The 124,496-nt window shown below is 48.5% G+C and overlaps 1 protein-coding gene across 1 annotated transcript; it reads left to right on the forward strand.

Moving 5' to 3' along the window:
* The first annotated feature begins 8,544 nt into the window (after positions 1-8,544).
* On the forward strand, positions 8,545-99,940 carry ONECUT3 (one cut homeobox 3). The gene is made up of 2 exons (XM_050933792.1): positions 8,545-9,568; positions 99,648-99,940. The coding sequence occupies exons 1-2, from the start codon at positions 8,545-8,547 to the stop codon at positions 99,938-99,940; spliced, it is 1,317 nt and encodes a 438-aa protein (XP_050789749.1).
* Positions 99,941-124,496: the final 24,556 nt, after the last annotated feature.

Below are 124,496 nucleotides of genomic sequence, written 5' to 3' on the forward strand. Positions count from 1 at the left end.
CCATACACCCCCTGTATCTCTCTACCCCCATACACCCTCTCTATCCCCATACACCCTCTCTATCTATCTCCATACGCCCCCTGTATCTATCTATCTATCTAACCCCAGACACCTCCTGTATCCCATCTGTCTATGGGAACACAACTGCATGGGCGTTGCAGACTGGAAAGGGTTTCCAATGAAACCTGTTTGCAGCAGGGAAATCAAATTAGCTCGAATTCCTTCGAGCTGGGAGGACCAGAGGGTTCGGATGTCCGGGGCAGCTGGCTGGATACATCTTCCAAAGAAAACCCTTACACGGGGCCCGATCCTGGGGAAGCCTGGTTGCAGAGAGCAGCCCAGCTTGCCAAATGCTCAAGTACTGACTGTTAATGCGACGCGGAGCTCGGCTCGGGTGGAGGAGAAGTGGGCAGCCAGAGTTCCCCGGGGGACTGGGCAGAAAACAAGGTTCTAACCAACCCCCCACCCCAAACCCAGCATGGATCCGGGGGGCCTGAGACACTCCCCCACCACTCCGCCCCCGGAGCATGTGGCCTTTGAAAAGCTACTCCCAGCCCAGGGATTTCTGGAGCACGACACCCCTGTCCCATTCAACGCGGCCCTGTGCTTTCTGTCCCACGAGTCCCGGCTTCCGCCTCTTCCTCCAGCGGATCCGGCTCAGGGCAGGGGGCTCTGGGCTCCACTCGGCAGGAAGCAGCTGATTGTGGTTCACCAGGCGATCGCCTCTCGCTGTGTTGTGCTGAGTGTACATTTCTGACCGACGCTATGGGGTGGGGGGGTGGGGGCTGAGAGGGAGGGGAGTGGGGATTTGGGTGTGACAGTGGGCGTGTTTCAGAAACTGAGATGCCCCCGCCAGAGATTTCCGAGGCTCATTCAACCCCCCCAACCCTAAGAGGAGCAGCGGCAGCGCCGGATGAATGAGCTGCTCCCAGCAAGGCGGAAGTGGGGGGGGGGGTTTGCCCTCTCCCCTGCTTTGGACTCAGCAGGACCAGCCGGCGGACAGACCTGTTCCTAGCCCAGGACGGGGGGGAAGGACCGTTGGGGCGGATTTCTCTTATGAACAATGCTCCTTTGACCAAAACCCCACCAGCTGATCACCCCAGACTTTCCAGCGCCCTGGACAACTTCTGATGCTCATGTATTGACTCCAAGCACCCCCTTGTTACCAGAGCAGAACTCCCCCAGACTCGGACACCCCCTGTGACCCCCCCTTTCCACCTATCCTGAGCTGCATTTCTGGGGAAGAATTTCACTTTGTTGCAGAAATCCTGCGTCTTCCCAAACTTCCCTTCTCCCTCTTCCCCATATGGCTCAGCACATTTGCCAACCTTTCGCCTAATGATATTGTATTGATCGTGAAGGAGCAATGGGGTGTCTCGCAGAGTGAAGAGACGCGCAAGCATTGCTCAATGATATTTTACTAATTGCTAAAAGTCCCCTTGCGAAGTTGCCTAGCCGCCCCGGAGTAAAATAAAGAGGCGAAAGGTTTACTGTGCAGAAGAGAAGATCCCAATTTCTGGCTTCCCAAGATGCCAACAATTGGCAGGAGTCTGCAGCACTCCGGGGAGACTCTCCAGGCATTATTACGATTAATTAAACTAGACGATTGCCCTGTTGTGTGCACCTCCGTACCAAGCCACACAAGTCCAGACAGATAAAACACACACACACAAGATGTTTAGGGCCACGTCCTACAAAACGCCCATTGAAGTCCATGGACATTCTGCAGGAGTAAGACTGCAGGCTTGAACTCACGCCAGACAAATAGATGTGTTATGGCTGTTGTGTTATATGCCATGTTTTCCAAACACTGATGTGCTTTTTTTTTTGTAAAGTTGAATAAAACCCTCCTTCAGGGGCTGCTCTTGAATTAGGGTTTGGATCTTGCTATGTCTTGTATTTATTCCGATTATCTCTGTCCGGTTCCCTCCCTGCTGGGTTCTCCCTCCTGTTTCTAGCTGAGGGCTAGCTCTTCTGCACGCTTGCTAGGAATTCATTACGCTTCCCATCAAAGTTTGCCATCTCCCTGGCTAAGGGGTGTGATTAGGCTGCCTGGGGAAGGTTTTGCTTTCACGGGGAAATCTATTTAACTGGCCCTGAATGAAAAGGCAAATGGGGGGGCGGGAGAGTGTCAAAGAAATGTTTGCATAATAAATAGAGAACCTGTAACAAGTCTCCATCTCGCGGGCCACTCCCCGCCCCCACCATATTCACACAATGGCCCCAGACCCAGTACAGGATTTTGTCCCATAATCCTTCTCGTTGGCGGTTAGGATACCCCCAGCCTCCCCAGAACCACTCTCTTCCCTTCCTGTGTCTGAATCACAAGCTGGCCGTTTGGGAAAATCTTTCTGTCTGAAATCCATTTCAAGATCAAAAAGAGATCTCAGTGTGTGTGTGTGGGGGGGGGGGGGGGGTTGTATTCCTTTATGCTACAAATCCTCCGTGTAAGTCTCCTTAAAGCAAACACTATTTCATGCCGGATTCACGGGATACAAGAGACGTTTCCCTGAGAACCTGGTACTCATAACGATAGCACACCTCTTCCACAGCCCAGCCTCCAAAAGCATCTGAGAGGCTTCAGTTCCTGCAAGAGTCAGAACCTTCTGTATCCAGCTCCCACTCCCTTGCTAACAAGGATTCCCACAGGACTCTCCTTGCATTGATAAATAAAGAAATGAACAAGAGATTGATGAGATAAATACATAAAAATGAAAGGGAAACTGACGGTCAACAAGTGGAAATTGACCAACCTCAAGCCCAAGTTAAGAAACCAGACGAGGCAGAATTACAGGAGTTGGAACCAGGCTGCGGAAAGTGACTGGTATTCTCAAATGAAATTTACAATGACTAAATTAAAAAAAAGTTCGCAGATGGCATGAAAAGGGAAAGAGATCTGTGGCCTTGCAACATGGTGAGGCGAGGCAATCAGAGTTATTCATTAATTATTATTAATGATTAATTATTATTATTATTATCCGCGCATGCACAAGCGCTGCATTCTGCCCGGTCTCCGGCTAACCCGAGGCTTCTTCTTTTCCTCTTCTATTTTAAACGCTGCTTTATTGACCAGAGGAGGAGTAAACATCAAAGCAACCGTACAATGAACCAGGTGTCTGCATTAGGCAAAGACGGGGCTGGTTTACCTTCCAGCATTTGCTGCTTGGCTCTGCTCCACCAGAAAGGAGCGTTAGGAGCGCGCGCTGTTCTGATTTGGGGCGCACTGGTGTCAATCCGGATTTAGACCAGGAACGAATCAGAATCCGGTCCAGATCCATGTCAGCCCCACAGAGCAATGGCTGAGTGCTCCCGGTGCGGGATACATTCGTTATAAAGTAGTCCCTCCTCAAGGCTCCAACCGCTAAGATTTCTCACAGCTGTTCATTTTCTTTTTGCTCCGAAATGGTGCAGAAACGCCCATGGAAAGGGGGCTTTCGGCTATCATTTTCCTTAAAGGTTCAGCTGCTACACTGAAAGCTTGAATAAAGATCCGGGGCGGAATGATCTGTTCTCTGTCCCCAAGTCTGGGGGACTTGGAGGAGCTGGTTAGCAGGGTGTAGGGGATGGGGATGGGTCTCCTGGACATTAAGGGGCCCTGGACTTTGCCACACAGGCTCCTTCAGTGGTATTCTGTCCTCTAGGGGAGGGCAGCTGTAGTGCATCTTCTGCTCCTCCCCCAAACTTTGGAGTGAGGATTGGAGCTTTTCCTAGAGCAGCGTTTCTCCAGCTGACCGAAAAGTGGGGTCACAAGACTATTGTAGGGGGTTTGCAAGACTGGCTGCTGCTGGCCGAGTGCCCAGCTCTGAAGGCAGTGATGCCGCCAGCAGCAGCTCAGAACTAAGGGTAGTATAGTATGGGGGGCTCATCCCTTTTTTGGGGGGGGGGTGGGAGGGTTGTTACAGCCTGAAATATTTACAAAGGGTGTTCCAGCAAAAAAAAAAAGTTTGTGAACCCATGTCCTAGAGTTATAATGTGGGGAGAGTGAGCCCAGACACCAGTGACCACCTGCTTGTGACAAGGGCCTTGGGAGCCCTATGGCACTAGGTGGGGCCTTGCATGCTGGAGAAATGTGGGGAGAGGTGGCATATGCTTCCCAGACTGTAGACCTCCCTGCTAGCTCTTGGGGATTTTTAAAACACTGTCCTATTCACACACCTGGTGCTTCAGTGTCATGACCCTGACGTTCTCCAAGACTCCAAGGCGCCCACTTCCTGGGACGGGGGAGAGAGAAGAAATTCCAAATCCTTGGGGCCCTGTTTCATGATGTCTCTCTGGGCCATCACCGACACCCTTGCTCTGGATGGAGGAAGGCTGCAAGAGGTGGGAGTGCCATGTTCCACCCCCGTTTCCCTTGTCCACAACCGGTTCTAGGCCACTGCGGGGTTCTGCCACCTATTGGGCTCACACAAGTGGAGCGGGAGGGGTTTGGGGGTGGGTAGGTTGTAGGGAAACCATCCTTCCTTGATGCCTGGTCTCAGGGACATTTCAAATGCTTCTGGGACACCTACAACGAGGGGGAAAAGGGATGAAAAAATCATGCTCTGAAGTGTCCCTAGTCTCTCTGTTTGCCAGATGTTTGGAATGGGCTACAGGGGATGGCTCACTTGACAATGGCCCTGTTCTGTTCATTCCCTCTAGGACAGCTGGCATTGGCCACTGTTGGAAGACAGGACACTGGGGTAGATGGACCTTTGGTCTGACTCAGCAAGGCCGTTCTCATGTTCTTATGGTCATTCTCCAGAATAAGAAGTTGCCCCTTCAGTAATGGGAATGAGGGGGAGCGCATGGAACCACTATCTCCTTTGCCCTATGAGGGAGTCTCCTGCCCAGCTGAAGAGGAGAAATTGATGGTACAATCCATCTCAGGTTTCTTCCTTCTCAGTGAGATCTGGAAAACAACGAGCCTCTCTACCACTTCCCTCCAGGTTGCTGCTGTTGTTTCGCATGTAAGGGGCCTACCAAGGACTAAGGAGATGGCTCGCTGTGGGACTGATTTTATATTGCTATCAAACAAAAAGAAAAGCAAGAGTTGTATTCAGTCTCAGCAGTTCTATAGTGAAAGCCTGCCAGTTTGTTAGCAAGAAGGCTTTTTCCTTTTCTCTGAACAGAGCAAAAATAAAGACATCTTTGAATATTTTGTGTAAAAAAGTTTGCTATGAAGTGGGAATTGAATATTCATACAGCTTGTTGAGCGGCTGCACTGAAGCAGAGTTTAAATTTATTATTCATTATGATTGTTAATTATTAGTATTAATTATTAAGCTCAAGCCTCCCTTTGCCATTTCAGATCAGCAAGAGGCTGCCATATGTCAGCTGATGCACGAATTCAGTCATTTCATGCTGTTGCAGATGAAACGTCTCTGCAGCTCCTGTGTTTCTTGAGATCTGTGGAAGCCCGAAGTCAAAGGGGATGGATGCAAGACACGCAGCAGGTGCAAGCTGCAAACGTGCATTTTGGAGTTTTTTGTCAAAGTATTGTGGCGGCAGTACTGGAGCATGGCCATCCTATTCCCCAAACTGCTGCAGGAATATACAGAGTGAGCAACATAGGTGCTTTCAATGGACATGTTTAAGGGATTCAAAAGCATATAAAACATACAATCGACACAATAGAACCCCTAATCTCTGGGTGCCTGCTTATCTTCTTCGCCCTTCTCAGAAGTTTGCCTTCCAGAAAGGAATTGACCAGGGATTCCAGGGGAAAGGACTGGTTCAAGCGAGAAAAACTGGCAATGATTAAAATAAAATACTGCACGTCAGAATGACTTTTCTCCTACATAAATTGCATGTGTGGTGTTGGTTTGGGGGGATAGTTGGTGCAATGCATCTGGGTCAATAGCAGCTAAATGGAGACTTCTCTCCCCCCACCCCCAACTCATTACAATTATTTGGTCTCATGCAGGCCGCTGTAATAGATTTAGAGGGTTGGAGGATGATTTCCAAAGGAATAGACGTGTCCTTTATTGATGGCGCTTATTAAATCCAAAGCTTCAGAATAGTTAGTAATGCTTTAAAAACGGTAAGCTATAGATTTTTGTTACATAGTCCAATAAAGCTTTGGAAACCAGCATATATTGACCTGAAAGGACTCAGAACAGACTGAAAATATTGGAACTGTTTCAATATCAATTTAAATATTAGCCAGAGGCTCCATGCAAGCTACATTCCTTGTCCTTTTTTGTCTGCTCTTCCTCTCTTTTTAGCCAAAGAATGGTCTCGGATGTCACTAGTGCTTTTTCCCTAGAAAGGCGAGAGATGACATGTTGTCTGCCCGCCTGGCTATAGCTAAATGTCTGTGTTTGATTGTCTCTCACCTACTGTCTCGCTTTCTAAGATTCTGTTCAATGTATGTGTCTGAGCTGAATGTAAAGATCAGGAGTTGTTTAAAGGGAGAGAGGTGTGGGCGTTATTGCAATGTCTGTACAGTCTGTTGGTTCCTTCCAGCCTTTGATTTCCAGGGAGCAACCTATTTCTGCTGCGGAAATATTGTCTTTTTAATTTTGTCAGCTATTGTGCTGTTGACGGGGGGTCACACGTAAGTAGGTTTTAAAGATGACCAAAACACTGATTGGATCCGGAAAACCAATTGCCTGCCTGCCTTCTTTCTTTCCTTCCTTCCCCCCCAGACACCCCATCATCTATCTATCCCCATCTATCCCCTATCTATCTATCTGTCTATCCCCATACATCCCATCTATCTATTTATCTATCTATCCCCATACAACCCATACGATCTATCTATCTATCTATCTATCTATCTATCTATCTATCTATCTATCGTACAAGGCAAACAACTCTTGGATTCTATGGCGCAAACCCGTAAGGACCTGTGTTTGTAAGTAGCCTTGCGGAAGTCGGGAGGAATACTCACCCGAGTAAAGTTACTGCTGGTTACAGGCCGCCCGGTGGTACGTGCATAACGCACGCCTATTGCTGTGTGTGTCTGTCTGCACATGTGCATGCGTTGCAATCTCACACCCAGACACACACCCCGGCCGTAGCGGTCTGCAGGGAGTTCCTGACAGCCACCTCCCAGCGCGGGTTACCACGTTCCCTGGCCACTGCCCTGGCTGTGTGAACAGCCCTTTGCCTCGGAGCGAAGCAGCCAGCCCGAAGTGGAATCCGGTGTCCCTTGGGTGCCCACAGGTGCCCAGAGAGCCAGAGCTGACCCGCTCCTTCCCCCCCACCCCGGTTTTCCCCAGGAAGAGAGCCAGGAGGTATTTCTTCTCCTCTCCTCATCTGGAGCGATCGATACCTGTGGGGACAGACCCGAAATTGCCCGCGAGCCTGCAATCCCCAGAGGCCGAGCAGAAAAGCCCAGGTGGGATAATCCCGTTAGCCTGGGGTTGTCAGAGGGCACAACTGTGTGTGTCTTCCAATGCCTCCACTTGCGCAACAGAGCCCCGCCCGCCTCCCCCCAAGAGCCCTCAGGGAAAGAGATCGTGAATGTATGTAAACACACACACACGGACACACACACTCTGACACACACACATACACACTGACACACACACGCGCTGATACACTCTCTCTTTCTCTCTCTCTCTCTCTCTCACACACACACACACATACACACACACACATCTCTATGGAATAGCCTGCATGTGCATCGATTGATCGATCGATATAGAAATTAGCTAACCTCAGAGCTATATATATCATATACAGTTGAGTCTGTATGATCTATAATAAACAGAGAAATAAGCTAACTAAAACTGAATCCACAATTGTCAACTTTTTTTTCTCCTATGCACATCCCTTTAGAATATTTTTTCCTCCACTCCCTCCTCCGCTTCAGGGCATTAATCATCGATTAGTGTGTGTGTGTGTGTGTGTGTGTGTGTGTGTGTGTGTGTGTGTGTTACACCAATGCAGCGCGTGCAAACGGTCTCTTTGCTATCTACATTTTTCTATATATTTCAAATCCGATCAATTCTCCTCTTTGACACGCGGCTCCGGGTTTGCACTCAGACACGCCTGGGCTTTGTTGCACAGGGCGGCGGGGAGGGAGGAGAGACAGGTTGCACTTGAGGTGTGTACATGGCTGGGGGCCGGGGGGGGGAGGTTAGAGCGCTAGGTGTCCAGAAAAGCAGAAGTTCATTTATTTTCCAATTGCACGTTGCCATCAAGTTACAGTTTCACCAGATTAGCTGGGAGGGGGGGAGAGAGAGGGGGCGTGGGGGGGGGGGGGGGAGGTTGTGTGGCGAGCCAGGAGCTGCTGACGTCAGGCCCTGCTGGCTGTGAGATTGAGGCTGGCTGGAGGTCCGGGATTCAATGCAATCCGCAGCTTTCCCAGCGCCGGCCGCAGAGCGCGGAGAGCCCGGGCTGCCACTGCCAGCAGCCGGGGCAGAGCCCGGGCGAGCGGCACGCACCCACTGAGGCCGGGCGTTGTATGGCGAGGGGGTGGGGGCGGGAGGGGGGCAGCCAGGCGCGCGGGAGGGAGGCCAGGCTCCCCACCAAGCCATGCTGGATTGACTGCGCGCTGGGGGCAGATCGATGGCTCTGAATTAAGCCGGGCAGCGCGGGCGGGGTGGGGGGGCCAGCATGGAACTTACCATGGAGAGCCTGGGCAGCCTGCACGGCGTGTCCCACTCGCAGGCCGGGGAGCTGATGAGCCCTGCCCACGGCCGGCCGGCTGCCCACCGGAACCTGGTCTCCCACGCCCGGCCGGCCATGGTGTCCAGCATGGCCTCGATCCTGGAAGGCGCCGGGGACTACCGGCCGGAGCACAGCCTGGGGGGCCCCTTGCACCCGGCCATGAGCATGGCGTGCGAGTCCCCCTCGGGCATGAGCCTGAGCAGCACCTACACCACCCTGACCCCGCTGCAGCACCTGCCCCCCATCTCCACCGTCTCGGACAAGTTCCACCACCCGCACCCGCACCACCACCCGCACCAGCGCCTGCCCGCCAGCGTCAGCGGCAGCTTCACCCTCATGCGGGACGAGAGGAGCCTCTCCTCCATGGGCAACCTCTACAGCCACTACCCCAAGGACATGCCGGCCATGGGGCAGCCCCTCTCCCCGCTGCCCAACGGCCTGGGCCCCTTGCACAACGCGCAGCAGACGCTGGCCCCCTACGGCCCCGGAGGGCACCTGGCCAGCGACAAGATGCTCTCGCCCAGCGGCTTCGACTCCCACGCTGCCATGCTCTCCCGGAGCGAGGAGCACCTGGCCCGCGGGCTGGGCGCGCCGGGCGCCGGCATGATGCCCCCTCTGAACGCCATGCACCACCAGGGCCACCCCCACGGCCAGCCCAACGGCTCCCTCCTGGGCGAGCGGGAGAGGCAGGCGTCCGCCTCGGGCTCGCAGGCCGGCGGCTCCGGGCAGGTGGAGGAGATCAACACCAAGGAGGTGGCGCAGAGGATCACGGCCGAGCTGAAGCGCTACAGCATCCCCCAGGCCATCTTCGCCCAGCGGATCTTGTGCCGGTCGCAGGGCACCTTGTCCGACCTGCTGCGCAACCCCAAACCCTGGAGTAAGCTGAAATCCGGGCGGGAGACCTTCCGGAGGATGTGGAAGTGGCTGCAGGAGCCTGAGTTCCAGAGGATGTCGGCGCTGCGGCTCGCAGGTAGGGGGCAGAGGAGGCGCGGGGGTGGTGGGACTGGGCCGGGGGGATTAGAAACCCGAAGGACCGGGGTGGGTCTGCCCGGACACCCGCAGCAAAGGCACCCTCTGCACGCGCACATCGGTACCGACTGCAAAAATCCGATCCGTGCTTCTCCTTGGACACACACACACACACACACACACACACACACACACACACACACACACACACACACACACACACACACACACACACACACACACACGGTGTGCTCTCCTTTCACTGCTCCGCACTGGGTAGCTGAATCCTTCTTTTTCTCTCGCACTCTCTCTCTGTTACCGGTTGTTTCAAGTCTTTAACCGATCACATGGAAAAGCAAATCATATTTATCATAAACCTCACCCTTTCCCCCTCCTCAAAATCCCCTCCTCCGACCAGCCTGCTGCTGACAGTCTGAAATATAAAGATCATAGGTCAAAGGAATCAGAGGTGCAAATGCCATAGGTTATTTAGAATCTATCTATCTATCTATCTATCTATCTATCCCCATACACCCCCCTCTATCTATCTATCTATCTGTCCCCATACACCCCCTCTATCTATCTATCTGTCCCCATACACCCCCTCTATCTATCTATCTATCTATCTATCTATCTATCTATCTATCTATCTATCCCCATACACCCCCTCTACCTATCTATGTGTCTCTACACAGCTATTTAGCTACCTACCTGTTCTTCTCAGGGTTTGGTTTTGTTTTTTTGGTCCATTGGAGGGGCTTAAAACAGGCCTGGACCCGCCACCCTAAATACATAGCGGTAAATCAGTTACCCTGGTAAGATCTAAACGGTCTGTATACACAGAAAACCCCGAGGCCTGCTTCTGGATGCTGCTGAATGAGTCCAAACTCAGCTGTTCCCCTCCTCCCTTGCCTGCCCCATGGATCGATAGGATAGCTTCTTCATTTTACCGCCAATCAATTCTCTATAGCCCGGGCAATGATTTGCATTTGGGATCTATCTGACGCGGTGCTCTCCCAGTCTGGGTTTCTCTTGCGAGCGAAGGGGGCTTTGCTAGCAGGGAGATGCTGCTGTCTGGCTCTGAAAGGCCGAGGCAGGGACCCAAACCATCACGGCTCAGATGCTGATGCAGCCCTGACTTCATTTTAAATGAATGGACAGTCACCCACAAATAAATGCACCCAGACTTGGTCTTAGGACTGGGGGACAAGACACATTGCCTCTTGCGCTCCAGGGGCCTATAGCACAGAGCAGAGAGACCCCAAAGAGCGAACTGTGAACTGTGAATTATTTCTGTGTATCCTGGGAGATGTGGGGTCTGGTTCTCTGTGTTAAGATTTAGGTTAAAATTGCATTGATAGAATTTCTACATATTCCCCCCACCCCCCACCTCTCCACTAGGGTGGAATTTGTGCTTCCAGTCTAAAGCCTCGTGTGGATGTCATGATTATAAACACGGTTGTCTAGAAAAATACATGCATACGGTCTGTATGACATGTATCATACATGATGCGTACAGCTAAACATATAGTCCCATGAAACGTGTATTATAACTAAGTATGCATCGTGTATTATGTACATTATACAGAATGCGTGTGTATATATATGTGTATGTGTGTGTGTGTGTGTATATATATGTGTGTGTGTATAATGCAAAGTGTATACACACACACATATATATAGTCATACTCATGTCTTTATGTGTTTATAAATGACACAGTCTGAAGGCAAAGTGTGGATAAATATTCCTCTCTTCTGCATACACACACACGTCTCCACATACCCGTCAAGACAAACAGAGAGAGTTTCTTTCTCTTCTGCTTGTGTGTCTGCATAACAGAACCCTGGGTTTTATACTGGTTGTTATGATCATTTATAATGCAGCGTAAACACAGATGCAATTCGCTTGTTACGGACCCAGAACACAAGGTGAAATGTATTTACCCAGATCGATTTTCTCCATGTGGAAACACAGCGAGCTCTTTAAGATATTCATAAGTGAGATGAAAACCTCCTTGTGAATCACCGACTTTCGCTTTCTCTGCTTGTTGTGGGCAGAGGACGTTTTTCACATGGGCTCGGGGTTCTCTACAACCTCAGGACTCTTTCCAGAAATAAGAGTCTCTTGGCTGGTACAGCCATGGGTATGCTATAGGCAACTGCACCCTTTCCCCTTCTCCCCCCCCCCCTTCTCTCCTGTGTTCTCAGGATTGCTTCTTACCAGTTTATTCCCCCCTCTGCTCTAACCCACCTGCCTGCTGCTAAGGGAACAGGATTGCTTCAGACGCTAAATGACAAGGAAGTCCTCTGGGTTGGACTTCAGAACTGCCAGAAGCTGGGACTGGACTACAGGGGGATAAATCATTGGAAATTGCCCGGTTCTGTTGGTGCCCTCTGGTGCACCTGGCATTGGCCACTGCCAGCGACAGGAGACTGGGTTAGATGGACCATTGGCCTGCCCCAGTGGGGCCGATCTTGTGGATAGTTTGTGTCTGGTGGCCTCAAAGGGGATGGACTAGGCTATTTAAAAAAAAAAAAATTCGCATGACCTGTGGGCCATCTAGTGTCAGTGTATCTGAGCTCCAAGCAGATCCTGGGCGAATGTGATGAAGCGCTTCTCACATATAGCAAGATGTCTGGGGTTATTTATGGGGGGACAGCAGTATTCATATGTATTTAGTGTAATTCAGTTGCTCTTTAATTAGGGCAAGATCGTGGCATCCTTTAGTTCCAGTCGATGCCCTATTGAAAAGCAGTTAATAGAATGCAAATTATTCCTGCCTTTACAAGGTTCTGGTAAATAAAGATTTAAACACTGCCACGATTGGCTTGTTAAGTACCCCCGTTGTTCAATCTAATTGAGCAGTTGGTGTTTTATTTCTGACTCGCCAAAATAAAATAAAATAAAATAAAATAAAATTTCAAAGCTTGAAGATTCAAGGAGGGGGTGGGTTCTAGATGTAAATATATGGCCCTGTATTTTACCTGCAAGATTTAACAAAAACCCTCCATTAAATGAACTCACAGTATTGTTGGAAGAGGGTCACTCTTCATGGTTATTTTTTTAAATCATTTTTTGAATTTTGAGTTGAAATGAAATTAGGGATTCCTCTTATCATTTTTTTTGGTGAGGTTATTTGCCCTGGGTGATTTTCACGGATTTAAGTCAAAATCTGCTGGATACACATTTAATTACCTTCTCTGCTTCATATATTAAAATATAGTTCGGTTCAAAAGAAAAGTAAGGTAGTGCATACTATGCAACGTGTTGCATTGGATTTTAAAATATCAGCTATGTTACGTATATAAAATTCAGTTCTATTAAATTAATACGTCTATATTACATGGCAGGAAATAGCAACCGTTTAAATATCAGTTATGCTACATATCCAAAATAAAACATACAAAATAAGGCGGATTATTATCTGTGATTCTATGGTTACAATCAAAATACTGCATCATATTAAATGCACTGCATTGTAAACATGCATTACAATTCTAAGAAAGATGAACATTGATTTTTTTTTTCTGGAAGGTTTTGTTTTGTTTCCAAATTAGCAGGAAAATGCCACGTTCTTCAAACCAAAAGGTAAAACGGATTGTAAAACGCTAGGTGTTTCTGGAAAATATAACATGAAAATCGCAACCCAAACCCGACCTTAGAGGACATTCTTGCAAATGACGTTTGCCAATCGGTTAGGGAAGGGATTGTCTGTCTACGTTTGGGAACGCTCCGCCAGTGGGTTTGGGGATGTGGAAGGAATTTTGAGAGTCCTTGTTAATTAGGACTAGAGAGGGTGAGACAAGGCCACCAAGCAGTATTTTTAAAAAGCCCGAGGAGTCGCTGAAAATGGCAGCTTATGTGCTGGTAGAGGCATTGTGTACTTAGAGGGCGAGGGTGTAATTTCAAAGGGCACCTTTCCCCGGCGCCTGATTTCAAAACTTTGTTGGAATCATTGTCGGGGTGAAGAAAGGCAGGAACGCAAGAGAGTTACTGCTTTGGTACTTGTGCGGAAGCGGGAAAGAGAAGCCAAGTCCTAGCTAGCCGGATTAGATAGATCCCCGCGCATCAGGGGGTTATAAAAGCATACACCCCCTAGAACCTAATTCTGCATTCCCAGCACTTCCAGAGTCCCAGCGCAGGCCCATGGATGACTACCTCTGGGTACATGTTGCGTGCACATGTGTGTGCAAAGGTCGGAGCAGGAAACATGCCAGCTGAGCAGGAGATGTAGGTTCTCTGGAGAGGCGCGACACCCCGGGGGTTGGTTCTGTTTCTGCGGGTTTTCCCTGTGTTTCCTGGCCGGTGGGTTGCTTGTGTGTTGTTTTAGTGACTGTGGGCACTCCTGGCTTTGCTCCCCCCTCGGCTGAGCTGCACACACTGCAGGCTTCCCCCCTCCGATCGCCTTTAAAAAGCGTCAGCAGGTGGCCAGGGGACTTGGTCTGGGGGAGGGGGCGGCCTGGTTCCGCCGCTCCAATCGATACCTTCCAATGACTCTCCCTAACTCACCCCCCCCGCATCCTTTGCCGTTTTTAAACCGACTTCAGATACTGTTCAGATTGCCCGCACCAGAGCACAGCTGTATTTTGAGGGCGAATGAGGGGGGGGGGGGGACACGGGTTGCGATATTGAATCATACATGGCTGAGACCGGCTACAAGGCACAGAAAATCGATGGCGGAGCCAAAGTACAAAGCGACAGCCAGTGCGCCGGGCTGGGGACTTTGCAAACAGGGGATCGAAACAGCCCAGCTCGGAGGTGTGAGCAGGGACCCCTGCCGGCCCCTGGCCGAGAGGCGAGCCGGGTGTGTGGGGCGAGACCCGGAACCAGGGTAGGGAGGGAAGCCAGCAAGGAATGAATCGGGGGGGCGGGATTAAGGCACCGATCTGTCTCCTGCCACTTGTAGCTAAAGGAAAGAGAGACCCAGCTGAGCAAAGCAACCCAAGGAGAATTGAGGGGGTTAGATGTGGGCGGAGAGGGCAGAAGGAAGAAGGCTGGATGGGGTTGGGGGTGTTGGTGGTGACAGAGGGAGGCAGCGTGGGGTGTGTATTGGTGGGCGGTGAGAGAAAGGCAGAGTGGGCTGTGTTCTGCTGGTGACAGAAGGAGCTACAGTTGGCGTGTATTGGTGGTGGTTGCAGAGAGACGCAGAGTGGGATGTGTGTTGTTGGTGACAGAGGGAGGCACAGCTGGTGTGTATTGGTGGTGGTTGCAGAGAGACGCAGAGTGGGATGTGTGTTGGTGACAGAGGGAGGCACAGCTGGTGTGTATTGGTGGTGGTTGCAGAGAGACGCAGAGTGGGATGTGTGTTGGTGACAGAGGGAGGCACAGCTGGTGTATATTGGTGGTGACAGAGGAAGAGCTAGTGAGGTGTATATTGGTGGTGACAGAGGGAGGCACAGTTGGCGTATATTGGTGGTGGTGACAGAGAGACGCAGAGTGGGATGTGTATTGTTGGTGACAGAGGGAGGCACAGCTGGTGTGTATTGGTGGTGACGAAAGCACAGTGGGGTGTGTGTTGTTGGTGACAGAGGGAGGCACAGTGGGATGTGTGCTGTTGGTGACAGAGGGAGGCACAGTGGGTGTGTTTAGTGCTGCTGACAGGAAGAGCTAGTGAGGTGTATATTGTTGGTGGTGACAGAGGGATGCCCGGTGGGGTGTGTATTAATGGTGGTGATAGATGGAGGCACAGTGGGGTGTGTACTGGTAGTCGTGACAGAAGCACAGTGGGGTGTGTACGGGTGGTGAGAGAAAGGCACAGTGGGGTGTGTACTGGTAGTCGTGATAGAAGCACAGTAAGGTGTGTATGGGTGGTGAGAGAAAGGCACAGTGGAGTGTGTTCTGCTGGTGACAGGGAGGTACAGTGGGATGTGTGTTGTTGGTGACAGAGGGAGGCACACTGGGTGTGTTTAGTGCTGCTGACAGAGGAAGAGCTAGTGGGGTGTATATTGGTGGCGGTGACAGAGGGAGGCCTGGTGGGGTGTGTATTGGTGGTGACAGCTGGAAGAACAGTGGAGTGTGTATTGGTGGTGAGAGAAAGGCACGGTGGGTGTGTATTGGTGGTGACAGAGAGATGCACAGTGGGCTGTCTATTGGTGGTGACAGGCACATGCAGTGGGTTGTCTGTTGGTGGTGACAGGCAGATGCAAAGTGCTGTATATTTTAGTGTACCAGAGGGAGGCACAGTGGGTCGTTTCTTGGTGCTTACACAGGGAGGCAGAGTGGTGTGTGTATTGGCGGTGACAGAGGGAGGGCTAATGGGGTGTGTATTGGTGGTGACAGGGCGGCACAGTGGGGTATGTACTGGTGGTGATGAGGAGGCACAGTGGAGTGTGTGTTAGTGGTGATCGACAGAGGCACAGTAGGATGTCTATTGAGGAGGACACACAGAGGCACAATGAGATGTGTTTTGGTGGTGACAGAGGGAGGCAGTTATGTGCGTATTGGTGGTTGTGACAGAAAGGAGCCTAGTGGGATGTGTATTGGTGATGGTGACAGATGGAGGCCAAGTGGGGTGTGTATTGGTAGTGACAGAGGGAGGTACAGTGGGTTTGTGTTTGTGGTAACAGATGGAGGCCAAGTGGCGTTTGTGTTTGTGGTGACAGAGGGAGGCACAGTGTGGTGTGTATTGCTGATGACAGAGGGAGGGGACAATGTATCTGATACAAATAGTGAAGGGCGAGGAAGGACAGGCGAGCTGGATAAAGACCCTGGGAGTCACCCAGCCCCTGGCAGTACGTGAGACCTGCCCCTCTAAGAGAAGAAAACTGCAGGGGGAGGTGTTTCCATCTACCAGGCCTTTACCCCCAGACCTGCCCCGCCGGCCGGTGGACCAGCCCCCGGGCAGGGAAGGGGGCTCTGACATTTGGGGGAGGTGGAGCTTTGCAGCCAACCTGCCCCCCCCCCGCGGGGCAGTCCCTGGGCCGGGTTCACAAGTCCACCCTGATGTATGAGTTAGAGCCAGTAAATGGAAGATCAATAAACAAGCTGGGCCCCTTGAAAATGGCTGTTGGTGCCTTTCTCTCCTTTCCACTCCAGTTCCCCCTTCCAGCCGCAGCGCCTGGCCGACGTGCAGCTGAACCATTAATTATTCAGCCGGGCTCGAACACAGCCCTGGTCGCGGCCGCGGCTCCGAGCGCCGGCAGGCGGGTTTGTTTGGCTTGGGGGGAGCCAGCTTGCTAGGCTGGACTCCTGGTGGGGGGGGATGTCTCTCTCTAGCTGCGGCTGTCCCCCCCCCCGGGGGTGGTCGGTTTCTTTTAGCCCGGTGGACCCTTCTCTCGCCTGCCCGTCCATCGCTACCTCTGCCTGTCTCGTGAAAATCTTCCCCCGGCCCGATACACCCCTGCAAACTTTTGTCTTCTCTGCCCTGCCTAGGTCCGATTCGGACTCTGCTTAGGAAGAGAGGGGTGGGGGCTAAGGGGGGAGTGGGACCCTGGGGTAGGTGCACAAACAGAAGGGCTCCCAGACACACCCGCACAAGCACTCACAGCGGGGTATAGTGCAGTTACACAGAGATACACGAGTACACCTCTCCTCCAGACGCAGATTCACTTGCAACACACCCACAAAGACGCTGAGCCAAATACACAGCGCACCCAGAGGCTGAGCGATGTGGAGGTTCTCTCTGTTGTGCATATGTGTGTGAGTGTGCACATGTGGATGGGCATAACTGTGCACACGTGTGTGTAAGAGAGACAAGGTGGGTGAGGTAATTCCTTTGTACTGGAACAACTTCTGTTGGTGAAAGAGACCAGCTGCAGGGCTTGAAGAAGAGTTAATCTCTTTCACAGGTAGAAATTGGTCCTATAAAAGACATGACCTCCCCCACCTTGTCTCTCTCATATCCTGGAACCAACACTGCAAACAACGTGTGTGGAGAGAGGGAGAAGATTCATTACCAGACGTGTAAACTAAACGTGAACATTCGTGCAGGCCAGCACACAATAGACACAGAGAAGAAGCCACGTCGAGAATGTTACACCCGTGAACATGTGCGTGTCCTGGGTTTGTGCACTTGTGTGTGCACTGGTGCGTGTGAATCTGCGTTGTGCAGCCTGGCGATTGTAGGATGGTTTTATCAGGGTACATTTGGCAATGTATTTTGTGGGAAAACCTAAAGTGGGTGTCCCAGGTCATCCTTTATGAACGTCCAGACAACATGTCATTTTTAAATATATTTTTATTTAGATTTTTTAGAACACCCTATGTCATGCGCTGGGTGCCCCTTCTAATATTTAAAACAATCCGAAAATCAAGTTACACTGAACCACTAAAATCCACAGCTGCCGCCCCATGTGATCCTAATTCACTCCCACCCCTTTCATTACACCACCACTGCGCAATTAACAACCCTCCTCATTTCGTCCACTCCTCACATCACATCCCGTCATGTATGCGCTGTGCGCCAGAGATGACTTTATACTGAGACCATTTCTTGTACCCCTCTGCCCCAGGGAGCCAGTTGTTTCAGGGAGCATCGCTTGGACTGTCCACACTTGGCAATAGTTATCAGGCTAGATCCTCATCTGGGGTGAACTGAAATAGCTCCATTGAAGTTAGCAGATTTATTCTGGCTTACACCACCTGAGGCCCTGGCAGTAAGGAGCTAAATCCCCTCTCAGAAGGACCCCACCCCACACAAATGATGCTGATGCCCAACATCCAGGCGCTTCCCTAGACTGGATGTTGTGGAGGCAAATGGGGAATCTCTCCCTGACTACTGTATCCAGATCCTCCCTCTGAAGCGTTGTGAACGATCCGATCTCAGACCAAGAGTGACTAGTACCCCGCATGCACTTCGCAATAGATTCCTTTTGGGGCTGGGGGGAGAGGAGGCTTTCCGCACTGGGAAAAGAAGAAAACCCTGACCCTGGCGGGTGGATTCATTTGCTGTGAAGCTGCTCAGAGGTTCGGGGTGTGGAGATAGGTCCCAGGATGAGCGAGCAGAGGGTAGGAGCTCTAGTGAACCAGAATGAGCTGAGAGGTTCCCAGGTGCTCCCCTCCTAGGGTCTATCTGACTCCCCTTCCACGGCCTGTTCTGATCGCCTTTGCGGGCAGCTCTGCAGGGGAACCAGAGCTGGAGGCAAGGCCCCAGCAGCTCCTAGCAGCCTCCAAAGGGGAACTGGAGACCGGGAACCCCCATGCGCTGGGGATGAGCAATGGCGGGCAGTTCGCCCAACTAACATGCGACGGGAGGGGTCTTTCCAACAGCCCAAGGGCGGGCGGGTGGCTAGAAAAGATCTTGCAGTTGAAAGCCCCCGTAGGGCCGAAGCCAAAATCCATAGAAGTAACAGGGGATCTGCCAGGACACCCATACAGAGCGCAGCAGCCAGTATGGATGGAGGTCTGGGTCCAGAGGTGACTGTGCGCATGGGACAGTATTTCTCGAGTAACCTGGGGCTCTGTTCCCCTCCGCCCATCACAGGCACCCGAGGTAGGCCCTTAGCGGGTCACCGCTTGTCCTGTAGTTCTTCTACAGAAGCATTTCTCAGTCGCGCACCTCCTCCCCGCGTGGCCCCACTGCATTCCCACTAGGGGGCAGTGGGCAAGGTGCTCTTCGGGAAGGCTAGAAGCATCCCCCGGCTCATAACATAAGAACCACCGATGATTCCTTAAAGAGCAAGGAAGCTCCTGCCTTTGTCTGATCTCTGCTACAGATGCCTTCCCACTTGTCTGTTTCAGTGCCCAACAGGGATCTAGGCAGTGACGAGGCCTGTAAATAGCCACGAGGGGTTTGGATGAGCGGGCTCATCCACACTGGGGTGTTTTCCCAGCAGCATATTTAACGTTTCAGAAAAAAAATATCTCTCTCCCCTATACCCACTTTATGTATGCATCTGTCTGTCCACTTACACGTCAGTCAATCGATCTATCTATCCCCATACACATCTAACCACAGACACCTCTGTTTATCCACTATCTCCATGCACATCTGTCTATCTATCCCTATACACTCCTTCTATCTATCTCTCCCTCCACGCCCTCTATCCCCATCCACTCCAACTATCTATCCCCAGAAACTCCATCTATCTATCCCCATACACCCCCTCTATCTATCCCTCTACACCCCATCTGTCTATCTATCCCCATGAGTATCTGTCCATCTCTCCTATACACTCCTTCTATCTATCTCTCCCTCCACGCCCTCTATCCCCATCCACTCCATCTATCTATTTATCCATTCCCAGAAACCTCCTCTATCTATCTATCTACATACACATCTCTTGTCTCACTTTTATTGATCAGTCCCTTACTCATTTAGTGAACTAGCTCACAGCCTGAGTAGTGTTAGCTGGGCCCTGTTGAAAACCCCAACTCTAATAATTCTCTCTCTTTCCCCCCCTGTTCTCTATCTCGATGTGTGTCCGCAGAAGTGCTAATGTAGCAGAACATGGGCACGCCACCTCCCCGGGCGCAGTTACGTGTTTGCAAGTCGGCTCCTGGCGTGGCGTGGCGTGGGCTAGGGTGGGGCGTGGGGGCAGTGGAGAAAGGCCCCCCCCTCGCGCTGGAGTAGGGACTGGTCTCCGGTTCGGCCTGGCGCCGGGTGCCGATGGCTGCCCTTGGTCGACCCACCCCCGGCTGTACCGGGCGTTCTGCCGGAGCGGGTCTGGAGATGGTTTGAACTGAATCTGTATCGATCCCCAGCCCGGGCTTTGCCTGTCTGTTGGCCAGGCAGCTTCTCTCGTCTCCTCTCCACTCCCTGCCCCCGGACCCACCCAGCCACAGCCGCTACTGGCATCAAAACGCCTGAAGCCCCAAACCACAGCTACTGATTTTACACAGCTAGTCAGGGGTGAGCAACACATCAAAACACAGACAGACCGGGAACATTTATAGACTCATCCAGCGGACTCATCACGGAATGTGCTATTCCTTTGCCTTGGGAGGGGGGAAATACCAGAGGTCAGTAACAGAGAGAGAGATTTACATTTATGTGTCTATTTAAATGTAGCTAACTAGCTAGATAATATGTATTGGTGATGGTTGATAGACAAACATTTATATGTATAATCACATATAGATATAGATTATGTAGACTAAGGTGTTATTCCTTTGTAAGCACCATATAATGAAAGATCTCGGTATATGCGAAGAATTGTTTAATATCAAACACCAGGTCTCTGATCTCCCCTCTCCCTCCTCCCCCTGTTTCTCAGAAACCAAAGTGTGATCAGTTTAAATGCACAAGCTGATTTTTCTCTCCAGGCAGGGATATTTCCCCACCACTTCTCTCCAGCAAAGATCAAAAGACTTTCTGGGGTGGGTTTGTTAGTAAATCAGGCAAAATGAAGCGACTAGTAAAGGAATCTAAACTTTGGCAGGACTCGGGGTTGGGCACGAAGCAGCAGGACGGAGCAGATATTAACAAACATCCGTTCCACCCAAACGCCTCTGGGAGTGGATGAAAGAAAATACTGTTGGAATAGGGCAAATAAATCCTTAACCGAAAGGGAAAAAATAACGAGAGAGACAGAGGGGGATTATGTATGACTGTGTCTACAATTTTACGACGGAGCCCAATTTTAAAACAAAATCCTAAATCAAATACCTTTCCAATTCAATATCTTTCTATCAATGCCCCTCTCTCCATAGGCTTCTGTGGAGAGAGAAAGAATTGGAAATGCATTTTATTTCTGCATTACATTTTAGATTTGTGCTTCCTCGTAAAATTGTAGAAACAGGTAGGCGTTGCACACATACGTGTCTACATGCGTGTGGGTAAAAAATACATGCATGTCTAGGTATATCCATACAGATAGGACTGTCTCTGCAGTTTGATGAGGAAGGACAATTTTGAAATACAATAGGCCACTGCCATAAGTCTGCGACTCACTCACATTTTGTCGTTTCCAAATGTCTTTGGTGTGTGTTTGTTTGGTGGTTGAAGGCAGGTATCGGTCACGTCATGGCGTCTCTTTGCTCCTCCGCGATAGGTAGTTTCGGGTGGGGGGGCTGGAACCGTTTGTAGAGTGGGGGTGATGAGAGCCGCTGAACCCTGGATATGATAGAAACCGTTTCAAGTCAAGGGGTGCGGCAGCACCCCCGGGACCCCTAGTTCCAGCGCCTCTGGGTGATTTACCAGAAAAGCATCAAATCCATCCTTGCTCAAGATTTATTAATAGATCCAGAAATAGAAAATTCATTTGTGGGGTGTGTGTGTCAATTACAAAGTTGTTTCCGTTGAGCTACACAATCAGTGCCCCTTCTCCTTTGTTATTTGTCCTTAACTTGAATTAGCACCCAGCTAATAAATCATCGGGCTTTTCTTCTCCCGCTCCAATGAGAGGCACTTGCAGGCAAGAAATCAAAAAAAAGCCTTTAGAAACCATTTGATCTGCTGATCAGATTTATGAGCGAGTCAACGAGATCCTTGTTGTTAAAATGCCGGCGCTGAACAGAGATGGGGAGGACTTGTTACTGGAGTCTCTTTATTTTCACGGTTTCTTTTGGATCGGGTGGTTTTGAAGTTCATGATACTGAATGATGCTTGACGAAATTCAATTCGATATATTGAAAAATCGTATTCGCGAATCGTTAGAGAGCCAGCGAAACGTGTGCATTAGAGAGCGGATTACTGAAATATACACTGGATGTGGGTGTTTATAGATACTTGGATCTCACAGTCACATGCAGCATATTTCGGTTTCATATACCCATGTGAGTTGTATTATATTATATGGTGCAGGCATATATGAAAAGCGAATTATTTTGCAAATATTAAAAATGTGCCTATAAAAACTATGTAATTATATCTAGGGAAATATCTATTAATCTCATAGACTGTGAACTATATATAATTATATATGACATTTGTAATTAAATCATGTATACACATATCGGTTCTGTCTCTATATGTGTGTGTTTATACTCTGGGGAAGGGCATTGATTTTGTTTCTGTGTATATATTTCTCCTGTAGCGTCCAGTACACAGTCATGCGTGTTGCCATCAAATATATATCGCAAGGGAAAGCAGTTCATCTGTCTAGGGAGAGAAGGCTGCTTTTATTAAAGGAAATACTTTATATAGAAACATTTTTCAAAGAAAGAACGTGGAAACCATAAGGATTAGGAAAGAAAGAAAGAATATTGGAGTAGGATATTCACAGACCTCCCTCTGGTAATATTCTGATCGGTGTTTACTTCCTGCTTCAGTTCAGCTAAGCGGGATCTTTAATCGAGCTCCCGAATTATATATAATACGACATAAGAACCCGCTTTTCAAAATGCTCCATTCGCTTCTGGGTTTGCCGCAGCAACCTCGTGGGAGGGAGGTGGGCGATTTTCAACACTAAGCAGAAACACGCGACAGGACGAAAAACAAACAAATGAACAAACAAAAAAAAAACAATTCCTATCCCAGCCAGGGACAGACTGTACTTGGGGAAACTGAGTAAAGTTAACACGAGCCTATGGCGCGCGCACACACCCACACGCGCCATGTGGGCACGCGTGTGCGCACAGACACACCGCCATCACGATCAGGCTCCTCCATCCAAAATAAGCGAGGTTCTCAACCCACGCTGACTTCCCCCCCGGGACACATTTGTGTGTCCGAAGTTGTGTAAGAGAATTCTAGGCAACCGCCGAGCGAGTCTGGCCTTTAGCGCACGTGTGTGTAAGAGCTGGTGACGAGGGGCGGTTGCATGGGATTTGGAAAGACAGATGTGTGCATGTGAGATGTGTGTGTGTGATACATAGATTTAGACCAGGTGTGTGTGTGTGTGTGTGTCGGGGAAGAGCTAATGCCCTGCTCAAACCGATACATATTTCGAATTTCGCTTTTCATTCCCGACGGCCTCCCATCACTATTTTCAAAAGGGGTCAGTCGGGCCGAGGGCTCTGCCCACTTTGGCAGGCTGGAGGGTCTGCCTGCACTTTCCCACCGGCAAGACTGGCAAAAACAGACCGAGCCGGCAGATGAAAAAATCCCAGCACACCCTCTTGGCTTTTGTCCTCTGGTTTACAAACAAACCAGCCAGCCAACACCAACAGTAAAACACTAAAAACCAGCTACTCTCAGATTACCGTATGAACCCAACCGCCCCCGGAATAGTGGAGTCGATTGCCGTAAACAGCCCCCCTGTGCCCCAGGAGGTTCATGTTCACTCCTGGTTTCTCTAATGCAGTCCCTCTGGGGTTTGGGATTTCACCACTCGAGCCTCAGAAAGCACCTCTTAGAGCCCCTTTCCCAGAGCCCCTCTACTCTGTGAGGAGTGGGTGGGGTGGTTAAAATATTTGACTGGTTGAAAATAGAGAAAAACACCTGTTGTGATCGAATGCGGGAGGAGTCTCCAGATAATCACCAGGAGAGCCGGGCGCGGTTACACAATCAGTGTGCATGAAATCTCAGATGGCTGCCGTCTGCCCAAACGAAACAGAGATGTTTGGTTTGCAACATATTTTCAAATACCAATCGGTTATATACATTACCCATTTTCATTTGCTATAGTGTGTGTGTGTCTATAAACACATTCCATATACAATTAAATGCGTTGCAAATATACACACACACCCACACACACATAGTGGATTGCAAATATATATGTATATTTGCAACCCACTATGTGTGTGTGTGTGTTGTGTGTGTGTATATATGTTTGCAACGCATTTAATTGTATATGGAGTGTGTTTATATATAAAAACTGTGTGTGTGTGGTATTTATATATATATATATTTGCAACCCACTATGTGTGTGTGTGTGTGTTGTGTGTGTGTGGTATAGATAGATAGATATAAACATACTCCATATACAATTAAATGAGTTGCAAGTATATATATACACACACACACAACACACACACTCACACTCACACATAGTGGGTTGCAAATATACATATCTATTTGCAATCCACTATGTGTGTGTGTTGTGTGTGTGTATATATGTTTGCAACGCATTTAATTGTATATGGAGTGTGTATATATATATATAAACTGTGTGTGTGGTGTATATATATATATATATATATACCACACACACAGTTAAATATATATATATTTTTATACATATATATTTGCAACCCACTATGTGTGTGTGTGTGTGTTGTGTGTGTGTGGTATAGATAGACAGATAGATATAAACATACTCCATATACAATTAAATGAGTTGCAAGTATATATATACACACACACACAACACACACACTCACACTCACACTCACACATAGTGGGTTGCAAATATACATATCTATTTGCAATCCACTATGTGTGTGTGTTGTGTGTGTGTGTGTGGTATTTATATATTTATCACATATACACACACCTTTTTTATCGTAACATGTCCATTACCCCCGAAATATATTATTGTTCTTTTATAGATGTGTATATTATAATTATATATTATTAAAATATGGACTGTATAGCACAGGTGTGTACCAATGTGATCGCTATATGTAATGTATGATGCTATTCTATAACGGAATTAATGAATGTCGTAGTAATATTCCGCGGTGCAATTCTTCACACGTAACACGCACATACAGATACACCGTAATATAGACCCGTAGCCCCAGAACTCGATTATGACTCTGTATCTCTCTACCCGGCGGTTGAACTTTTGATCGAAATACGCTCAGCAAAAAAAGGAACCGGGGTCTTAGGAAATCGGTAATTAGACTTTTTCCTCATTAGATGACGCAGCAACAGAGAGACCAAGATTTGGGGCGCCCCTTGTAAACACAAAACGGAGTCCCAGTGGATGGCGGGATTTGTCCTGGCTTTCTAGACCTTTTAATTTGGCTGCTCTGGTGGAAAACGATCGTTTGGCGGCGGGAAATATTTATCCAATTTAAAAAAAAAATGGAAGGCGGGGTTTGAAAAAGTGAAATTGAACTAACCGTCTTGCCGGGGGGAGCTGGGATCTGTGGCGGAGCCGTAACACGTGCTAGCCACGGAAACGTTTCGCTCCTGTTTCCTCGCTCGTGCAATTGACAAGAGGCCGGAATAAACCCCCGGATTTTAAATCTGCTGATTCCCAAAGCTGAGAGCGAGCTGGGAAAAAAATATGAAAACCATGGCGTACTTTGCTTTTCCTTTCGCCCATTCCCCTTGCGGCTGTTGTGGCTGATTTATTCAAGGAAATAACAGCGAGCAGTCTTCGTTGTTTGTTCTTGTTTTTTTTTAAAAAAGAAACGACTCTCAAACATACATGAATCTGTTTCGCCCCGATGCCGGTCTCGGAAGAATAAACTACTGAAATCTGCTCCTTTTCCTGCCCACTGAAGTGGAAACAGACCTGTAGAAATGGCCAAACGTAATTCACCCTAAATTATAAAGAATGAAGAGAGAAACCTCTTTATTTAGACTCGGCCAGTTTCTGGGGAGGATTTGCCTTAAATGCTCCCTCTCCCCAGTAACACACCGTAGGTCGGATCCAGAGGAGCGAATCTGCCCCTCCACCTATTTTTTTTCTGCACATTTTATCTTGTTAATTTCAAACTCCTGTGCTCCAGGGCCAAAGGATTTTCTGTTTGCTAATAAGCACAGTGGCCAGAAGAAGTCTAATAAAAGCTACTGTGAGTTAAATATTAAATCTCCCCCACCCCCAATGAAATCAGCTCAATCCCATTAAAAACAAACTGATCTCAAGCCTCTTTTCCCCCTCACCCTGATGTGTTGGTTTAAACTAGAATTCACATTATTGTTTTTAAAATGTCATTGTTTCTCGAGAAGAATCGTGTTTTCCCCCGGCTTTGTTATCAATCTGAAACCCAACTATCCCCCCCAAAACGTTCACCTGGTTGGTCTCATATATTTGAAGCAGTCCTTTCATTTGCTGCTTGGCTTGAAAAGGAAACACGTTCACAAAATGTGCTAGAAAAGTGGATCCGAATTCTCCATGTTGTATTTAAGTCAATGCAGATTTTTTTTGGACTGTGTCACTTTGGGGGGGCAGATTTTTACAGGTTGTTTGGCTGTGTGTGGTTGTGAGGTTTATTTTATTTTATTTTCCCCGATTGCCGCTGAACCCTTAAGGGAGAGATAACAGAGAAGAGAGAACTCTCTGAGTGACCTTTGAATCAATTTGAAAAAGCTCATTTAACTGATAAGTCTTGAAAGCCCCAGAACTAATTTGAAAATACATCTATTAAAACCCCATTGCTGGTGCCTAAGTACTGCTGTGGAGGAGTTGCAAGGCAGACTTCATGGGGTCTGGGGCTATCTGTGAGCACAGCTTTAAGCAATGGTCAACAAAGAAATTGCTTCATGGCATGAAAAATTATGAGGCTTAAAAAGAACAGCCCCTCCCTCCCAGGCGATCATGGAAAGGAAAGTAGATTTGCAGGGTGAGGAGCATTTCCTTAGGATAACCTTAGAATCAAAAGAGACAGAGGCTGGAATGGCAGACGGAATATTGAATTTTCCTCTTGAAAACAAATCCAATATTTTATTGTTTTGTTAAGTTCAAATGGCAAGGCAGGAGAGGCTGAGGTTCTCAGTATGGAAAGCACTGGCCTTAAGAAGAGGTTGAGGCTCTGGGTTAAGGCTTTTCTAGCATTATCCAGGTTCGGCTGGAAAACATGGCTACCCATCGCAGCAGGGGATAACTGATAAAACAGGGTTATGTCGTCGTTATATTTCCTGCCCGGTGCCAGCCCTGACAGTGCAAACAGGTTTTACTCCTGGACTTTTACAGCATTTGTCAAATTCAGGTCCGTTGTTAGCTCTTAGGACGACTGTCTCACACTCTGTCTGGGCATAACAGGGCCCTGGTCCTGTCTGCAATCTACTGTCATCCAAATAATACATAGAGATAAATGTTGCGGGATGGCATCTGTCTTCTGCCAGGGGAAAATGCAGGGCTTTTGCCAAGACCAGCCCATTGATCCTAGTCAGGGGGTGGTTTGCTGGTCAAAACACCCTTTTCGGTTTGGTCTGACAGGAGAAGTCATATGGCAGGGCAGTGCTACAGACAGGACTGCAAGGAGTTTTGGTCCTTGTCGATTTCGAAACACCCACTAAAGTAGTGAGTTGGGAGGGAGATAAGGACTTGAGACAACAGGAGGGGACCAGGAGATTAAGCTTTGTCGAGACAGGACCAAGATTATGCAATGAACTCCCCCAGGAGCTAAGGATCATCACAAACCTCATCTGACGAAGTGGGTATTCACCCACGAAAGCTCATGCTCCAAAACGTCTGTTAGTCTATAAGGTGCCACAGGATTCTTTGCTGCTTTTACAGATCCAGACTAACACGGCTACCCCTCTGATACACAAACCTCAGCACCTTCTCCTCCATGGGCCAGACCTTGGTTTGAGCTTGCCTTCTGTAACAGAAATATGGAGCACCAGGTGTGTGTACACACCCATCCACCTACTAGAGATATATATCTATATATATATATAAAATCCAAACTAAAACACTGCCCTGCAAACACCTGTCCCCTTGGGTAAGGAGGAGAGACCACATGGGTGACAGATCTTGGGCACGTTGCTTATTGTTAGTCCCTAGATACTATGTGTGACGAGTGTGGTGTAAGAACTGACAGAGTAGAATAGAATGAGGAGTGTGTGGGGTTGGGTGGGGGGAGTGGTCTGCTGAGCCGCGCACAGTTTTCTCGCGGGGTCCAGGAGTTGGTGAACAGGGTTAGGCCTGTGAGTTGCCCGGGGTCAAGGACCATTTTCTTGTCCTGTGTGTGTACAGCATTTAGCAGAGAGGAATCTGGCCCATGAGCTGAACTTACAGGTGGTACCTTCATACTAATGATAAATAATAATATAAAAACAATGTTATATACGGCCTGATCCAAGACCCTCTGATGTCAGTAGGAGTCTTCCCAGGGAAGCCCCTGGAACATTTTCATCTGGTATAAACCCCACTGTGCCTGGTTCCCACACGCGAGCGCTCACCACAGCTCCCCTCCTGCTCCATGAGCAAGTTCTGCTGGCACAGCAGAGGAGACATGGGCTGGCAGAAATGGGGCAAGGCCAGCCAGGCCCTGGGGTCGGGGGAGCCCTGATGCAGGAGCTGGCCCCATGGCAACAGAGAGGAGGAGCAGTGCTGGCCCTGCACTGGCTACTCGCATTTGGCCCAGCCCCTGCCTTGTGATGGGTGGGTGGGGCCAAAATTGCGTAAGTGGCATTGCCAACTGGTGCGCGGGGGTACCAGTACATCTCAGGCCTGGCTCTGCGGTCCCTCTGTCATGACACGAGGCTCAGGCTGAGTGGGCAGTGGGGTGGCCAGTGCTGCTCCTCTTCGACTGGCCAGCGGTACGCATAACATCCAGGTGCCCCTGAGTCTTGCCATTAACTTCAGTGGGTTTTGGATCAGGCCAATAAAAACTAGCTTCCAATTCCATATCTCTCTATATCTCCCCCCCCCGCCCCCCCGGTATTAGTCACAACACCAGAAGACTGCAGAGTGGCTCATGTTAACCTCTGTCTTTAAACAGTGGGGTGTGGGGAAAGGTGCGAGAAAGGAAATCATGATCAAGTCGGTCTGTCTGCAGTCGCAGGTAAAATCCGAGGCAGCCATCATGGATAGATCTATTGAATGGTGTGAAGGGGTGTACACAGGAGTAATGACGGGGAACCAGCTGGAATTCACGTGAAATAAATCAGGCCAGAGGCTCTTGACTGCCTTGAAAATATTGGGTTTTCAGCTCCTTCCAGGAAGCAGGATTAATCCCAAAGGCAATTCATGGGATATTTTGCAGCTAGACATCAATACCATGTAAGCATTTGGTTCTGAGGCTGGGCAGCTTGGGACTCAAGTCTATATGTTTGTTAGCAGACTGGCTAAGCGGGCGGAAGCCAAAACAAACAACAAATGAATAAAAACTTGTATATGACAAACTGCTGCAGTGAGAAGGGATCACTAGGACGGTATTTTAATGGCCACTGCTTTTCAGCGATGACTTCATGCAGGGCTGTCCCAACAGAGTGGCAGGATTTGCTGATGAAATGGAAATCTTGTTAATACGTCAAGTGATATAACTCATCTCCGGAAAGATTTAAACCCAGCCAGGCAGTGGCCAGCACCATGGATGAAGTTTAGCACCTTTTGGGTCTTTTTTTAAAAAAAAGAAAGAAGATAAAGTGAGATGCTGTAGTGTCTAGGAATTGGGTAGTGCCCCCTTAAATAGACAGGGGACCCCCGGAGAAAGAAACAATATAAAAAGTAGGCAGAAACCACTCTGGCTCATAACTACAAATAGACATGACTGCTCTGACAGGTTCTGGGGGCTTGTGCAGTAGAAGACAGGGTCGCCCATTAGAGGGCTTCCAATTTATTTAAAGGGATATTACCCAATTCCTAAAGCCTAGAGATGTGCCTTGCGAGGTGGAATGCACTAACAACAGGAGGAATTCATGGTCAGCTGCAACAGGGGAGGAGCTTTGCGGGTATCTGAAGAACATGGCGAGAGATATGTGTTCTGCCTTAGCCCAAAGCCAAGCCATGGCCCTGCCTACTGGACTGCGTGCACATCTGCCAGCGTGTACAAACTGAGGACAAGATCTATGGAGAGCTACCAAATGGATCCAAAGTGCAGTGGGGTCTTAGGTTTGTTGATAGGCCAAAGCGCTTATGTCTGGGTGTTTCAGAGAAGAAGACAGAACGTGTGATGTGATAGAGCCAGGAGCAGGACCTAGATCTGCTTAATCCCCATGTACTGCTAATCATGAGGCTAAGCTGCCTGGGGGCTAGCTGGTAGCTTCTTGTGGTATGCCAGTTCTTTAAAGAGAGACCGCTCCACTGGTGTACTACACAGCTCCCGTGAGGCAAAGAAGCTTAGCTGGCCAATGTGCTGGTGAAAACAGTCATCATCCTGGTCAAGCTCCAAAGGGAAAGGAAGGAGGATGGCGTAAAAATCATTAGCATGAGTAGAAGGCTGGTCACGTAGTTAAAGCACTGGCTAGTCTACAGCAGAGCTGGGCTCAGTTCTCAGCCTGTGCTGCAGGCTGGTGGTGTGAACTTCGCCAAGTCACTTACATTACTCAGTTTCCCCTCTGATAAACGGAGGGAATGGTCCAGGGTTTCAAAAGTGGTTAGCGATTGAAGAGGGAGGGTGCTCAAAGAGGGAGGGTGCTCAGCACTTGCTGAAAACCAGGTCCTCATCAGGGGGCTCAAAACGGGCACCCCAAATCAATAGTTGCTTTTTGAAACTTTGGCCATTACCCCCTGCTTTCTCCCATCCTTGTGCGTGTTGGCTGTTTAGACAGTAAACTCTGCAGGGCAGGAACTCCTGCTCACTATGTATCTATGCAGCGCCTGGCACAAGAGGGCCCTGATCTCAGCTGGGGCTTTTGTACTCAGATTGTAAGCTCCCTGGGGCAGTGACTGGCTTTTCGTTCTGTGTTTGCACGTAGCCCAGTGGGGACTGCGGCTCCTCATTGTTTTGCGCTCAAAAAACTAACTCAAAACTTGAAAACACACATAAATCACCAGGCCCCAATAGCTTGCGTCCTGAGATACCCTCTAAGGAGCAATTAACCACATTAGCAGATACCTTCCCCTGGTAGCAGGGAGAGCACCAGCAGTTTGGGCAATAGTTCATGTTACTCCCCATCTTAAACCAGGGGGGAAGATGTGAGCCAGGAAATTATAATTCAGTGAGTCTGCCTGTAATCACAAGAAAAATTCTGGAGATTACCATAGATTCATAGATTCCAAGGCCAGAAAGGACCGTTATGACCATCTGTATAATGCAGGACAGAGAATGTCCCCCAGATAATTCCTAGAGCAGATCTTTCTGAAACCCAGCCAATTTGGATTTAAAAATTGAGAATCCACTATGACCCTTGGTAAATTGCTCCAAAGGTTAATTATTCTCACTGTTAAAGGATAGATAGTTTATTAATAGTCAGGAGAGGCTACTATTATTTACTGGAGCTGGTTGATTATTTCTGAGTTTCAAAGTACTGAAGAAAATCTTAATCGGTGCATCATCAAAAATAAAACAGGGTGAATTTTTCAGTCAGGGTCTGTTATTTATGCGGGAATTGTGTCTATAGAGTCCCTAATCAAGATCAAGACCCCACTGTGTCAGGTGCTGTACATGCAAACCCCTTAAGAGCTTACAGTCTAAATAAACAAGAAGGTCAAAGAGCAGGAACAGAAGAAGAGTGACTTGCCAGAGGTCAAGCAGCAAGACAGTGGCAGAGATGGGAATTGCATCCTGGCGGCCCTATCAACTAATCTAATATGATTGTCCTAGAATAGCTTCATAATACGTGGGTTATAAATGAGAAATAGCAGAAGAAGAAACAGATCATGCAAGAAAAGGGGAAGACAGCAATTGACCAAAGGAACATGTACAGTATTGCTACAAAGGGCTCATCGATGATGACATAGGTTTTTCCATCCTGAGAATATTTTTGAGACTTCGGAAATTCTTCCTCCAAATTGTGACAGAAATTAGAAAATTTGAGAAAACTGAACATTTTCTGGCTCAGTCGATAATTCTGATACCTCTTGGTTTGATTTTGACCATTATAACATATCATTTAAAAAAAAAGAGTTGTACTGTGATTAGCTTACCTTTAGAAGCACGCCGTTGTTTTGAACCAGAAAACTGCAATTTGTTTGTGTTTCAAAACTGTCAAAATGGGGCATTTCAACAATTTCTAATTTTTTTTGTTAATTTCAAAATGTTTTCAAGATGAGAAATTTGTCAGAACTGACTCTTTTCCCCATGGAGTTTTGGTTTTGATGAATCAGCTTTTTTTCAACCAAAAATGTTTTGTCAAAATATTCCCACCCAGATCTAATTATGTGCAGCATCCAAGCGCCTCTCCAGCATCAATGAATTTATCCTCACAGGAGGCAGGGAAGTATTATCCCCATTTGGGGAAACAGGCATGACACAATTAAGTGATTTGCCTGGGGTGACACAGAGAGTCTGTGGCAGAGCCAAGAACTGAAACTAGATCTCTTAGCTTGCAGTCCAGTGCCTGAGCCACAAGATCATCTCACAATGATGGGACAGAGCCTGGCTAGCCTGTATATGAGACTCAGGTACCCTTTATAAATTGATTAGCAGATGGGATAAAGAGGGGACACCAGAAGCAGCACCATCTCCCTACCAAACACCACTGCAGCAGTATCTAGTATATCTATCCCTGGGGAGGTATCTAATATCCACTTCCCATGTAGAAATACTAAGTACCCTCCCTCACCCGGTCTCTCTGGCTGGGAATGGCTATTTTAGCAGTGGCAGGAAGGGGTGTCTCTCTTTACAATCCTGGGGCTTCGGGTCCCAGGAGAAGGTGGCTATTGGCTGCTCAGCTCATCAATGGCAATCACACTAATAGATCCCAAGAGAAAAATTTAAAGGGCAAGGCTCCTCCATCCCTAATCTTCATCCCTCCTCTCATATCTCTCCCCCCCACCCCCACAGAAGAACTGCATAAAAGGGCTGAGCCAGAGCCCACAGATGAATACGGCCTAGTGGAGAAAGCCTTGGAGATCTGCGTTCTGTTCCTAGCTCTGCTACTGGCTGGCTGGGTAACTGTGGTCAAGTCACTTCCCTGCCCGGTGCCTCAGTTTCCCATCTGCAAATTGGGGGACATGGTACTAACCTCCTTTGTAAAATGCATTGCTAAAACCACCGACAAAAAGGATGCTTACTGGAAGTTAATTGACTTCAGCGCACTTTGGATGAGGCTCAAAGTTCCTAGCCCTGAATTCCCCCCTTGGTCAATTCACCTTTGTGTGAAGCAGCCCACAGATAAGTGGCGGATAATGGACAGGCTGGCTCCGTTAGGGCTAAGATGGCAAATTTATTCAGATCTGCTGAGGGGCGATGGTATCAGGGCCTCACAGGGATATCAACGCATCTGACTTCAGAGCCACCACAGGCTGCAGCTGATCAGAGAGTAAAGAGCAACGGAGACAGTGGAACTCAATTGTCCGTTGCAGGGCCAGAAAGCACAGGAGTGGATAGCAACACGCAGGTGCCCGGGAGTGTGTGTGTGTGATATGCTTACAGACCTACCTATGCTGCTTAGTTCTTGTATTTTAATCGTTTAGAGTACATCCACTGTGGCACCAGGATGCATCACACACAAACATCAATGTATGAAAGTCCACAAAGGGCAGGAATGTATCTTCATATTTATTATTTATTTATTACTTTTACGATAGCAGCATCTTGAGGCCCCCATCAGGTCCGGATCTCTCTGTGCCCGGTGCTGTACAAACACATAATAAGAGACAGTCCCTGTGTGGCGAGCGTACCGTCTAGAAGGAATGGGAGAGGGGGAGAAGCAGTCTCTTCATAGCCAGGTCCCAGAGCACCACAGCAGTGGGTAAATTAATCTAAACATCTTGGAAGCAGATGGGGGTGCCACTGGGTTTCACAGAGCACAGGTCTGACATGCCCAGAGCACCTAGTTCTGCTAAGCAGCAGGGCTGCCATCTTCTGCTCCAGCGGCAGCTGCTGACTGGCCTCCAAAAGCGGTCCCACTAATGTGTCCAGCCGGCACAGGAGCTGGCTGCGGTGAGGTCTTCTTCCGCCAAGAAGGGCTGACCCCTCCGAGCAGAGAGTGCCCCGCAGCAACCTATTGTGGCTTTTTGTCCCCTTCTGGTGGGTCAAGCACCTATTGATATTTAAGAAGGCTCCTACCTCTCCGTCGTGATGGACCTTCGTCGTTCAGCTCAAGCAGCAGGGGCCCAAGCTTTTAAAGCCAGAGGTCTGGGGTTCAGTCTTCACAAATGACCTAACTGTAGTTGTTGTAGGATAATTACAACAACTGTGGGAGGGGGAGGAGCACATGAGAGTCATCGCTTCTCTGTGGGCATCCAAGAGGCCCCAAACTGCCTTGAGACTGAGAGTGTGTGTGTGTGTGTGCGCGTGCTTCCCAGGGTGCAGCATAGGGGGAGCCCATTTTAGAGTGAACTTGAAAGGCAGCCATGTGTATTAAGCACAAGACCCCACTCCTACAAGTCACCAGTGGGGGCTGAAGCCAGGACCTTCAACCAGCTAAGCCCTGATTCAGCAAAGCACATAGAGGAACATTTTCAATAGCACCTAAGTCCCATTTTCAAAAATAACTCAGATACTTAGAAACCTAAGGGAGTTAGGTGCCTACATATCTTTGAGGCCCTAAATGCCTAAGCCCCTTTTGACAATGGGACTTGGGCTCTTAAGATGCTTAGAATATCTCTACGCCGCGCACTAAGCTGGCCTCTGACTCAGTTAAGTTGGCTTCTGTAACCAATTGCCTAGGGAGACTGTAGAATCTCCACTGGAGGTTTTTAAGAACAGGTTAGACAAGCACTGCCAGGGATGGTGCAGTTATTACATAGTCCTGCCTCGAGGGCGGAGGACAGGACTGGATGACCTCTCGAGGTCCCTTTCTGTCCTACACTTCTATGATTCTATGTCTCAAGTTTGAGCCCAAGCCCCCCTTCTGTCCACACACAGATCAGTCTGACTTTGGTTGGCAAGCACTCAGGACCTGGGTCCTAGCACCCTCCTGGGGAACAGGGGGGGCAGAGCCTGAATCTCACTGTTACCCGAGGCCAAACCCCCTCATTTTGCAGTGTGGACACAGCTCAAGCTACAGAACCGAGTCAGAAGGCCTGCCTAGTGCAATATGCATCCATTAGCACAGCGGTGGGACCCAGGTCTAGTCATTGTAAACCCAGGTTTACGGAGCAGCGTGGATGCTCAAGCCGTGGTCCTGGCACTATCGAGTCCACAAGCCCACGTCCCATAGACTGTGGCACAGTGTGAAGTGCAGACACACCCGTAGGCACTTCTGGAAATGTTACCCCTAAGCAATGCTGACTTTAAGCACGTGAGTAACCCAACCCCCATTGATCAAAGCACTGAAGTATGTATTTAAGCCCCACTGAAGTCACTAGGAATTTATTAAATTTCAGTGGATCTTTTACACATACTTAAGTTCTTTGCTGAATCAGGGCTTAAAAGGACCAGCTGAGCTAAAGAAATAACTCAAGTAGCCAGCAGCAGTAGGAGGCTGTTATCCTCTGTGTGGACCAGCCACTAGAGGGCGACATGACACACACTTTGCCAGTGAGTCAAAATTCTGCTCACCCACTTGCCAGGTGAGTAAATGTTTTGGCTGGAGGAGAAAGATACCATTAATATCCATCACTGTCATCTTGGTAAAGGGTGCACGCGAGGATTTCTTTTCTGTGGCCTGGATAACATTCATGGTAATTTTGCAAGGGCTCCTATGGTTTGCAGCACAATCTACTTTGCAAGTCGGCTGAAGGTCACCTCTGCTGAGTGACTGATATTTTCACCTGTGGTTGGTGGTCTTTTAAAAGAGATTTACCACATATACAGTAGTATTAGCCCCATGGTGAGCGAATAGTGTGTGCAATTTGACTGGGAAGAATTCCCCAGTTGAGTTTGTTAGCACCACTAAACCAATGTTGCTCTTCAGCTGGTGGTTACCACTGTGAGCGAAATCTGATGAAAGGATGAACTGGAGCTGACAGTGGTGTTTGAGGAACACTCCTGTGTAATTCACATTGTCTTTGAAAGGAAGGACATCCCAGTGGTTAGATGCTAGCCTGTGGCTTGGTGCGGAGTATTGATCTATCACTTTAAATTCTCAGGGTTTTCCTGGGCCTGCTCGCAGGCAAGGGGCTCTGTGGAGAGGCATGCGGTATGAGCCCAGCACAAGCTGCAGTCAGTTCTGCAGCGAGCCAGCTTGTGGGGAGGTGGACGGGTTGTGCCTCTGTTTGAGGGAGCAGTCTGCTTCATCGGTCTCTGGTTTGGGGTTCATATGCGTCACTGCTCTCAGTGCTAAGAAATAAAGCTCTTATGGTGCAACCTCCCAGGAAGAATACACCTCTACCTCAATATAACGCTGTCCTCGGGGGCCAAAAAATCTTATAGGTCAAACCGCGTTATATCGAACTTGCTTTGATCCACCAGAGTGCGCAACCCCACTTCCCTGGAGCACTGCTTTACCGCGTTATATCTGAATCCGTGTTATAGCGGATCGCGTTATATAGGGGTAGAGGTGTATTTGATGTTTTTTTACCTACCATCTCTGTATCATGAACAATTGGAGAGCCTGCATTTAATTCCCTGCTCTCCAGAAACTTCCTGCATGCCCTAGAGCAAGTCACTTCATCTCTTTGTATCTCAGTTGCCCATCTGTAAAATGGGCACCTACCTTCCCTGCGGGGGTGCTGTGAGGGGCTCAGACATTCCAGGGATGGGGGCTGTCTGAGCCCCTGGGTGATACATGATAAGGGAGTGGAAATTTTCAAACTGGGGGTGCCAAAAGTGAGTCCCCCAAATCCATATTGACACTTCCAAGGAAGTGGCTCATTTTAAAAAAGATACTGAGTACCCACCATTTCCACTGATTGTAATGGGCTGGCTCAAGACTAACGCAGGGTGAAACCTACCACACGGTAGCTACGCTGGAAAGCACAGTAGCAATACAGACCCTGGCAATGACTCTTCATGGTGTACGTAGCCCACTGCAGTGTGACGGCTATTTTCAGTTGAGCCCCCTTTCCTGGCTAGAGGGAGCTATGGATTCCCGGTGCTGGTTCCAGGAAGTCACTGGGGCGTATGCCGAAATGGCAAGGGGATCCATGCCACGTACCTGCCTATTCCAATTGCAACAACAGGGCTTTGAATTTGTGTGGTGCAGGCTCAGAACATGCCCTCTGCTGTGCAGTTTGGAGCGGGGGGCGAGGGGGATAAGCACATGAACATGAGAAAATAATAGCACCCACTCCACACCCAAATGTAATGAAGGTGGGTGCTCTGCCAGCTGCCCCAATATATAGCTCTGCTGATGTACCCCGGTCCTGAGCTACAGCCTTCTCCCCTCCCCCTCACTATCCCCGTCCTGGGCCCTCTCTCACATACAGTTCAGCCAATGTCCCTCAGTCCCCACCTGCAGCCCCTTCCTGTGCCAGTCCTGGGCTCTGACAGGCACGCGCTCACACCCCCCCCCCCCGACTGCTGATGCCCTCAATCCTGAGCTGCCGGGCTCCTTTCTGGCAGCCCTGGAACCCGCACAGAGCTGAGGACGCTCCATTATATTCTGACTCTGGGTTTCCTTTGAGTCGTGACCACCAGCACCAGTCACAACCCATGGCAAAAACTGTTCTGAGAGATGGCACCCCCCCACTCTCTGGCTGTTTCTTCCTTGCGGCCCTGTCCCAGGACACCTTTCCCCACTTCAAATCTTTCCATTGAACCAGCAGTATTTATATTGCAGAGGCTCCAACAGAGACTGAGCCCCCCACGGTGCTCGGTGCTGTACAGACACAGTCTCTGCCCTATGGGCCTTACACACTAAATGGAGAAGACAAAGGAGGGGAGAGGAAGCCAATTGCCCAGGATTACCGATGGTGGAGCTGGGACCAGATCCCAGCTTTTTTAAGTACTGTGCTGCTGGCTTCATAGAATCATAGAACATCAGGGTTGGAAGGGACCTCGGGAGGTCACCTCATCCAACCCCCTGCTCAAAGCAGGACCAACCCCAACTAAATCATCCCAGCCAGGGCTTTGTCTAGCCTCTAAGGAAGGAGATTCCACCACCTCCCTAGGGAACCCATTCCAGTGCTTCACCACCCTGCTAGTGAAATAGTGTTTCCTAATATCCAACCTAGACCTCCCCCACTGCAACTTGAGACCATTGCTCCTTGTGCTGTCATCTGCCACCACTTATAACAGTCTAGATCTATCCTCTTTGGAACCCCCCTTCAGGTTGTCTCCCCAAGACAACAGAATGTTGGGAATCATTAAGGAAGGGATAGATAATAAGACAGAAAATATCATGTTGCCTCTATATAAATCCATAGTACACCCGCACCTTGAATAACATGTGCAGATGTGGTTGGCCCATCTCAAAAAAGACATATTAGAACTCGAAAAAGTTCAGAAACGGGCAACAATAATGATGAGGGGTATGGAACAGCTTCCGTATGGTGAGCAATTAATAAGACTGAGACTTTTCAGCTTGGAAAAGAGACGACTAAGGGGGGCTCTATGAAATCACTAGTGTGGAGAAAGTACATAAGGGAGCGTTATTTACTCTTTCCCATAACACAAGAACTAGGGGGTCACCAAATGAAATTAATAGGCAGCAAGTTAAGGTAACAAAAAGAAGTATTTTTTCACACAATGCACAGTCAACTTGTGGAACTCCTTGCCAGAGGATGTTGTGAAGGCCAAGACTATAAGAGGGTTAAAAAAGGAACTAGATAAGTTCCTGGAGGATAGGTACATCAATGGCTATTAGCCAGGATGGGCAGGGATGGTATCCCTAGCCTGTGTTTGCCAGAAGCTGGGAATGAGCGACAGGGGATGGATCACTTGATGATTACCTGTTCTGTTCATTCCTTCTAGGGCATCTGGTATTGGCCACTGTTGGAAGACAGGACTCTGGGCTAGATGGACCATTGGTCTGACCCAGAATGGCTATTCTTATGTTTTTATGTAAGACCATGCTGCTTCTAGCTTTGCCTTTAAACTTTTAATCCTCACCTTCAAGGCCATGCACTGCTCCGCCCTGGCCTGCATCTTAGATCTTGTTTCCTGTCCCCGACTTCCCCTTCCATGCCAGGCACAATGCCAGGACCCATCACCCCAGTGATTTCCCTCTCCTGCTCAAGCATTCACCCGAAGGCAGGAAGCCATGCTCCAATTCAAGGGATCCCTGCTCCTCTCCCCAGCTTGGTCTTGGCATTCAGGATGCTGATGCTGGATGGCGTAAGAGTCTTCTCTCACTGCATGACAGAGCGTGTTTGTTTCTCCCATTAACTAACTCTGGACAATTCCAAATATTTCCTCATCTCTTGCGCTCCAATGAGATGTAAGGAACTGATTTAGGGTGTGTGCATCACTGCTGCCCTCTACTGAATGGAATCGTGCTACCCAGCTGTGTGTCATATGCACTTGGCTGCCAAAGGCCGCTCTCCCTTTAGGTCAAGTGGCAGGGCCCTGTGCTCCTGGAGATGAGTGTCTAGGCTTATCCTTCGTGATGTGATGTTCTGAGTGGCTGTCGGGCATGGGCTGGTGTCTAATGTTTAACTCCTAGATATTTGTGAGACTGTTATGGAATGCTTTGCAATTGCAGATCTCTCCCCCTCCACCAGCACCTTTCATTGAACTGCAAGGCCGTAAAGGGTGCTAAGCCGAATGAGCCAGGGGTGAGCTCCCTGGGCATGGATGTACCCCGAGGCATCTGGAATGGCACAAAGTCCAGATGTGCACTGACTGTGTCCGCTGCACAGACGTTGCTGTTCTCTTGTATTCAGGCAGGGAGTGGGGATATTCCGATTCCATGGTAACATTTACAGAGCCCGATATTTGAAGGGGACGATGCTGATGGTTCATTTATTTATTTGGATCGTGGTCGCTTCCAGGAACCCCATCATGGACCAGGATTTCATGGCACTGGGTGCTCTACAAATACAAGTCCCTGCCCCGGAGAGCTCCCCAAGCATCAGGATGGGTGGGCGCTAGTTGGATAGAGACAAACAGAGGAATCGCCATCTCTCTCCTGCCCTGCTTCAGTTCCTGAATCAGTCCGTGTTGTGTTCTTGCCACTGATAGACTCCTCTGCCCCCCAGTTTCTCTTTCTCATGCATGAGCCAGGGAGAGAGACAAGGGGAGAGAATCTGCTTCCTGTTGTTACCCCACTTCAAGGCACCAGCAGCTGCTTGCAGGAGCTTCTGTAGCACAGGGGGAGCAGCAGATTCCAGTGTGTCAGAGCCAGCAGCCATGCTCCGAGACATTCCAGTGGGGAAGGCAGAGCGTACGGGGGTATCTGATGCCCCCCGGCTATAGGGCTGCCGTCCCTTCAGTATCTAACAGCCTCATGGGTGCTAATTAGTCCATTAGAAAGGCATGGAACTGGGATTCAAGAGACCAGAGCACTCTGACCGTGTGACCTTGGCTAACCACTTCTCTCTGTGCCTCTGATTTCCCGCCTGTCCCTATTTCAGTCTGTGAGCTTTTCACGGCAGAGGCTCTCTCTCACCATGCGTCTTTGCAGCACCTACCACAATGGGCCCAGATGTTGAAGGGGCTGCAGTAAGGCAGTCAGTGCAGCTTGTGAGGCAGGGAAGTGACATCCTCCACTTCTTACAGTTGAGGAAACTGAGGCATGGGGAGGGAAGCTGGCAAAACTCCAGATCCCAGCCCACATCTACTAGTTCAGGGCTGGGTCAGACAAAAACCCAGAGAGGATCTGTTTTACAGATATAGTTCAGCTGCTGTCACTCTCTTTCTCCATACACATCTCTCTCTCTATCCCCATACACGTCTGTCTGCCCGTCTGTCTAGCCTCGCACCCAGCGCCATGGTGTCTGAGCTGCCCAGGAGGTTGGAAATCTCATGACAGTGGCTCATGAAGTTTCAGCTGGGTTATGCTCCGCTCCCCAACCCTGGTGCAGCCTCAGACCTGAACCCCAGTGTCTGCCTGTTCTCACTCCAAATGCTGCTTTCTCCATCCAAGTCCATTAACAAGATGGAAAAAGAGGTCTGATCTCTATTGTAAGGTGGGGATGGCTGGACTGGACTAAGCCCATAGTACGTTATGGAGGCAGGAGTTTTCTTTGAGTTAGGGCTTGCATTGTTTTGTGTGAGTTGGCGTCATGTTTGTGAGATGTTTCAGAGGGGTAGCCGTGTTAGTCTGTTTCAGCAAAACCAGCAAGGAGTCTTGTGGCACCTTAAAGACTAACAAATTTATTAGAGCATAAACTTTTGCGGGCTACAGCCCACTTCATCAGATGTACGGAGTGATAAATGGACACAAAGCAGACGTCAAGAATTGTAACATTCAAAAACCAGTAGGAGAGCATTTTAACCTCCCTGGACACTCAGTTTCAGACATAAAAGTGGCCATTCTTCAACAAAAATACTTCAAAAACAGACTTCAAGAAACTGCAGAGCTGGAATTCATTTGCCAACTTGAGACCATCAGATTAGTCCTGAATAAAGACTGGGAAAGGCTGGGTCACTACAAGAAGTAACCTACCATCAGCTGTTGAGTATGGGCCATCCACCTCATTAGCACTACAAAACGTCATTTTTACTCTGTTGACCTTCACATCTTCTTGTCAACTGTTGGGAGTGGGACACAGCCACCCTGATTGAATCATTGACACCCCCCACACACACACACTTGGTAAGGCAACTCCCATCTTTTCTTGTGCTGTATATTTATGCCCGTTGTGGCAGAGCTCTGACCTTGCTCCCCTTGGTTCTGCACTTCTAGGCAGTTTATGCTAGCCTCAGTGGCTCACTGTGACCCTCCACGTAGCCCTTCTCTCTCTAGGGCCCGGATTACAGTCTACTGATCCCTTTTCATCGTAGGCTAACAAGGAGGTTGTTGAGAGAACTCCCACAGTCTCTGTTCAGCCTCCTGTCCTGACAGGGGCCTGACTTCCCCTCCCAGGAGATGTTCCTGTAGTGGTGGGTTGGGGGGAATCCAGGCCCGCCTTCTACTCCGGGTTCCGGCCCAGGGACCCTAATGGTAGCAGCTGTTGACAGCCAACCTTTCACTGCCAGAGTTGCTACATTTCCCTGGGCCACTTCCCCACAGCTCTCCTGCTTCTCCCTTCTTCACTCTTACCTTAGGGCTCCTTTAACGATGGTCTGAGGGTGTTTTCAATAACTAGTCCTTCAGCCGCACTTCCTCTCCTCTGGCTCCCTGGCTCTTCCTTGTCTGACTGGAGTGAGCCCTTTTTGTAGTATCAGTAGGGCCTTAATTAGAGTCAGGTGGTCACATTAACTGAATGGCCTCACCTGACGCTTTGCAGGTTAATTAGAGTCAGGTGTTCTCATTAGAGTCAGGTGCTCTGGTCAGTCAGGGAACAGAAAACTGTTAACCCAGTGGCCAGTATATCTGCCTTCTGCTATTCTGCTGTACCCAACTGGCCTGGGTCTGTCGCACTGCCTACTGTAATTTTCAATCCATACATCTGAAGAAGTGGGTCGTAGCCTACAAAAGCTTATGCTCTGATCAATTTGTTAGTCTTTAAGGCGCCACAAGACTCCTTGTTATGTTCTGAGAGTATCTGCATGGGTGCTTGAATGCCTCAGCATGTTGGTATGTGGGTCACATGTGTGTGTATCTGCACGGGAAGAGTGGGAGTAGTATTTGCATGCGTGTGGGCATATGAGTGTCTATGTCTGTCTCCATACGGGTTTCTGCCTGCTTGTCCGTGTGTACACGCACGTGCGTGAGCGTGCGTACTGAGAGGGTGGGAACTGGATTTGGATGTGTGCCTCAGCATGTGTCTTTCTGCTTGTGTCACGTGTCTGCATGTGTGGGCAGGACTTGGGGTCCAGTTTCTTAAACAGGGGGACATGGGCTGTTCAGCTGACAGCAGAGAATTCTGCCCATTTTGTTGTTTTTCTAAAAATTGTCACTGAAATTTGTGAAAGAAAGATGCCATGGATCAAAATATTGCCTGGCGTAACAGATGACTTCACGCAGTGACACCATGGCTGGTTCTGGCCCCTGATGTGTCAGCGCCATGAGTCTATAATTCTGAAACTGCAGGAGGAGCGGTATCTCTCCTCTTTTTTCACACTAGAAGCGGCTGCTAATCGATAGAGTCAGGGAATTGATCTTTAATCATGTGTTCTGCATTCCAAGCAGTGTCATTTCTCTTGGAAAAGTGATGTCTGGAGGAACATTTTCCCAGTCTGGTGCCTCAAATTTTCCCCTCTCAATGTTCTGCTTGGGGATCTTTTTGAGAGCACTTTATTTGCCCTTTATATGATCTCTTTGCGATCGGTCCAGGTGGTGCTCAATCTACAAGAAGGCTACATCCTGTTGGGCTTTGCCATGATCGTGAGGATAATTTGATGATGTTCTAATTCATTCCGGTTATTCTTGTTTGTGTGACTTCTCCCAGCACCTCAGTGGAGGGGAATCATAGAATATCAGGGTTGGAAGGGACCTCTGGAGGTATCTAGTCCAATCCCCTGCTAAAAGCAGGACCAATTCCCAACTAAATCATCCCAGCCAGGGCTTTGTCAAGCCTGGCCTTAAAAACCTCTAAGGAAGGAGATTCCACCACCTCCCTAGGGAACCCATTCCAGTGCTTCACCACCCTCCTAGTGAAAAAGTTTTTCCTAAGCCTCCCCCACTGCAACTTGAGACCATTGTTCCTTGTTGTGTAATGCGGAGATTTAGAGATATTAAGGAATATATACCAGTTAACAGTAATGTTACTTGCTTGGTGAGGGAAGGGTCTGAGAATCAGGATACCCAGGTTACATTTGTGGCTCTGCCGCTAGCCCTCTTTGTGGCCTTGGAATCATTTCACCTTAGTGTGCCTCAGTTTCCCTGAAAAATTGATTTTTGGTTTGTGTTTTTTCCCCTTCTCTTTTAATTTCCTTTCCCTTTTTCCTGTTTAAAAAAAAAAGTGGAAGGGGGGCAAAAAGAAATGGAAGAAGAAAAGGAGAGAAAGAGAGGGGAAATAACCCCAAAACACTGAAAACCAAGAGTCAAAATTCTTTACATTTTTTAATTAAAAAAAAAACCCCAAAAAATGAACATTTCTACCAAAATGAAAATGTGTCATTTTGGTTGAAAACCATCTTTTCTTTTCTTTTCTTTTGTAATCAAAAATGTTTCAAAGGAAAACTTTGCAACCAGCTGTAGGTTTTGGTGCACTATTTTCTCCACCCTTTGGGGGAGCTGTGAAGAGAGTGGGGAGCCCCCAGGGCAGCTCCAACAGGATCTTTATATGGAATCATAATGGAAGCGCTCCCCTTCCAATCCTGCCCTCATCCTCCCACCCACCACACATGCAACATGCATCCCGTCTGACTCCATCGTTCAGACAGAAATACCCATCGCCAGCAGCCACTTTTCTCTGCCTGCCTCGTTACAAACCCTGCTGCCAGCTTTACAGCCAGTCACGTAACTATCAAACTGGTGTGCCAGCAACGTCCAACACGTAGTTAAAGCTACTCGACGGGGTGCTCAACAAACTCAAGGATCAATGATCCGCCCCAGCTTCTCCCTGCCCCCAATACACACAGAGCGTGGAGCAGAGGGGAGCGGGAAAAATATAGCCAGGCCTGCGAAATGCATGCCATGGGAGGGGAGGCAGCCTGGAGATCTGATTACAAATCTATCACCTCCTTTCCATGATTAATTGCTTCTTTACCAGAAGGAACAGTGTGCATGGGGGTCATTTTTTAAAGGTAGCACCGGGCTGGAAGTTTCTTTCCAAGCTGCATTTACGACCCTGATTCAATAAAACATATATCACCCACAGGTGAGACAGAGAGAGAACCAACCAGCCAGAGAGGGAGGAAACATTAGAGGCAGCACAGAAAAACAAAAGAGAAAGAGAGCAGTTCCAATACCATTGTGATCCACGGAATTATTCTGGATTTAAGCCTGTGTAAATAAACTCAGAGAAGGAGAGCAACTGCGTAATACTGAGATAACTCTAATGGCAGGTCCACTCAGGAGAGATTTGCTGATTTAACTACACAGGCATAGTTACGCCATCAAAATCCTCCTAGGGTAGACACAGTTATATGGTCAGACATGTCCTTTCTACCAGTGGCATTTATTTCAGTTCAGGAAGTGGAATAACCTGTGCCAGTAAAAGCACGGATACAGACATATTCACACGAGGGCTTTTATGGATTGGCAGAGCTATGTCAGCACAAACAATCGTGTCCTTCACTGGCATAGCGAGAGTGGGGAGACAAGCCAAACAAGCCCTCACGTTCCATGGGCACATCAAGGGGCCCCACGGCAATCAGGGTACTCGTGAAACCAAAACTCAAGGGACCGAGTGGAGGAGCCTCTCTCACCTTATTGATGTTTTCCCCCAGATCAGGGTCCCGTTGTGCCAGGCGCTGTACAAATACACAGGGAAAGATAGTCTCTGGCCTGAAGAACTTTCAAGCCCAAGCTCTTCTCTGCACTTGAAATACAACAGTACTTCAGCGTAGACACTGCCTATGCCCATAGGAGGGGGTCTCCCGTCCCGTCGGCGTAGGCAATCCACTGCTCTAAGAAGCAGCAGCTGGGCTGTCAGAAGAATTCTTCTGTCTGTCTAATGCTGTCTACACCGGGGCTTAGCTCGGCTTAACTGCACTGCTCAGGGGTGTGGATTGGTCACACCCCCGCATGACGTAGCTGGGTAGACAAAACTTTTTAGTGTACACCAGGCCTGATTCAGAGCAGAGACTCGAACCCAAGTCTTTCACAGCCCAGGGGAGTGCTCTATACACCTAGCTATTGACTCTTCTAGGATGGGCTTCTTGCTCTTTTTATTTTTCACAGGAAACGCTGAAGGGTCTTGTTTTTGTCCCAGGGCAGAACGGGAAAAATTCTTGAAAGCTTGCAAATTTTCCCAGGATAGGAAAACCATTTCCCATCTGGCTCGAGCTAGCATCCATTTGTGTGGGGTCCATACACAAGTCCTGAAATTCAGAAAGTGTTGAACGAGAGCTGAGCTTGAGTAACTAAAACACCCTCAAATTGTTTAGGGTCCTAGAAGGGTCACTAGGAGGGTGGTGAAGCACTAGAATGGGTTCCCTAGGGAGGAGGTGACAGAGCCCTGGCTGGGATGATTTAGTTAGTGTTGGTCCTGCTTTGAGCAGGGGATTGGACTAGGTGACCTCCTGAGGTCTCTTCCAACCCTAATCCTCTATGATTCTATGACCCTTCTGGGGGAAGGTCCAAGCCTGAGTCTTGCTGCGACTTGGGTCCAAGGGCTGGTCATTCTGCAGTGTGGACGCAGACGGTCCGTGTGATGCAGTAAGGATGCATTAGTACAGCTGCAAGACCCAGGTTCAGCAATTGTAAGCCCAGGCTTACAATCCAGTACGGACGTTCACACATGGGCTTGGAAAAACACCAAGTTCACAAGCTGAGGTCCCACAGACCCGAGTTTCCAATGCAGTGAAGACATACCCTTCATCTCTCTGTGCATCTGTCACCTATCACACAGGGCAGTTATGAAGATAAATACATTAGACAGGTTGTGAAGTGCTCGGATATGATGATAATGGTGGCCAGATAAGGACCACAGATAGATTTAATGTGCTCTTGCCCTCTATACTTAGCCATTATCTCTATATGGAATATAAATTGGATAAGACTTTCTAAGTAGTTGAGGCTGTTTGGACATCCGGTTGCCACATGTTTTAATGAAAACTGGGGATGCTAATCTCTTAGACAGCTTTGAAAATCTCAGAACTATCACCAGCAAGTCTGGTTGAAAAATGGCCAGTATTTCATGCACAAAAGGAATTCCTGCGACACGTTACATGGAATTTTCGACAAAATGAATCAAAAGAAAATTTTTGTTTCAGTTCACATTTGAAAGTTGTCGTTGCATTTTGGTTTTAGAAACGAGGTGGCAGTATAAAAAATTGAAACGAGCCAAAAATTTTCTCTTTGAATTCAGCTGAACCAAAAAAATTCAATTCAAATCTAAAAGAAATGAAATTTTAAATATTTTGAAAGAAATGAAAACTTTTTGCAAAAAAATATTCAGCCCCTTAAAAAATGCCCCTTTTTTTGGGTTAAAAAATGTGTAGGCAAAACAGTTCATCCAACTCTAATCTGCAGTTTGGAATTGTAAATTGCATTTTAGTTGATGCTAAAGATAAAGAGATGATCGTTTCCGTCCTTACTTACATTCCAATGGAATTGCACGGTGTATAAGCCAGGGCATAACTGGGCCTAGTGTTTAAAGACATTTTCAGGAGGCTTGCTATTAGTTTCTACACGTAGCATTTCTCTCTCCCATATATGACAGGTAACCGAGTATAATTACCAGTTGTGGAGTTACATATTATGCCCAAATAAATTTGTTAGTCTCTAAGGTGCCACAAGGACTCCTTGGTTTTTTTGCTGATACAGACTAACATGGCTGCCACTGAAACCTGAAATATGGTTATGATATGCATATGGCATAACTAAGATATATTTAATGCAAGATGGCTCATGTAAGATATCATTGGAAAGGTTGTGACTTACTGAATGTGATTATCCAATTTGTATGCCCGTATCATTTCTGGATCTAAAGTTAGGAATATTGACTATGTAACAATTACAATGGGGTGTGTATTTGGGAGACACCCGCCAGACAACCAGTCATCTCAGCCTTGATGGGCCATTAGGAAGAAACAATAAGACTGTGACGATATTAAACTCTGTTTTCCTGAGAGGCGTCCTGGGACATAGCTGTGACACTACCAGATCACGTAGTCCTGTCATCGGATACAAAATACCACCTTGGACACTGCTGGTACTTTTCCTCTGTAAGGGGATGGGGATCAGGCAAAGGTTTCCCGCCTTAGGAAAATCCTTTATAAGGCGTGGGAGGGGGTTAATCTAGGCTCTCCTCTGTTGCGTACCCAAGAAGAAAGACTGCTGAAAGTCCCTGGAAGGACAAAGGAACTAACCTGATGGGAAAGGCAGGGGTGAGTCCAGACTGAGACAGGGATCCAGTCTGTAAGAAGAAGTAACTGGAGCTCTGAGCTACAGAAATTCTGCATCTTACCTAAGTCAACATTTAGGGTGAGAAATTATTTCTCAAAACCAGTTTAAGATCTTAAGCTTAGTATGCGTGTTTTGCTTTATTTGCTTGGTAATCTGCATTGTTCTGTTTGCTATCCCTTATAATCACTTAAAATCTATCTTTTATAGTTAATAAACTTGTTTTTGTTTATTATTAAACCCAGTTTGCGCAAATTCATATTTGAGAGGGCAAGAAGCTGTGCCTATCTCTCTTCACATGGAGGGAGAGGGCAAATTTTTATGAGCTTGCATTGTACAGCTCTTTCTATACAGCGCAAGACAATACACCTTTGGGTCTGCACTCCAAGGGAGGTGGGCACTTGAGTGCTCGGGCAAGTCCCTTAAGCTGAGTCTTCTCAGAGCTGATCTCAGAATCTGTGGGTATGTCTACACTACGAAATTAGGTTGAATTTATAGAAGTGGATTTTTTAGAAATCAATTTCATACCATCGCTTGGGTGTGTCTCCACTTAAGACCGTTAAGACCATTAACTCGGCGGAGTGCGAGGCTAGCGTCAACCTCTGGAGCGTTGCCCTGTGGTAGCTATCCCACAGTTCCCGCAGTCTCCGCTGCCCATTGAAATTCTGGGTTGATATCTCAATGCCTGATGGTCAAAAACATTGTTGCGGGTGGTTCTGGGCACTTTGTCAGGCTCCCCCCCCCACATCTCCATCTGTGGAAGCAATGGCAAACAATCATTTCATACCTTTTTTCCTGGGTTACCCGTGCAGATGCCATTCCACTGCAAGCATGGAGCCCACTCAGCTCACCCTCACCATATGTCTCCTGGGTGCTGGCAGACGTGGGACTGCGTTGCTACACAGCAGCAGCTCATTGCCTTTTGGCAGCAGACGGTGCATTACGATTGGTAGCCATCGTTGTCGTCTCCTGGGTGCTATTTTAGCCAACCTCGGTGAGGTCTGTCGGAGCGCCTGGACATAAATGGGAGTCACTCCAGGTCATTCTCTTTTTAGGTTTCGTCTCCTGGAGTCCTGCCTGCAGTCGTACTGCACCGTCTTCTGGCAAGCAGCCAGGAGATGATGATGGCTAACAATTGTACTGCAGCGTCCGCTGCCAGCCTAAGATGTATCAGAGAGTTGGAGCAGATCAAAACAAGAAAGAGACCAGATACATTTTGTATTCATTTGTATTCATTTGCTCCCCCATCTCTCCCTCCATGAAATCAAAGGCCAATAATCATTTCGGTGAGGTCTGTCAGGGGCACCTTGAAAAGTTTAATGGAAATTCAGTCCTGCCTGGCATAGTGTGGGGAGGGATAACTCAGTGAGCATTGGCCTGCTAAACCCAGGGTTTTGAGTTCAATCCTCAAGGGGGCCATTCTGTGTGTCAGTTGTGTGTGTTTCTCCTTGATGCAACCCCCCTCCCTTGTTGATTTTAATTCCTTGTAAGCCATGTCGTCAGTTGACCCTCCCTCGGCACTGCTGCGGGTCCCTGTTATAGCCTCTGTCCTTCATGCCCTTGGAGATTTTTTCAAATGTTTGGGCATTTCTTCTTTTGGAAGGGAGTTCTGATAGCATTGACTCGTCTCCCCATACAGCCATCAGATCCCGTACCTCCCGTTCAGTCCACGCTGGAGCTCTTTTGTGATTCTGGGATTCCATCATAGTTACCTCTGCTGATGAGATCTGCGCTCACCTGCAGATCGGCATGCTAGCCAAACAGGAAATGAGATTCAAAAGTTCACGGGCCTTTTCCTGTCTACCTGGCTAGTGCATCTGAGTTAAGAGTGCTGTCCAGAGCGGTCACAATGGAACACTCTGGGATAGCTCCCGGAGGCCAATACCGTCAAATTGCAACCACACTACCCCAAATTTGACCTGGCAAGGTCGATTTCAGCGCTAATCCTCTCGTTGGGGGAGGAGTACAGAAATCAATTTTAAGAGCCCTTTAAGTAAAAAAAAACGGCTTTGTCGTGTGGACAGGTGCAGGGCTAAATCGATGTAATGCTGCTAAATTCCACCTCAACTTGTAGTGTAGACTGTATCTTTCTGCAGCTGGGTGTGGCCCTGCCTGTGTGTGTGCTAGAGGAGGTTTAAGAGCCTGGCTCAGCAAGATCTGGTACAGGGGGCCCAGGCTTGCAGAACAGGCAGGTTCAGTGGTATCCCAGTACATCAGGTGGCACCTTAAAGGGGGGGCAACCTGTCAGACCGGCACCTTCTGTTCAGTCTGGATGTAGTTCCTCTCTGCCTTGTGGGGGGACCTTAATGCCAATATAGCTGTCTGTCCTTCCTGCATGAAGCATGCACTTAGATCTTCAGAAAATGCACCTACAGATAATGCAACTGGCTTCGTCAGATCATAATCATTTCAAACTGGTGGACTGGTGATCAATGGACCTAACTGCTCCAATACCTGAATTCTCAATGCCAGGCAATGTCAGTTTCCAGTCCCCTTACGGGATTATTGACCATGGATGGATTTGGAGTTAATTTTGTCAAATAGTTTATCATCAGCATAAATCTCTGAAGAACCCATTACGAGCAGTCAGCCAGAAGGGCTAAAGCAATCCTTGGACACATAAACAAGGGTATCTCGAAGAGGAATAGAGAAGTTATATTAGCTCTGTATTTGGTACTGGTGCGGCCACTGCGGGAATACTCTGTCCAGGAGGTTGATCATTTGGAGAAGGTTCAGAGAGAAGCCACAAAAACAGTGAAAGGGTTAGAAAGCCTGTCCTATTGTGATGGACTCCAGGAGCCCAATCTATTTAGCTGAACAAAGAGAAGGTTAAGGGGTGACTTGATAGCTATCTGTATCTACGTGGGGAACAAATACTTAATAATAGGCTCTTAAGTCTAGCCGAGAAAGATACAACACGATCCAATGGCTGGAAGTTAAAGCCAGAGAAATTCAGACTATAAAAAATGTGTAGATTTTTAACAGTGAGCGTAATTAACCGTTGGAACAATTTACCAAGAGCCATAGTGGATTCTCCATCCCTGACATTTTAAAGTCAAGATTGGAAGTTTTTGTAGATCTGGCTAGGAATTATTTTTGGAGAAGTTCTCTGGCCTTTGTTACAGAGGAAGTCAGATGAGATGGTCACAATGGTCCTTTCGGGCTAGGGAATCTATGAATTGTAAAGTGGGCATTTCAAGTATTGTTTTTATTTTATCCGAATCACCAGTCAAACCATCAGGGTGAAATCCTGACCCCATTTTAGTCTATGGCTGTTTTGCCATTGACTTCAGTGGGTCAGCCTGTCACTGTCTATGCTTAAGACATAACTTATAGTGGTAACCGCTGTTAAATCGGCTGAGAACTTTTTAAAGTTCAGCATAAGGTGTCTTGCTCGCTGTAAAAAACTGTCTGTGTCTTTCATTGTGTCCTTTAAGGTCCATAGCCCAAATTAAAACATCATCCATTATAACTTTGGCATCTTGTAAATCCTTCACAGTTCAGCGCAACTATTCTTTGAAATACCTTGGGAGAAGAACTAAAAATGTCAAAATGGTGTATTAAAAGTCCTGAGCTTACAGCTTGACTCACTTGACTGGCCAGCATGTATGTCCCACCTCTCAGACCGAGAATAATTTTGCTCTTGAGAGTTCAGCTTTCAGTTCTTCAACAATTTCATCAGATAATGGTCACATTTTCTGGCTTTAAGGAAATCATGGGGGTAAATGCATAGCTATTAGTGCGAGTCGAAAAAATTAATTAAAAAGTAATTGTGAGCAAAAACCAAAAATGTTCACAGGAAAAATTTGAAAATTTCAACATTTGCCAGGTTTGGGATGAAAAAATCAGAAAGCAAAACCCAATTTTTAAAAATGAAAATGGAACACCCAGAGTATGGGGTTGTATCCCTGACCATTTTTTTTACCAAAAACAGTTTTCTCAAAACATTTTTTTTCCATTTTAGTTTTTTAAATTGGAAAAAAAAGCCAAAATTAAAAAAAAAAGATTTTTTTAAAAAAGATGTCCTCAAAAAAATAACTGGCATTTTTTGATCAGCTCTAAAAATTGGTCCTTTATTTGGCTTTTCAGTTCCACTCTTACAAGAGGCCAAAGGCTGAGGTCAGGAGCAGAGCCGCATTGTACTAGGAGCTGTTCAAACACAACAAGGCCTGGTGCCTGCCCCGAAGATCTTGCAACGTCACTAGCCAAGACAGACAGACAGTGACTGACAGACACAGTATGAGCAAAGTGTCAGGACCGTAGCTTGTTAGTTATTTTTTTATTTTGACTTCCCTCAAGCCCTTGTGTTCTACTGGCATCTGAGCTTCTGAACAGAGCTCACCAAAAATGTGTGTCCAGTTGGTTTTCCCTACGAAATGGGGAATGCAAAAGGCCAAGGCAGCCCTTTGGGTGATGTAAATTTGATGGAGGAGCTCAGCAACGTATGTGATCAGATTCTAAGCCCAAATCACCATAATCGACCAGCTGCCACTGCTGGGATCTCTCGGGCACTGTGTATATGTGACCAGTCCAGGACTATTACATCCACTTCACGAGGATGAATAGTCAAAAGGGCTTTTGGGAACTGCTGTTGCTTTCTCAGAGGTGATTGGCTTCAGACAAACATAAGCACACAGGAACGGCCATACTGGGTCAGACCAGTAGTCCCTCTAGCCCAGGGCTGGGCAAACTTTTTGGCCTGAGGGCCACATCTGGGTATGGAAATTATATGGTAGGCCATGAATGCTCATGAAATTGGGGGTTGGAGTGAGGGAGGGGGTGAGGGCTCCGTCTGGGGGTGCAGGCTCTGGGGTGGGGCCAGAAATGAAGAATTCAGGGTGCAGGAGGGGGGTCCAGGCTGGGGCAGGGGGTTGAGGTGCCAGGGAGTGTGAGGGCTCAGACTAGGGGGTCTGGCTGTGGGGTAGGGCTGGGGATGAGAGGTTGCAGGTGCAGGAAAGTGCTCCGGGCTGGGATGGAGGGATATGGAGCATGGGAGTGGGGATCAGGGCTGGGACAGGGGGTATGGGGCACAGGAGGGGGCAGGGGTTCAGGATCTGGGCGGTGCTTACCTCAAGCAGGTCCCAGAAGCAGCAGCATGTCCCCTCTCTGGCTCCTATGCAGAGGTGTGACCAGGAGGCTCTGCGCACTGCCCCATCCATAGGCGCCACCCCTGTAGCTCCCATTGGCCACGGTTCCTGGCCATGGCATGCATGGAGTGGGGGAAAGTCCCAGACCCCACTCCCCAGCTGGAGCACTGGAGGGAGACGAGCCCCAGATCCCACTGCCTGGCTGGAGGGAGATGAGCCCTAGACCTCACTCCCTGGCTGGAGCTTGAGGGTCGGATTAAAACATCTGAAGACTCGGATGTGGCCCTTGGGCCGTAGTTTGCCCATCCATGCTCTAGCCCAATAGGCTGTCTTCCAACAGTGGCCAGTTCCAGGTGGCAATTATTGAATGATCCATCATGCCCTGTTGCCCAGTCCCTGGCAGTTGGAGGTTTAGGGACACCCAGAGTATGGGGTTGTATCCCTGACCATTTTTGCTAACAGCCGTTGATAGACCGATCCTCCATGAACTGATCTAATTCTTTTTTTAACCCAGTTATACCTTTGGCCTTCACAACATCCCCCTCCACCCACAGCGGTTGGGAACGGCAAGGTGACCATGTTTCCCAAAGAGAAAACAGGACACTCCCAGCTGCTTCCCCCCAAGGTGCCCCCTCTGCCCTTTCTACCCCGCCCCCACACGCAAGACTGTTGCCCTCCTCAGGGTCCCATCAGGAGGATTTGCCCTCTCGTTGGAACCTCGTGAGGAGGCTGTCACCTATTGCTGGAATCCTCCCGGGGCCCTGCTGCCTGCCAGCTCCAGTCCGTCAGCCCCTGGGCTGAAGCAGAGAAAGTCATGGAGGTCTCTGGAAGTCTCCGAATCCGTAATTTCCATGACCTCCATGACATAAACAGCCTTATTTATGAATATGTTGAACAGCACAGATCCTTGGAGGACCCCACTACATACTCTCTCCACTATGAAAATGGACCATTTATTCCTCTCCTTTGTTTCCTGTTTTTAAACCTGTTACTGACCCATGAGAGGACCTTCCCGCGGTAGTGCCCCCTTACCACCCACTTACCGTCTTTAATGCCAATCTGCTTACAGGTATGATGGACAGGTCTGGGTTCTTCTGGATCCAGTCACCCACTCAGCAGGGTGCATCTTCTTTATTTTTTCCAATTAATTTATTCGGCGGTGCCTCCACCCGCCTCGTTCCTTCCTGGCAGGGTCACCAGGGCAGCTTGGGAGGAAAATTCTACCCAGAATGGTAGGGTAACCCCCACTTATTTGCCAGATACTTGGATACTCCCAAGAAATAACACAAACACATACAATATATTCATCAAAATAAGTATGTTAAACAGGTGACAAATATAACATAACAGGGTAACACTATTGTTAGGTTCTTCGGTGCCCACGCTGATAATACCTGTGCTGTTCCCCAGTCACGTGACTTGATGTAGGAAATGTAAGATCAGTGTCCCGTTGGTACGTGTACCTTGTTGGGGCCCTTGATGACCGATGACCACGAGATCTTCTCTGCCGTGGTTTAGCAGTGTGGCTGATGGGGTTCAATACAGCCCAAAGGACTCACAAGTGGGAGGAGGTGGAAAGTCCCTCCACAGGGGGGGTGTAATATACAGCAGGTTATAAAATCCCCAAATCCTCACTCCCTGGCTTGAGAACACAGTTCAGGGATCAGGGGGTCCCCAAAACAAGTTCCTTGACTGACTGACTAAAAGATGGTGCCCTCACAAACTCCATGAATGATCCTCAGGTCCAGAGCTGACTCTGGACTCCTCAGTCACTGCAGAGGGGCTGATCTCTGCTGGCCAGGATCCTCTTCAGGCAGGAGTCAGGCTGCTTTGGTCCCAGGGTTTCCCCTCCCCACAAAGGGGTGCAGGGCTCAAGGTGCAGGTTACACAACTACACTAACATCCAAACTGTCGTCTCCCAGCCCAGCATCCAGACACATAGGCAGCAGCCCTGGACTAGCAGCCAGAGCAGAACTGACCGTGTGGGGTCTGGGCTCACCTAGGGTGCTCAAGGGTGAACTCAGCTTGGTTGGGCAAATTTCCAAGCAAAACTCTACAAACTGGGAATCACCAGTGGAGAGGGGAAAATCCAACTGAGGGATCTTGCTTCAGGTTTGTAGAGGCCAGTTCTCAGGGGCAACCCTGCAGGCAGGGCCGTGCAACCATTTAGGCAGACTAGGCGGTTGCCTAGGGCATCGAGATTTGAGGGCGCCAAAAAGCGCCCCCCAATTTTTTTTTAAATGGTTGAGCAGCCACTGCTGCTGGGACAGAGAGGGAGTCTGAGCTGCCGGCTGGTGTCGCCTGGGTCAGGGCGCCGCCATGGCAGCCGGCAGCCCAGGGTGTCCGGAGGGGGCGGCAGGCAGCTCCCGTGGAGCTGCCACAGTCGTGCCTGCAGACGGTCGGCTCCTCGCGCGCGGCTCTGGTGGACCTCCCGCAGACACCACTGCGGCAGCTCCACCGGAGCCGCGGGACCAGAGCGCGGGGCTGCGAAATTGCTGTCCGCCTAGGGCGCTCATAACCCTAGCGCCAGTCCTGCCTGCAGGCCTGGGACTCCCCAGCTCTGCACACAGTCTGTTCTGCCCTTCCCTGGCTGGCTCCAGACTGACTCCAAAATGGCTTCTCCCCTTTCCTGAGCAACCTGGGAGGGGGCATCTCACTCCCTAATGGCTGCCGGACAGATTCTGAGTGTGCCTTGGCTTCCCCTCCCTGAGCTGCCAGCAAACAGAGCCCCAGGAATCTAGATCATCTCCTTGGGGGTTACACCTCTTATCCCATGGCTGCTTACTTTGCTTAAGAGCCTTGTCAAACGCTTTCTGAAAGTCCAAATACATTATATCCCACGAGTATGTAAACTTTTTGGCCCGATGCCTCATTGGGGTGGGAAAATTGCTTGCAGGGCCATGAATGTAGGGCTGGGGCAGGGGATTGGGGTACGGGAGGGAGTGCGGTGTGTGGTGGGAGATGCAGTGTGCAGGAAGAGGCTCAAGGCAGGGGGTTGGGGCACAGAAGAGGTGCGGGGTGTAGAAGGAGGCTCAGGGAAGGGGGTTGGGGCACAGGAGTGGTGCGAGTTGAAGCAGGGGGCTCAGGGCAGGGGGTTGGGGTGCTGAAGGGTGCAAGGTGCAGCAGAAGGCTCAGGGTTGGAATGCAGGAGGGGTGCAGCAGGGGGCTCAAGGCAGGGGGTGGGAGTGCAGAGTGCAGGAGGGGACTCAGGGCAGGGGGTTGGTGTGCCGGGTGCAGGAAGGGTTCGGGGTGTGGACTCCTGAGTGGCAGCAGCGTGCAGCAGGACCAGGAATGGCTCCCTACCTGCCTGCCCTGGCCTTGGCCCCTGCCCCACGTCGCTCTGGGAAACAGCTGGCACTGCGTCCCTGCCACCCCTGGGGTAGGGGGCACAGAGGACTCTGCGTGCCTGTGGTACCTCCCCCGAAGCTCCCGTTGGCTGCGGTTTCCCGTTCCCAGCCAATGGGAGCTTCGGGGGAGATACCCAGAGGCAAGAGCAGCACATGGAGCCCTCTGCTTCCCGGGTCGTAATTTGCCCACCCCTGCTATATCCACTGGATCACCCTTGTCGACATGCTTGTTGGCTCCCTCAAAGAATTCTAGTAGATCAGTGAGGTATGATTTCCCTCTACAAAAACCCATATTGACTCTTCCCCAACATATTGTGTTCATCTGTGTGTCTCAAAGTTCTGTTCTTTATTTTACTTTACTTCAGTTTCAATCAATTTTCCTAGTCCTGAAGTTAGGCTTACTGGCTTGTAATTCCCAGGATCACCTTCAGAGCCTTTTTTTTAAACAATGGCATTACATTAGCTATTCTCCAGCCATCTGGTAAAGAGGCTGATTTATGCAATAGGTTACATGCCACAATTTCATCTAAGCCCATATTCCACAGGGAATCTGCTCAGAACAGGGAACATTAATTTTTCATTATGTTCCGTTAATTACAAGTAATTATTTCACATGTATATATTTATATATCAAATCAAATTTAGCATCGCAAGGGTCAGCAGTCTTCATTTCAATTAGCTCCTTTCCATGCAGAAGAAGCTCAGCAACTATAATTGCTCTGACTTGCCTGCGCTGTTTGGCCTTGGGATGGTCTCCGTTGGTAAATAATAAAAAAGCATTGATTTCCCATGTAGATGAATCGCTTTGGCTCTGAGTATTTCCAGTTTGATATCCATCCCATATGCGGATTTATTGGGAAGCCCGAGTGTTTGAATAGATTGTTTCCCTTATGCCAGGAGTAAATATCCCCATTCATCTTGTTAGCAGTGGCCCAGCCAGACGCCCAGATAGCCAGCTGGTAATCCTTTTATTGTTATGGGTGTAAATGACCCGCATTTGTTTTATAGACACACATCAAAGGGCAGTTTATTATTCCTGGCACCCAGAGTGGCCCAGGGCTGCCAACCACATTAGCACTTGTTTTCCTGTTGCACCGTGAACGCAGGCGAGGCTACCAGCCAACCAGCGTGTTGTCCCAAGAGTCAATCAGCTGTGTTGGAACAGGGGATGCCTTGCACGGGACATTTGCATCCCCCGGAATAGAGGCTGCTGATTGGTTAAGGCTGGGGGCCCAACCCAGGTGTCATCCCACAAGCCCTTCCAAAAGGGGCAGAAAATGTATTTTCTGTCATTTACAGGGCATTCCATTCTTTTGCGTCATGTAGGGGTCTTGGTGAGAATGGTTCATTCCTTTGCATCGTGTGTTGGGGGATGTCAGCAGTCATAGTCCATTCCATTGAATTGTGTAGGCCATGTCATCTGGAAGAGTCCATTCCCTTTGTAGTGTAGGGGTGTCCGCTGGAACGCTGTAATCCCTTCCATCATGTAGGGGTGTTAACTAGACTGTTCCATCTTCTTGAATCATGTTGGGGAGTTGACTGGAATGCTCCATCTCTTGGCATCATGTAGGGGTGTCAGTTGGCATGCTCCATCCCCATGCCTCGTGTAGAGGTGTTGGCTGGAATGTTCCATAGATTTCCTAGATTCCAAGGCCAGAAGGGACCATTGTGATCATCTCGTCTGACCTCCCCTGTAACACAGTTCACAGAACTTCACATTACTTTGTATGGTGTATGGGTGTCAACTGGAATGCTCCATTCCCTTTTGTTGCATAAGGGTATTGGCTGGAACGTTACATGCCTTTGAGTTGTGTAGGGGTATCAGTTGGAATGCCCCATTCCCTTGCATTGTACAGGGGTGTTCCCTTTACCAAAATAAAATGCAGAGAAAAGAAAAAGCCAGACGTAGTAATTTATAACCTATTAATTTAGTGCACACAAGCACGGTAATTTTGCCAAGTGGGAGTGACATCTGTTCTCTTCACCATCTAATAATGAGATGGATTTGAATGGGATTCACTGGAGTTGGGAGCATTATATCAATAAGAACCTTACTATGTAGGAGCAGAGCATCTAATGCTGCCTGAAATTAACCACTGGTCATCTGTTGTTACAGGAGTGCTACATAAATTGTTCACACGTTAGTAGGTTCAGGAAAGTTGTTGTTATGACCTGCAAAATGGCTTCCAGCATCCCGCTCTTAACATCTATTGGATCAGATATGGGAACCCCAATGATTGACGTCAAAGGCCTCATAGTTACATACATTTACAGATGAAGCAGGAAGAGTTTTACTACCAAACTCCTTTCTGTTTGAAGTCAGTTTGAAATCAGGATTCATCTTCACTTTCCTACCTAAATGCTTGTGTGGCTTTGCAGCCGTTAAACAACCCCAGAGGTGGTTGCACTTGACTGGTAAAGGGACGTGATCCTTCTGTTTGTAGATCCAACTCCTGAAGTTATCACTCAGTCTTATTATATTGGAATGAATCGGATTTTGACCAAAATAAGAACTGAATAAGGCTTAGGAGGGATTTGTTCTACAGTGAGTGAAATGTTTTGAGAGCCTTCAGGATGGAGGGCACAATATTGAGGTCAATGTTTATGGTTATTTCATGTTAATGCATCAGTTTTACTCTTTTAGGACTGAATAGCAGCTTTGCCCCAAGCCTAAGGACAGACAGGTGCACAGGTGCACTGCCCCAGCTGCAGAGGCACAGACATGCATAATCTCATCCTTGGTTCTCCCTTTGCTCCAGGGCAAGGATTAATCCATTCCCAGCCTTTACTGGTTTCTGACCAACTCCACGCTCCAGCTCATCCTTTCCACACCCACTGAGGCTTCTACTTTCTTTTTACAGCTTCCTGTTAGGGTTGTTAATTCTTGTAGCTAACTCTTCCAGCTCCCAGTCATCCCACAGATAAACACCTAGTCCCCAGGAACATGTGGCTCTGACCAGCTAAATCTGCAAAGGGACTCTTTATGGGTATGAGGAGTCAGCAAAACCCCAGACAGCCTCCTCCGGTCATGTTGTCCTTTGAAAAGGTAAAAAAAGGATACAGTTAGAAACAGCCCCTCCCCCACCACACACACCACTACAGTATTTTCTTGCAATGACCCACTGGGGTACAGTTCGCCTGTGCTCACAGCTGTTTCTTCACAATATGACATTGCTATTTGTCATATATAAATAACAAAGTGGAATTTCATTATGAGCTTATCTGGGCTGTTTAAGCCTTTGAGGTCTTGGCTCCCAATGGAATGGAAACATGATTATAAGCCTCTGGGGCCAGATTCATGCCAATTGTAAGCAGGTCTGGCTCCCATGAAAGTGTCAGAGACAAACTCGCCAGTGATCTTATCAGTGCAATGAATGGAACATGAGGTGCTCCTGACCTCGCCTTCAGGAGTATAAATCAAATGGAGCTGATCTGAAATCAGAATTCCCATCCTGAGGGACACGCTGCTTGTCAACATTTGTGTTTGTCCAAAACTGGGACGAAAAATTGAAAATTTTTGATTGTTTTCGCAGAATGAAAATTTCCCAGAAAGTGTCCATGCAGAAATGTCAGAATGTTTTGTTCGAGTCAGGGTGGCCACATTCTAGCTGCTGCAGTGTCTCATGAGAGTTGTAGTTCAAGTGTCTCATGCCTCCATTCTCCCATGGGGCCAGCTGCCTTGGTCAGACTACAACTCCCATGATTCCCTGCAGTGACACAACCAGAGTGCATCATGGAAGATGTAGTTGAGCAAGGGTACCTGGCCTATAAAGGGTACCTGGCTCCTGAACTACAACTCCCATAAGGCACAGCAGACAAGCAGGTGAACAGAGCTCAATGTCCAACTGACTCATAATGAAACAATATATTAAATTTGTGGCAAAATTACCATTTTCCTGCAGAAAATTTCTTTTGTGGAAACTAGATTTTCCTGACCAGCTCTAAAATCAGGGGTAACTGCACTGATGTCAACTGAATTACACTAGGATCAGAATCAGGCCCTTCTGTGAGACAGTGGGTTGTAAATGGCATGTGAGTTAAATTCCTTGTGCATTCTATAGATCAATGATCTGGCAGTTGGCTGATGCTACAGAACTGGAAAGAGGAGGAAGGCAATTAGGTTGGGAATGACTGTGCTACACCCCATGTCTTGGCAGCTGGGAACTATTCGGGTAATGGGGATTGTTCTTGGCTCAGGGAAGTTGCTGGCTTTGCAGGCAACCTTGGTTCATGGACCCCTCCTTTATCTGTATTCTTCTGGTCTACTTGCTGCTCCTCAGCAGAATGGGTATAAGGTGTGTCACCTTGAAATGGAATACAGTAGCCTGACATTTCCATTTGGAACCGGAGGAGTGCCAGCCCATTTCTGAGAATAATTCTTGGTCTGTAGCTCACTTGGGAGCAGTTTGTCGTGAGCGTTTGAAATCCAAGAGCCCCAATGACATCACCAGTTGCCCACATGTGTAACACACTCATAGAATACCAGTTGGAAGGGACCTCAGGAGGTCATCTAGTCCAACCCCCTGCTCAAAGTAGGACCAATCCCCAATAAAATGCATCTCATATCTCCCTTTGCAATGGTGGGTCATCAGAAAGGTTTGAACGTGGGGCCCTCAAGCCTACATCATAGACCTGTACTACATGAGCTAAGAGCTGGTAGCAGTTGTAGACTGTTATCCTCCAATGAACTAGTCAGACAGCTTGTCACATACGCATCTCCCACTGAAGTCAACGGGAGTTGTACATATGCCTCTCCTGGGGTCACTGGACCCAAGCCCTTTCGATTGGACAATAGGTTACATGGAACATCTTTGGTCCCTGGCATGTAACTTAGAATGAGGTTTCCAGCGAGAACACAAATGATTCTGAATTCATGCTTCATTCATTAAATTCACCATCCAAAAATGCCCCCTCCCAGCAAACCCTTTCACCAGAAGCTTTGTGGGAATCAAATCCCAAAGGCAAAGTGAATTCATTTTAAAAAAATAATCAAAGCCACCTTCACAGAGCATTGTGTTTTTGCAATATTATCCCATGCGCAGTTACCCCCAGAGCTCAGCTAAGGACATCCCCCCCCGCAAATATTTCCTAGATGTGACGATAATAAAATAAAATAATTTTGCACACACACAAAGTCTCCCTTCCATTCTGGGTGATATTTAAGCCCCTGAACTTTTCATTTTCTTTAGGAGGCATGGGGGGGAGGAACAGTGAACTGGGTACAAATGTGAAAAGCCTTTTTTGTGCACGACACTGCACTGGTGAAATCTGGAGCAGCGGGGAAAGTGGGGGAAAGCACCTGCTCCTGAAATGCAGGGTAAAGCATAGGTGCCGACTCTGTGGGTGCTCCGGGGCTGGAACACCCACAGAAAAATATAAAGGGTGCTCAGTACCCATCGGCAGCCCCGTGCATCAGCTCCTTCCCCTCCCCTCCCACCTCGATCAGCTGTTCAGCAGCGTGCAGGAGGTACTGGGTAGGGAGGGGGAGAAGCAGGAGCAGGAGCAGGAAAAGGTGGGGAAGGGGTGGAACGGAGCTGGACGAGGTTGGGCGAAGGTGGAGCAGGGCAGGAAGAGGCAGGGTGGGGTGAGGGCTTGGAGGAGGGTGTGGAGTGGGGGCAGGGCTTAGGACTCAGCGGGGGTCCTGCACCGCTGGGAAAATCTCAAAGTTGGCACCTCTGGGGTAAAGAGAGAAAGGGAGAAGGAAACGGATAGCTTGGATCCGGGCAAAACTATAGGTGGGTTGAGATTTATAGAGGACCTTGCCGGTGAAGAGGCGGCGGATGCAATATGAAGGAGGAAGCGTGAGAAAGAGGAAGTTTTGTCCGTTTTGTACATGCTGTCAGCTGTTTGCATGCATCCACGCAGGGCCTGATCCAAAGCCCAGTGCAGTCAATGGGCGTCTTTCTTCTCGACTCCCGTAGGCTTTGAATCAGGCTCTTGGTGCAGCCCAGCTTTAGGAAGCTGCTGAATCCAAACCCACAGCTCTCTCATCCCCACTGGGGCAAAAAGGCAGCACGGAGAATGAGGTGTCCGGGGATCCCACTGCTCCATGACAACATCCCTGCCGCAGTCGCCTCACTGCCCTTAAGCCTGCCTCGCCGACAGATGCGTTTTAAATAACATAAGGCCAAAGTGGAAAGCCAGCTGTGAACCTTGGACCCCTTCTGGACGTAGGGATGTTGTGTGTGACCTCCTGTGTTCACAGAGAGCTACTGCACCCACCAAGTCTGTAAACTGGCTATGGGTCTGATTCTGCTGCATGGGAGTTCAGCCACTGATTTGGAGGAGAGCAGGATTAGGCTGTTATACAATGGAGCCCAGTGACAAGAATACATCCATTAGAGGAATGAATCAGACAAAACCTACAGGGTAGCTCAGCTGTTGCCTTTTCAGATTCACTCCTGATAAGTAGGCCTGGAAAGATTCGATATTAATCAGGAAATGAGGGTTATTGTCAATTTCTCCCACCACCCTCCTACCCTAAAAAAGAAAAGACACAAATGTATCCTTGATTGATAATTGAAAGGTGCGAACCCTGGCTGCCAGTTCTTCCCAGAGATCAGTTCAGAAGGACATAATATGATGTAGAGATATTAGAATGAAATACGATTATTTTATTTCTCAAGTTGCTATGGCTCTCAACTCCTATCGAGTCAGTAAGAAACAAATCTTGGTGCCATTGAACTCAGCGAGACTTTTGCAACTGGCTTCAACGGGAGCAGGATATTTAATATTATTTGCATAGCAGTGAGGAACCCTAGTCGGGCTCTGCCAGAAGCAGCTTGCAGTCTAAGTAGGGATGCGGATCAGAGATCAGGGCCCCACTGCAGTACAAGCTCTTAACGAAAGGGTGATTCCTGCCTCAAAGAGCTTACACTGCATGTATCAGAGGAAAGACGCAGGGCGGCTACAAAGCTTGCTTATACACACTAGCTGAGTTCATCATAAGATCCTTTAATGCACTGCCAGGTATGGCCCAGGTATCAACTATTTTACACACAGCTCCACCTAGTGCCAGAGCAACATAATACACTTTAGCATTCCACTACATCTGCCCCTTTAAGTTCTACATTTACAATATTTATACTCCCACCCTGTCTTTGAAGTTAGTATATATCAGTCTGGTAAGTCTCTCTAAATCAGCCTGGTTTCTAATTACATGACCTGAATGCATAACCACTTGGCCATCTGGGTGTCCATTAGTTGCAACGGCTAGCTTTGGTCGGTTTGGAAATTCCTGAGTCGTATTCTTCCTGTTCTGCATCTGCCTTCTACGGTTTGCTCTGTTGCTTGTGCTTTCTGAGGAACAAACTCTAGATGTCCAAGGTTTCTGTTGAACTCTTCACTGTTGGTCTCAATCACATATGATCTGGGCGCTGAATTCTTTTTCTTTATGAGAGTTTTCAACCCCTTTTCTCCTTTCAATTTTACATGAAGACGGTCACCAGGTTCTAGACCCAGCAGTTCTCTAACTGAGTGACATCAGCTGTAAAAGTGTTTGTAAGCACTTTTAGCCTTTTAAACCTATTTGGCTATTCTCTTCATGTCTGGCCATGTTGGAGATAGATTCTTTTCCAACACTGGAACAGTAGTTCTGAGTTGTCTTCCCATCAGGAGTTGTGCTGGACTATATCCAGTAGCTGTTATTGGTGTAATCAGAAGAGCAAGAAATGCTGTAGGATTTTCTTGGCTGATGGTACAGATCGCTCAGCCTCTTCGTTTGCTTGTGGGTAATGTGGGCTGCTAGTAATATGATCAAAATCCTATTTTGTTCAGAATGAATTAACTTCTACTACCGTGAATTGTGGTCAGTTGTCTGTCACTAGTTGTTCTGGAATATCAAAGGGAGCAAAAGTGCTCTTTGGTTTCTCGATAACGCTGCAACATGTTATGTCTTTCAAGTACTTTATTTCTTTATATCTGGAAAAATAGTCCACAACAACCAGGTATTGATGTCCTCTGAATTCGCATCAACCTGCACCTATCTCTTCCAAGGTCTGTCTGGTAGGGGTGTTGTTATTAAAGGTTCCTTGTGTTTGTTGTTCTGTTAGTTCTGCAATGTTCACGTGCAGATACTCTATTCTTTATGTCCTTGCTAACCCAAACTGACTGGTTGGTCCATTCACAGCATTTAGTTAATTCCTGATGTCCTTCATGGAGGAGGTTTAGGATTTCTCCTCTCATTTCATTTGGAATTATGATGCAATTTATCATGAGTGCATTTGACTTGTTTAATTGTCCACACACTGCAAAGTAGTCTCTTGCCACTTCCTTAGTGTCATAGAATTGTAGAATATCAGGGTTGGAAGAGAACTCAGGAGGCCATCTAGTCCAATCCCCTGCTCAAAGCAGGACCAACCCAAACTAAATCATCCCAGCCAGGGCTTTGTCAAGCTGGACTTTAAAAACCTCTAAGGAAGGCGATTCCACCACCTCCCTAGGGAACCCATTCCAGTGCTTCACCACCCTCCTAGTGAAACAGTGTTTCCTAATATCCAATCTAAACCTCCTCCACTGCAACTTGCTTCTTGTTCTGTCATCTGCCACCACTGAGAACAGCTGAGCTCCATCCTCTTTGGAACCTTCCTTCAGGTAATTGAAGGCTTCACTCAAATCCCCCCTCACTCTTCTCTTCTGCAGACTAAATAACCTCAGTTCCCTCAGCCTCTCCTCATAAGTCATGTGCTCCAGCCCCCTAATCATTTTCACTGCCCTCCGCTGGACTCCTTTAGATACTTGGGCCAACCACCCCTAATGTAACATAGAACTTCCTGAAGTCGCATGTCTGTAGAGGTTGCTTTTTGTAACTGGAATAGTCTCCTTTCTGACACTGGCCTGTATGTGTCCACAGCATCCACATACGCCTTTCTGTCATCCTTGAGCTCACAGGTAGTTGAATGTGATCCTGGGGTCCATGACAGAGTGTCTGCTACTACCAGATTTTTTGCCAGGAACACATTTAGCAATTGGGTTAAATCACATTAACCTTAATAATAGACACTGTAATGGACTCAGCACTGCTTCCTGCAGGTCTTTTCTTCTGTTGAAGGTTACAAGCGGTTTATGATCTGTTATTAATACAAACGAATCCAGTTCACACAGCTAGCTGTAAAGGTTCTTGTATGCCCACGTGCTTGCCAGGCACTTCTTTTCAATCTGTGCACGGCATTTTTCAGCCTCTCTATGTGTGTGAGAGTAATGAGACAACTTCCACTCCAGAGCCATGTTGTTGCAACAATACACAACCGAGGCCATAGCTGCTTGTGTCCACACTTACCACTTGGGTTTGTGTACATCGTAGTACTGGAGAACTGGAGCTGCTGAGATCATTTCTTCTACCTTTTTAAAGGCAATTTTGATGTAGTCCCCATGCCCAAGATGTGGTGGACTTTAGCAATTCATTCAGTGGTTTTGTCACTGTAGAAAGTTTTTGTAGATATCCATCAAGGTAATTTGCCATCCCCAGTATACATTTCAGTTCTGGTACATTAGTTGGTGCATTCAGTTCTGAATTGCTTTTACTTTCTCAGGGACAGGACCAATTCCATCTTTGTTTATCGTCTGTCCCAAAATCTCAATTTGGGGTGGGCAGAAAATGCATTTTTCCTTGTTTAGTTTCAGTCCAGACAGATTGATTAGGCTTAGGACTTCATGGATGGTTTTGTTATGTTCCTCCATCGAAGAGCCACATATTAGAACATCATCCCTGAAAACTACAACTCCATTTATGTTTGTTAACAGTTCTGCCATCTTTCTTTGGAAAATGTCAGGCACACAGATAATCCCAAAAGGTAATCTTTGAAAGCAAAATCTCCCAAAGGGTATGATAAATGTAGTCAGTTTAGCACTTTCTTTGGTTAAAGGAATTTGGCAGAATCCAGATTGGGGAATCCTGTAACTTTTTTCACTCTGGAAAGGAAATCATCCAATGCTGGAAGAATATATTTTTCTCTCATTACTGGTTCATTAAGTCTTTTAAGATCTACACAGATTTGTATTTTTCCATTTTTCTTTAAAACTGATGCCACTGGGGCACTACCAGGCTGTTGGCTCAGAGATTTTCTTGATTATGCCAATCCGCTCCATTTTCTTTAACTCCATTTACACTTTTTGAAGTGATGGGATAGGAATCCTGACAGGTGTTTGTACACTGTATGGTTCAGCATGGTCTCATAGATCTCCTTTCAAAAGTCCAATATCACCAAACATTCAATCAAGTTCTTCTACCTTTCTCACTAGGCTCATTGTGGCAGCCATGCTGAGAAGGCTGCTGGTCTGTGGTCCTTTGATCACATGCAGTCTGAATGCAAATCTTTTGTCTTTGTAAAGGTAAAGCCCCACAGATGTAGAACCCAGACATGTAGAGATACCAGCCAGCTGGCATCTCCAAGCTGACACCCAGCAGCAGTAGGCTACTTTGGCTCCACTTCCCATGAACTGCTGTGGACACAGACCCTGAGAAGTTCCACCTCAAGGGGATGAAAGACAGCAGCCCTATGGCTCCTGGTTGGCTCTCTGCCCTGTATAACCCCAAGAAGCATTCCAGGAAGTGTCCAGGTAACAGTGTAGATCTTCTGTAGCTATTTTGATTGGTCCTTGCTCTTGAATTCCTGGCTTGACCTTGTCTTGATTTGGACTTTGCCTCCTGACTCAGACTCTGACCTTTTGTAACAACCTGGTCTAGACCTGACTGTGAACTCCTCTTCTATTCCCAGCCTCAGGTTTGCCCTGCTGTTCCCAGCCTGACTGCCCTGGTTGGGAACCTGGCAGTAAGTTGTTTCTGTGGTGAACTGGCCCATGCAGTTCAGAATACCTCTAAGGCTAGTCTGTGACTTCACCTCTGGGAGGAGTTGAAGGTGACTGTAAATGGCTTCTGAAATGTCTATGATGTCAATTCCTGAGTCAGTTTTAAAGTCATTAGTCTTGCCATGAATATTCAGTTATGAATTAACTTCCCTGACTACTTTGGTGAGGCAGCAGCACCAAAATGTTTATATTTCATGCATTTATTATACCTTGTGCCTCTGGCTGGACATGCATCATCTCTTGGGATATGACTTTCTCTGTACCTTGTGCATGTAGCTGGAATTTGTTCCTCTTAGCCTGGGAGTTCTCTCTCCTTGCCTAAGGGAGGGGGAAGGGAGTGTTCTGATAATGACTTTTAATACGCAAGTGTCTGTTTAAGCTTCTAAGCTAGTTTCTGTTTTTTAAAGTTGCTCCTGCCTTTTGTTCTGTTGTTTGTCTAATTCTGACTCCATGCAGCTGAAGAAGAGGATTTTTTACCCACGGAAGCTTATGCCCAAATAAATCTGTTAGTCTTTAAGGTGCAACCAGACTCCTCGTTGTTTTTGTGGATACAGACTAGCATGGCTACGCCTCTGATATCTGTCTGCTTTGGTATCTGTATAGCTATGGATAAGGGTAAATCTTTCTTCAATTGTAGCTGCTGTGAAAGGTTTTCATCTCTTAACCCAGTGGTCCCCAACCTTTTCGTCTGGCGGGCGCCAGATGAAGGACCGTGGCGGCGGTCGAGCGTCCGTCGAAATGCTGCCGAATGTGGACTGGCTAGAGAGCTTGCTTACACACACCAGCAGTGCTCATCTTCAGATTTTTTATGCTCTGCAAGATATCCCTGAGAAGGTTTATTTAAATGAGGTATTTTAAAAACCAGCATCACCTACTGGCTGAATAGTATAATTCAGTTTAACATTATATTATGCTCGCTATTGTGAAATAGAAAAGAGCTTCTGTATTGAGGCTCCAGGATACAGTCAGGTTTCCTGACCCCTCCAGTCCTGTGTTTGAACAATTAGGCCAGCAGTTCCTAAGGTGATTGGAAAAACTTTGATGGAGCCATTTTCTGTCAGAATATGCAGTTCTCTTGAAATCTAAATGCTTCACAAAATTGTGTTGATTGTGCTGAAATTTCCTGTTGGAGAAAAGGCTGGGGGTGGCGGGAGGGGGGTGGGAAGATCCTATTTTGACATTTTCAGAATGAAATGCTTTGATTTTTCGTTTGGAAATGGTTTTTCATTTTGGTTTTTCCGTAACATATGTTGTAGTGGAAAGTTAAGTGAAGGTCAAAATCAGAACAAAACATTTCAATCTTTGTCAACCTGAAACATTTTGATCAATCTTAAACAAATGTTTTTCCCAGAATTCTCTTTTGCAGGCAGTTTTGAAACACTGGGGCTCTGGTCCAACAGGGACTGAGAACACATTTTGAAATCTCGGAATCTTTTGTGAAACAGAATTTCTGTCCTCTGCACAGCTCCATTCTCAACCTTTCCCGTGCCGCGACCCCATGTTACAATAGAAGAAAGTTTCAGGATCCCTCCCCCAGTCTAGCCATAAAGAAAACGAGGGTGGTCCTGATCTCCCAGGAGGGTCAAAATCCACACACTGTGTCTATAGTATCCTTCCTCTCAATATGATACTTTACATCCAGCCCCAATAATCCGTTTCCCAGGACTGACCTCGGCTCACAGCAGGGGCTGATTTTCCCCTGTAGATTCTGGCGTGCGTTTAGCCATCCCAGGTCCTGGCAAGCACCTTCTGGCACTGATGGACTTGGCCTGCCAAGATGACTTACTCCTGCACTTTATTAGCACCAATTTGCTCTTGTGACGTTAACTAGCACTGACTGCGAAGACGATAAAGAGGAACAGTTCAGCCAGCAATGGACGTAATGGGAACCTCGATGCAGCTTCCCTTCCTCAGTGCCAGGGTATCACTCTGCAATGAGGGTCACAACGGGGATTAGTCAATGAATGATGACGCTAGCCTCCCCACCGGAGAGCAGGGCACCGTTGCCCTAGGCTTTGCACAGACACAGAATGAGAGACTGTCACTGCCTTGAAGAGCACACAGTCTGTCTAGACAAGTCAGACAAAGGGTGGGACAGGAAACTGAGGCACCGTGCGGGGAAGGGACTTGCCCAAGATCACAGGATGGTGACACAGTCAGGAATAGGAATCCCAGTTTCCTGAGTCCTAGGCCAGCTCTACACTACTGCTTATGTTGCTCACGGGAGTGTAAAAGCCCTTCCCCAAATTTCACACTGTCCACACTGGCGCTATGTCAGCAGGAGACGCTCTCCTATCAATGTAGCTTCTGCTTCTTGCCAAGGCGGAGTAATTATGCCGATGGGACAGCTCTGTCCCATCAGCATAGCGTGTCTTCACCAGGGGCACTACAGTGGTGCAGCAGGGCCGATGTAGTGCTGTAGTGTAGCCATGCCCTAGTTACAGCTGTACAGAGCATGGAAATTCCACTTCGCAAAGGACTGTGGGGGGGGGAGGGGGATGTTTTTCTTTTGCTTTAATTTTGTTTCATTTTGAACTGGCACAAAAAAATCCAAAATTCCCAAACTCTCCCTGAAGGAACATTTTTATTTCAGGTCTGTCAAAAAGGTTTGATTCAGTTTTGATTCTTTAAACATTTGGGTTTATAATATGGTGCCAACCGTTTCAAAAAAATCAACATGAAAAATCATTTCCAAAGGAAAAATTGAAACGGTTCATTCCCAGAGAGTAGAACTGGGACGGGAACTTCCCCCCAGGTTTCCTTCCTAAATGAAATTCCAGTGAAATTGACCCCATGTGACTTTGACAGAACTGCATATTCCACCAGGATACAGTTCCACCGAAGTTCCTGCAAGCCAGCTCTGGTCCCAGGCCAGCGCCCTCCCCAGCAGAGATGACTCAGCCTCTGCTTTTGGGATGCCGGTTGCTCACTGTCCATGCAGATCAGAGAGGACTTGCTATTTCATTTGCAAGCATTTTCTTTTGCCATAGTTTAAACATTCCCCTGCAGCACTGGAGACCCAAACACAACAGCATTGGTGCTGAACTGCTTGGTGAAAGTGACCAAATAAAGAGAATGAGAAAGCAACTGACCTCGACCCTCTGCTGAGTTGAGAGATGTCCAGAAAAGTAACCAAGCTGTGTAACTGGTAAAAAATCAGCATCCTGGAATGGGATACTCCTTTTTGTCTGACAGTGTCATTGGTAAGGTAGGGAGATAACCTGCGGTCACTGGGAGGTACATCCCATCCCAACGGGGCTTGGAGCGGGAGGGCTCCTGGCCTTTCCTTTTCCCTCTGCAACAGCCTGGTGAGAAAGCTGCATTCCCACAGGGGTGGGCAGGTGTCAGACTCCCCCCTGCACACAGAGCGGTCAAGGGCAGGGACTGTACCTCCGTCGTAATGCAAAAGCCACCCTGTGAGGTGCTGGAGCCTGATGCCACGACTTGGCCCATTGTGTTTTGAGATCTCATTTCTAGCTGGGCCTTTAATGCCCCGATTTTTAAAAGTAACCCAGTACAGACCCTAAGAAGAGCATCGCTCACGAAACTCTCCCAGCAGACGCATGCATTCAAAGCAGCGAAGTTATTCCCAGCATGCCTTTGGGAAACAAAGCATCTCTGACATAACTAGACTGGAAGGACACTTGTTTGGATATGAGGCCTTCCTGGTTTGTTACAGGGGGCTAGACTAGAGGAGCTAATGGCCCCATCTGGCCTTAAACTCTGAAACCATGAAACACCACATCAGCAGCGATTGAAAGGTGTTGCCATCGTACAGCAATTTGGCCAGCTGCTTTTAACGAGATCGAGGGTCTCCGTGCCTCTCCTCCACATCCTAAAGAGGCAGGGCAGCTGACTGTCTGGCACGCTTTGTGGCCAGCTCAGCAAGAGGCTAAGGATGAAATGGGCCATGCAGACCAAAGTCCTCTAACACTAGGGTGTGACTACAGATGACACATCTTGGCAGGGCAGCGTGATGTTGGGGAATCTTGCCCTGTCTAGTCTGCATGGACAAACGGAGACCTTCCCTTGCCAGCAGCTTCAATCCAGTGTCAATCCCCAACGACTAAGTTCATCTTAAGGAAGAGACAATACCCACAGCAATGCACACAGGAGCTTTATGTATTGCCTTACACCCTAATTTGTGGAGTGCAGCGGGAGATTTAAATGCTGCCACTGGCCTGCATGGGATAGCAGATTGCCCAGAGCATGCACACCAATGACCGAGGGGCTTTCGCAAGAACTGGAGCACAACCTTCCACCACTCTCGGGAAGTGAAGGGAAAATCCCAGCCCACCACATGCAGGCTGCACAGTTAGAGACACAAGCTAAGGCCTCCTAAATGTTTGGCTTCCTAATTTGGAGTTCCAAAGAAGCTGTGGTGGATCAGCGCTCGGACAACTGTCTCGCACCAAAGATCTTCAGGTCTGTCACCATCCCCACAACTGGAAGGATTCGGACCAGATCCTTTCGCCCTGATCCTCTTCTGCTTTGTGCTGCTTCAGGGCAACTGATGATGCGACCAAGGGCCATTAACTGCTTCCCACCCACCTCCCAATGCTTTTTGCGAGAGTCCCTGTTTTCTGGAAAGGTGCATGCAACTGCGTTCTGCCTCCCCCAAAACGCCTTCCTCTCTTTAACTGGATATAGGATTCTTCCAGCTACCCTAACGTAAGGTCTTGTGCAACCTTGCTGCATCCAGTTAAACAGTCGTCTTGATTCACCCTGATGGGGCCGCATTCTAGTGATGAGTTAAGTGATTCCTTTGCGCTTTGCAAAGTGCTCAAGAGTGAAATACACTAAACAAATGAAAGATGCGTCTCAAGGGCTTGGACACTGCAAAGCTGACCAGTGCTGCCATCCTGAGGACTTGGGAGGTGATGCAATTGAACTGCAGCAGTGACCCCTTTACAACCTTCACATCTGAGACACGGCGTTCCATTTGAAATATGCAATGATCTGTTTTCAGTGTCATGAGACAGGCTTAGGTGGTTGAATAATCAAAATTCCTTGCTTTTCTCTAGAGTTTTTCATCTGAGGATCTCAACCATTTAAGCAAGTGTGGTGCAGTTACAGGGCACTAGAGTGGGCTTGAAGAGACCTTGGTTCCACACCTGATTCAGCCGTTCACCTATAAGGTGAACCTTTGAGTCATTTCACTTCTTCATGCCTTGAGGTTTGTAGCTTGTACTGCCCTGGAAATATTCACACCTTGCCTGCTCATTTAAGATATTTATTTTTCACTGTCAGATTTTGTGTGTGTGTGTGTGTGTAGTCGTGTATGTGTGTGTGTGTGTGTGCAGGTGTGTGTGTGCTCATGTGTTTGTGTATGTATGTGTGCTCGCGCTCGTGTGTATGTGTGTGTGTGCGCTCATGTGTGTGTGTGAATTAGATGCAGAATATTTGCCAGAGCTAATATTCCAGATAGAAGACGCTAAACTCCATTGTTTAGAAGCTTTAGGAACATCATGGCATCTGGAGTTTGGTCCCTTTTTAGGAACAGCATGAGTTTGGGGACATTTTTGAATGGAAGGGTTCTAGAATTTGGAACTTTTTTAGAAGTTCACTGACTGAAGTTTGGAACCTCTAGGGAGTGAAGTGGTTCTAGAGCCTGGGATCTTCTAGAATTTTGTGGATTCTGGATGTTTGGTACATTCCACTGCATGCGTGCGTGAGGCGGGGAGGGAGGGAGCACTTTTTCATTCTAGACATGGTCTAACTTGGAGCAATCTCAGATTTCTCCAAGTTATTTCCAAGCCCCCCACCTGGTGTTTTCCTGGGCTGCCCTGCCGTGAGCGATGTTGTGCAAGAAGGAAATACAGTAGTTGAACTAGGTTTCCCAGATCTCAGGTATTTGGTACCCCACAGGGTCTGAGAAGAAGAGAAGGGGTAGACTCCTGGCTGTGTTGAAGTCAGTGGGTGTTTTGCAGAGTTATGCAGAAGCATGGCCCTTTGGGGACCCGATGGTCGTTGGTTGAGCTGATCAGAATTTTTCAAATTTCAAACAACAGTGTTCGTTTTTAAATTTTCCAAAAATAAAAAAGCAGGAAAAAGTTGGAAAAAAATCATTAATTTTTTTCTGGGTTTTTTTCTTTCCCCCTCCGCAGCTATGGAGCTGGTGGCAATAGTTCAGGTTTTGAAAATAGTCATAAAAACCTAAAAAACTTTGGAACCATTTTCAAAACAATTTTACTGCTGTTGTTGTTTTCCCCAGCCAGCTACAGCAAGTACCGCCACGAGAGAGGCAAGCTAGCCTGGGTCTGAGTCTTTGCTCTACCACAGTCTTCCTATATGGTCTTGGCCTCGTCACTTAACCTTTCGGTGTCTCTGTTCCCCACCTGTAAAATGGAGATAATAGCAGTGCTCTACCTGCCGAGGGGTGGGGGCGGGGTGAGATACATATATATTAAAGTTAAGGGAGTCATATAAGTACCATAGACAGCTCGCAGGAGAACCCCTGCTTTCTCTAGAGGAGCTAAGTGATGGGTACCCAAGAAACACTGTAGCAACATAGAGTGATTTAGATGATCAAGTTTCATTGGAAAATCAACAGGACGAAGGCTCCTAAATCACTGGGGGGGAGGGGGGCATTTGAAAACATTTAGCCCCAAAGCATATGAGAAGCAAAGGTTGACTTCAAACAGAATAGAGGCTGCCCAGTGTTTCTGAAACCCAGCAGCCCGATCTGGGCCTGCCTTCCTATTAATCACAGAGAGAAGCCAGGTAACTGCAGGCTACCCCAGGGGCTTATCACCTGGCGCTAGTGGGGCCCAGCCTTTACATGGGTGCTTTCACTAGGCATGTCTCCACTGCCAGACACACCCTGGGGCAGCGAGTCTCGGAGCCTGGGTCGACTGGCAGCACTCCTACTACAAGGCTGAGATAGCAATGTAGATGTTCTCGCTCTGGCCGAAGGCCCTCACGCTTCCCTGGGTTTCCAGATCCAGCCCAAACCTGACCATCTACATGGCTCTTTTAGCTCCAAAGCACAAGCCTGAGTCAGCTGAGCCAGGCTCTGAAAATCGCCACTGCAGACTTGTGTGGCTTTTTGGCTGACGTAACCGCTGGCTTTTCTGTGGCAGAGGAGGACTTTGCCAGCACCAGAGAACAGGACAGTAGGGCATCAGCAGTTGAGATGTCCCCCAGCCCTGGATTCAAGACAGAGCCTTGCCAATTTTTTTTTAATGGAAATTTTTAAGAAGGACAGCAAGGTTTTCTTCAAAATTCCCTGTGACTTTTGAGTCTTCATGGCAAGAAAGAAAAAATAGTTTCATCAGACAAAAGACACATTCCCCATAAACATTTCTTAGCTATGGAGAGAATGTTGCTGAATGTAGAGGAGGGGACAGGGAGCCAGGACTCCTGGGTTTTAGCGTGGTAGTCCCTGATAGGACTGTATACCCTAATGCAGGGGTCAGTGACCTTTCAGAAGTGGTGTGCCGAGTCTTCATTTATTCACTCTGATTTAAGGTTTTGTGTGCCAGTCATACATTTTAACCTTTTTAGAAGGTCTCTTTCTATAAGTCTATAATATACAACTAAATTATTGTTGTATGTTTTTAAAATGTTTAAGAAGCTTCATTTAAAATTAAATTAAAATGCAGAGTCTCCCTGGACTGGTGGCCAGGACCCAGGCAGTGTGAGTGCCACTGTGTGAGCCCGGGGAACTCTCTTACATTTCTCCATCTGTGAAATGGGTATAATACTTACATTAGTCTCATGGACCTTAATTCTGTGAAATGGGTATAATGCTTACACTAGCGTCTCATGGGCCTTAATTCACATGCTGTGGGAGGCGTGGCTGGAAGGTACTGTATAAGAGCAAAAATATGAATATGCTGCATTTAGTGACAGGTGAAATACCCATCAGCAACCTACACTGTCCAAAACCCAGCCCTATATATGTGGTGAAAAGCAGGACTGGAGAACAGAGTGCAAGCTCTCTAGCTTATTATAATATATGATTTCACAGAGACACCCCGGTCATGGATTCATTGTGTTAGGTGCTGTGCAAACACAGAAAAAAGATATTCCCTGACAATCTTGCGGTTTCCCTCAGGTTATGGTGAATAGGCATTGAAAATATTGCCATCCAATACTTCTGTGTGTGTGTGAGATATGGGTTTGCAATGTAGTGACTAGTCCATTGCATGACTGCTGGGACCCAGCCAGGATTAAAGAAAGCTACGTGTGCCAGAAAATCCTACAGGTTGTGTCTGTGTCCAGGAGCCTGAATAAGGAATCCCCTTCATAATTTATTACAATCCAATGCGCTCTCTTTACTATGACGCAAGCTGGAAGAGCCATGCTAGTTAGCATGCACTAGAGTTGTTGATCCATGTGAACTATCTGCTCCCAGATATGCAGTAATTACCGTGTCTCTAGACAGATGTGAAGGATGACTGACTATGGTCTTCTCCAGAGGGAAGTTTATTACTACTGATGGCTATTGTGGATTCAGGGGCTGGTCAGTTTTCATGACTGAAATTCTTTTCCATCCAAAAAAATACAGTTTTGTTGAAACCGAACAGCTTTGCAAAAACAAGCCAATTTCAACAAACCGTGCATTGTTTTACCAACATAATTGGGGGGGGGGAAGAAATAGTTTTGAATTGCATTTTTTTGTTTCATTTTTTTGAAAAACCAGGGGAAAAAAATACAGTGGCTGTATTTTAACTAGAAACCTTAGGGATGGGAAGTCTGGTCTGCCTGGGGTTTGCCAGAGGACTTCCTGGAGGTATACGTGACTTGCGAACGCTCTGAGTCATACCATCATTAAAAAAGAGCAGGTGTTGCATCTTCAGCATGGGCTCCTTTTACATAAGAACATAAGAACGGCCGTACCGGGTCAGACCAAAGGTCCATCTAGCCCACTACCTGTCTGCCGACAGTGGCCAATGCCAGGTGCCCCCAGAGGGAGTGAACCTAACAGGTAGTGATCAAGTGATCTCTCTCCTGCCATCCATCTCCATCCTCTGACAAACAGAGGCTGGGACACCATTCCTTACCTATCCTGGCTAATAGCCATTTATGGACTTAACCTCCATGAATTTATCCAGTTCCCTTTTAAACGCTGTTATAGTCCTAGCCTTCACAACCTCCTCAGGTAAGGAGTTCCACAAGTTGACTGTGCGCTGCGTGAAGAAGAACTTCCTTTTGTTTTAAACCTGCTGCCTATTAATTTCATCTGGTGACCCCTAGTTCTTGTATTATGGGAATAAGTAAATAACTTTTCCTTATCCACTTTCTCCACATCACTCATGATTTTATATACCTTGTGGCAGACCCAAGCCAGTGGGGTACAGGAGTCTGGTAGAGGGCAAATATACTGGTCACTGGATGAGTAGTTTTCTGTTCCCTGAGTGACCAGTGCAGGGGCTGCACTAGAGTAGTCAGGAACCTGCTAGAACCAATTAAGACAGACAGGCTGATTAGATCACCTGCAGCCAATCAAGGCAGGCTAATCAGGGCACCTGGGTTTAAAAAGGAACTCACTCCAGTCGGGGGGGGGGGGGAGCCAAAGGAGAGGAAGTGTGTGTGAGGAGCTGGGAGCAAAAGGTACAATGAGCTGAGACTGAGAGGGTGTGCTGCTCGAGGACTAGGAGTACAAGTGTTATCAGACACCAGGAGGAAGGTCCTGTGGTGAGGATAAAGAAGGTGTTTGGAGGAGGCCATGGGGAAATAGCCCAGGATGCTGTAGCTGTCACGCAGCTGTTACAGGAGGCACTATAGACGCTGCAATCCACAGGGCCCTGGGCTGGAACCCAGAGTAGAGGGCGGGCCCGGGTTCCCCCCAAACCTCCCAACTCCTGATCAGATACAGGAGGAGTTGACCCAGACTGTGGGGAAGATCACTGAGGTGAGCAAATCTGCCAATAAGCGCAGGACCCACCAAGGTAGAGGAGGAACTTTGTCACAACCTCTATCATATCCCTCTAGTCTCCTCTTTTCCAAGCTGAAGAGTCCTAGCCTCTCTAATCTTTCCTCATATGGGACCCCCTCCAAACCCCTAATCATTGTAGTTGCCCTTTTCTGAAACTTTTCTAGTGCCAGTATATCTTTTTTGAGGTGAGGAGACAATGTTTTCTCAACAATGTTTATTAGTTATCGCAGTTAAATATGTTTTAACAAAAAAATGAAATTAAAAAAATGTGTTTCAACCCATCTGACTAAGAACCCTTTCCCCTCTCAACTGCTTTCAATTCCTGGCCTCTTGTGGTGTCACCATTTCACTAGCTCGCCAGTCACTAGAGAGTCTTGAGGACCTGAATTTTACATGTAAAAAAAAGCGTATTTAACAAATCTTTTCAGGCCTTCCTGCTACATCATCAAGCAAAAAAGGGCACAAGTTGTTTTTCTCTTTGCAGCTTCTCTGTTCACGAGAGACTCAACCCAACCTTGGACACTACGTTTCTTGTAGAAATTCAGATCAAGACTCAAAATTCCCCCAAAGCTCAGAGATCAGATCTGCGCCGGGAAGTGGGAAGGTGGGAGAGGGTTCATGCAGGGCAGACACAAAGCTTGGATCTCAGATCCAAGGGCTGCTGATCCCGTCTTGGGTTTTGGTTTGGCCCATTTCTAGCATCCAATAGGACCCAATTTTGGCTGGAACAAACCACCAAAATGCCCATGAGGAAGGCAGATCTTATAGTACAGTCTAGAACAGGGGTCCCCAACACAATGCCCACGGGTGCCATGGTGCCCGCAGGGGCATCTAAATGCGCCCGCATCTTGGCCGGTGGTGGAGGATCTGCTGAAATGCCGCTGAATTTCAGCGGCATTTTGGCAGCGACGCCTCTCGATGACGCCGCTTGCTGCTGACAAGCGGCGTCATCGAGAGGCGTTGCCCCAGAATTTCTGCGGCATTTCGGCGGGGACGCATCTCGATGACGCTGCTTCCCGCTGACAAGTGATGTCATTGAGAGGCGTCACCGCCGAAATGCCGCAGAAATTCAGCGGCATTTGGGTGGGTACTTGGCCGCCGCCGCGGTCCTTCGTCTGGTGCCTGCCAGATGAAAAGGTTGGGGACCACTGGTCTAGAAGAAATCTGCTCTTCCAAATCACATAGTGCAAACGTATCTTGTGTCACCTAAGTGCTCGGCTTATAGCAGGGTGGGACATACTGACAGCAACTCGGAAAGGCCAGTATTCCGCTGTATTTCTGAGCAGGCTGGGCCAGACATCTTCCCGGGAAAGCTATTCCCAGCCTGATTTCCCAACAGAAATGGATAAACCCCCCTGAGCTTCCGAACACTCATTCAAACCGAACCTCCGAGGAGATTTCCCCCCTGAGCTAGTTCAAGCCTATTTGACAGAGAAGAGAAAAGAGAGCCCCATGTTTTTCTAACCTCACTTACACCCAGCATGTGGGCCCTGAAAAGCTCTGCCTATCTTTTGTGACTTCAATAAATCGCCAGCACTTAAGCAAAGTGGGCAGAAAATTACAGGTTGTATTGCAGATGAATGGAGAGGGAGAGAGCACCGGGGTTGAGAAAACAGAGGTTTGGTGGGTATAATGGAGAAACTGCTGGCTGACAGCCTGCGGAGGCCTGGAAAGCCATCCGGTATTAGTTAAATGCTTATCGGCGCTCATGTTGGGAGGCATAATCGGTGCTTCTGAACAGCAGCCACTTGATTGTCTCGATTATGTCCCTTTAGAAATGATTTGGTGGCTATTTTGCTTTGCGTTGTCAAGGTTAAGTCAAGGAAAATGCTCTTTCCCCCTGTCTCTGTGACACTTACCCAAGAGCAGAAACCCGTCTGGGGGAAACAAGAGGTGGTCATTTCTTTGCCGTCCGTCTCTCGGCACTAGTTCTGCTCTGGAGGTTGACTAAGAAAATGTCCCCTTCGGACTTGCTCGCAGTGTGTTTTTCACAGTTGGATCTGCAGATCTGAATGCCAGAAGTAAGCTGCTACTTTGTGGGGCAAGATTATATCTGTTAACCCTGCAGAGACCGCTCCGCTCTGGGAGTGGGAGCTGGCTCCTATTTCTGCTTGTGTGTCAACAGAATGGCTTGCTAAGTCCCAGTCAGTGACCCCCTCGCCGTGGGGCTACGGAGGGGTCATGGAGGGGCTGATTAGCCCCATAGCAGAGTCTTAGTTCCAGGTAATGATGCAGAAGAATAGAGGCTAGCTCAGTGTGCAGAACTCAAGGGTGTTTGCAAGGGTGGCATTTGGACAAAATATATTTTTATTTGTAAGCTGAGCACGTTTGATCTGGAGTCACTGAGCGACCATAAACATGGAGCATCCCAAGGCCATTTTTAGAGAGTTTTTCTTTCAGTGGGAAACCACCTTTGAAGTGCCCGATTCTCCTCTCACTTACCCAGCTGTAGCTCAGCAGCACTGCTCCTGGTTTCCACATTTGTAAGTGAGGTGAAAACCAGGCCCCGCATCTCATATTTCCATACTGAGCTGCATTGCCATAGGAGGGTTGTATACATGTCAGGGCAACTACTGGTAATATCCGTAGCTCTTAGCATCCGTAGATCTTAAAGCGCTTCACAAAGAGGACAGTATCATGAGGGGGAAACTGAGGCACGGATTGGTGACATGAGCTGGCCATGATCATCCAGCAGCTCAGTGGCGGAGTTGAAAAAAGAGAACCTAGGTCTTCTGAGATTCAATCAGTGATCTAGCCACACGGCCTCCTTATTCTGCACCACCATCGTTCAACTGAATTATTTTGATACAAATGAAACCGCTTTATTCGTCGCATTGAGTGGCCCATTGATAAATATGTGCCTTTGCACAGAGCAGGACAAGTCAAAGAATAAACGCCCCAATGATGAGATTATTCGCCTACAAAATAGTTTCCTGGGGAAAGTGGAGGAAGTCTGGTCACCGTAGACTTTTAAAACAAGACCAAACCCAACAGCAGATGTACTAGCTGAGTGGGACTAGATTGGCTGGGGTCCAACAGCCGCGGGTAGAGCTCGGGGTCTAGGAATCTGGCTGGTGGGTCATAATCATGGCTCAGCCAGGAACCTACTCTTTGAACTTAGACAAATCACTTCCTCTTTCTATTTATTTCCACTCCCACTCTTTTTCTGTCTTATCGGTTTCTACTGTAAACTCTCTGTAGAAGGGACTGTCTCTTAGTAAGGGTCTGTTCAGTGCCCGGCATGATGGGGCCTTGATCTTGAACGGATTCTCTAGATGCTACTGTACAAATAAGGTATTTTCTCTCTCTGTTTTGTGAAAAAATACTTTCCTCTGCACCAAACCAAAATCCTCCCTGGAAAGAGTGAAACTATTTGAATGGAACGACTAAACTTCCCACAGTAAAGAGACCAGGTTGGAGAGGTAATATCGCTTATTGGACCAACTTCTGTTGGTGAAAGAGACAAGCTATCGAGTTTACGTAGAGCTCTTCAGGTCTGGGAAACTCACTCACATGTCACCGCTAAATACAAGGTGGACTCAGATTTTTTGGCATAAGTAGTTAACACACATCTTGAGACATTCAAGGAAAAGAGGCCAGTGAACAGTCCTGCAGTAACAGGCTAAAAGGGGCTGGCGAGTTAGTGGTTACAGATTGGTGTAATGAGACGTAAATCCAGTGTCTCTGTTCAGTCTGTGGTTTTTTAGTGTCTAGCAAAGTTATGAATGTAAGCTCCCGGGCTCGTCTTTCGAAGGTGTTGTGCAGGTTTCCTTTGAGGACGAGGACTGAGAAGTCAGCTGTGGAGTGATCGCTTTGTGAAAAGGATTCGCCCACAGATGATCTCCAATTTTTGTCTTTTTTCCCTGCACGAGTTCATTCGAGAGCACAGTGATTGTCTTGTTTCACCCCTAGTTGTTGTTGGGGCACGGGATGAGGTACACCAGATGTCGCGATACTTCCCATATGGTAAATAGAAAAAAGCAACGGGAAATCCTTTGTGCAGATATTTTTGTGCATGCCACACTGGAGTATCCTATCTATGGTCCTTACATAGCCCCACTGCTGTAGTATCAGAGCATCTTGCAACCTTTCATGCATTTTGGTTCACAACCCCCCTACCCCCCCAAGTGAGGTAGGGCCATGCTATTATTCCCATTGCATAGATGGGAAACTGAGGCACAGAAAGAGTAAGACCTGCACAAGGTCATACAATAAGCCTGTGGTGACGCAGGGAATTGAACGTAGGTTGCTTAGATCCCAAGTCTGCACTCTAACCACTCTCTCGCCTAGAAGAGCAATGTTGCTTGAAACAAAGATGTATAGAATGGACACCCCTTGTCACAAGTAGCTCGAGGGTGTGAATCTCCCTTGCCCTGCACCTCGTCTCATCCCTTGCACCAGTGCAGAGTGTATGTAAAACACTACCATTGTGATGCAGTAGTGATTACCTGCCCTGTGTCTGAATAGAGAACTTTGATCTCCAGGGCTGCGGGTTCATTTATTTTTTTTAAAGAATTCTGTTGTGGTGCAAAGGGGGTTTCCTGTCTGTTCCTTGACATTGTCTTGTAATCTAGCAAGTGAGGCGCATAAACAGCTACTGGCCAGTGTGGATCACTCTGAGCTTTAAAACGAGGGTCTGCTTGCTACTACGAGTGATTGTGGGGGATGCCATCAGAGGGCTGCCTGTTTCTCCTGCCTCGCTAAGTACGATCTCAGTCGCAAATGCACTCAGCTTAAAGGAAGAGGATGTTTTCCTACCTGCCAGCCCTGCAAACTCCCCCTGGGATCTGAGAACCAAGCTAGGCTCATTCCTTCTCACGCTTCATCACCCATAATGCAGAGCCACCAATTACCTCAGTGACACCCTAGTCCCTGCAACCTTAACGTCTTCTAATTAATCCCTCAGTGACACCTGCAGTGTTCCTCTGCCAGCAGCAGATTTGCACAGTTACCGCTGACTGGAAGGTAGGACAACACAGCATAGACTCCAGCTCCGCTCCCAGAGTGCCATTGGCAGAGCTAACAGCAGTGAAAAGCTGCAGGAGCTTAGATTTCCAAAGGCATCTCCATGTGAGATCCTGTCTTAAATTAGCATTTATTAGGGGCTGGCTGGATGTTTCAGTTGGTCATGGGTTTGAATCCAGCCCAGCCGCACAGGGACTGAACTTTGATCCCCTCTACTGGAGGTGGGGTGGCATCCGTGAGATGAGTTTGGTGGGTCTCAACTCCAGCTCCCACATTCCAAGCTGTGCGCTAACGGGCAGGCTCAGCAGAGAGTCAGAGAACTGCAAGGGGGATGGAGAGTGACCTGCCCACAAAGGAGGTCCCGTCCCCCCCCCGGATTGTGCATGAGGCATGTTGACAGGGCTGAAGGCAAGGAGAGCGCTTCCTTCACCAGGCCGGCCAGGCCACTGCCTTCCGCCACGCCTAAATCCACACTGGTTTTTAAAGCTGAAGTTTACGGCTCTACACAAACTATTTGCAGATATACAAATTGGCTCCTTTAATAATTTGCATATAATGTCGCCATGTGGAGCGGCACCAACCGTGGCTGCAGGAGCACTAATACCATCCACATGCCCTAAACCTGAGCAGCTGAGCCAGATGCAGGTGGGGTGGAGGAGCAGGGAATCCTCTCCAGCCAGCCCGTGGAGGAGGAGCAGAGCCCCTGATGCTACAGCACTGAGGCAACCGATCCAAGGAGGACTGGATCCATCAGCCAGCCCCAGGCTGTCGCCCCGTCTGCCCACAGGCAGCAGCGCCATAGAAAAGGGGCCTGAACTCTCAGGGAAATCACCCCAACACACACTTAATCAATCAACGGCAAGAACTGTGAGGCTTGGCAGGCCGAGTAATTAGTGACTATGCAGCAGCAGAGTGAAACATTTGTCTTGCCCTTTGAAGCAGAAATGAGAGAGAAAGTGGCTGGTGCGGAACTAGCAGTTCGTTGTCTTTTGGCGAGCGGGTTAGGGGCTGTTTAATAAATGTCAGTGCTGATACAGGTCTGAGCCAGGACCAGTGCTGGCAAATGCTATAAGCACAGAGCACTGCCCAGTACCCCTCAGGCCTGACCGCAGCCTCCCTGTTACTTCAGTTCTGGAGCTCCCCGCCCAGTTCTGCCACCCCATCTCAGGCCTGTCTATGGTCCCCTGCCCCGTCACTCCAGTTCTGGAGCTCCCCGCCCAGTTCTGCCACCCCATCTCAGGCCTGTCTATGGTCCCCTGCCCCGTCACTCCAGTTCTGGAGCTCCCCGCCCAGTCCTGCCACCCCATCTCAGGCCTGTCTATGGTCCCCTGCCCCGTCACTCCAGTTCTGGAGCTCCCTGCCCAGTTCTGCCACCCCATCTCAGGCCTGTCTATGGTCCCCTGCCCCGTCACTCCAGTTCTGGAGCTCCCCGCCCAGTCCTGCCACCCCATCTCAGGCCTGTCTATGGTCCCTTCCCCCGTCACTCCAGTTCTGGAGCTCCCCGCCCAGTTCTGCCACCGCATCTCGGAGCCAGCTACGGTCCCCTGACCCCTCATTCCAGTTCTGGAGCTCCCCGCCCAGTTCTGCCACCACATCTCGGGCCTGGCTATGGTCCCCTGACCCCTCATTCCAGTTCTGAGCTCCCCACCCAGTTCTGCCACCGCATCTCGGACCTGTCTCTGGTCCCCTGCCCCATCTCTCCAGTTCTGGAGCTCCCCACTCAGTTCTGCCACCCCATCTCAGGCCTATCTATGGTCCCCTGCCCCGTCACTCCAGTTCTGGAGCTCCCCACCCAGTTCTGCTACCGCATCTCGGAGCCGGCTACGGTCCCCTACCCCGTCACTCCAGTTCTGGAGCTCCCCGCCCAGTTCTGCCACCGCATCTCGGGCCTGGCTATGGTCCCCTGACCCCTCATTCCAGTTCTGAGCTCCCCACCCAGTTCTGCCACTGCATCTCGGACCTGTCTCTGGTCCCCTGCCCCATCTCTCCAGTTCTGGAGCTCCCCCCCACCACTTCTGCCACCGCATCTCGGGCCTGGCTACGGTTCCCTGCCCCGTCACTCCAGTTCTGGAGCTCCCCGCCCCATTCTGCCACCACATCTCAGGCCTGTCTACAGTCCCCTGCCCCATCACTCCCTTTCTGGAGCTCCTCGACCAGTTCTGCCACCGCATCTAGGGCCTGGCTACGGTCCCCTGTCTCGTCACTCCCGTTCTGGAGCTCCCCGCCCAGTTCTGCCACAGCATCTCAGGCCTGTCTACAGTCCCCTGCTCCATCACTCCCATTCTGGAGCTCCCCGCCCAGTTCTGCCACAGCATCTCAGGCCTGTCTACGGCCTCCAGCCCCATCACTCCAGTTCTGGAGCTCCCTGCCCTGCTGGCGAACCAGTTCTGTTGTGCAACGCTCTAACCTTTACAGGCCCCTACACCGCTCTGCCAGTGCAGGTCAGTTCTGATCTTGCAGGGTCTGTGCGCACAGCCCACAGCAGCCAGCCTGGTTGAACAGGCTTGGGCTCACCCCACTGCACTAAAACTAGCCGTGCAGACGTTGCTGCTCACGCTGGAACTCCGGCTCTGAAGGTGGTGCTGGGGGTGTAGTGGTGGTTTCAGAGCCTAACCCCAACTTCAAAGCGCTGTCCACACAGCTATTTTCAGAATGCTAGAGCCAGCCCCACTAAGCCACATCAGTCAGCCCAGGCTGGGAGCCATGCTGCCATGCGCTGTGTAGACACAGCCCTGCCATTCATGCCCAACCATGGGCTGGAGCCACAGAAGAACAACAAACTCGTTGTACATGTGACCACACCCTGATAAAAAGGTCCAGGTCTAGAAGAGAATGTGGCTAGAGAGCCACCAAGCTGGCATCCTGAACAGAAACCTTGTTTGTTGGAATTCAGGAACCCCCAGTACGCTGCACCGCGGGGAGTTACTCCGTCTGCAGAGAATAAGTACCCTAGTGATTAACAACAACACTCTTATGGCAGTTTTTATCCCATGGTGCTTTGTAAATTTTATATGTACGGGATTCCCTTTACCAACCACTGAAGCAAATCAGCTCTTAAACAGCAGGCAACTGCACTCTACACGGCAGACAGTGTGGGCTAGTGGCTAGTGCAGAGGGTTATGAGACCTGCAGTGCTTAGTTTGTGTCAGGGCTGAGCCCCGGCGCCTCTGGGCCTGGTGGTTCAGAGCCCCGGAGCCTCTGGGCCTGATGGTTCAGAGCCCTGGCACCTCTGGGCCTGGCGGTTCAGAGCCCTGGCGCCTCTGGGCCTGGCGGTTCAGAGCCCCGGAGCCTCTGGGCCTGGCGATTTGTAGTCCCAGCACCTCTGGGCCTGGTGGTTCAGAGCCCCGGCGCCTCTGGGCCTGGCGGTTCAGAGCCCCGGCGCCTCTGGGCCTGGCGGTTCAGAGCCCCGGCGCCTCTGGGCCTGGCGGTTCAGAGCCCCGGCGCCTCTGGGCCTGGTGGTTCAGAGCCCCGGCGCCTCTAGGCCTGACAGTTTGTAGCCCCGGCGCCTCTGGGCCTGGCAGTTTAGAACCCCGGCACTTCCGGCCTTGCCACATCAGTGATGAAAGTAAAAAAATTACTTAAGCCTTGGCACCTCCTTCATTACAGATTAAGCACTGGAGACCTGAGTTCAGGTCCTCACACTGCTAGTAACTTGATGTGTGACCTTGGGGAGTTACTTCCACTCTCGTTCCCCTCCCGCCCAGCGTCTAGTTAGGTTCTTTGGGGGCAGAGACTGTCTCTTGCTATGTACAACAGGGCCTGTAACACTAATAAAAGTAACACTTTGAGACAGGAAGTGAAGAAGAAGAATGTATCCAACTGCAATTGCAGGTTGGTGAAATATAATTCATTACCCAGACTGGAATTTGGCCACATCCCTCTGGTTAAAACCTTAATGTTAAAAATTATTAATTATTACTATTATTATTATTATTATTTTATTATTGCATTAACAAGCAAAAGCTTCCATGAAGTTGGGACATCATTTCGCTAGGTGCATAGACACAAGCTGACATATTCTTGCAGCTTTGAAGTGGAACTTTAATGACCACAAGTGGGCCGGGTCTGAGTTTTAATTGTCTGCCCAAAGATACCCGTATAAAATAGTGCTGTACAGTACTTATGGGAACAAACCTCTTCCCCATGGCTTGCGTCAGTGATTGGAGTCGAGTAACTAATGCCCAGCAAATAATGTAGTCAGCGAATTTTGCTCCATTAGGCGAGCAGTTTGCCGTTTTCTCAGATTAACTCCTCGTTACAAGCTAGTCTGGGAGTGGCACCAAGTGGCTGATATGGTAACACAGGATCAGCAGGGAAGTGCTGGCTACTCTCTTCCCCCCCACCTCCCATGCCAGTAGCAACGGACCCTGCATCCAAACAGTTCCTCACTCTCGTCAGAATTGCAATCACATGCAGTGGCCCCAGCTAAGGTCCCGACCCCCTTGTGAGAGGCTAGTTAGAGAGTTTCCAGTGGAACTTGTTCTGTTGGAAAAGGCTGATGCGTTAAAAGCTAAACGTTTCATGGAAACGGGCCCAGTTGGATTAAATTTCGTTTTAGGGGCAAACAAATGTCTTGAGAAAGTTGAACAGAAAAAGGGCGACAGCGCAGAATTTCCTGCAAAATGGAAAATCGAGTTCCCACCCAGCTCTACTGTGGCCACAAGAATGGCCATAATGGGTCAGACCAAGGGTCCACCTAGCCCAGTATCCTGTCCTCTGAATGTGGCTGGTACCAGGTGCTTCACAGGGAGTGAACAGAACAGGGCGATTCTTGAGTGATCCATCCCCTGCCATCCAGTCTCAGCTTCTGGCAGTCAGAGGTTCAGGGACTTCCAGAGCATGGGGTTGCATCCCTGACCATCTTGGCTAATAGCCATTGATGGATCTATCCTCCATGAACTTATCTGTAAGAATATAAGAATGGCCATAATGGACAAAGTTGCCAGCTCTCATAATTTTATTGCAAATCTCTTGTTATTTAGTCTTTTTCTTAAATCCCCAGCTCCTGGAGTCCTGGGGTTAGACGGAAATCCCAGCATTTCATTTTTAAAAAATAACTTTCTAGCCCTCATGATTGTTGGACCTGAAACCATGACCCCATAAAACTTCAAAAAGCAGAAGGCAAATAACAGGGTACAAAATCTATTATTTTTCAAATCTCATGATTTTAAGCCAAAGTACTTACATCTCAGGCCACAAGACTATCCTCTCACCACATACTTGGATTGCCCCCCATTTGTCAGGCTGGCGAGAACATTAGAGCCCCAACCCCGTCCCAACATTCTGCACCCCCCTCTTCCGTGCTTCCAGACACCTTCTTCCAAACATCCACGTAGCGTTGGTCTGCCCAAGGACATTGACCAGAACAGCTACTGCAGAACAAGCTATTCAGCACAAGCTATTCTAGAACAGCTGCCGCCACGGACACTGTATTCCAGTATAAAAGTGATGGTATTCCAAAATATTTACCCCACTTTGTAAGCGCAGATCATTCCAGAATGAAGAGGCTTTTATTCTGGAATAGGGTGTCCACTCAAGAAGCTATTCTGGACTAGCCTGTTCTGCAGTAGCTAGTCTGGTCAATTTGCCCCTGTAGACAAGCTTCACGCTCCTTGTGTAATGACCTCTGTCCTGCCCCCACCATTCCCAGAATTCTGCATTTTGGGGGAGGCTGCCGCATCCAAGGGCACCCATTGGCTGACCAAGAAGCCCCGCCTTTGTGAGAGTTGGGCTTTGTTCCAGCACTGGTGCAACACAAATGTGTCAAACCTCTCGCACTCCCATTTCCACCGTGTTGATGCGGTATTAGGTCAGGGACATCTTCCAGCCAGAGGATGCCCAGACAGCTCCTGGCAGACAAAGCCTGCCTGGGAAAGCAGCTGCGAGGGATGAGAAATATGAAAAAGATCCATCAGCGTGGGGTTTAGATAGCCATTGTAAATAGACCTGACTAGAGTCACTATTGATTTTTCTTGCACGGAGCTGTAATTAGATTGAACTGGGAAGGGGCATGTTAAGCTGCATCAGCAGAAAAAGAAAGAACGAAAGAAAGAATCAACGAACCAGGGAAGTTCTTTACTGATCCGCTTCACTGCAGCATCCCTCCTGCCTGTGTCCGCACCTTTCGGCACGATAAGTCTGGAAAGTGCCTAAGCTGTCCAAATCCCAAAGACGGCAGCATGAGCCTCTCCATGAGGCCCAGGATAGGCAGTCAGGGGAGCACGATTCTATCCCTGGCTCTGCTACTTGCTCCCCGGGTGACTTTAGGTGAATCACTATGCCTCCCCATGCTTCAGTTTCCCCAGCTGTAAAATGAGGGTGATGATACCGACCTCCTTCGTAAAGTGCTTTGAGCTCTCTGGGTGAAAAGTGCTATATCCGCACTAAGAATCAAATTCCAGCCTTAGTGACTAGAGTTGGGAGATTTTTTGACACATCATAAGCTAGGATTTGGCCTCATTCAAGTGGCCACTATTATGGCCTCTCAGTCCTGTGTGGGTTGGCAGCAGGATTTGAACCAGGGACCTTCAGCCCTTACATGATAGGCTTCTTTTGAGAGAAAGAAGGTCTCCTGGTTGAAGGAGTGGACTAAGACCCTGGAGATCTTTGCTCAAATCTCATCTGGGTCACAGACTTCGTGTGTCTTTCAGGCAGTCACTTAAGCTCCTGTGGCCTCAATTGCCCAGCTGTGAAATGAGGAGGACCATCACTTCGTCGTCTGTTTAGATTGTGAGCTCTTAGGGTCGGGCTATATGGCAGCTGGGCTTGCTTCTCCTAGCCTGGCTAGACAGACTCGTGCTGGCAGTGCAGACGCTACAACTAAGGTTCTCAGGGCCAGCCAAGGCCTAGACTTGCTCCACCGCAAGCCATGTCCACACTGCTGTTTTCAGCATGCTCGCTCAAGCCCCACTAACACGAGTCAGCAGGGCTGAGGGCCTGCTTCCAGCTGCAATGGAGACACAACTTTATACATCTTTATCCGTGTGCACAGCACCCAGCATCATGGGGCCCTGATCTCAGAGAGGGTGTCATCATAATACAAAGACTAAGGGTTTAATATTTAGTATCTCTATAGTCCCGCTAATCCCTAAGGGTGTAGGAAGGGCACGGATAGCACAGCCACGATGTGGCTAATGCTCGTGATTTTATCCCAAGGGTTGCCATATTTTAAATCCCTGGCTCTTGGATTAGGGGAGAATCTCAGCTTTCATTGTTTGTAAAAGGAAGTTTCTAGATTATCTGAGATCTGGCTCAAGATTTTTGAATGTTTGGGGTTGCTAATACCGCACCTGGGAAGCACTGCTGTTATCAGAGAGCCTCAAGGATTAAGGGTTCTTCTGGGCTGTTTTGCATCTGTGGGTCCCTGAGCCAGCCCTATACAACAATGCTGCTTTTGCAAAAGAAAATCATGCCTCGCCAATCTATTAGAATTCTTTGTGGGTGTCAACAAGCATATGGACAAGGGGTGATCCAGTGGATACAGTGTGCTTGGACTTTCTGAAAGTCTTTGACAAGGTCCCTCACCAAAGCCTCGTACGCAATCATGGGATAAGAGTGAAGGTCCTCTCATCAGTAACTCTTTAAAAGATATAGGAAACAAAGGGTAGAATTAAAAGGTCAGAGGCCAATAGTGGAGTCCCCCAAGGATCTGTACTGCAACTTGTGCTCTTCAAAATATTCATAAATGGTCTGGAAAGGAGCCTGAATAGTGAGGTGACAAAATTTGGAGATGATGCAAAATTACTCACGATAATAAAGTCCAAAGCTGACTGTGAAGTGTTACAGAAGAATCTCACTCAACTAGATCTCTGGGTAACACAATGGATGAAATTCAATGAATTAAATTCACATGAAATTCCCTGTTGATAAATTCAACGTAATGCACATTGGAAAACATAATCCCAACTGTACATACAAAATGATGGGGTCTACATTAGCTGTTACCACTCAAGAAAGATCTTGGAGTCATTGTGGCTAGTTCTCGGAAAATATCCCCTCCATGTGCAACAGTGGTCATAAAAAGTGAACGGAATGTTAGGAACCATTAGGAAAGGGATAAATAAATAAAACAGAAAATGTCATAGTGTCACTTCTTAAATCCTTGAATGCTTCATGCAGTTCTGGTCGCCCCATCTCAAAAAAGGACATATTAGAATTGGAAAAGGTACAGAGAAAGGCAACAAAACTGATTAGGGGGATGAAGAGTTTCCATTTGAGGAGAGATTAAAAAGCCTGGCACTGTTCATCTTAGAAAAGAGATGACTAAGCAGGGATTTGAAAGAAGTCTATAAAATCATGACCGGTGTGGAGATAGTTTATAAGGAAGTGTTATTTATTCCTTCACATAACACAAGAACCAGGAGTCACCCAATGAAGTTAATAGGCAGCAGGTTTAAAACTAGCATAAGGTTGTATTTCTTCACACAACGCACAGTCAACCTGTGGAACTCGTTGCCAAGGGATGTTGTGACGTTCAAAAGTGTAACGGGGTTAAAAAAATAATTTGATAATTTGATGGAGGATAGGTCCATCAGTGGCTATTAGCCAAGATGGTCTGCGACGCAACCCCGTGCTCTGAATGTTCCTAAACCTCTGAATAGACACACAGGGGATGGATCCCTCGATAAATTGCCCTGTTCTGTTTATTCCCTCTGAAGCACCTGGCACTGGCCACTGTTGGAAGACAGGATATTGGGCTAGATGGACCATTGCTCTGACCCAGTATGGCCATTCTTATGTTCTTACAGAGAGGAAAAATGACTAGCCCAATGTCACACAGACAGAAAAGTATCAGCACCAGAGTGAGAACCCATCTCTATTTGCTCCGTAGCCTTCTGCCTAACCCGCTAGATCACAAGAGACCATGGTCCCCCCGTCCTAAGCACATCACTTCTAATATTGTGTATGACAAATATATTCAGTGGCAAGATTCAGGCTAAACTTTATTTTCCACAGCAGCCCTGTTTGTAGCCAACCAATCAGAACACTATATCTGAGGTCTTAGTGTTCCAACAGCGCTATTAGTAATTAATTATTGCATATTGCTATGATTATTAATAATTACTTGTGATAATTGTGTTTAGAAACAAATGCTGGTTTTAAAAACTTGAAACACCGAATAACCGATATTCTCTATGCTTATCCAATACAGCGTGTCTAGAGGATAATCAATACATGGGAAAAGTAATAGGACAAATTCATCCCTGCAGGTCATCCCAGTAGCTTCACCCAGGGTTAATATGGCCTATTATCTGCCTATGAGAGAGCACACCGACCTCACACATACCACATGGGAGTTCCCATGCAAACCACCAAGCTACTGTAGCAAGAAGCTGGAGATATTTGCAGCCATACCACATGCAGCAGGAGACAAGAGCTACAAGAGGCAGCACTGATTTTCAAAAGCTATGGGGCATTTTGGGTGCCCGGTCCACCTGGACACACTTTCGACAGACCTGATTTTCAGAGTGCGCTGAGCAGTCACCCTCTCAAAACCAGGCCCCTAGAAGGTGCCGAATGCTGGGCCCTGAAAATTCACTAGTCACTTATGAAAATCTAGGCCCCTGGCAGGAAGTATTTGCAGATACAAGATATGGGTGGTCCTGCAGCTCTGCTACATAAAGGACAAGGAGCAAAGAGGGGCTGCAGACATATTGTACTCAGGAGGTCAGACTAGAACATGATCGAGTCACTTCTGACCTGAAAATTTATAACTCTATAGCCCAATGGAGAGCAGGAGATATGACTATTATGCCACCCATAGCAAGAAGCTGGAGCTATGCCACACACCAACAAAGGGAGATGCTGCTGCATTTATACAGTGGTCACTAACAGAAAGTCAACATTTGCCACGTGCATTAATTCCTACTCTAATCACAGGGAAGATGTTACATTAGTCCAGAGACTGCTGGGTAGTAATTCTTGGCAGATGGTGACCATTCTATCACAGGTAGCAAGAGGCAGTAAATAGCCTTGACACGCCTGTTATGTCCTTGCTTTCCCCACAACTTTAACAATTCCTTTACACTCCAATACCACATTGTTATTGCAGTTGCACCATCCCAAGTCCTTTGTACACACTAGTTTGACCTGCTGCACACCTTTGCCTCTGGCTCATGATTGTAATATTGCGAGTGTGAGCAGAGGATTGGACAAAAGTGGGTCTTGCAGCGAACGGGGAGGTGGCGGGGGTGAAGGTGGAGGAGGGAATATTGTCATAGCAAAACACACCACTCACTGTTCCGATTGTGCACATCTGTGGGTTTTCTGTTTGCTTGCTTTGTTTTGGTTTGTTTGGTTTTTTTTTAAAATTGGTGTCTGGAAAAAAAGTCAAATTTTCTATAAAAGGTTTCTTTTGTTTGTTTTTTTTGCAAGCATCTGATGGTCATAGGGTAGGTTTTTCCACTACAACATTCATCTGCCGGTTGTTTGACTGAGGTACCTTATGGGACGCAGGCTCCACCTGATACCACAAAGGGTTAAAAGTATCTTTGTTATGTAGGATGTTTGTATCCACTGAAGAAAGAGCCTCTGGATTCAGGGCCATTTGCAAGGGCCAGGAAAATTATTTCTGTTAACCATTATTACCAGAGAGAAAATGGCTTGAACGGAATATATTTGCTTGGACAAATCTGCTGTCTCCTGTAAACCATCTGTCCTAAGCAGAGCTAAGCAAATATGGTGCACTCAGCCAATCAGGGGACAGAATTCACACCAGGGGATTTATATGACCAATCAGTTCTCTCTGATACAGAAGCATGGAATGCATACAGAGTCTGTTTGGGAGCAGTCCATGGAGCTAAAAAAGTGCCTAAAATTCATTGATTAATGAATAAATCTGAGGAAATTACAACCTGCTTGTGTCTATTCCAGGCAGCAGGCAAAGAGGCTAAATCTGCTGGACCAATGATTTGTGACAAATGATTCACTCAGCACAAGACCTGCCCAACTTTGGCTGGAAGTGGAGGACCTCAGAAATTAGCTTGATACTGTTAGTTCCAGGTGCCTGTCATTTAAATAGGATTCGTCCATGAACGCAAACTTGGAAAGCAAGTCAGAAAAAGAAATGGCTTTTGCCAGTAATTAGGAGGAACTGAATTGCAATTAAAATGTACTCTCACTATTCCTCATGTTAAAGGCCAGGATTAGAAGCAGCCACACTGAGGCCTGCAATTTCATTTAAACTGGAAACAAGAAGCACATTTTTTAACAAGAAAGGTAATTTAACCACTGGAGCAACTTATCCCGGTTGTGATGGATTCTCCATCATCTGGAGTCTTTAAATCAAGCCTGGATATATCTTTAAACAATATTCTCGAGCTCAGTCACAAACTATTGACCTCAAGGCAGGAGTGACTGGGTGGCATTCTCTGGCCTGGACTATACAGATTAGACTGGATGTTCACCGTGGTCCCTTCTGGCTTTCAGATCTATACATTTTGCTCCTGCAGTAAGCTACCCGCACACACCATAGTGCGAAGAGCTGTGCATGCCTGAAATGCACAGTAACGTTTTCGAAGCAACTGAGGGACTTACGCACCGAAATCTCATTGACTTTCATTGAAATACGTGGCCCTAAGTCACTGCAAAAAAAACAAGGGGGAGGGGTGTTTTTATATTGAGATAGCTCTGGCATTGGTGACAAGGCAGAGGTAGTTTGTACCTTGATGCAGCTCAGAATAACCCTTGGCTCCTCTGCAGCTCTTTTCTTCCAGAGATCTCAAAGCACCTCATCATTAGCCCTCATGCTGTCTGTCGTGGCTCACGAGCGAGAATACCAACCTCAGGGCAGACTTTGAGGAGCAGGGCACAAACCCCAAACTGGTTTCAAGTTCTAAAGTTAGATTTCACCAATCAGGTAACAGGTATAAACTCCTACAGCACCATACAGCCTTGCCATGGAGTCATAGGCAGTCCCCTTGGGCATTCCGATCTATCTTGCTACCCAGGCCAGCTTGACTCTGTGATAGATGGTCACGTTACACCAAAGATCACAAAAAAGACAGGTTACTCCCAGCCCCAAAGGACCAGTCACTTACCCCAGGTCGATTTGCACCTTTAGCTCCCACACCAAAGACAACGCTTGTAGCCACGCCTGTAGTCAACTAACTAAGGACTCATTAATTAGGAAAAAGAAATGAGTGTTATTTACAAGGTTGAAGCCGGGAAGCAAACACACACAAACGAGTTACAGTCAGCTGTCAAAAGCAATGTCTATAGTAAGCAGACTCAGAACATCCTTTAGGGTTAACCCAGGCAAAACAGTTGGGGGACTCCTTGCATGTGCTTAGAAGTCCCCACCTCTCACAGTTCCAGGAAGTTCTCTCTAACAGGCATTTTAATTCCCTTCCCCCAGCGTTCACGCTGTGGTGGCATGAGGGCTTGTCCAGGTACCTCCTTCAGGGCTCGGCGCGGGAAGCAATCAGCAAAGTGCCTGTTCCACAGTGGCTCATTTCCATTCCCTAGTCCTTCCTGATGGGCAGGAGATAACACCTCCTGTAGGTACCCAGCATTAGGTGAAGTCTTCCCCTGTTTGGTGAGTTACATAATTTCAGACCAAACATTTTACAGTAACAGAACAAACATGTAAGTATTACCTTATAGCATGGGAACTCAAGGTTATGTGTGAGATTAATGAATGCAGTGACTCACAAGCATTTCATAAAGTCCAAACACTATACACCATCTCAGTCCAATACCTATCTTAACAATACTGACACACAGGTGAGACAGACGGGCGTCCAGCTATGCATTGTTCAGTGAGGCCTAAAAGCCTTGGCATGAGCTGGCACCTGGTCTGCCAGCATTACAATCCCCATTTTACAGGTGGGGAATCTGAGGCTCAGAGAGACTTGCCTGATGTCACCCAGCAGGCCAGTGGTAGAGTCTGGGATAGAATCTGGGCTCCTGAGTCCCCATCCAGAGCTCTATCCACTAGGGAACCTGGTCTCCCCTATAAATGACTCTAGTTTTTACATATACCCCCACCTAGGGTTGATCTCCACTAGCCACCACAAGGTTAAAAACTACAGTGTGTGTTTTATATTGAGATAGCATTTCAAGGTGGCTAGTTGGCTTCTTGTGAAAACACGGCTTATTTTTTGCCTTAGGTACATTTTAAAATGTTACCCAGTTAGGCAGTTAGATGTCTAAATGCAAGTGATCTCGCATGCAGAATGAAAGGCTCTTCTCCAAAATCCATCCCTAAGCCTCTACAAATCTTCGGAAAGCAAGCTGCAATCTGAGGGCAGGTCTACCTCTGAAAAGGTTGCATCGGCGTAGCTGTGGCATGTAAGTGAACACACTCCTACACTGACGGGAGGGATGTTGCACACCCCAGAGCACCTCAGTTATACCGATGTAAGTCTATAGTGTAGACCTGGCCACAGTTCATTTCAGTTCGCCTTTAAATCGGCCTTAAAACAGAGTAAAATCCCATTGTGATTTTCTACCACTCTGATCTTTGTGGGTGTAGAACATTCCTCTGCTGATTTCACACTCACTTTGTACAGGTGTACATGACCACACACAAGGTGTACAGCAGGAGAGAATCAGCCCCACATGTCTGACTTTTCCCTGCACTCTAGATCCCTTTATGTCACAAAGTCTGACACAAGGGAGTGCTTAGGACCGGTAGATTAGGGCAGATGGCTTCAGAACGATGCCTTTACATTGAAACTGACCGTATAAAATGAGACCCTCCATTTCCTTCCCATTAAATATCTCCCCATTTGCACATCAACGCTGTTGAGGTCTGATAACATTTCTATTGGACATTAAAAATAGAGAAATATTGGGGAAATTTGTGAGGACTTTTTTTTTTCATGTTTCCCCCCTGTTTTCTGAACAAGAACAGAAGTGATCAAAGACGTTTTGAAATTTTATTTGAAATTTTTGGAAATGAGAAATTTTGAAATAAAAAAGGGCAAAGCTTAAAAAAACCTTCACAGGTTTCCCCCATACACACATACACACCCTTTTTTAAAATCCAGCTGACTTACCAAAGAGCCAAATCCTCAGGACTTTATTTATTCATTTTTTGTACTTGCTCAGACAAAAATACTGCTGAAGTTAACGGTAGCTTTGTTGCAATGAGTAAAGCGTGAGTAAGGACCCTCAGAATTCAGCTCCAGGACAGCTCACTGCTAGGACAAAGGTGCTGTGCATCATTAAGTAGAGATGCCAAAATGCAGAGCCACACGTCTGTTATGACGTGTTACCTTGGGAATTAGGGAGCTGGTGCTGAAATGTGTTGCCCTTCTCACATGATAATCCTTCTTGTTTGTTAGAACCTTCCGAAAAAAGAGAACATATTCAGGGTTCTGGTGCTCGTAACCCCCCCTTACCTGGATTTTGGATGATGTTTCCATAAATACCACAAGCTAGAGAGTAGTTTTTAGAATAGTGTCATGACTACGTTTCTGGAGGACCTTGGAACTCTAGAGATCAGATGTTGCTTTCATTTACATGGCTACAATTCTAGAGTAATTCTTTTGACTCTGTAGGTGTGTCTACACTTAAATATTTAGTCATGTTTTAACACGTTAAAGAACACAATTGTAAATTCGGGGTTAGACAGGACAGTCTGGACCAAATTCTCCATTGCCCTGTACCTCATACAGTCTTTTACACCAGTGCAAAATGGTACTAAAATCAAAATGAGTTTGTTTTACACCCACTATGCACTGGTGTGAATGACCATACAAGGTACAGAACAATGGCAAATCAAGCCCAGAATAGGCTAAACACAACTAGGAACAAATATATGTCATGTCCACACTAGAGTTTACAATCATGTTAGTTAACACATGGGAAAACATGAGTGGAAATTCCAGTGTAGATAAACTCTAGTAAGAGTTCCCTGGCATAAGATCCTCACCAAAGTATTGAGACCAAGTCCCAGTGTCCTCAGAAGGTGCCATTCTGCTGACATAATAGCTCTCCTGAACTGACCCCATAAAACCCCATTAAACAACAGGCCAGGAACGCTTTAACCTTTACCTCGTGTCATTGGAAATGAAGATGGATTGTGCTCCTCATTGTGAATCATCGGGAAAAGGAGAGGATACTATTTAAGAGTGTTAAATGGCAGGTGGGCAGAGCAAAGAGGTGAAAGTATCAGACCAACCTTGCCAGATCCATGATAAATGAATCTGAAATGGCCTTGGAATCCTCAACACAAAAATAGAGCTTCTTGATTGGCTATGGGGGATGTCAGACCATGAAACCCAACGAAATGCACCAGTCTAATCTGTATCCTCTGTTCCTTCTTATTTGGTGTTGGTTTTTAAGGAATTTCCATTTCACAACAGCCATAGGACACGACGGGCTATGCATTCCCATCTGTCCTCTCAAGCAGTCCAGCTCCCACAGAGTTTTTGAGGCCATAGGCTCATAGACTTTAAGGCCAGAAGGGACCATCCTGATCATCTAGTCTGACCTCCCGCACATTGCAGGCCACAGAACCTCACCCACCCGCTCCAGCTCAGCTCCTTGCAAGCGGAACCAGGTGTATCCTGTCCTTCTGCTCCAGCTGGCCAAAGTCTGCGAACAAACCACTCCTGATGAGACTCAGATATTTTTCATGTGAGGCTGGCATGGAGGCTGATGGCATTTGTTTGCCTAAGAGCTTAAAGCATGAGCAGAGAGCGTGCCCATTAGCTGAGTGCAAATATCCCACCAGGGAGATCCTCCTGCTGAGAAGGTAATGAGTGTCCGCATGGCAGCACCCGGGCTGTGCCGCTGTAGTGTTTGAAGTGTAGACACCCCCAAGGCTCCTAAATCACTTAGGCACTGTTGAAACTCCCAGGCAATGTTAACATATACTGCAGAAAAATGGCAACCCAAAGCCATGTATTTTGCTTCAACAAGGAGTTTTTTTCCTTTAAAAAAAAATGGCAAAAGTTTTCCCCAAAAGACCAAAAATTGGGCATTTGTGCCAAGTAAAACCCATATGTTTAGTCATTGCCTCAGCCCCCCGGCAGAGTGCAGAGAGTTTAATGGGGATTTATTTATTATTAATTATTATTATTATTTAATTTATTATGGAGGTACCACCTGGGAGCCCCAGTCATGTCCCAGGACCAGGCGCCACACAAACACAAAAAGCGAAAAGACGGTCCCTGTCCAAAGAGCTCACAACCTGCTCAGTCCCTGCCCGCAACTTCCATGTACCACCCGCAGGGGAACGCACCTCCTGGGGTGACCTATTGCTCAATGCCGAGACAGGGGCGTGGGGGGGGGGGATTTTAAACTATGGAACTTGGCTCTGTTGGACAGAAATGTATCAGTGACGTGCTGAGAATGGACTTGAATCCAGCAGGAGAGGGAGCAAAGGAGCAGCGAAGGCAGTTGAGGAAGCCTAGATTTCCCGGACCATCCCACAGTCCATTTCTCAGACAGAGGGGAAATGAGGGTGTCACGGAGTGTGGGGGAGTCCAGGCCCTGCACCCCCCACTTCCTGTGATTCACCATGACTCTCAGCCAGCCAGTAAAACAAGGTTTATTAGACGACAGGAACACAGTCCCAAGCAGGGCTTGTAGGTACAATCAGGACTCCTCAGCCAAGTCCCTCTAGGGGGCAAGGAGCTTAGACCCCAGACTTAGGGGGTCCCTGCCTCTTCCCAGCCATCCCAAAACTGAAACCCCCTCCAGTCCCTCCTTTCTGGCCTTTGTCTCTTTCCTGGGCCAGGAGGTTACCTGATCTCTTTGTTCGCCTTTAGTCATCCCCTTGCAGGGGGGAAGGGCCCCGGCCATTTGTTGCCAGGAGACAGAGTGTCACTCAGTTATGCACACTGGAGACTTAAGAAATGCACAGGGGAAACTGAGGCACCCACACAGTATTCAGAGGAAACATTAAGAACAGTCCCACTTCATCACAGAGGGCAAACCCCGTCACACTGGGGAGCTGAATCATCGTTGCCTCATTTTGCTTTGAGAACCACTGGTGTGGGCCAGGAAACGTGAGCAGCCGTCACAGAAAGTCCATGTAGAAAATTTCAGCTGTTTCCTGCTGTTTTAAGTTGGCATCTGGGCTTAGGGGCAGAGCCACAGGTCTGAGGAGCCACTGGTTCACAGGTTTGTTGGTTGTCCAAATGAGGTCAGCAGAGACCAGCAGAAGCCAATGGAGAGCAACAGAAGGTTTCCAGTGGGGCCTACTGGAACCCCCGCTATAGGGCTGTAAACTTGGCAGAGGATTGCATGCTTCCCTGTATTAGCCCCACTCAGGATTTAGGAATTAAGAGGTCCCAAATTGCCAGAGGGTGAGGAGGGCAAAATCAAGCCATGAGTTTCCTCCAATTCCAGCCCTGCTGCCAGAAGGAGATATTGGAGTGACCCATTAGGTGCAATCCAAGGGCTTCCACGTGGTCGCTTGCATGGCATGTCTTAGGCAGGTGGCCCCATCTCAAGAGACAGAGGCAATAGAGAGGAAGGAGAAGGAGACACCTTTGGCCCCATCTCAAGAGACGGAGGCAACAGAGAGGAAGAGAGAGATGGAGAGGTGGCAGAGAGGGATGGGCCGAAAGTGAGGGCGGAAGTAGTGAGAAAGGAGCGCTGGGCACCATGGGCCCACACCCAATTAATGGCCGTGTTCTTTCTTTTGAACATCTAGCCTGCAAACGCAAAGAACAGGAGCAGCAGAAAGACAGGAACCTGCAGCCCAAGAAGCAGCGGCTGGTCTTCACGGACCTGCAGCGCCGCACCCTGATCGCGATCTTCAAGGAGAACAAGCGCCCCTCCAAGGAGATGCAGATGACCATCTCGCAACAGCTGGGCCTGGAGCTCAACACCGTCAGCAACTTCTTCATGAACGCCCGCCGGCGGTGCATGAACCGCTGGCAGGAGGATGCGGGCGCCAACCCTGGGGTTCCCTCATCTTCTACAAGCACTTTCTCCAAAGCATGACGCCCCTCTTCTGTCCCTCCCCGACCCCCAGCCACTCCCTCCTCACGACAAAGCCAACCCCATCTCACAACAAGCCACGCCAACCTTGGCCATTCAGGTGGGTGCTCTTGGGTGCTGCAGGGAAACCATGCCACCAAACCCATCGCGCGGAGATGCTGCGACTTGCCCCCTGGGCCTTGGCTTAGTCCCGTGTCTCGCTGCCACGCACGAGCCCTGGAAGAAGCTCGCTTCAAAGGGGAACCATTCGGAACAGGGCGGTTTCCTTCCCTTCAGAGCTCTGTGGAATCTCCCCCGATGGAGTGAGTGACCCCCCAGGCCATTGGGGGAGAATGGGGACTCCTGCTTTTTGCAGCGGAGGAGACTGTGCCTACCCCCGCCTCCCACACACTGCCGCGTTTGCTGTGCTCGTCTTTCCATTGCACGTTATTGGCCTTTCCCATCCCCCTATAAGATACAAGATTTGAGGGGCGAGTTTCAGCCCTGAGCTCTCCACATGTTCAGTCCCTGAGCGTGTGTGTGTGTGGCAGGGGGATTTGAGGCATTCAGGCCCAGCCTGTCCAAGGCACGTAGCGCTGAGGTGCCTGATTCCCATTGATCTCAGTAACTGATTTCATCAGGAGTTCAGATCCGAGACCCTTCCCAAAACCCCATGAGGTACCTCTCTGCAGCTGTAGGCACCTGCGTACGTTAAAAAATCTGGCCCTTCGAGCCCAGGGGACGGGTGCCAGGGCACCTGGAGAGAGGATATGCTGAGATGTACACTTTAAAGGTAACTGAGCACCCAAGGGTGGGGAGAGGGTAGGTGCTCTCCTCCCTTTAAAGTGTTATTGCTCGCAGGGAGAGCGGGGCAGTGTTATCTAGCAGGGAAAGCGGTAGGACTCCTGGGTTCTAATCCCACTGCCGCTGCCTTGATGTAGGGCCCTTGGGAGAGTTCCCAAACTCTCCGTTCACCTCCAACACCTGGGGTGCAAATGCTTTCTCGGGGACCAGACGCTTAAGGGTGAATGTTTGCATCAAGAGCTTTCAAGACCCTGCGCTGGCCAGCGTGAGCGGAGCAAAGCACTGGGGTGGTAGTCACAGGGGTTGCTTATTGCACACGAGCTAGCCCACTGCAAGCAGTAGCTCCCCCAGACGGGCCAGGCACATCAGGATGAGACTGTAGGCTGTGAGGAAGAGATCACCTCCTCCCCCCATTCATTCCATCCACCCCCACCTCGCAGCCAAGAGACCTCACATAGGGAAGATTATTTGATCTTCTGAGGAGGGCCCAAGAGCATCCATCACAGCCACCAGTCATGACGCCAGGTGCACAAAAGAGGTCCCCAAAAAAAGAAAGAAACCCCCCAAGAGGAGATCCTTTTCTCCTAGGATTCCTTTCAAAGATATTCCACGCCCAAGGCAAAAGGTGGAGATGCTAACGTCACAACACTCCCCCAACCCCTGCTCACCTTGCTCCGAAAGCAGAGGGACTCGAGAGCCAGCGCAGGAGGCTGCTACGTTGAATTGCACTGTCACCTAGAGTTCAAGCAGGTCAAGAAGCACATTTTAGCGACATAAATCAGGTATTAAAATAATCCTTTGAAAAAACCCAAGAGGAAAGACTTCGCCTGAAGGATCTGCTCCTTCCTGGGGACTGAAGCGGTGAGGCCAGTCTGGCTCAGCCCATGATCTTCATCATTTTGATTTATAAGCAAACCCAAACAAACCTCTGTTTTGACTGCTTTGTGTCTCTCCTCCCCACCCCCAACACATGCACTGGCTCCTCCGCCCCCTCCCTCCCCGCCCCTTTCCTCTTCACTGTTACCAAAGATGGAAAATCAAAATCGTCATGGAATCAACATTGGTGCATGGTAGAAAACCAAAAAATATGGATCCGTTTGCAATATATATATATACACACACACATTTCAAATGTTTTTGTGGTGTATATATATATATATATATACACACATTTATATAGAGCAGGGGAGAAACTGAAAAAAGAAAAAATAAACAAAACAAGAATTAAAACAAAAAAAAATGATAAGCAGCTCACCTGAAACCCCCCCGGCAACTTGCGAAAGATGACAGATTTTTTTTTTGTGCCAATTAGCAACCTGCCTTAAAACGAAATCCTAGTGAGATGGTACTAGCTTCAAAATGATTGTTTCCGCTGAGCTCTCAATGGTGACTCGTGCCATATACAAAGCAATCACAAGGGAAGACGATTAAGATCTGCTATCAACCAACTAACCCTCCCTTCCACATGCCTCCGTAAAAAACTCCAGTGCCTCCTTGGGGAGAGGAGGAGGCGTGGGAGGGGACAAGACGGGGGTGGGGAAAAGGGGAGGCTGCGCCCCACACTGGGAAAAAATTTTTTTTTAAAGGGACAATATTGAATTGATGCGGGTAAAACAGTACCATCTTTGATCTAGCGTTATGGTTTCTTCTATTCACTTTACTTTGAAAAATGATCTGTTGTGAAACAGCGAGGCACCTTGTTGAAAGATGGGGAAAATACCTAGCTATCTCTATAGACACAGCTATAGACACAAAAACGATAGAAAGAAAGAAAAAAAAGAAATAGACCTACAAAGAAAGAAATAACCGATTGGTATTAGTATTGTCCCCTTAGGCTATCGGGACGCCTTGTGACAGTCACACCAAAGCAATCATTGGGAAAGGTGAAGTTGAGGCAAACCAAACACGGGGGGAAGGGAGGCTCGGATCGCTATGTTTCTGACCAAATCACACGTAACAATTGACTACTAGAAAAGCGCGAGCAAACGCGCGAGCAGGAGGGACGGAAGGCAAAGGCCAGGCGCCACATCACGTTCTGCCAACCAAAAGTGACCTGTCATGGAAAAGCCAACGTCGTTTCCCTCCCCCATGCCACCGAGACTCCCCTAACGTTGTTTCTTCTTGTCTTGTCGTGAAGCGGTGACGGTGATGGATTCCTGAACCCCATCTAGTAGTATTCAAGGGCTGAGAAGCCAGGAAGGGGCCTTGGTTTGGGAAGTGACAAAAAAATTGAGTCAAGCAGGCCCCGAGGATGCAAAGACATTTCTAGTGAGAACCCGAGAATAAAGGCTACCTCACTTGAGTTTTCAATTTCTGTGATTTGAAAATCACGTCTGATACCAAAGATTTTGTTCCCCTTGTCTGGTCTGTGCTGGAAACGCCACTTTCCCAGCTACCTTTGTGACAGGTATATGAGTAAAACCTTCCCCCCTTTCCCTCCAGCCCTGTCCCAGCCTCCTGCTCCTTTTCTGAGCCCTCCCATGCAGCCCTGTCCAGCCCCTAGTGAGAAAGAGAGAGAGAACCGGATGGTAGAGTGGTAGATGAGTGCCTTTTTCTTGTACCAAAGGTGTGTGGCTATTTCTTTTTCTTTTTTTTTTTTTTTTTTTTTGTTTTGCTTCTTTACTTTTGTCCTAGAGACTATTACCTCAGCTTTCTAAGCAGATAGATTCTGGCAATTCTTGCAGCCTTTGAGTGTTGGGACAGAAAAATACCCCTCTGCACCCCATTTCTGCTCCTCATGGGCAGAACCCCCCCTTACCTCCCTTTCACCCTCAGCCTCCCCCTTGCCCAATGCATACCACTCCCCTACCCCCTTCGCCATCAACTCCCCCTCACAGATCCCAGGCCATGATTACCACCCCTTGTGCAGGCCTTAAGTCAAGGGATGAAATGGGAGCTGGGTCTGTTTGAGGCCCTCTTGTAGCCTGGCAGATGCCAAAGAGATGTAAGCGTGTTTCACTGTTAAAAATTCCCTTCCTCGTCCTCCTGTGTAGGACCGGGTGGTGCATTCCTTGGCCCCATCCCTGCTTTTCGCAGCATGGTCAGAGCCCAAGGAGGAGCAGATACAGAAGTTGGCAGGGTGAGGCTCCCAAATACCAAGGCTAAAGATAGAAAGAAAAGAAGGAAGGAAGGGAAATTCTCTGCTCAGATCCATCCCATCCATGTTTTCACTGGGAGCCTCCATCTCATCCCAGAGGATGCTATACGGGACACTCAACCATCCTTCCAGCAGGACACTTAGCCTTTTGCCTTTAGCTTTCTTTGAACCTCTCTTTTAGAACATGGTCTGGAGCCATGAAATTCAGATCCTGAACCCTAGTCTGTGGGTCAGGAGATCCCATCCAGGGTGTCCTCTGTCCATGGCTGATAGGAACAATAGAAGCAAGATGGCACCAAACCTGGGAGGAGCGGAAGGGAAGTTGAGAATGAGCTCACCATTGCATGGGGACTGGGCAAGGCAATTCCACCCCTCGCCAGCCTGCCCCTGTTCCTCATATAGTGCCATGCCCCCTGGCTGGTTGTCATCAGCCAGTCTCAAACCAAAAATCTCCGGGTCGAAACACATGAGCCTCTCCTGCCTGAGCTAAACGACCCAGCCACCACTAGAGAGGGACAGAGATACTCACTTGTGACCTCATTGGACACTCCAAGTGTACAAAATGGCGCACGCAGTATACAGGCAAGCGCTGAAGGGAGGAGGATAATTTTACCCTAATATTTCTTAGCTCCATAGAAGAGCCACAGCAACACCACCCTATTCTGGCCTTACCACCTGCCTCTTAAAGTGGCAGCACCTCCAGACCAAAAACAAACAAAAAAAAAAAGAATCACAGCCCAGATTCGCAAAGGGGCCTCAGTCATTTGGGTATGTTATACTTTTTGGGGAGATGATCGGGCCAGACCCTGATCCCTGGTGTGTCATGCAAGAGGTCAGACTAGATAATGGTCCCTTCTGGGCTAAAAATCTAGGAGTCAACTAATGACAGCAGCATAAATCCAGAGTAATTCTCCACTCACTTCAGGGGGTTTACACCAGGGTCAGCGAGATCAGAAGCCGGTTCTTAGACTTCAGCTGAGGTATTACTCACCAATGTACTAGATGGCACATAAAGGCATGTGGGGCTTGATTTTGTTCCCAAGCACAGCGGTGCACATCAGGAGCAACTCCACTGGAGACACTGGTGCACGTGGGAGCAGAATCAATTCCAGAGTGTGCATCCGCCAGGGTGAACAATGAGCATTTGCACAAGTTCAATATTTCCTGGAAAGTCACTTTCAGGGTGGTCCCCTCATTAAATTACCCCCTTTCACCCACATTTTGCATTGTGTGAATACCCTTGGAGACATGTTTCCATTACTTTCATTGGCCTCTGAGGATCACTCCCCGCTCCTCCCCCCGCTTTGACCAGTGAGTGAGAAATAATGTGTTACTCCCCCCTTTGGTGATATCAAAGATCTGCAGCACCAATTCTCACACTATCCCAGGTCACTTGCGATGAGGCAGGTTGTGCCCTCGCTAGTTTACTGTCTCAGGTCAGTTGCACGCATAGTTAGGATGTTACAGGTCTGTGGTTCCCAAAGTCCCATCCCCAATTGGGTGGACACGTCGGCTTTGATTCACGAGAGCACTGCAGCAGAGGCGCTCAAATCTGCTGACTTCCAGTCAAAGTCAGTCACGGGCTTAAATGCTGCCCTGAACAGCAGCACCCTCCTGAACCGGTGCATTAAACTGAGTTCCAGCATGGCCCCAGAAAGAACTGGCTACCATTTGCATGGGGCCAGACTAGATCAGAAGAGAAACCTAGCTAGGGATCGAGAAGATGGTTTTTAAACATGGTCCTGCTAACTCTGTCTGGTTCAGCTGGGACCAGGTCTCCAAACCTCAGTTCTTAGCCCAGTGAAGAAGAGGCAAAGATCAAGGCTGAGATATTATCAAAGCAGCCTCACAGACTTCAATGCCTGTTCCCAATGACAGTAATGGCCGCTTTGAAAAAACACAGTCCAAAGCTAGTTTTCCCCTTGGCCCTCCCAAGCTAAAATGCAATAGGAAGCCCTCAAAATAGGCAGGTTGGGTGATCAGCCTTGTTAAGCCATCCACACCCAATACTTCCCCTACCCCACAAACACACAAGCCCTACAAATCCTTCCCCTCGCCCTACCCATCCCAGACCTCTCCTCCCCATCCCCCCACATGGCTTCTGCCCAAATACCCACATGGCTTTTGATACCAAAGACATTTTTCCATGCATGGGAAAGCCCTTTTTAGACCCAGCACAGACCTTACAAGCCTTTGACAATGTTCTCTGAAATACCTCAAAATATGTAATGTATAGTTTATGTGATAAAAAAAATTACTTAGCTAGTTTTTGGAATTTGTGACTTGAAGCTTTATACTGTTAAATTATAATTTTGCAGAAGACGGCATGTTCTTATTTCTTTGACGCGTTCAATGGGAGACATATTGAATGTTAAGGAAACGAAAGCTGGTTAGTTTCACGATATAAAAAGAGAGAGAGAGAGAGAGAGAGATTTTAAAAAAGGACCCGTGGAGTTTACAGATTTCATATTTAAACAAGTCCTTTTAAAAAAACAGAAAAATGAATATTGATGAGGACGATACCTTTGCGTTGGGATGTGTTACTTTTCTCTGAGTCATGTCTTACGAGAGTATTTATTATATGTGTTCTGTGTTTTAATGTAATTTCAGAAGAAAAAAAGACAAAAAAAAGACAAGATGAAAATTTGATTTATGCATGAAAAATATACTCTTTCTTGAAGTAATGTAATAATTATTCGGGGGAGGGGGGAGGGGGGTACAATGTGCATTTTGTCCACCAGGTTTCATTTGACTCGGACTTCTCTGCGTGGATCATGTTTTTCAAAATCATGCGCTCATGGGAGACGATTATTTCTTTAGTTTTCTTCTTCTCTTCCTTTCCTTTGTATATAATTGTGTTGTAACAACACCGGGGAGTTTAGAAGAAGCCCCTCCCCTACAGTGAGGGGTCGGGCGGGGGGGGAATACTGATCGAGGATGGGGTTTGGACCGAGTAACAGGGCAGATCCTAGTGTCCAGCAAACAGGGTAAGAGTGTCTGGGGCACAAGGCGCATCCCATCATGGCAGTCCTACCCATCTGACCTCCCCACCTCCAAAAAAACACCCCTTACATTATCAAAGTTTTTCCTTGTAATCTTGAGTCACCTTGTTTTGTTTTAAGCAGATCTGTTTGCTCACTTCGTAGCAAATCACAAGTGTCTTTGTGCAGAAGAGAGCGAGAGAGACAATCAGTCACGATGACCCCTGCAGCTTGATCAGCAAGGCCCCTGCGCCCACTGAGACAAGGGAAACAGCCCAGCCTGGGCCTAAATCAATGAACACACCAGCAAATGGCATCCCCTTTGTTTTAGCCACTTCGGCTCCGGTGCCAGGATCTAACCAGCCCAGGAAGACAATTGGGCTGAGATGTTTCAAAGCAACCAAGGTGATTTGGATGCTCAGATCCCATTAATTCCAAACCCCTTGGCAGCTTTAGAAACAAAGGAGGAAAAGAGGGTCCCCCAGTTCAGTGGGCTTGGAAAGCATTTTGATGCCTGGCCATGCACAGTTCCACTTTCATGCTCCAGGATGGACTAAAGAGCCAGTTTTAGTCTGTTGCGACAGGCTCGTACTGCACAATCAGAGCACCTGACACACTTTAATGCATTTATCCCTGTGATAGGCAGGGGCAGATGGGGAACCTAAGACATGGAGACTTGCCCAAAGTCACAGAGGAAGGGCCTGAACCTGGATCTGCTAAGCTGTAGTTTCACACCCTTCTCCCTCGCTACCCCACTGTATTCTACTGAGGCTCCTATCCCGTGCCTGTTACATGGGGGCGGGGAGTGTGCGTACACCTATGCTTAAATAGCTGTCTCATTACTCACACACACCAGGAATCACAACCTGGAGAGCTGGGTGGTTGTCTCTTTGTTGTGTTAAAGCTCATTACAATTGTCGCTATTTAAACCGATGGCTCATTTTGCCCTTAACTCAGGGTGAAATTCACACCCCTGTGCCAGCATATGACCCAGAGGATACTTAACTCCCTGTGAGGGATTCAGTGCATAACCCCGATCAGTTTCCCTTGCATGAGACCCTGCCACTGCTGTTCTCTTTGGGGGTTCAGCACAGCACGTAAGCAGTGCTTGACTTTAAGCGGGTGGGTCATTGCATCAAAGTTACAGCCGAACACCTGCTTTGCTGGATTGGGTCTGACAACACTTGAGAGTGGACTGGGCCGTGGTGAGGCCCCACCCACTGCAGGGGTTGCAGAGGGAGATAGTTAACTTGCCCAGTCCTGCTAGCCAGGGGAAGGTTTTAAAAGGCTAAGGGAGAACCCACTTCCTATTCCAGCCATGGGGCAAAATATAACCAGCTCAATGTCCCCAAAATGTGCGCAGTGCAGCCTGCTTTGCCTGCCTTCCTCGTCCCGGTCTGTCCACCCAGCCCCACCTGTCCAAAGATGGGGGTGCAGGGTAGGAATATCCAGGGGCGTATGAAAAGAGGAAATAGCCACACCTGGAGGGGGGGAAAGAGTATAACCTACCTCTTTCTGCTTCTCAAATACTACAAGAGCCAATGCCTTAAATAACACTTCCCCACCCTCTGCAGGCCCCTCTTCACCCCCACCCCTGAAGACGGTCCCTCTGCCCTGAGCTCGTCTGAGCTAGATCTCAGCTTCTCTGCAGTCCACTGCGGCAAGCAACGTACAGCTCCTACCCAGACTGGCGCTAATTACAGCACCCCCTGTAGGCAGCACGAGACAGCATCTCCGCCACCCACACTCTCCTTGGCCCTGCTGCCTTGTCTCGGCTCCTGTGCCGTGCCAGGCCCAGTGGGTTCTGCAGAACTCCGCAGTCCTGACTTCTAGGGGTAGCGATGGCCTCTGGCCTGGACAGCCTGGCCAGCCACACCTGTTGGGGCTGCCAATGGATTCTCATCCTTGCTCTTTTCAACACCAATTGTTTTCCCTCCCAGCCGCCCCGCTCACTGGAGTAACTCTCCGTTCGCTGCAGTGGGGTTGCTCCGGCTTTACGCCAGTGTAAATGAGATCAGAAGCTTCCCTTGGTGCCCACAGGGTCTGGGCCTATTGGCCAAAAGGGCGAGTGGCAAACTTTTCTCAGGGCCAAAGGGAACAGCTTTGCCTTCCATTTGCAGCCTCCAGTGATTCCTACCGCTGCTCCCCGTAGTGGCAGGAGCTGCCTTCCTGCCACCTTGGCCTCACGTTATTTCTTTGCTTATTAGCAGCTCTTGTGGAAGGAAAGGGGTTTGCTATCCCCTGGCTGGGCAAGATAGCCTGGTCTGTATCGCTGTCGCACTTGGCAGGAGGAGGCAGTTCACTGGCCCACATGGGGTTAAGGAAGCTAGCTGAATTCCTTCAAACAGGGACTCCTTTAGCAACTCCAGCCCAGCAAGCAACTCTCCACCGGCCTTGATGCAGCCTGGAGGATCCAGGATCGGTGCCTACTGGGTTTGCCTTTCTGGCAAATTGTCTAGCGCCATCCACAGAGCTGGCACGGATGCTCAGCACTGGATTGCAGCATGAGAGACTGGCCTGGTCCTAGTCCATCCAGCTCTTGGGTTCTTTAAGTGGCGGGGGGGGTGGGGGAGATCCCCAGATTCCTCTCCCCCACCTGCACCAGCACCTTCTCCAAGCACAGGGCTTTCCCCCAGATCTCATTATCACTTCAGTCCACATTTCCATCCGCAGGACGCCCTCACCTACAGTGCAGACAAGGAGTCATCTCCGAGGTCACTGAGATGCCAGCTGCTGGGCAAGAGAAGGGCAGGAATCTTGTGTCCAGAGTTGCTTGGGACACTCCCGGCCCCGTCCGTCCTTCCTGGAGCAGGGGAGCTTCCCTGGCATTGCCTAAACATGGGTCCTTTTGGGATCTTAGTCCAAGCTCACATCGCTGCCCGAGAGCTTGTTTCCACAGCCTGGCACCCAGCAAGCGGCCCCAACAAAGCGGAGTAACGGGCGCAAGGGGGGATTTTGCAGATGTGCTCAGCTGCGGCACCTTAATTCCGCGCCCATGTGAGTTGACGGGCTTGACTCGGGTGGGCGCCGGAGGAGCCGAACGCCGAGCAGGTCAGCAAGTCTGGCATCTGTCTCTCTCCCCTCTTGAGCAAGTGTTCCTGCCTTTGCCTGTGGGAGGAGAGGTTGAGTCACAGATGGTAAACCAAACCCGGCACCAGTGCCCTGCTGTCTCCCACAGGGTCCCCTTGGTGCTGCCGGCTGCCCAGACAGTCACCAAAATGGCTTGAGGAACAACCTTTCACGATACCAAAGATTTTTCCGTAAAGGGAACGACAATCCTAGCTGTGTCCTAATGACAATTATCTCAACCAGAGGTGTCCCTGAAGAACATTTTCGTACTGTGGGAAGCAGACGCAAGCTCTGGACCCTGTGGGGCAGCCCTGGGAAGTGCAATGGCCGGTGATTAGCATTTGATCGTTCCTGGAGGTGGAATTCTGCTGCCAACCCACCTGTGGCTTCCTGTTGCTCAGACATTGTCCCTCCTTCCCAGCTAGTTGTATCCAGGATTGCAAGGCGAGGGTGCAATGCAGTAAGGGGCACTAGTGATTTCTAAACCTGCCACCTGTACTGGGTTGGGAGCCGGGAGATTTGGGGTCTGTTTCTGGCTCTCCCCACTGGCCTCCGGGCAAGTCATTTCCCTGCTCCACTCCCCAGCTCTCCACCGTAAAATGGAGTGAATGTGTGCAGTGCTTTGAGATCTAGGGATGAAAAGTGCTCAGTGAGGGAAGAGCCAAGTGCTGCTGAGACTGGGATCCCCATCCAGATCCTCGGAGAGCAAGCAGCTGGTGCAACGTGCTAGAACAATCCCCATATACCTGGAGGATGGGTGGAATGTGGAATTCTAGGGGTGAAATCCTGGCCCCACTAAAACTCAAGCCACTGCTTGCAATGGGGAAGGGGGACAGGATTTTACCCTATGCAGCTCTCTAATTCAGTGTCTGGGGGCTGGAGCACTCTTCCCATAGCTGGAATTGAGTGGGGTTTGCTTTTGATCAGCTAATCCCTAATTTCCAAAATTGCAAGGTTTGTCCCTTTCTGGTCCAATCTGCCCATGCTAGGTGTCTATGGAAGAGTGTCTAGTCTGCTTTGATTTGGGCCAACTTTTTGCAGCGAAGAGGTTTTTAGTAGAAAAATGGGGTCTTGTGAGAAACTTTTTGTGTATGGGGGCAGGACATGTCATTTTTGACATTAAAAATATGCAATGAAACATTTTGAAAGGAAAGTCAATTTTTTTTTTTAATTTTCAAAATTGTTCATTTCAAAATGGCGCGGGCAAAAACACCCCATTTTCATAGGGTTTTTTTCCTTCTCTCCTCTCCGTAACAGTGGGGAGTGGGGAAAGGTTGGGGTAGGGGATGCAAAAATGTGAAATGAAATTTTTTAAAAGGAAACAAAAAATGTTGTTTTGTTTAAAACGAAAAAGTGAAAACGGCCAAACAAAATAACACCTGTTTTCTTTTGACAAGGTTCTAAGTTCCCCTAGGTCATCCCATTCAATTCTACCCATGTCATGCCCGTCTGACAACTGTTTTGTGACCATGAGTTTGCTAGTTCTCAGTCCAGCTCCCTAGGGGAAGAAACTCCCTAGCAGAAAGGCAGGGGGACTTGAGGGGTCCTCAAGTCAACAGGGTCCTGGAGCACGTGCCTAATTTCAAGCACCTGAGTAAATGGGACAAGGAATGTGCTTAAAGTTAAGCATCTTGCTGAAGCGGGACCAAAATGCGTGACTGCGCTTGGTATCCCAGGCCCTCAATTCAGCAGAGCATTTGAGTCCCAGCCTAGTCGCTGGGATCTGGCCCACAGAGAGGAGCTCTGAGCCTTTGTAGGGCCCCAGGAAGTAGGGGGATGAGTCAAAGACACTTCTGGAGACCCCTGATTCCAGCAGAGAGTCAAACGCGCATCTCCAGCAGAGCAGGGGATCCTGGCACTTGCTGAGCATGTTTGAATCTCCCCAGCAATCCAGCAAAAAAAGCTCTGGTGCCTTCCCAGAGGACGCAACGTTCCCCATCCCTCATGTCTGTCATTTTGCATGTTGTTCCTGGGCCTGGCACACGTGTTGCTGAGGGAGGTGTAGCTCAAAAGCTTTGGGGATCTGGCTTTTGGCTGACGGTTGTTTTAAGGGGCTTGGCCGACACCCCCACCCACGTAGCTGTTTGCTCTCAGTAGGTCTTGGGCAGTTCCAGCTGATGCTGGCATCCCATTGGAATGGCAGCTACCATGAAAATTAGACTCAGGATCATTGGGCACCTTCCAGAGTAGCACTTCTCAGCCACGGGATCCAGGTCGTAGGTAGAGGGTGCAGAGCAGGGAACCCAGGCAGGAAATGAAAACCAGGAATCGTTTTCACTTCAGAGCCTGCAAAAGCAGGGAAAACGGCCACTGGATGTGGTGGGAAGCATGGACTCCCTTTTGGGCATTCATTCTCAGGCACATCGCTTCACCACGCCGTGCCTCAGTTTCCCCACCTATAATATGGGGATCGTGATCATTCCTCTGCCTGCCAGCGAGAGTGAGGCTTAATATGTTGATGTTTCTAAAGCATTTTGGCCCAGATCCACCAAGGTATTTAGGTTCCTAACGTCCACTGATTTCAGGAACCTGGATACCATCAAGGGGCTGGGCCTCTGAGCGCTTCCTAAGGTGCTGTAGGAGAGCAGGTCCAATTGCCATTTCCCAATGAGCTTATAGAGGGTCCTGCTTCTGTTGAGAGCTGCTTAGAAAACCTAGCAGCCAAGGGGAGTCCCCCAAGCTACCCACCCCCATGGCTTGAATGCCAATACGCATCCAGTGGTTTGACTTGGGTGACCAGCCCTGGTCCGTAGAGCTGAGGGGCCAGGCTATAGCAGAGGAGGCCTGAATGCGATTTCTGTGCAGTGTCAAGTGGGAGAGCATCTCCAGCTCTGTCCATTTCCAGCGATCAAGAAACTTCCAGTCATCAATCCCAGGCCTGTTCCTGACGCCCCTAAGTCAGCCTGGGTAAGGACGGCAGGCTCAGGCTCCCAACTGCATCTCAGGAAAGCAACGCAAAATGTTTAGAGGTTACAGGCCTGATTCCCCCCAGTTTAAAACCTGTGTGACTCCATTGATTTCAGGGAAGGCCTAATCCCAGACTGTTGAAGTCAATGGACATATTCCCATTGACTTTAATGGGCTTTGCATCCTCCTCCCCACATACTCATGATTTACACGCATGTAACATCTCATCCGCCTGCAAAGCTGCCAGAGTGATTTTAAATCGGTTTAGTGAAACCAATGCAAACCGCTGTGTGAACCCCCTTAAACTGGTTGACGCTCGGTTTGGTTTGCTTCAGGAAATGTGTATTGGCCCAACCAGCCCAAGTTGGACCAGACTGTTTGGCTATGCAGCGGTTTACACTGGTTAACTCAATCAGTTTTACAAAATCTAGTTGTAGAAGTGAGTGACAAGAGAATCAAGTCTTGTTTTCTATGCCTTCTGGCTTTGGAATCTAGGGGTCACTTCCCTTGTCTCAGGGGACAGTTACTCCAAGAAGGCTCTGAGAGCCAGGGTCGGTTCTGGATTCACACGGCCTGGTGTGGAATCCAATTCCTCTTACCTCTGTCTTTCTTTCTTTGGTTTTTTTTTTTTTTAGATAAATAAAAATAAAAAAAATTGTTCCTTTTTTTCTGAAATTTAAAAATGAAAAGAAGACCAAGTCAGTCAGAAATCGTCCCAAGAACAACCAAAATGGACTAGCCCAAACACCTCGAGAAACAATCACTTGTCTTTTTTCTATAGCAATAGGTGACGCTCACCCTGGTACTGCATGAACTTTTTTTTTTTGGGTGGGGGGGGGGGAGAAAGGGGACAGGGAATTGCATCTCTTTAATTTTGAAATGGCTTTTTCATTTAATTGAATTGATTTATTTTGCCACTGTGTCACTGGTAATCTCATGGGATCGGGTCTATTCTACAGCGAAATGCAATTGGTACTCCTCTGTGTCTTGCAATTATGTTTGTTTAAGCTATTTACAAAGGTTAAAAAAATAAAAAATAAAAAGAGTTGTATGTGTTAGGCACTTTATCCAAACTGTGCTGTGTAATCTGGAGTTGGGGGGCTGGGCTTCTTCAGTGAGTCACGCAGGGCGAGGTTACCGGGTATCCTTAACTCCAGCCTGTTGGCAGATTTTAAAAGGGAAAAAAAAATCTCTATTTGTTCATCTTCTGCTGTTCATGACTGTGTTGTAAGTTTCTGCAGCTTTCTGTTTCTTCAATAAATTATTTTGTAGTCATTCACCCTGGAGCATGTATGTCAGACAACGGCACGGTTTTACTTGGCCTTTGGAGGGCGCTGTGGGGTCTTGTGTACGATTTAATTTTCCTCTGTCTGGTTGAAAAAGAAGGTTTAAAAATCATGGGCCAGATCCTCAGCTGCTGTAACCTGGCGGGATACCATAGACTATTAGGGTTTCCTCAGGATTTGCCTAGTGTGTGTGTGTTACCACTACCCTCTCCACTGGATGGAGTCCGAGCCACTAATCTGTGTCTCCTAAATTCTGTAGTGCTAACAGATACCCCCCCCCTTTCTTTGCTCAGATGCTTGGGACTGGGAGTATCTGATTTTGTCCCTGTTGCCACAGCATGCTGTGAGAAAGGGAAGATGAAAGAGAAACTGACTAGAATCAGAAGTGAAACTGACTCAGCTGGTTTCAGGATCCAAGTGGAAGGAATAATCCAGATATTTTTCACCATACACGTAAACCCCTATCTCAAAATAGCTTTCCCTGTGCAGTGAAAAGCACCTGGGTGACACAAAGCACCTGGATTATTCATTTCTCTTGGATGGTGAAACATAAGATGAGTCCATTTCACTTTTGATTCTTGTCAGTTTCCCATGCAGGTGAACAACAAGGGAAGTAAAGGGGGTAATAGATGCTTTGATTTGGGGCCAGAGGTTCAAAGATATTTAGGTGCCTTGAGGGGTTTTCATTGATCTCAGTAGATGTTAGGCCCCTAAATACTTGTGCATAGGGTGACCAGATGTCCCGATTTTATAGGGACGGTCCTGATTTTTGGGTCTTTTTCTTATATAGGCTCCTACTACCCCCCACCCCCTGTCCTGATTTTTCACACTTGCAGTCTGGTCGCCCTGCATGTGAGGAACTGGGTCTTAAATATCTTGCAAATCTGGTCAGTGCTCCAAATTTCCAGTGCAAACCCACGAGCTGTGAGGATTGGTTTGCATCTGCTGCAGCAGGATGTTTATTTAACAAGCCAGTGAAAACATTTTAAAATAAATATTTACGGGCTCAGGCTTTTGGCTTTCCAATGGCCAGAAGTTGAAACTCAAAAAATTAAGCCAGAAAGAAGCTGCCATGGTTTTGAAGAGACAGGGTTATTAATCAGTCAAAGAGAACACCAGGATAGGGTAGATCTTTAATGAGCACAAGTGAAGACACGAAAAGGATGGCACCTTCCTCTGGGCTCCAGCTGACTCAGAGGAATGGGTGCCACCTACCAGGCTAGCTGGTGGATTGCCCCTTCAGGACCAACACAGCTTGGTTTGGGAGATCTACCAGAACTGCGGCCCAGGAGGGATGCTTAAAGCTGGGGCAGTTAACATATACACACTCTTCTGGTAAGTGGTCCTCTTATTATAGATCCAAATTTGCCTTTGTCGCCCATAAACCAATCGATGTCTTGCTGGTGCCTGCTGATCATCGACCTGAGAAATGGAACTGGCGCTGCAGAATTCCTGAGGTCTCAATGAGGCAAATCTTGAGTTATAGGGTGACCAGATGTCCCGATTTTATAGGAACAGTCCCGATTTTGGGGTCTTTTTCTTATATAGGCTCCTATAACCCCCCCACCCCCTGTCCCAATTTTTCATACTTGCTGTCTGGTCACCTAGTTATTCCAGCCTCCCTTGCCCCAGCCTAGGCTCTTTCATTTCAGTCCCTTCCATTTGGGAAATGTCCCACCCTTAAAAAAAATCCCCATGGCCCATAAGAATCCATCTAGTCTGGTAGCCTTTCCCCCATAGCTGCCAGTCCCAGGAAGAGACCCTGCCAAAGCAGCCATGGGATAACCTGCTCCCTAGAGAAAATCCCTTCTGGCTCTGTAAGAGAAGGCACCTGATGCCCTGAAGAATCTGGGTTTCTCTCCCTTCCAAAGCTCTCGTTTCTGTTTGAATAGTTCCTCTTCTACCTCTGGAAGTTCCTGTGCGGCTTAGAAACATCTGAGTCTTCACTGCACCCTGAGAGATCCCCTGGCCTTCCCCGTTGGCTTGGAAGGGGCCGTAAAAGTAACCACAAGAGTCACCATTTAAGCCCCAGCCCAGGGGGGTTTTGCTTTAAGCATAAGGAGTCAAATTTGTCTGGATTTTTACCCCTCCACATAGGCGCACAGCCCCATTGCACCCCAGCTGCCCCTCCCCCCAAAATGGGGAGCTGCAGAATTTAACCATCGCCCCCATGGAGCTGTTCGCAATAGAGGATTTAATCCAGACTAACCCAGGACAGTTCTTTGCCCCCTCTAGTGGTTAGCGCAGGTAAAGAGATTTTAGAGTCTGCTACTATTCTAGTGGGTTTGGTCTTTTTTGCTGAGGCACTAGAGGGTGATTCAGAGGTTGCAGGTTCAATCCCCACCTGTGACCCTTCCAGGCAGTGCCAATCCAAAAGGGATTTTTTATTGTGGCTGTTGGATGCAGATCCTGCGGTGCTTTCTAGCTCCCAGTTTTAGTACCATCAGCTGGGTTTTTGAGGGTCGCAATACGCTGCGTCTCCCTAAATCCTCGTCTGGACTCCAGTCTCAGAATGATCTGGTAACTACACGACGAGATCTAGGTTTGGAAAAACTTGGAGTTTGGGTTTATTTGAATCAGGAACTTTGGTTTGGAGACAAACAGTAAATCTGGCTCAGTCTGAGTGTATCTCCTTCAACTGCTTTTAAGGTGGGGGATGTCCATTGCCTTGTCAGCCCCCTGCCCCAGTTAAGAAGCAGCAGACTCAGGATATGGATTGTGGATACAGGATGAGTATTTGGGGTACAATCTGACCGGGAAGGTTCTCATGTTGTTTCCAGCTCAGCTCTGCAAAGCCAAGAGGTTAAATGAGGTTGGTCCCTGAGAGGGGGAAGCTTTGGTTGAATTTACCCTCTCTCCGATGCTGCGTGTTCCTGGAGGTGTCCCAAAGAACACGTTTTACTTCTCACCCAAGGGTGCCCCCGTTGCTCTTAAAACACAGAGCCCAGGGCTCATTGGGTCAGGGCAGCCCGAGCCCTGCTGTTCGTTTGCAGCTGAACAACTCCTGACCAGCTTGTGGTGAACCAAAAGCCACTGCCTGGAAAATGCAGCTGATGTGAGTGTAGATGAAACCGCGCCAGGAGAGCGTGTCGCTGTTTCCCGGCCTAGTGACTGGCCCACACGACTGGTTAAAGAGACTGCTGCAGGTAGGGGTAGGATGGAGGGTGGCGGGGGGTCACTGCGCTGTTCTCCCTGGCCAGCGCACACAGGTATCGATCAGCACTTGATTATTAGCCCCTCCTGCCCTGCTGCAAGATGGAGGCAGGGAAGATGTTGTCACTAAAAGGGGGTTGCTGAGTTGCTTCTCCCAGGGTGCTGTTTACAGACCACGCAAGGCTCAGGCCTTTGCTTACAGAATGAGCACAACTACTGTAAACTGGCCTGAATAGAGTTTCCCTGTTTCTAGAGTGCCAGCTAAGCAGGATTTTGAAGATAAGGGTGTTGTGTAGATGTTTGTTTAACACACACAGACACGCACCCTTTCTGCTCCTTTTGCCCACTGGGGGAAAAAAAAACAAAAAACCCCAAAAACTAAACCTTCTATTTCATTTGAGTGGAACCCCAGGAATGGCAAGACAAAGAATATAGCTTCCCCCTACACACACACATGCACACACACTAGTGTGGATGGCGCTAGCTGGGGGAAATCACTGGCTAGGTAGAAAGCTTCCCTTGGAGGCACAGAGAGGCCAAGAGACTGTTCAAAGTCACACTGGAAGTCAGTAGCAGAGCAGGGAATTAAACCTTGGCCCCTAACTGCAGGGCTAGTGCTCTAACCACTGGACAAGCCTTCCACTCTAAGCGCAGCCTCCCCATCACCTGATTAACGATGGGATGGGCAAAAATGAAAACAGAAAAAGAAAACCGAAATGCCGCATAAACCCCGAGTGCCGTGCAAAGCTGCGAGCCAGTTTGCTGGTGATCTAGGCAGGCTGAGACATCCGCCCTTTGCAGCCATGGGTAAAGCACCATCAGCCACTTCACTCATCAGCTGTTAGAGACGGTCACCGAGACAAGGGCCCCTGGGTCCTGCAGCGAGTGCCAGAATTGTTGTTGAGCCTGGACTCGCTGCACTGCTGATCGTCACCACGAGGGGACAACAGCGAACCAGCTCTGGGCTCGCACTATTGATAGTGTCTCATATTCCCCGCCCCCCCCCCAGCAGAGGGAGCCTGCCACCCCCGCCTGCCCCGTGTGGGACACGAGCACCAACGTGGCTGGATTCCCAGGGCTTGGGAAGGGCCCAGGGAGGGGGTTTCCCCAGGCTGCTCCAGCAAGGGCCTGCGGAGCAAGAGACCCACCCTGAGAAGGACCAGAGAAGCCTCCTCTGCCAGCCCTTCCTGCCGACCTCATCTGTGCACTCTGGGGGGGTTCACGCCAAGGGCTGGGATGCCCCCCCTTCCACCCACACCGGACACTGCTGCCCAGATCACCTGACTCGCTTGTAGCCTCAGACACGTCCCCCCCCGCACCATCAAACCAATTGTTACTTGCACAATGCCGCCAGCCCTGAACAAACAGGCTGCCAAGACCAGACCTGCCGCAAAGAGCTTCCAATTGACGCCAAAAACGCGAGATGGGGCCGTCCATGAAACACTTCCCAGCCCTCACTCTGTGCCCCACACTGACCCGGCCCCCTGTGTATTTATCCCATGAGCTGGGACGGGCCATCGTCCCCAGGCAACCAAAGGGGATCGGAGGCACAGAGAGGCCAAGCAACTATCCAAGGTCCCACCGGAAGTCAGCAGCAGAGCAGGGAATTGAACCTCAGCCCCCTACGTGTGGGGCTAGTGCTCTAACCACTGGACAAGCCTTCCACTCGTAAGGTCAGCCTCCCCATCACCTGCATGGGAGATGCTGACCATCCCTTTACCCCATTGGCCAAGCTGTCAGTTTACCCAGCAAGCACCTGGGAGCTTTCTCCCATGCTGCCCCGAGTGCATAGAAAGAATCCATGTAAATCTTCACAGGACACGTCCCTGTACTCCCAGCCCCTCCCTCAAACACTCCTAGGGCCCGGCCCAGGGCCTGCAAAGCACCCCATGGCACGGACACTAAGTACTGCTCGCCACGCTGACTGGAACCCTCCAGATGGCACCTTGGACTGTTTGTTGCACCCGCTTGCTGTCTCATCTCAGATCTGGGTTTCCAGCTCTCTGTGGTAGGGGCCGTCTGCTCAGCGCATGCTTGTATAACACCTGCCTCTACAGGGCCCCGATCCTTGGCTGAGCCCCTCCGCTCTGCAGTAACCCAGAGAAGCAAACTGAACAGCAGAATGAGAGCCCAGGGCTGGGCGCTCCAGCCAGGCCACTGCCAACCAGACATACCACCCCAGCTTTGAAGCTGTGGGAGCAGGAGATCAGCCCCTGGAACATGGTGATTTGGCAGCTCTTGGTGTCTTCAGATCCAGTCTGGCTGCCTCTCTGGAAGCTGCCTTAGCCCAACCCCACTTACGGATCTCTCTCCAGGGAGGGACGGGGTGTGAGCTAATGGCCTGTGTTGTGCAGGGGTCAGACCAGATTGAGCTAACGGCTCCTTCTAGCCTCACAACCCATGAATCGCTGCACAATAGTAGGAATGGAGAGGAGCGGGATCCCCACCTGCCTGGGCATCTCCTACTCATGTGTCAACCCACCCTTCTGGGGTGGGGCAGTGTGATATGGGGTGTCCCCATAGGGTGACCAGACAGCAAGCGTGAAAAATTGGGACAGGGGGTGGGGGGTAATAGGAGCCTATATAAAAAAAAGGCCCAAATATTGGGACTGTCCCTATAAAATCAGGACATCTAGTCACCCTCAGTCCCCATCCAGTGCAGGGTGAGTGCACCCCATCCTTTGAGCTCCCCTCCACCTCAGGCCTGCAAGGTCCAGTGGCCAGAGGCAACGGGGTGGCAGGCCACCATCTGGGGGTGGGTGGCAGCCAAGATAGGGGGTCCCAGACCGTGAGTTCACAGCTGAGTCAGCAGGGATCCAGCCACAACATGCCAACTACACTCAGGACTATGGCTGGTCCCTCCCTTGGGCTTCTTCTTACCATGACTCCTGCAGCCAGGACTCTTGGGTGTCTCCAGCCCATGCTGTTCTCAGCAGTCATGAATCCCCTGGGGCATCAGCAAGTATCTGGGCATCTGCCAGAGTCTCAGCACCTCTGGCTTCCACAGCTGGGGGCTGTAGTTGCTTTCAGACTGGAGCTTGCAAGACCCACCCTGCCACTCCAGCAATCAGCCCAAACTGAACTGGGCTGCTCCCTTTTATACTAGCACTGCACTTGGGCATGCCCAGTAGGGACATGGGGACGTGGCTTCCTCAGCCCTCAGTGGGGAGTTAACTCTGTGCTGTCCAGGGCAGGGTGAGTGCACCGCATCACAGTCAGGTGAAGTGACTGCAGCCATGTTGCTGGAACATGAATACAGATGGGCAGGCGGTGAGGGCTGATGGGTCCAGTCTGCTCAACACACTGACAAAGGACCCAGCCCCCTGAGGTGCACAGCCGCACCCTTCGCTCCCAAAGGTGCTAACGGAGACCTAGCATCTAGCAACTCAGGGCCTGCTCCAGCTCCAGTTAACTGCCAGGAGTGCAGGGTCAGGCCTGGGGTGAGGCTAAATCGGATCCGACCAGAGGTCCAAGTAATTCAAGATCATAGCACAGAGGACAGCACAGAGCAAACCTAATGGACAATTATGAAATAATCATCCCCTGTGGGAAGTTTCTTCCCCACCTCACCAGTTAGAAGCTGGTTTGTGCCCTGTAGCAGGAAGGTTCATCTACTTAATCAGTGTTCTCAACTCTCCTGCTAGGCTCTTTGTCTCACTGAGAACCAGGGGTGGGGAGTTCCAAAGGTTAAATGCCTGTTGGGTACCAGACTCTCGGTGGGTTTTGAATCTGCTGCCTTCCAGGTCCATGGGACACCTGCTTGGCCTGGTCTTATGGGAGAGGCTGAAGAGCAGCCCAGTTTCGAGGACTTTGCTTCTCCATCAGCCCGGAGGAGCTGAGGCAGCTGCAGAAGAGCACAATGGAGTCTCACCTGCTTGGCACTTCAGCAGGGAAATGACAGATCAGGCCCCGAGCCTGTGAAAGGATCCACCTCACATGACGTCTCAATGACACCCAGACAGGCCTTGCACCATATCCAGTCCTTGTGTCAGACTCTGAATGAGAAAATGTTCTAATCCTTCTGTTGGTCAGGCAGCAGCAGCTGGGCCTTTGGGTCCAGAGAAAATACCCCTGACAGCATCTAGCCTGCTACCAATTCCAGAACAAAGTGTCATAAATGAAGGAGGGGGGGAGAATAGCTCCCTTCGATAGACACCCAGCCAGCCAGTTAGCTGTAAAATCCCTCTTAGTAGCTGTTGTCTACTTGCTTTACCTGTAAAGGATTAAAAAGTTCCCCAGGTAAAACAAGCACCTGCTCAAAAAAGCCAATGGAAAGGCTAAAACTTTTCAAAATTGAAAACAAACCTTTCTCTTTGTCTGCGGTTGTTCTCTCCGGGCTGAAGGGAAGGGGCAGCAGGAATGCTGTGAATCAGATGTGAAAGTCATCGGATCAGATCTAGAACTACTTTTAACAACCCAAATATGTAAGTAAATCAGGAATGTTTAGAAAGATGCAACTAGGTTCATTTCTGTTTATTTTTTAAGGCTTGTGGACTCCTCTGTGCTCACCCCAGATGCTTTTGTTTGCTTGTAACCTTTAAGCTGAACTCCCAAGAAAGCTGTTTTGGGAGGTTAATTTTTGGGAATTGCTCTTTTAAAATTTAGCAAAAACCTAAGTTCCAGATGTATTTTCTTCCTTTTTGTTTTTAATAAAATTGACCTTTTTTAAGACTAGGACTGGATTTTTGGCATGTTGTTTGATTAGCTGGTGGCAACAGATAATTTCCTTTGTTTTCTTTCTCAGCTCTTCCCCGGGGTAGGGGGGAGCCGGCGGGTGGGAAAGGGCTTGAGGGTACCCACCGGGAGGAATTCCCAAGTGCTCCTTCCTGGGTCCAAGGGGGCTTTTTGCATTTGGGTGGTGGCAGCGTTTACCAAGCCAGTGTCAGAGAGAAGCTGTAACCTTGGGAGTTTAATACAAGCCTGGAGGGGCCAGTATTAATTCTGAGAATCCTTGCGGGCCCCTTAGTTCTGCACTCAGAGTGCCAGAGTGGGGATTCAGTGCCAGAGCGGTGGGATCATTTTGAACCAGAGGCACAGACCTCAGGATTTTAAAAGGACACATTTTTCCTTTTGGCTGCTTGAAAGTCAGGGAGGTTTTTTTTCTTTCTTTTCTTTTCTTTGCTGCCTGTGAGGGAACAGGCACACCAAAGGATTAGCCTACAAAGCCAGGGAGTCCAACAAGCAGTTTCTTTTTCTTCCGCTAGCTTCGTGGCAATGAAATAGTTCGGATAGAGTGGGGCAGCCTGTGCATGAGGTTGAGGTCGGGCACCGAAACTCTAGAGCAACCAGTCTTCCCAAAGCGGCAAGCCACGGAGAAGACAGACCCAGATCAAGCTCAGATATCAGCTCCATGACAGAAATGCAGGGACGGGATGGGGGAAGGGAGACTTCCCAGGAGGGAAGGGTCATAGAATCATAGAATCTCAGGGTTGGAAGAGACCTCAGGAGGTATCTAGTCCAACCCCCTGCTCCAAAGCAGGACCAATCCCCAACTAAATCATCCCAGCCAGGGCTTTGTCAAGCCTGACCTTAAAAACCTCTATGGAAGGAGATTCCACCACCTCCCTAGGTAACCCATTCCAGTGCTTCACCACCCTCCTAGTGAAACAGCGTTTCCTAATATCCAACCTAGACCTCCCCCATTGCAACTTGAGACCATTGCTCCTTGTTCTGTCATCTGCCACCACTGAGAACAGCCAAACTCCATCCTCTTTGGAACCCCCTTCAGGTAGACAGATCTGGCTTTAAGACTAAGCTTGATAAGTTTATGGAGGGGATGGTATGATGGGATAGCCTAATTTTGGCAATTAATTGGCAATTGATCTTTGATTATCAGCAGGTAAGTATGCCCAGTGGTCTGTGATGGGATGTTAGATGGGTTGGGATCTGAGTTACTACAGAGAATTCTTTCCTGGGTGCTGGCTGGTGAGTCTTGCCCACATGCTCAGGGTTTAACTGATCGCCATATTTGGGGTCGGGAAGGAATTTTCCTCCAGGGCAGATTGGCAGAGGCCCTGGAGGTTTTTCGCCTTCCCCTGCAGCGTGGGGCACGGGTCACTTGCTGGAGGATTCTCTGCAGCTTGAGGTCTTCAAATCACAATTTGAGGACTTCAGTAACTCAGACATAGGTTAGGGGTTTGTTATTGAAGCGGGTGGGTGAGATTCTGTGGCCTGCATTGTGCAGGAGGTCAGACCAGATGATCATAATGGTCCCTTCTGAACTTTGAGTCTGAGTTGAAGGCTGCTATCAAATCCCCCCTCACTCTTCTCTTCTGCAGACTAAACAAGCCCAGTTCCTTCAGCCTCTCCTCGTAAGTCATGTGCCCCAGCCCCCTGATCATTTTCATTTCCCTCCGCTGGACTCTCCAATTTGTCCACATCCCTTCTGTAGTGGGGAGCAAAACTGGACACAATACTCCAGGTGTGGCCTCACCAGTGTCGCATAGAGGGGAATAATCACTTCCCTCGATCTACTGACACAATGTTCTTACTAATGGAGCCCAATATGCTGTTGGTGTCCTTGGCAACAAGGACACACTGCTGACTCATATCCAGCTTCTCATCCACTGTAACACCTAGGTGCTTTTCTGCAGAACTGCTGCCTAGCCACTCGGTCCCTAGTCTGTAGCAGTGCATGGGATTCTTCCATCGTAAGTGCAGGACTCTGCACTTGTCCTTGTTGAACCTCATCCGATTTCTTTTGGTCCAATCCTCTAATTCATCTAGGTCACTCTGGACCCTATCCCCACCTCCAGCGTATACCTCTCCCCCAGCTTAGTGTCATCTGCGAACTTGCTGAGGGTGCAATCCATCCCCAGACAGCCCTTCAAGAGGACCCATATGGCATTAAATAGCCAGACCCAGAGCTCTTATTGTACTGAGGCACTTTATTCATTCGGAACACGGAATGTACCATAGCAAGCTGGGGCCAGACACACGCCCACTTACTCTGTGGCACGCGCTGGCTGCCTGCACATTCACAGCTGTAGCACATATAAGATCCATATCCTCCTGCTCCAAAGCCACAGGCCTTGGTCTTTTAAGGTCAGTAAGAATCCCTGTTAACAGTATAGGGCCTATGACCCACAGTTGGAGCAATTCCGAGTCCATCCAGGAGAGGGCAGCTGTGCACACAAGCACGAGCTAGTTCATTACAACACAGAGGTTGTTTTAGTGAGCTCGAGAGGTGAGCTTTGGGGCAGAATGAGGCCACCATCCTTCCGCTCTGCATACTCCTGCCAAGTCAGGAGAGTTCTGAGCACAGTGTATGAAAGACTGAGCTG

Source organism: Gopherus flavomarginatus, chromosome 24, assembly GCF_025201925.1.
Source record: "Gopherus flavomarginatus isolate rGopFla2 chromosome 24, rGopFla2.mat.asm, whole genome shotgun sequence".
Classification (NCBI taxonomy): domain Eukaryota; kingdom Metazoa; phylum Chordata; order Testudines; family Testudinidae; genus Gopherus; species Gopherus flavomarginatus.

What these genes read in the sequence shown, in the direction of transcription:
- ONECUT3 (XM_050933792.1), top strand. Translation starts at nt 8,545, where the DNA reads ATGGAACTTACCATGGAGAGCCTGGGCAGCCTGCACGGCGTGTCCCAC. An exon ending in GTCGGCGCTGCGGCTCGCAG is followed by an intron (nt 9,569 to 99,647) that starts GTAGGGGGCAGA and finishes TTGAACATCTAG; the next exon opens with CCTGCAAACGCAAAGAACAG.